Source organism: Apis cerana, unplaced genomic scaffold (assembly GCF_029169275.1).
Source record: "Apis cerana isolate GH-2021 unplaced genomic scaffold, AcerK_1.0 Chr0_AcerK, whole genome shotgun sequence".
Taxonomy (NCBI): Eukaryota; Metazoa; Arthropoda; class Insecta; order Hymenoptera; family Apidae; genus Apis; species Apis cerana.
In genome coordinates, this window is record NW_026893558.1 from 1,012,316 (window position 1) to 1,156,494 (window position 144,179).

Sequence of the window (144,179 nt, forward strand, 5' to 3'; positions counted from 1 at the left end):
AAATTATAAATATATAAACAAATTTAATGCATAATTTTAAAAGATTGCTACGAATAATGCGAAATAACACGTAACCTTAACGATTATAAAATGAAAGTTATGAAAGTTGAAAATTTGACAGTAAAAAGAAATAAAAAAAGAAAATCAATGGTATGAAATAATAATATTTTAATAAATGCTTAATACATAAATATTAAATAAGTGCTTAGTGAAGTGTTTTAGTTTTCTTTAGTTTTCTTTATTTATTTAATTCGAAAGTGTGGAAATGTAAATAATTCAACTATTTTTCTGGAAATTTTTATCAATTCTGGAATATTTTTACCAATTTGTATTATAAAATTAACAATTGTTTATATAGTAGAATTTTAGAACATACGTAAATATAAATCTCACATATAGTTTCTCTTTGTTATTTTGAAGATTATACTTTTAAAATTATACGATATAATTAGAATACGAAGAATTATAATAATGCAGAAATATTTAAATTCATAATAATTTTGGTGTTTAAATATATTGATAAACATTCGTAATAATAATAATAATAATAATCCATTTTAAATATATCTTGTTCTAAAATAAGATTTAATTGTCTATATTAATGTTATTTAACTATATTACGTGGAAATCGACAATGTGGAATTTATAATGGTCTAATCTCGTGATTTGTCTTGTAAAAACAAATTCTATGACGCAGTGTTTAAAGAATCATGTGGATAAAGAAAATTCATCAATTCCGAAGCACACGTAACCTTATTACGGGCACGATTGCCTTAATTTTTTTCTGTAGAAGATAAAATCGAGATAAAGGTCGAAAGATCCGTGGATTTGTTCAATTGTCATTAATAAATGCAAAAATTTGTAATGTAATGTCATCTCGTGTTTCATTAGAATCCATTGCATGCATTGAATCCATAGAATCCATAGAATGCATTGTATTTTCTTGTAAAAGTGGTGAAGAAAGTTTTGACTCTAGTGTTCTTAAATGTCGTGTAAGTTTTCATAAAATCATAAAATTAAAAATTAACCTCTATATATATTATTGGAATAAGTCAAATGTTAACATCTGACTTTTATGTAATAAATATATAAATATTTTTTGTTTCTTTTTATAAGGAAAAATTCATCCAATATGCCTGTCTGACACTGCACACTGTCAGAATACACAGGCAGCCTTAAAATGTTATGCAGAAGCATGACTTTACAGCTATTCTATTCTATCATTTTTAAATGTAAGTAATGAAACGGAACAAGAAATTTGATTGGATTAGATATAGGAATACTTTTGGTCCTTCGGTAAAACATATATCTGAAAATATAATGGCAATAAAATACTAAGCTTGGATTAAATGTCCATCAGGTTAAAATATTCATTTTTCTTTTTTCATTAGAAAATTAAAACAAACAGAATCAAACATTGTTATTTTTGTTATTCTTCTATGATTATAATCTTTATAATTTAATATTTAATTACAAACATATTAATTATTTCCAATAGATATTCTGTGAATTTATATTTATGTACATTTTTATGCTTTTATGTTTCATTTGTGCATTTTCCAAATAAGATACAAGAAAAGAATTTAGTTGTGAATATTAATTTAGATGAAAATGATTTAAGTATATCAAAAGAACATTAATATCAATGTATCATGTAACAAGATGAACGAGATAAAATAGTAAGTATTGGTAAGAAGATTGATATGAAATATATGATAAAAAAAATGCTTTCCAATAAAGACTCTCCAATATTTTTAATTAATTTTATAGTTATTATTGAATTAGTTAAATTAATTATTTGACTTTATCAATGAACTTTATCAATTTGATTATCAGCAAATTTAATTTCAGGACATTTAATTTTAACATTATTAGGTATTTTTATTAGAAATTTTATTGCAATAATTCCAATTAATTTATTAATTCAAAATACATTATTAACTTTAGAAATTTTTATATCAATTATTCAATGATATGTATTTTCAATTTTCTTAATTTTATATTTTTCAGAATCAAATGAATTTTAATTAATAAATAATGAAGAAAAACTTTTCATTTAATGTAATCATAAATTGCCCATGACCAATTATTTTATCTTTTAGATTATTTGAATTAACAAGAACAATTTTTTTACTTATAATTTTAAATATAATTAATACCACTTTAATTATAATATTTTGATTTTGTGATATTATTCGAGATAGAATATTTTATTATAAAGGATTACATACATTTTTTATTATTAATTTTTAAAAATTTAGAATAATTTTACTTATTTTAGAATTAATATATTTTTTTTTTTTTTTTTTTTTTTTTGACTTTTTTTCATACATCAATCTTCCCAAATATGAAATTGGAATTGATATATTATGACCACCAAAAATATTAAATTTTTAATTCAATAGAAATTCCATTATTAAATTCATTTACTTTAATTTCTCCAGGTAAGATTTACAGTAACATTAAGTCATTATTATTTAATTATTAATAAATTAAAATATAGAAAATTTTATTTAACACAAACAATTTTATTAGGGATTTATTTTACTATTTTATAAACAATTGAATATTTAAATTCTTTTTTTTTTTTTTTTTTGCTTTAATGATAAAATTTATGATTCTATTTCTTTTTTTTATTCAATTTTTTTTATAGCTATTAGATTTCATGGTTTACATGTACTAATTGGATCATTTTTCTTTAGTATCTCCATATCGACTGTTAAAAATTCATTTTTGAAATAAACATAATATAAATTTTGAATTAGCCATTTGATATTGACATTTTATTGATGTAATTTGATTATTTTTATTTATTTATATTTTGTTTATTTATTGATTTAAATTTAAAATTAAATTTCAATTATTTATATATATACATTATTAATATATATTAATATACATTAATATATATATATATATATATTGTATAAATAAATACGTTTAATTTTCAATTAAGAAAATTAATTAAATTTAATATAATTATATATATATATATCTTTTTGTTTTTATTAATCACTTTAATTTCATTAATCCTTTTAATAAATTTATTTCAATAAAAAAAAGATTTTGAAAAAGATCTCCTTTTGAATGTGGATTTAGCCCTATTACAAAATCTAATTTATCCTTTTCACTTCCTTTTTTTTTTTTAATAACAATAATATTCTTAATTTTTGATGTTGAAATTATTTTATTTTTACCTGTTATTTATTATTTAAAATCTTATAGAACATTAATTTCATATTTTTTAATTTTATTAATTTTATCATTTGAGGGAATAAACAATTATTTAAATTGAATATTTTAATTAGATTATAATAATTACAATAACTAAAATAATATAAGGATTTAATTAATTGAATCAATCTTTAAGTCGAAATTAAATGTAAATTATTACTTCTTATATATTGTTATAATAAATAAATTTTAATAAATTTTAAATTAATTAAAGCTAATTATTTAGCAATTTATTGTTAATAAATTATTTAGATATTATATTATTCTAACTAAATTATATATTATTATCTATTTAAAAATTTAAAAATTTTCATTAATATTTTCATTAATATTACACTCTATATATAAGCTATTTAAATAAATAATTTAATTAATTAATTAATAAAATTAATTATGTTAATTAAAAAATAAATTACATAAATTATACTAGTTAAAAATACATTAATTTTAATATAATATTAGTAATTTTAAAACTATGTAAATTTAATGTTAAAAATAAAAATTTACTTGATAATATTTTAATAATTGATTTTTCAATGAATACTTTATAATTAAATATTGATAAAATTAATTTTTTTTATAAATTCTTTTATAAATTATATTTATAAATATAAATAATATTTGCAATAAACCAATTATTACTTAATAAAACAAATTTATAAAAATTATGTCCTATAGTTATTCTTATAATTATTATTTTAAATATTATTAATTCATAAATTCATAATAAATTAATCTTAAAATTATTATTATTATAGAAATTTCCATAATTTCATCTTCTTTTTTAAATACAACATTAATTATTAAATATTTATTTGTTATTACTAAAATTATTCAAAAGAACACGAAACAGTTAAAATTGTTCCAATAATTAAATTTACTGTTGAAAAATAATATATTTTTCTAGAGAAAAACATTCAATAATTAAATCTTTAGAATAATAACCAACTAAAAATATAATCTTAAAATTGAACAAATAATAATTATCCTTTTAATGGATAAGCATAATATATTTGAAGCATAATATAATTGAATATCTTGATTTCAATTTATAAAATGTATATATCTTCCAACACATTAATAAATAAATATTAATGACTTAAATTTTGCATGAATAAATAAATAAAATAAATAAAAATACTAATTCAGTAAATCCTAGATAATATTCTTATTATAAAACCTAATTGTCTTAATGTTGAATAAGCAACAATTTTTTTTTAAATCTAATTCAAAATTTTCAAATAATATGTAATATTTTCAAATAATGAAATTCAGCAAATAATATTGTTAATTTTGAAATTAATAAAATAATATTTTTATATTTACGCTCTAATAAATCTACATAACGAATTGATAAATAAATTCCAGCTGTTATCAATATTGAAGAATGAATTAAAAATGAAACAGATGTTGGATCTTTCATTGCCATTGATAATCAAATTGAAAAAGGAATTTGAGCTTTTTTAGTGAAAGCTATTAACAATAAAAGAATCATTATAAATTTATTTATTTTATAAAGAGATAAATTTCATCTTCCGTAATAAATTATTAAATATATAATTAATAATTAATAATAATCCAATATCACGTTTTAAAATAAACTATATGTAATAGTTAAAGTTACCTGAAGTAAATGATTTTATTTTTATGTGATAAATTACTAAAAAATAAAAAATTAATTCTAACTTATCTCAACCTAAAATAATTGATAATATATTTGGTCTTGAAATTAATATATATATAGAAATTAAAAATAAAATTATTAAATATAAAAACCGATTTATTTTTAATTCTCTTAAATTTATATATCTAATTCAATAAATAATAATTATAGAAAAATCCTTACTAAAAGAATGAGTATTAATGATTTATAATCAATTATTATTAAAAAATTAAATTTTATAGAATTAAATGTATAAATATTTTATTTAAAATAACAATTTTATTTAAATATAAAAATCTTAAAAATAATATAATAAATAATCTAAATTTAAATAACAAAATTCCAATTAATTATATTTTTATAATAATTTAAAATAAATTTATATTTATATCATTTCACAAATCAATATTTTTATTAAACTACTTAAATAAATATTAAATAAAATATAATTTTAAAAACAATAAATTTAATGGAATTCAATTATTAAAATAATGTATTATTAAAATAAAATATTCAACCAATAAATAAAATTATTAATTTTAAATCTTATATAAGTCTTTCATGATTAGTTAATATAAATAAATAAATCTAAATAAACGATATATTTTTAAAATAATAATTATAAATTTTAATCATGATATTAAACCATAAGTATTAATATAATTTCACTTACCAAATTTAATAAAACAGGTGATCCTATATTATATAGATTATATAGATAAATATAGATGAACATATTACAAATCAAAATAAAAATATTGTAGATATAAAGTTAATTATATCTTTATTAACAAATATTAAACGTCTAGTAAATATAATTATAAATTATATTTACAAAAAAAAAATAATCCTGAAAATTTAAGACCACGAGAAATTATTATTAAATAACCACCATTTATTCTTATTTTAAAAAAAGTTAATATTCTTATAATTATTAATCCTATATATACAATTGATGAAATTGCAATAATAGATTTTATATCATACTGAGATAAACATATTAATCTTAAAATTAAAATTCCAAATGAATTAATTACAATTAAAATTTTTTGTATAAAAATAAATTGATTCTTAAAAATTTTTATTGATTCATAATAACCATCATGCTTCAACATGAGTCTTTAATAATCAACCATGAAGTAAATAAATTGGAATTTTAACTAAAAATGATATTAATAAATACATAAATAATATTTAAATTTAAATTTAATTTTTCAATTAATATTAAATTTAATCTACAATTAATTTAATCTACAATTCAATAAATATAATAAATAATATATAATATAATTAATGAAAAAATTATTGTATAAAATATTAATTAAATTTGATAATTAAGGATTTTCACATCTTCATTTGGGAATTAAATAAAAAATCAATAAAATAAATCTAATTCATAAAATAAATAAAATACCAATAAGTTTATTGATATAAAAGCTAATAATAATGAAATTATTAATAATAAATTTATAAACAAACAATTTATTCTATTATTATTTAATTATAAAAAAATTAATCAAAAACTCATAAAGTTAATATTATTAAAAAGTAAGAAATATTATTGAAACTAAAATTACAAAAAATAAAAATTCATTCAATTCAATTAAAATTAAGTAAATTTATTAATAATATTATAATTAAATTTAAATTATTTTTTTAATAAATAATATAAATAAATATACAAATATTAATAAAATTATAATAATTCCAAGTTAATAAATTAAATCTAATATTCTTAATTTTCGATGACATAATTCATAATTTATTTTTGCTAATAATGATATACCCAAAACTAATTCACAAACAGAAAATATTAAAAAAATTAAAAATAATCATGTATTAATTTCATTATCAATAAAACATAAAATAAAACTATAATAACCAAAAATTCTGTAAAAATTAAAAATCTTAGAAAATTTAGATTATAGTATAATGTAAATATAAAAATAATAAAATTATTAAAAATATTAATTTAATAAATTTTAATTATTATTTAGCTAAATAATTTAATTTAAAATATTAATTTTATAAATTAGAAATATATAAAATAATATTTTAGCTAAATTTATTTAAAATTTCAAAAAATTTAAATTATTAAAAATCGATAATTACCAAAAATTACCATTTTTAATTAAACTATTTTTTGAGGAATAAATATTTATTATATATATATGTAATTAAAATTATAATTTATAAAAAAAGTATTATAACAACAATTTTAATTTTATCTAAAATTTTATCATCAACTATAATTTTAACAATCTCGATAAATATATTATATTTATAATAATCCATCAATTTTATTAATTTATTTAATTGTATATTCAATTTATATTTCTATTATATTATTTTTAACTTGGCTAATAAGTTCATTATTAATTATAATAACATTAATTGTTTTTTTAAGAGGAATATTAGTAATATTTTCATATTTTATTTCTTTAATAAATGAACTTTTAAAATTTAAAATTAAATTAATTTTACAAATTTTATTTTTAATAATATTATCGTTTAAATTATATAAAAAAAGTAATAATAAATAATGAAATATATTTTAATCTAATTAAAAATATTGATTTAACTTATTTATATACAGAAATAAATATTACATTATTTATTATTATAATTTTTATATTAATTTTCGCCTTATTATTAATAACAAAAATTACATATATTGGAAAAAACTCTTCGAAAGAAAAATAATTCAATATTTAAATTAAATCCAAAATAAAAATTTTTTTAAATTTATTTAATTCTAATAAATTTTTAAAAATAATTATATCAACAATCTATTTACCAACACTAATAAATATTAATTATATATGTAATTTTGAATCAATTTTAGAAATTTTTTTAATAATTAAAATTATTTCTAGATTTATATTATCAATATATTATTGTCTTAATACTGATATTGCATTTTGATCAATTACAAATATTATAAAAAATATAAATTCAGGTTAATTATTTTGATTATTTCATATAAATAGTTCTTCATTTTATTCTATAGTTATATTTTTATTTTTTTATTTTATAGTTTTATTTTATAGTTATATACATTCATATTAATCATAATATAATTTATTATTCATATAAATTACCTAAAATATGAGGAATTGAAATTTTAATTCTTTTAATATCAATAGCATTTATTGGTTATGTTTTACTTTGTGGACAAATATCATATTGAGGAACTACTATTTATTACAAATTACTAGTTATTACAAGTTTACTTATCTAGCAATTCCATATATTAGCGATAAATTATTATGAATTTGAGGTGGATTTTCAATTATTAATACCACTTTAAATCGATTTTTTCATTTTATTTTATTTATTTTATTATATTTTACATTTTGTTTTACCATTAGTAATTTTATTTATATTTATTTTATATTTATTTGCACTTCATTTAACTGATTCATCAAATCCATTAGATTTAAATTACAACAATTATAAAATTTCATTTCATCCATATTTTTCAATTAAAGATCTATTAAGATTCTATATTATTTTATTTATCTTTATATTTATTAATCTTTAATTTTCATACCATTTAGGAGATAATTTTAAAATTGCAAATCCAATAAATATTCCAACACATATTAAACCTGAATAATACTTTTTATTTGCACATTCAATTTTACATGCAATTCCTAATAAACTTGATAGAGTAATTGGATTAGTAATATCAATTTAAATTTTATATATCACTATTTTATATAATAACAATTTAATAAATAATAAATTAAATCTATTTAATAAAATTTATTATTAAATATTTATTAATAATTTTATTTTTCATGATTAAATAAACAATTAATTGAATATCCTTTTACAAATATTAATATATTATTTACTATCACATACTTTTTATATTTTTTTATATCATTTTATTTAAGAAAATTATGAGAAAATTTAATTTGAAAATCTTCAAATAAAATTATCTAAATTTAATTAATTTATAAAAATAAGTTAATGAACTTGAATAAGTATATATTTTGAAAATATAATATAGAAATAAAATTTTCTATTAACTTTTAATACTTATTTTATTTTCTAAAATTATATATTTATATTTATTATTGAATAATTTCTTTTATATAATATAAATATAATAAATAAATTATTACTAATATTAATATATCAGTCCAACACATATATATTAACTTATCATAACGAATTCGACGAACTTATATAATTAAACAAATATGAAATAAATAAATAATAATAAATTTAGTAAAATTCCACGAATTCAAATAATTAAACAAATATGAAATAAATAAATAATAACAAATTTAATTGATCAATAATTGAATCCATAAAATGTTAATCTTAAAATTACTCTTATAATATAAAAATATAATATAAAATATAATATTTATATATTCAGATAAAAAAAATTAATAAAAATATTCTTCTATGATATTCAATATTAAAACTAGAAACTAATTCAGACTCACTTTTAATCAAATCAAAAGATTTAATTCAATTAATATTCTAGTAAATATTATTAAATGTAATGGATATAATAAAATTGCAAATTTAATTTTATTTTGATAATTAATAAATTCACTAAAAGAAAATCGTTCAATTAATATTATTAATCTAAAAACTAATCTAAAAAAATAAATTAATTTCAAAAGAAATTATTGTTGAAACTAAACGTATTAAATCTAAAATTAACACAATTACAATTTGAAATTTATCCAACAAATAATACTGGATATACATTTAATCCTAAAATTAATAATATAAATGAAATACTAAATTCCATTATATAAATAATATTAACTCAAGAATATAAAACTCATATAACTAATGATAAAAAAAAATATTATTATTGGCCTATAAATATATAAATTAGAATAATTAAAAAAAATCATTCTTTTGATAGAAATTTTAATGCAATCTCTAAAAGGCTGAAATAAACCAAATAAAAACTTTATTAGGTCCTTTTAGATCTTGAATATATTCTAAAATTTTTCGTTCTAACAGAGTTAAAAATGTTACACTAATTAAAATATTATTATAACTATTAAAATTAATAAATTAATTAAAATTCAAAATTCAAATTATTATTTATTAATTTAAATAAATTAATATAATTAAATTTTAAATTTAATGCACTTTATATGCTAAAATAATAAATTTATTAATTATTTATTTATAAATAATTTACAAATTAAAGTTCTTTTGTACAATTAATTTATTTTTTATTGTAGATAGAATATATAGAGGGATAGAATATAATATAGATAGAAATCAATTTGATTTATATCGATTTGAACTCAAATCATGTAAAGTTTTAAAAATCGAACAGACTTAAAAACTTAAATTCTTACGTTTAATTTTTATCTTAATTCAAAATCATCTTTATCAATATGATCTATCAAAAGATATTACGTTGATATACCTAAAGTAATTTATTTTTTTAATTATAAAATATAAATCAAAGATATTTTTTAATCAAATTTAATTTTTAAATAATGTTTATTAAATTTATCAATCCTCCCAATCAAATTATTATTAATTATTTATTTAAAAATAATTTAAATAAATAACTAAATTAAATAAAATTCTATAGGATTTTATCATCCTATAATTAAATTTTGAAATTTTTACTAAAAATTTAAATTCATTTTATAATTTAGAGACAGTTATTATTTCATTAATTCGTTCATTCGTTCTTCATTAATTCTTCAATTAAAAGACAATTTATTATGCTATCTTTGTATATACCAGTCAATATACTGCAGCTATTTAAATTTTACTTCATGAAACAGATCGACCTAAAATTAAATTCATCAGGACATGTTTTTTTTTGATAAACAGGTGAATAATATATTTACCGAATTCCTTTAAATTGTATAATTTAAATAATTTCAATTTAAAATTTACTTCTATTATTAATCATTATTTCTATATTTTTATAATTTTAATATATATTTTCATATAATAAATAAAATTTTTAACTTAAATCTTTATTAAAACAAATTAAATTATTAAATTTTTTAAATTAAAAAAAAATATATTATTTCCATAATATTAAAATTAAATAAATTAAATTTTTATTTAAAATTTATGGTTTATCTTATAAATATTTAATAAAAAATTAATAAAATAAATTAATATTTAATTTTAAAATTAAAACTTTTATATCTAAATTAAATTTATTTCTAAAAAACTAGATATTAATAAGTTTGAATGACATTTAATTTCTAAATTTATATTTATAATTTTAATATTACAAAAAAAATTTTATAAATTTTAGCTCTCTTATTTTCGAAATATTTCAAATTCTTAAATAAATTTTAATCAATTCTGATACTCAAAGTACAAAATAAAATTTTATTCTTTATATTTAATATTTTCTTAATATTTAATAATTTTCATTTACATTATTTAATTATAAAAATAAAAATGAATTCAAAATAATTAATTTAATTTTAATTTAATTTTTTTTAACTTTAATTTTTAAACTTTTAAAAATTATAATTTTAAACTTCAAAAGAAAATTTAATAAATTAATTTATAAAATTTAAAAATTTTTTTAATTTTTTCAATGCAAAAGAAATATTTTTTTTAAACTAAAATTTTAAATCTAAAAACACTTTCTAGTATTTTTACTACGTTACGATTTATTTTTACTTTAATGAAATAAACAGGCGATTTGTACACTTTTTAAAATTATCTTTAATTAAAGTAATTACTTTAATTTACTTTTAAATCCTCTTTTATATTTATATCTATATTAATATTAATATTTTATATTTATATTAAAATGAATAATCCAAAAATTAAATTTATTGAAACTCATTTATTATCTTGAATATACTACATTTTGATTTGAATTGTTATTATCTTAAAATATTTCTAACTCAAATTTATTCAAATTAATTAAAACAACAATATATAAATTTAATATTTAATAAATATTAGTTTCAAGTATTTCTTATTGTGGATTATCGAATTAATAAACACGTATTTCTAATCTAGATATAAAAGCCGTCATATTATTTAATTTTAATGATTCATAATGATAATATATGATAATAATTTAACATATAATAACACGATAACATTTAATTATATAATATTTAATTTATCTTTCTATAATAGAGTATCTAGTTTTTTATTTAACTTTAAAATTTTAATTAATCTTAATTATAATTTAAATTTTTACATATAAATTTTACTAGAATAAATTAAATTATAAATCAAGTTTAACCGCTATTTAGCTATTGCTGGCACTAATATTTATCTTTATTAAAATTAATTTCCGAATTGAACTTTCATTTATTATTTCAGAATTATCTATTAATATTAATTTATACTTTTAATAATAATTTAAATTTTATAATTTATTAATATAATTAATAAATTTAAGAATTATAATATTTATTTTTATATTTATTATAATATATATTCGTATAAATTCTTAATTCTCTTTTTTTTTATATATGTGTATGTGTGTGTGTTAATAAATATATTTATTTAAATATAATTATATAATCTTATATATATATTTTATTTATATTAATATTTCATTATACTTGAAACATTGCAATATTATACTTGCAATATTTCAAAACGAAATTATTGTTGATTTCGATAACACAAATTCAAATCAATGTGTGTAAAGTGAATGAAAACTTCTGCGATTAACTGTACATATAAAGTTCTTATTAACAAATTCATAATGAAAAAATAAACAGATTTTACAATGTGGATTATATTTACATTAAAAGAAGTACTTCGTTTGGATATATTAACTAAATTAATTTCAAAAAAATTAAAGATTGATCTTATTATAGTTTTATGTGTTTATATATATATATATATATATATATATAGATGTGTATGTATGTATATATGAAAGAATACAATATTAATGTGTGCATATATTGTATCCTTTTAGAAAAATGAAAATTAAAGAGTGATAAAGATTTTTTAACAATATAAATAGTTCATGAAAAACTGATCTGATAATATTAGTGTTATTTTTTCGATAAATAAATTCGATGATGATACCATATATTTGTTAATTAATTTTTTAGAACTAAATATATATCAAAATTATGATAATTAAAATAATTAAAATAATATTGTGAACAGATGTGATACATTATTAATTTATAACAATGTGATTCATATATTGTAAATGTATATATATATACATATATATAATACTTATATAATAGAATTTTAGAAGATACGTAAATATAAATCTCACATATAATTTCTCTCTATATTAATTTTCATAGTTTCGTTATTTTGAAGATTATACTTTTTAAAATTATACGATATAATTAGAAGAATTATAATAATGCAGAAATATTTAAATTCATAATAATTTTGATGTTTAAATATATTGATAAACATTCGTAATAATAATAATATAATTTTTTAAATATATTTTGTTCCATAGCAAGATTTAATTGTGTATATTAGTAATTAAGAATAATATTATTTAACTATATTACGTGGAAATCGAAAGTGTGTAAATGTTCGACAATGTGGAATTTATAATCTCGGGATTTGTGTCACAAAAACAAATACAGTGAAGTATTTAAAGAATCTGGTGAAAAAAAAAATTCATTAACCGAAGTACATGTAAACTTATTACGGATACAACTGCTCAATTCTTTCCTGTAGAAGATAAAGTCGAGATAAAGGTCCAAGATAATATCGCATGGATTTGTTGCATTGTTAATAAATGCAACAATTTGCCAGCAACACTATTATTTCATAATTGGTACTTATTTATTTTTCTTCAATATACTTACTTCAAATGTTTTGTAAACAGATATTATGCAATTATTATAATTAAATATATTCATTTGGCTCATACTAAAGATTTTTATTTATTTGTTTCACCACTCAACAAAGGAAGTAATTGTAAAAAAAATATATTCAACTTTTTAATTTGAAATATAGAATTTTATAAATTTCATATAGTCAGATTGAATATCATTCAATGATTTATTTGTGGATTTGAATAAAATGATATAAAAGATTTATTTATTAATTTAATTTTTTTTTAATTTGTCTATTAAAGAAAAAAATGTATTATATAATAAAATTTCTTATAATTTTTTCGCAATAAATTGATAAATAATAAATTTTTTATAATAGCTTACAAAAATTATATATAAATAATGTATAAAAAATACAAGATTATTATTTCATTGATACATTGCAATATTATAATGTAGCACACTAGAATGTTTTACTGTCATTTTGTTCTACCTGAAATAGTTATAACTCAGTCATTATGATAAATATAGTCATTATGGAACATATAAGAATTTTTTCATTATTTTGATATTTGGAATTTATCGTCCAAGAATATTTTTTATAAACATTGTATATATGTATATGTATATATTTAAATTTTCTTCATTTAACTCAGATATTTTGTACACTATAATAATTATATATTAAAATAAATTATTTTTTCTATTTTGATCTTATTTAGATTGTTCGTTTTATATTTTGATTTTATTCAATTTTTTTTTCATTTTTATAAAATATTGAAGAAAATGCTATAAATAAGTATATACATATACAAAAGAAATTGGTAAGAATTAATATTTCTGAAAAAAATTGCATAAAAGAAATTAAATAAAATTTTTTTGATCTTTTTACACATTTACATTTAATATTCTATTTTTTAATAAAAACAAATATAAATTTTTTAAATTTAACCAAAAAATGTGTTTAAGAAAGATTTTCTCATAAATAGTGTAAAATGTCTCAAGCGTTTTCACTTATAAGAAGATCCATAAATTTGTGGAAAGCATGAAAAACAAAATAGTTTATTTTCTAAAAATTTCATAATAAAACATGTTTATTCGAATGTTTATACTAGCACATTGTATGAGCCACTATTTGAAATATATTTGATATTAAATCCAATGCTCATTTAGTTTCGAATATAAAATTTTAAAGCAAGATTTTTATTTTCTATATTTTCTACTCTCAATACTTATATTATTTTCATTTATATTAACAGAAACATACAATATAACAAATATAATTAGGATTTGTTGAAGTTAATTCAACAATATTTCATTAATAATTTTTCTTCTTCAATTTGTAGATGTTATAAAATTTGAATAAAAATCTGTTATTTTCATATTTAATTATATTAGCTGTTTGTTCTTATTAATTTATTTTCATTAATAATTTTCGATATAGCATTTTTAATATATGATTAAGTGAATTTATTCGACAACTTTTAAATTTCTATTTAAACAACATTTATTAAAATATACAAATTTCTATCATAATTCCTTTATATAAGAATATTTATTATAGATTATGTAAAATTAAATTATTTTAGAAAGGTTTAATATATATATCAAATTTTTCTTGACTGTATATCTCTTACCTCTCTAAATATAGAACTTTAAAACAATAGTTATAACAATATTTAATTTTATTGAAACTAATAAACTGATAAAGTTGGCATATAATATTGTATTTTCATATAAAATTAATAATATTTCATAAAAATCACTATATACGTTACTATTTTATGTAAAAAAAAATGAGAAACAAAAATATCAAGGGACGAGAAACAAAAGAGACTATTTTTTAACATGTCCTTCATTATTGAAAATATATCTTTGTAATTTTCTTTTCACTTTTTTTAACATTTTAAATATTATTTCTTCATATGTATTAATTATTCTTTAATTTTTCTAATCTCATTGTATTTCTAAAGTATTTATATTGAAAGCTATTTATATAGCATGTAATCTTATCTTAAAAAAATTGTATGATCAAAAATCTGGAGAAATCACTGGCCATACTAGATTATTTTCAATTCAACAGAATTTATAACTAAAATATAAATATAAATATAGTAAAATATAAATATAACATACATATAAATTTTGAAATTTAATAAATTTAAAAATAACACACAAAAAAAATATGAGTAACATTTTGAACATGTAACATGTTTCAATATAATAAATCAATATCAAGATATATAATAAAAAATATAAAATTTCATTTAAAAATTTAAAAATTTAAAAAAAATGTGAAAAAAAATTTCCGTTTTATAGAATAATTCAAAGTTATTATAATTAATACTTAACTTAATACCATTACAATATATTCCTATTAATATCATACAACTTATATTTGAAATTTTTATTATTTCTGATACTTTTTTATAGAAATATAATATATTTTATTATTTTTTATAGAAATATAATATAACATAAATTAAATATACTTTTCATAAATATTTATAATTTTTTATAAAGTTTTTTTCATATCTTTCATGCATTGTTTTCTATAGTGTAATAAATCTATTGTGTAAATAATGTTTTTTGTCAAATATATTAATGGAGAATATAATAATTAGGAATATAATAAGCGTAAATATATATAAATATAGTGCTGATATACAATATAATAACAATAATATAATAATAATATATAATACAATCGTTAAGTAGAAATGCATTTAAATGTTTCTGATGTATCTATGTGTATCTAAATATTTTTCAGTTTTACAATTTATTGATTACAATATTCATTTATTTAAAATATTACGTAATTTAAATCTTCAATTATATTATTAAATAATATTTTCAATTATAAATTTATATAATACTTTTGAATATTTATTTTGAATATTTCGTTTATTATTTGCTTTATCAATACGTTACGAAATAATATAAATCGATAATCTGGATTTATATCTGTTCGTATATCTTTTCACTTGATTTTTAATCCTTAATTCATTTCTGAAAAAACTCGGGATTTTCATGTTTTGTGTAATTTTGAATTATTTCTTAAATACATGTATTTAATATTTTAATCTTATTCGAATGTTTAAAGATAATACATGATTTTTATTTACTGAAGAATATGTCATATAAAATAATATAAAAATAATATATAAAAAATGTTCATTTGCAATTTGAATTTATCATAAAAATTTGAATTTATCGAAAAATGTATGAGATAATGTGATTTACGAAGTAAGTTACGATTATATTATAAGAAAAATTTCAGGTGTAACAATTTTTATTATAACTTCTTCTTTATTCATTCTAATTTATTATTAGTTATATAACAGATTATAAATATTAATAAATTAAATGAGTATAACATTCATTAATTTAAAAATTTAATCTTTATTTCATAATACTATATAATCTTTATTTTTTAATATTATAATAATTTATTATTAGACTATATTATTTTTAGATTATATTAAAATTAATTAAATTCAATACTTAATACGATAGTTTCGGATCTATACTTTAAACAATTAATATATAATTTATTTAAGAATCATAGTTTTACAATTATTCATATATTTTATAGTGCGTTATTGCATTTTTGATGAGATCTTATAAATAAAAAATTACGTCTAATTCTTTTTTGTCATTAAATTAAATACATATAATATAATCTGGCATTTTCATCATAACATTCATTCAAATTAAATTTTGAATCTTTTTATCGTTAAGGACGAAAACCAAGATTAATTATGAAGCAGTCAATATAGTTTGAATTTCGTTTTCAATAGCTTCAGTATTTTTAATAGTTTAATAATTTACGAACGAATACAATTCCTTCATATTTTCCAAACTCTTAATAACACTCGAAACTAAGATATAACAATTGCTAGTTCACAAGTCACACTTGCATGCCAAATATTTTGCAATAAAAGCAGTCGCAAGAATTCTGATACTTATGCGTTATAATGAAACCTCGCAAGTGTCCATTTTTGGAAACCGATACTGTCATTAGTTTTAATTTGCATTTTTGCCGAAGATATCTATTGGAGGAAGAATCAAAACTTCTGACAGTTTTCCAAAATCTTAAAATAAATTTCAGATGAGATTGTTAGGTAGAACTGAAATAAAACTCAGATTGAAATTAAAATTGAGATAGAGTTTAGATCAGATCGCAGTTAAATGTTACAAAAATCGCATTTAATCAAAAATCAATCAGAAAATATTAGAATGTGAGAAATCATAGAATTTATTCAGTTACTAACCGCAAAATAGAATAAATTTTAAGATCATATATAAATATATAATCTTATATAAATTTTATATAAGATTTAAATAAATTTTATAACAATAAATGATTAAAAAATATTCTCAATATTATAAAAATTTAAAATATCATCGATCTTCTTGATACGTAAATTCGTTAAGACCGCTCTATCGCATCGCATCGCATGTATAGAAGATCGCTGCCACTATTACGAAGTTCGGCGAAAACGTACGTTTTCTACCGGTTGCATCAAATCTGATTTTTCGAGTAAAATATCGACGAATAATCCAGCTATTTTTTAACTTTTATTATTAATTATATAAATTATTGATCAATATTAAATTCATAATAATTTATTACGATAGAAAATTGACATATTTTTATTATTTTTATTGTTTTATCGTATCTTTAACATTTCTTAAGATAGTAAACGTAATAATCGATATATTTTTATAAAATAAAACTAAATTTACTAATTAATTTCTATGATATTAGTTTTCGATTTATTCAACTATAATTGTATTAAGATATTTTAAATATCATTTTACGTGGAAAACAATTATAGATTATTCATATGCAATAGATTGTTTTATAACTGTTATATAAATTAAAATTATATTAAAAAATAAATATTATATTAAAATAAATTAATATTATATTAAATAAATTATATTAAAATAAAGAATAAAAATAAAAATATTGATTGAAATCTTAACTGTAGAACTAATATGTGCAATACGAATAATACCAATAACCTCAAACGATAAAACTATCGATCGAAGGAAAAACATAAAAAAAATCGAAATATTAATTAATTTTGTTGTTACAATATTTAATAGGTTCTACTAATAAATTCCACGATAATGTAAGAATAAATAGAATGAAGTATTTACCGCGTAATTGAGACATCATTTGCACCGGTAATATATTTTGTCAAGATGATTTTCTAAAAAAGAATCATATCATGCGCTATAGGCTTCATTACTTAGGACTTTCTGATTGGCTGAAACGATGCAAATTTAATTTTCTTAACTGCGCGAAACTTGAAACATTATATAAGTTAATATTAATTTTAGTTTTCTGTACATTTAAATCCTATGAATGTCCGTTAATGGAAAAATATAATACGAATTAAAAATAAAAATTAACTACCAATAAAAATTAATCAAATTAGACAGAATTAAAAAGCAATGAAATAATAATATTTAAGAAACTAAATAAATATGTAAAAAGTGTAATATAAAAAGAAAAGAAATACAAAAGCTCATTAAATTAGGAAAAACTAGAACTTAGAAAATTTAAAGCATAGTAGCTTAGCTTCATTCATAGTTCTTATCTTTTCCAAGGAACAAAAAAATTAATGAATGAATGAAATGAAAATTATCGAATCTCTTTTTAATAAAATATTTTTCACATATTCTTTTTAAGAGAATTCTGAAAAGAAAAATTTTGGAAAATGATGCCAATTATCAGATCTCATCACGAGAAGGTGACTACGCGCTACTATCGAGACTCATCTATAGCTAAAAAATTAAGAAAATAAATTAACAAACTAAGAACATATAAATGAAGTACGAAACATTAAAATTAACGCTTAATATAGATGAATTAGAAAAATATGAAATATAAATAATTGATTATTGAGATAAATTATAATTAATGTTAAATAAATTATGAAAAACAAAAAAGAAATAGAAATTAAATAAATAAAATGAAATAATTATTTAAATTAGTGTATAATTGTTTTTACAATGATCTTTTACAATAATTAATCGTTCGCAATTAATCCCATGTTATCCAAATCCAACAATGAAACTTAAGTCTAGTTTAATTCATATTTTAATATTATTTAATACATATCTTGATATATAGTTGATATATATACTTGATATACACTTATAGTAAATTTTAAATCTATAACGCATAACAAAAATATTTTCGTTTAATTTAAAGCGAGGAAATAATAATAATAATTAATTTATATGAAGAATTGCAATGTTTAGTAAAAAAGAGCTCAACACATGATCAATAAAAATGAAGAAGAAATTAAAAAATCCAACTTTCTATGAATCATTGCCATTCTCATATCACGAATTATATCGTTGGACTTATAAGAATTAGTAGACAAATAATTATTACCAGTCGTGATTAATCGAGAGTTACGACAACAGCTTAATAGAAGAACTATTTATTCCAACGACACAGGAAAAAGTACAGAATTGTAGATTCTAGTCCACTAGAGCCGGATTATAAAGATAAGTTCGACCTTAAGCAAGACCTTTGATTGAGTATTCGAAAATACTAATCACGGATCTAAACACGGACTCTTGACTGCCCACCAGAAATAGAGCATCCATCCAACGATTGTTGTCATCGTTGCGTGACAACATATGATTGACAGTGAATTAAGAAAAGCTAGAAAAAACTTAGTAATCATTATAAGAATAATTATAGAAATAAATACAAGAAAAAATAAGAAATAAACGTTTCGAATAAGAATGAACGGAAATGGAAATTAGAGATGAAAGTGGAAAACGAAAACTATAATAAAACTCTAGATACTCGAGATCTATTTTAAAGTAAAAAAAATGTGATTTTTATTTTACGTTAAGTAATAAAGTTAAATAAGTTAAATAATATATTTTTGTTCGCATTAATCTATATATTTATCTTATAGTTTAATTTATTTTTTATTTGAATTATTATAACATGAAATGATTATTTAAATTAAAAGTAACACAATTATTTTTATAATAGCTATTATTATTTTTTTTATAATGTAACAATTATTATTATAATGATCCTTACAAAAATCTTTTATATTTATCGTTTGAAATTTAAATGTAGTTTAATCCAGATCTCAAAAATTTTACGAATCTTAAATCTACGATTCAAATATTCGCGTTAAAATTCGCATTACACTAACATTTTATTTCGCACGAAAGAAGTTAAATAAAATTAAAATTATACTTAAATATTAAGGAATAATATGAGGAGAGAAAGAATAAAAAATTCGAATAATCTCCATCACTATTACATCGACTTATTTAACTCATCAAACAGATGATATTCTCATTGACAAGAAAAGGATTATGATATGGTCTTATGCACGAATACACAATGTCGACAATTATAGGAAGGAGTTAGAAGTTGTTCCAGGGTCATCGAAGCCAGATTATTAAGATCTCATCCTAACGACACGCAGAAAGGAACTGGAAATCATCTTAGAACCACCGAGATCGATTTACAAAAGACCGCATTCGATGTAAAAGTTCATAATAATTTTATTAAACTATAATATTAAATTTATATAATTATTTTTATAAAATTGTAATTTATATAATATAATTATATAATTTTATAAAAATCTGTGGCAATTCATATTTATGATAGATTTGTTTATCAGAATTTTAATATGCACTTCTAGAAATAATTGATACATTTAAAACAAAAATCTTAGAATGGACCAGAAACTTAATATGCTTCACTAATACGTATTATTATTATTAATGAAATATTTGGTTTACGTGTATTTGAATCTAAAGGACAATTACGATATGACTGATGTATAATATACTATAGCATATGTATCATTTTATATGCTACATATATGAATGAAATAATAAACATAAGTTATAAAAATTGATTTAAATCAAGAGATTAGTTATAAACTGACAATTAATATTAATATTAATATTATAGGCAATAAAAACTCATAATTTTTATAATTCTTGGAATGCTGAATATAGAAATAAGTATTTCAAAAATAACAATAATATATAACAATATATATAAATAATTAAATAAACTAAACTAAAAAGCTTGTTTAATTGGTATATATAGTAATGTTCGTTTTAACATTCCGTTTTTATCAATTTTAATGTTCATTGTTATTTCCGTTAATTCTAGAAATAAAATTTCAGGGGAAATGCATATACTTATTTCCAAGTAAGTATATCGAAAGTATTGAACTAAATTTAATTCTTTAATTGATTCTTTATTTCATTCGTATACATTTCCTCTTTTCGATTATATGTTAAAATTATATTTGTCAGATATTCGATTTGAACTTCAAATGTTAAAGTTAGTACTATTTTAATTAATCGTATATAAAACATATTAATACAATATAGATTAATTTTATTGATATAATACATAATATTATGAACAAGAAATTTTTAAAATATATTATATTTGATAATTAGTATTTACCATTATTAAAATATAATATTATCGAATATGCTATACTATAAAAATAAATAAATAAAATTATAAATAACGTGCCGTCTTTTGTTAATATAAAATACTTTTACTATTATATTACTATTTTTAATAGTATATAAAATACTTATATTACTATTTTTTTTATACTGAAATTAAAAGAATACTTATAAATATTATAAATTTTTATCAAAAGCTATGATATTTAAATTATTATAATTTAAAAAAAATTGTATTACAATTTTTTATCTTAGTTCATTTTAAATATTTTTATTTTCTCATTATTAGATTTAATCCAATGATTTATTTTAAATCATTAAAAAGATCTTTTTTTTCCTTTGAAAAATTTACAAAATTTTTCCGGCATTTTATTATTAAAGAAAATCTGTTTTTATAACTGTAAAAATTAATATACTATTTTCTGATAAAATCTTTATTTTATCTAACTTAAAAAATTAAAGAAAAATTAAAGAAAATCTGTTTTTTATAACTGTAAAAAATTAATATACTATTTTCTGATAAAATCTTTATTTTATCTAACTTAAAAAAAGTTTTCTTATCGATTTTGTTGATTTTTGGATATTTCGAAATCATTTAAAAGTCAACATTTTAAATAACTTTTTTTTTCTCTGTCATTTAGTCTTATTTTTCGAAATATTTCCAAAACAAAAATTATTATTATTATGCATAAAATTTTTTTATATATTATTTTTTATACATTAACATTCACGTTACTTGTACAGTATACGGCCCATATTTATCTTCTTGTTAATATGAATATATATAGCAATATGGATTAACAAGATATAATAATGACTAAAAATTTACTTTCTGATTTATAATAGGCTTTAAATATCTTAAATCCAAAAATTATAAAATATAAAACAATCCTTAGATGTTCGAAATTACAATGATCAAATTACAATAATATCTTAATTTTCAAAAGCAAAAGATCACTAAAAATATTAAAAATCAATTTTATTATTCTTTCCTCACTTTTACGATATGTTATAAAAATCAATATTGTAAGCAAATCTTTACTATGCATATAACTGCTGCTTAGTCATAATTTTTTAATCTTATTCTCTTCTTTTCATATTACCTCTAAAACAAATAAAACAATTGATACATACACGAAAATATTAGAAATTTTTTTTTTAAATTTTGACAATTTAAATTAGTAATAAATAAAGCAAGTGAAATAAAACCAATTTTCTCTGCCATAATGCAACTTACTCCGTTTCATTTCATTTAATGTAACTAAATTGCTTAAACTAAATTGCTTAAACTAAAAATTGTACATGACTTATTAAAGAATAAGATTCAATCAATTTTTCAATATCAATTTCCATGTTTGTTTTGATCTTTCAGAATCGAAAAGTGACATACAAATACATTAACATCTAATATTATATATTTTTTGATTTTCTAAACTTTTCTTAAATTTTTATATTTCTTTATCCTTTTCTCTTTTTTTCATTGTAGCGTTCAAGGAAAATTATTACAAAATGTGAACAAATATACAATATTTTAAAATCATTCATAATTGAAAATTACAAAAATTTCTTCCAAATAATACAAATATTAATTATATCTAACACATTAATGATAAATATGATTTTACTAAATTTGTTTTATTATTTCCAAAGAAGAAAGAGAAAAATTGATTTAAGTATTCTCATATATATATATATATATATATATATATATATATATATATATATATATATAATAAAAGCAACTATATATTTTTACTTTCATAATATTTATAAGGTAAATTATATATAAGAGAAAAGTGCTAATAAAAATAATTGAATAAAAAATATATATTTCTGAATTTAAGATTATGTTTTTTTTTTCAAATGTATGTAACGATATGTTTTAAATTTCTCATAACTTATGGTAATGTAATTATTAATTGTCATATTATATATCTGATAAATTTAAGAAATATTTATTTTTCATGAACAACTTCAGTATTAGTATTTTATATGAATACAAGTTTATTTGTATTTTTTCCCCAAAAATTGTATATTCTTATATACAGAATATATAAAAAGTACGTGTAATGAACGTGATGATTATAATCTGACTTTTTATATCTTTGGATCAATAAGAATTTGATAAATAAAAATGCGTGCGAAAATAATTTTGATAGTCATTTTCACGTACTGTTTATAAATCTTTACGAAAGATATAAAATAATGCTATAATGTATTTTATATTTATTATTTACATATTCCATAATGTACTATAAGTAATTATGAAATTATTTATATTATTACAATTTTTATAAAAATGAAAGAAAACTTATTTATATGTTTCGATACAAAAAAAATGGGGAAAAGAAATATGGAAAAAAATTTTTTTTTAAATGAAAAAGAAATATTCTTTGTTGTATTTTAGATTGTGATAAAATCAATATGTAATTTTAATCTTTACATTTAATATTCATTAAATTTTTTATTTTATTTTTCATAATTTATGATCAAATAATCACAAATATTAATAATTAAATTATTTAAATTTTTCTATCATCTCCATTCAATATCATATATAAATACATATATAACATAAAATTTTAATACAAATATTTTTTTTTTGATGAATATTTTTATTATTGAATAAAATATTCTTCGAATTAATGAAAATAACACTGGTTTTGTATAATTTATAGACTATATTATACAATAGCAATAATTATATAAAAAAATTTTTGCATGATAAAAGAGATAAAACATCTACCAAGATCGTAACTATAGTAAAATTTTACTGTATTATCTTTTATCATGTTGCTAATGTAAAGAATCGAAAAAAAAAAGTAATCTAACCGAAAATGGATCAATATGTATCAATAATTGAATTCAAATTATTTAATTATAGATATTTCTATTCTTCAATATAAATTCAATATATAAAAATAAAATTATATTTAATAATAAATATTAAATATAAAAATACTAAACCTAAAAATATTAAAATTATATTTTTAAGTTATATTTTCATATACACTAAAATATAATTTAAAAAAAATTTCGTTTTTAAATTTACATGAAAAAAAATTTGTTCCTTCGTTTTATTTCCTAATTTTCTTTTGTATCCTATTCTAGAAATAAGTAAGAATTTTTGTTTCATTCTTGAAAATTATAAAAATATGAATTAATTTAAATTAGTTATATTTTTTTATAATACTAATCATTTTTAAGATTATGATTCAATTATTATTATTTTTAAAAATTATATTATTTGAATTTTTTTAAAGTATTTTACAGGACAAATTGTATAAGATGAACAAGGTTATAAAAGAAATATATGAACTATGAAATACGACAAATATTGATATAAGATATGAGATACAATTACATATTGCACAATTACATTGCATAAATTTATATAATTATTATTACAATATTTTGTTTAACATTTCCTTCAAGTTACAAAATGAGATCATAATAATGTATGGAATTTTATAATATTATTGAATTGAGAAACTTCAGAGTGGATCTAGATATTTTTAATTTCTTCAAAATAATTGTAACATGCATATCAAACTAATCAAACTAATTTATTTTCTTATTGAAATTGATATTACCGATATCAATTTTTATCAATGTTTATTAAATATATTTATCATATATATTATTGATTTTATATTTATTATATATTTTAATGATTTTAATTCATATATTCGTATATTTTATAATTTTTTAATATAAAGCTAATATTCTTTCATATTATACAAATTAATAGCAAAGATATTGGGTGAGATTTAATTAATCAGAATTTTTAAGAATCTATATCATGTTTCAAGACAAAATCAAATATTTTCAAAGATTTATTAAATTTATTAGACTTGAAATAGCACAAAATCAATTTGTTTTTTAAATTCGTAATATATTAAGCGATATCATAGTTCTTTTCATAAATTTTTTTCTTTTCATGTGATAATTCAAGATCAAAATTTATTGATTAGTTTTCTATAAATTCTCTTCTGAACAGTTTTCTACAATAATTCCATAGAATTTCTATTTAAACATCCAATAGCGTCAACGAGCAATATAACATGCGATATAAAAATATTGAAATAATTAAAATATTGTTTTTACCTATTATTTTTAAAAATAAAATTTTGTATTTTATTTACAAAAAAATGAAATTTTAATCTTTTTCAGTTAAGGATGAACTTATTATAAAAGAAATTGCCATTTTATGTAAAAAGTGTCATGATAAAATAAAAATTTAAACTAAAAATTTTTTTAGTATGAGATACAATGCCTTTTTTTGTGAAGAAATGTTATAAAAAATATTATAAAATAAATAAAAAGATTAGACGTATGAATGATAAGCAAATATCATATTTATGTATTATATATTATGTATCATATTTATATTATTATCGTGATGATTTGATGTATGTAGGAATACATAAAAGATAATTGAAAATTATATCTAGAATTGTCTAACAAGTATAATTTTTTTTCTCTTTTTTTTGCGTATTTTAAGTATCTGATTATTTCCTTTCTCTTATTGATGACGATTATATTGATAAATATGATAATATAACGAAAATAAAATAATATTAATATTATTTTATATTTATATTAATATTAATATTATATTATTTTCTATTAACTTATTTTTTTTTATCTATTAAAGATATGTTTATTTTGAGATTTTAAAACTTTCGCTTGAACTTAATCAAGCATATACTTATCAAATTCTATTTGAGTTAATAATAAAATTTTCATTATTATTGTAATAAATTTTATAATAAATATATATTCTCAGAAGGGTTATCAGATAAATAAAATATAAAATTTTTAATATGGATTTACTTATATTCTACAAAAGTTATTTATATAAATAATCAATGTATTAAATTCTATCGCGAGGTAAGATTATATTTTTGTACATTATAACGAAGAATTATATAATAGAATTAATATATATATAATATGTAAGAATTAATATTCAGATGGTAAAATTTTATAGATAGATGTAACAGCATATTTGTTTCAAAAACTAGATATTTATTATTTAGATAACTTCATTAAAGAGAAAGTAAGATCAAGATTAATATAATAAATTGAATTAAAATTTACCTTGATTTATTTTTGCCAAAGATTATATCTATATATGTAGTCTTTTTTTATTGATTTTCATGATTTTAAGACATTTTTAAGAAATCATCATTTTAAATATTTTTTTCATATATAGTCACTTTTAATCCATAATGATAAATTTATAATAATAAAATTTTGAATTATTTTGATAAAAATATTATATATTGTGTTATTGAATTATACTTATACAGGATATGAAAAATTATTTGTCATTAACTTTGATTATAAATATTGATTTTGAAAGAAGATTTTACATATCTTTGAATCGGTAAAAATCTGTTTAAAAAGTGATTGTAAAATCGATTTTACAATTGTGTCGTAAAATTCATCATGAAAAATAACAGTCTCAAGGAAATCATGAGTTTCAAATGTATGTTTCAATTGTATGTTCTCTTACAAAAAAATATTTATTTAAATTTATTTTATTTACAGAATATACATTTTTTATAAAATAACTTTTTTTACGAAATGAAATTGTAAAGATTATAGAATTTAATATAGATTATGAATATATGTAATAAAATATTTCTGTCACTATTTCAATTGTTTATATAAACGCAAATGTATATATAAATGTATCATTATTCTTAGTATTTGTTCATAGAGATTTTATTTCGTGAATTCTTTGGATGCAAAAATAAATAAAAACAATTTTTTAAAAATTGAAATTGCAATAAATAATGTTACAAATATAAATATTAACTTATAATGATATTACGATATCATTCAACTCCTCTAATTTCCCTCTCCCAAGTTTAGTTGTGATGATATAACTTAATCATTATATATATATATATATATATATATATATATCGAATTGAAATTTTAAAGTGAATGGAATAAAAGACAGGATTCGAAATATTATATTTTAGTTGTGATATATATATTAGTACAGTGTATTATCTAAGAAATTAACGAATAATTATTAAAATTATATATTTATTTTTATTTTATTTTTATTAAAAATATCATTTTATATTTATTAAAAATGTTTTATATTTATTAAAAAATATAATCTTACATTTTATATTTATATATTTGTTAACATAGTCATAATGTTTATTGCAATATATTTATCAATTTATATATTTGATGATACGATAATATTGTAGATTATATGTTTATAAGAGAAATAGATAGCAATCATATATTTATGCATATATTGTAATATTATTTTAATTATAGACGGATGATCAAAATTCAATTTAGTAATAGTAACAATTTTTTGTAAATACAACAATTTGTTATACTTTACAACAATTTACAACAATTTAGACCATAATAAACATAATATTCTTCGAGATATATTTCAATAAAACTATCATAAATATTCATTGTTCCAATATTATATTAATAACAAAGAAAATATACAGTAACACTAAAATATATTTGCTAATTTTTTTTATATCTTATGAACCTATAAATGAATGAAATGAATATATTAAGCACTTAATAGTAGTTTTTCTAGTTTTTTATATTTACAGTACATATATAATATTGTACATTACAATAAATAAATATATCTGATAAATATTTATTTATTTTATATCATATATTAATTGTTTACTTATTTTCCTATTTGAAATTTATTTTTTATTATTTATAAAAAAGTTCTTCAACTCGGAAATTCAAAAAGCTATGAAACTGTAAAGATATGTAATATTTATGTAAGTATGTATTATGCAATTTTTATTTTGCTGTCCAAAATCATTTAAAGATGATTAATCAATCTTTATTAAATTCGACTTTATGTTATAACTATTTCTTATAAATTATAAAAATAGAAAAATTATTCAAACATATATTTCATTTTAAAAGAATTATTGTAAATCTAGCAAACATTTATTAATTATTTATGTATTTAAAATAGCTATAAATAAAAAATTAATAATTTTTTTAAATTTGTTTTTAACTAAAATTTTAATCAAATAACTATGCCATGATATAAAAAAACAAAATAAATATTGTTCGTTTTTAATAATAAATAAACTTTTTTATGATGCTGATTTCTGTTGAATTTTTAAAAATAGAGAAATTTATATTATACATTTTTATCTTTTATTAAATATTGGATTGATATATTAGATGAGAATAGAGAGAGAGAGGAAAAGAAATTTATACATATATATTTTATAAGATCTTTTTATTTTTAATATATTAGTTATTAAAAATAACTTTGTTTTTCTTTATGTATTATATATAATCATAATCAAAAAGATAAAAATGTTATATAATAACAGTATCTGTATCCGCTACTTTATATAATTACTATATTTCCAATAATATTAACTTTTTGCAAATTTCTTTCTTCTCTCTGTTCTATAAGAACATTAAAAATAACGTTCAATTTTTTATATACGTACATTCTTTCTACTATACTTATACTTACTATATACTATACTTACTATATACTACTATACTATATTTTATAATATATAATATATAATATATATAATATATAATATATATAATATATAATATATAAGAAACTGAAACTTAATTAAATTTTATAGATTACTTAATTCATAAGCTTGAAAAATGAAAAATAGATGAATCGCTATATTTTTGTATGTAAGTGCGTATATACATCTAAATCGATTTTTATTAGAAACAAGAGAATAACAAAAATGACTATTGCATTTATTCTTTCCGATAACACCGAATAACATCGTTGTTTATACAGTTTTTATTTTTGCAATTTAAACGATTCATATCAAGATATGATTATTTAAAATATATTATATATATGGTATCTTGCAATATATCATTTTCAATGAAATTTTAAACAAAATCACAATCAAATTTTTCTCGTAAAAGTATAATAATTTTTATAGCTTATCGAATAATAATAATTCATTCGAAATTTAATTTTAATTCCTATATTTAAAATCTTTTAAAGAAATTCAATGAATGATATTCCGTCGATATTATAAAAAATATATTATAAAAAAAATGAATTTTCGAATATTCAATTGTATCATTCTGGAATAGAAAATGCAGATTATTATTTCTTTCATAAAAATCATATCATATCATATCATGAAAATAATGTAGACTTACCTCTATCTTATATCTAAAATTTTTTATTAATGAAATAAAATTAAACTAATATATTTATAATTGTTTCATTATATTTCATTTTTCACTCTTCAATTAATTCACTGATACATTTAATGATCTATGAAACTGATTTAAGTACAATTGATTTTTATTATATAAATCAAGCAAATTTGTATTAAAGCAAAATTTTAGAAAGTAATTAAAGGAAGCAAATAATTGTATTGTAAAAAAATACATTCAATTTTTTTAATTTGAAATATATAATAGAATTATATGAATTGTTCCCATAAATTTCAAATAGATAGATTGAGTATTATGTATGGATTTAAATAAAATAGTACATAATTTATAAATTTAAATAACGTACAATGTTGTACTGAATATTATACAATTTGCGATAAATTATTTGCATTAAATTTTTCTTATATAAATTATATAAATAAATAATAAATAAAAAAAATAATAAATTATCTATCATACATTATATATATTATATTACTAAAATTTTATTAAAAATAATCTAAAAAAATAATATAAGATTATTATTTCGTTAATATAAAAGCGATATTGTGATACGATAAATATAGGTCACCAACTTAAGCGCTTTTAATTCTATTATCATATCATTCAATCTAACCCAAAATTAATTACTTAAACTATTATAGAACATATGTATAAAATTTATTTTGTTATTTTGATATGTAGAATCGTCTAAAGATGTTTCATATTTTTATAAACGTTCTATATATATATAGAATGTCTATATATATGTATATATAGACAGAATATATATAATATGTAGAATATATATAATATGTAGAAAATCTATATATATGTATATATAGATTTCCCTTCATTTTTCACCACTATTCTCTACTAATAATCTATTGTTCATATTCAAATATTATTGAAAATATCAGATTTTACACTTTACATATTTCCGTACTGTAATAATATAATAATAATTATTATATAATAATATTTATTATTTATTAATTATTAATATAATAATTATTTCAAGCAAATTCTTTTTTCTAATTTAATTTTTTATTTATTTTTCTTTTTCTTATCTTTTTAATTTTATTTAAACATTTTTCTTTTTTAAAATGTTAAAACATATTATGAAATGTGAATATATGAATATGATATATGAATATTTTTTAAACTTTTCTTTCTTATGTACTATATAAAATATTTTATACTTATATAAAACATTGAATCCCCATTTATAATTTGTTACTATAAAAACGTTTACAGAATAAAAATTAATAACAACAATAATTTCAGGTATAACAATTTTTACTACAACTTTTTCTTCATCGCTTAAAATTTACTGCTGATAGTTATATTCTTAACAATAGATTATCAATAATGGTGAATCAAGTGTCATGTTAATAATTTCATTATTTAAAAATTTAAAAATTTTTCTTTCAGTTTTTTAGTATTATAATCTCTTACTTGATTGTATTAATACAAATAAGTTCGTCGCCAAGTTTAATGAAACTTTTAAGCAAAAGCCTGTAAGATTACTTTTATGATTTATTATTGCTAAAATCATAATTTACTTATTGTATTTCATAACACATCAATTGTAATTTATAAATAACAAAGTATATATAATAAAGAAATTGTTGGAAAAAAAATTTAATATTAATTCTTATCTATTTATATAATATTTTAAGTTTAAAATTATTATTTCAATATTTAATATAAATATACTTTTTTTCATTTTATTAGATTTACTATCTTTATCTTTCTATCTATTTCGATATAATAATTTTTCTTTAGCACTTATAAATTCGAAACAATAATAATTTTGAGATCGATAATTCTTCTTATTTAATAAAATGTTTACAATTGAGAAAAATAAATAGAAATAAAATAGAAGAAAAATAGTAACAAGATATAAAAAACATTTTATTTTTGTTGCAATTCTAAAAATTTGAAAAGGAAAGAATTCAAAATATCGTAAATAAAGTTCACGTTCAATTACGAAAAATATTTGACATGCGATTATAAATTTTTTAAATTTGGAAATTTTGGAAGATTTTGGAGTTTAGAAATAATTTTTTGATGTTGTAATTGAGACTTGTATTAAATGTATATACAATCTTTATTTTTTACATCTTATGTCCTAACTTAACCTTATTTATTGTGATTCTCAATCATCATACAAAATAATAGCTACCAATATTTAAAAGTGATCGCAATCATTTAATGGAAACATTAAGTTGTTAGTCGCGAAAATCTATGTATTTTTATATAACGAAAAATTGTATTCGAAATTGAAAAACGGATTAAATTTTTGATGCGAGAAATAAATCTGACTATTTTTCCTTGCTGTTATTAAGATTAAAATTATTATATAACTTACTTATTTTATTACGATAGTTTACAATTTACAATTAATTTATAAAACAATATTATACTATATTTATTTTAAATTTGAAAGATCTTTGAAAGAATTAGAAGCTCATTCTATGGATCTTTTAAAAGAAATACAAAAATAAAATAAAGAATTTTTAAATGATGAAAATTAAAATTAAAAGTTATAATGATAACGATTTTGGTATGTACATCTGGTAATTTAATTATAATCTTCTTGACTTAAACCTCAAGTTCTATTTTTTTCGGACTTTTTTTAGGAAGTAAGATATTTTTTTAAAATTGACAATTGACAATTATGAATAATTTTTTAAGTATGAAGATTATAAAATATATATTAAAAATAGCGAAAAATATATAAAAGAAATATAAAATATAATAATGATGTGTTTAATGTTAAAAATTTGTTTGATACATGTGTGTACATTCGCTATGAAAAATTTATTGACACATAAATATTATCTATTTCTAACTATTTTCTCTTAAAAGCAAAAGATATATTTTTTTCATTTTTTATGATGATTTATTATTATTTTTTAATATAGTTCTTATACTTGAAGTCTATTTTTAATTTTTAATTAATTAATATTTTTAAAATTAAAACTTATATTAATAAAAAATTATTATTATTTTCATATTGGAAGTGAGTCGAAATATTTTCAATTATATTATACTTTATTACTTATGTTTAAAGATCAATTTTTAAAATAATTTTTTTATTTTGCAATATTCTTTATATTGTTTTATATTTAAGTTGTTGTACATATATATATCTTTTTTAAAAAGCGACATTCTTCAATTCTTGAATATAAAATATTTATAGAAATAAAATTATGCGAATATTTTAACTTGAAAGAAGACATTTAGATATATTATATAGTATATATATATATATGTGTATATATATATGTATATATATATATATATATACATATTTATATGTGTATATATATATATATATATATATGTATATATATATAATATATAATTATAAATGTTTGCAACATTTATTAATCGCGAAATTTATAAACAATTTATTCGGAGAAATTTTTCACATAAAAACTCTTTTTGTTCTTATCGCACGCGGGTTATTATTAAACCTAAGCCAAGAACGATGTTATTTGAGAACACTGTCTTTGTGAATTTCATCGACATTTGTAATTATATATTTCTGACGTATGTTAAATCAATTGAACCGATCCTAATGGTGATATATTCCAGATACGATTAACTCAACGGCAATTAATATTATTCTAGTTCGAGAAAATCTATAAAAAAAATTAATAACTGATTATCAATATCTTGATATCTTCTTATACTAATCACCAAATTCGAGGAATTTTTCTCTAACTTGGAATTCTGGCGAATCAGACACTAATCACGATATTATTATCGTACCTCATTGGAAAACTGAGATTGAACTAGATTGAAGGAATTTTCTGAGGGTATGAACTTCATTTGTAAAGAAAGTTTTATTGTGATCAAATCGTACATTGACAGACAGTTAGGTAGTTTGTGAATACATCATGTTCTCATTGTCGAACACGCACATTTATGTTGCTGCAACATTCTGAAAGACTGTCCTCTAATAGACAGACTTTTAACAGACCTGCTCTCGCGCTCTGCACGAACAATTACTTATAGAATCCATTCAATTTTAAGAACGTATATCATTTATTACGAATTTTTTGAAGGATATCATTTATTATACAAATATCCAACTATTATCTTATATCCATTAAAATCATTACAACTACATTACATATTATTTAATATACTAAAAAAATATATATGTATAAAATATAATATATATATATATATATATATATATATATATATATAAAATATATATATATATATAATAAATATATAAAAATTAAATATTATTATATCATTAAATATTATTGTGAGCGCGAATGTAATTAGATAATTATAAAATTTATAAAAATATTATATATAATTATATATAAAAAATATAACAATATAATTATAAAGAAACATTATTTTGTTGTATTTATTATATGAAAATTAAATAAAAATTGTAAATTACATAATAAATATGATTTTTTTCAATCGTTAAATCTTATATAATATAATTAAATATAATAATTATTAACATTTATTATGACAAAGAATAAAAATAAATATATTATTGGAAAATGCTTTGTCAATCTCTGCATAAACTAATCTACTATCTGATGATTAATATTTTTGAAAGATATAGAAAATTATTTATAATAATTATTTAAAAGATAAGAGATTTACAGAAAAAACTTTTAAAATCATATTATATTTTTTCTAAAATAAAAAAAAATTTCAATCTTCTTTTTAATATAAAAGTTCAATTATCATTGATAAATTATATTATCAAAATATATAATATAATTTAATATTAATTGTTTATCAATGACTTGTCAATTCGAAATTTATCTATTTTTTTACAGAATAATGATTTTATATATTTATATGAAATTTATATTATAGAGAAATTTTTAAAAATAAATTTTCAGAGAAAAGTAATACTAATTCAGCCTGCATAATATATTAATTTTATTTTCTTTCATTTAGATAAAATGTAACGAAATATTAAAAAATAACAAATTGTTATATTTTAAGAAATCAAATTAAATGTATAATTTGAAATTGATAAAATAAATTAATAGAAAATATATTAAAAAATTTCACGAAATTATAAACAATTGCAGAAATTTATACTAAATGTGTGCTGTATATGTATATGCAATCCTGGATCATTCAAGTTTTTGTTTCTTATATGATTTATCTTCTAATCTCTAATTAGATATTAATAAATATTATTATTTAATTACTAAATCTATTTAATTCTCATTTTTATTTTAATAGTGAAATATTACATTTTAAGGTTGTTAACATTCTTTCAGCGATGAATATATAATCTCATTTACACAAAGTGAAATTATATAGCTTTATTTGTGAAAATCTTCTATCTTCGATTGAAGATAGAAATGAAATCCAAATAAATAATAAAAAAAATGATATAAAGGAAGGATAAGAAAAATATATATACGAAATACATTCATTAACTTCCAGATAATTGAAATTTAAATGAAAGAAAAAATTGAATAATATGCTCTATCATTATCACATTGAGCTTGAGATAATATAATTTTACCATGTTATGAATTTTTTTCTAAATAATTTATATTAACTTTTGCTATTTTTTTGTTGATTGGTTTTTTAATTCATCTTTTGTTTTTATTAATAATTAAGATTAAATTTTTTAATTGAATGTAAATGAATGTAAGGATTAGAAAAGAAATATATAATTTATAAACAATTGAACAACAAGTGTTTATAATTTATGCTTTATATATACTTATGATCTTATTTTGCTAGAATTTAAACATTTTTTCAATCTATAATCTTAATATATATTAGATTAAATTATTTTTGATATAAATATTTACTTATTATTGTTAAAACAGAACACATTAATTAATTATTTATAATATTTTTGTTTAAGAAACTGTTCAGGAAATTGAACAACTTCACACGTGATACTATTATCACTAGAATCACTTAACATATGTTTTATCCAATATACTCGTATCGTAATTATTCTAAAACCTATAATACACGATAAATATCAGTTTTATAATCTGAAGCTAATCTAAAGTTGATATAATTTACGTACTATGAATTATTTACGTTTATGAATTACGTACTATTTAATTATATTATACATTATCTTTCAACAATTATATTATATAAATTCATCAATGCCAAAATTAAATATTGGTCCCTATCACTGATACAACCATTACATTTCATTGTTGGTTACAAATATTTCAAATTGAATATTTTTTTTCTTCTTTAATTTTATTGTTTTTTCCATCTTTTGTGTATGATTATATAATTTTTCCTTTTTTTTTTGATTATTTAATCATAACAATCTAAGTATATTTTCTATATACATTATAACTCCATAACTTCTTCATTGAATAATTCTTCTGGTACCACTTATTGCGAGATTAACCGCAAAACAACTTACTCGCAACAGCTTACTCACAAAAATTCTTTATATGGAAAACGTTTTCTATTATTTTTGATTGCTGACTTCCATTCAGCCTAAACAAAGAATGGTGTTATTTAAAAAGATTGCCGTTTTAATCGACACTTATATATACATATATACACGTATATTTTTGACACACTTTAGCCTGATTGAAGCGGAGTTTGATTCCAAAGGTAATATATTCCAGACACGGCTGACTTAACAGCAACATCATTCTAATTTGAGGAATTTTCCTCTAACTTGGATGTATCGAGAATATGGCATTGACTGCGATATTATTGGTTATTATCGTGCCCTACCGGAAAACTGTGATCCTCCCAATTGAATTGAGAAAGAATTTTCTGAGAGCACTCACAAAGAGAACTCTCATTATGAACAGATCGTATTCTGATTATCGATACAAATAGACAGTTCTTTGTATTTACATATCGTGCTCTAACTGTCGAATACGATCACCGTTGCGACGTTACGAGAGATCCAGCCATGAATTTTTAGAACTTTCAGAAAAAAAAAAAGATCAGAAAAACAATCCACAATGAAGATATCTATATATATTGAAGTCTAAATTATTAAATTTCTTATAGAGATATTAAAAGAAATAATTAAAAAAAATTTTAATCTTAAACAAATAAAATAAAAGAAAGTCATATAAAAATTCCAATAAATAGCACTAAGATTTTTAGCAAATTAGTTTTAATTCTTAAAAAGAAAAATACAAATTTTCATAGTTATCAATTAAAAAGAATTAAAAAAGCATTAAATTGTATTAAGAGGAATATATTTTCAGACAAATATTAATGAAACAATTAAGAGATTCAAAGAAATTAATCATCATAAATACGGACAAATAATCAAATATAAAAAGAACAATCATTATATTTTTTTTTAATTGCTATTTTTCATTGATCTTAAAGAAAAGGTAAAATAATATGTCTAATAAAACCTTCAATAAAGAAATAACAATTATAAAATACAATAGTAAATAAATAAAAATTATTAAATATGATAGTAACTTTTCAAATTTTTAGAAACAAAAGAAATATCTCGATAAAGGTTATATCAAATATGTTCTTGACTTCACTGCCAGGTAAAATAAATAATGAAAAATAACTTTTTTTTTAAAAATGTCAGAATTATATAGGTTATAAAATTAATCTGTAAATATATAAAATAAATACAATGAGAAAACGAAAGCACTATTTCTCATATTAAAATACAAAAGAATTACATAAAAATGTCAATTCAAATCTTTTACTTTAATTTGAAACTCTAGACAACAACAATGTACCCAAACAAGATAACGTTATTATGCAATATAGCAACTCGAGCAAACAATTCGAATATGGATAACTCGAAAAAAAATATTTCCTTTAATAATTTATTAAAAATTATGAATTAATATCTAGGAAAAGGAAAATTTATTAATAATATTAATTAAAAATATAGAAGTGATATTTAGGATGACTATCAATCAATATTTATGTATGTGTTAATGTATGTAACATTATGCATATACATGACAATAGAAACTAATTTAAAAATTATAAATATTTAAAATATGCAAGTATCTATCATAAAAAATGCAAGATACTCATAAAAATTTCCAAACAGCGAAAATAAATTTTACAAATATAATTTAGCCATCAGACAAACGTTAAAAAATATTTTTGTTTTATCTGTAATATCTTATCTATAAAATCTATTTTGCAAACAATTAAGCTAAAAATTAAATTAAAAAGTAAATTGAAAAATATCTAGCAAATACAAAAACACAATTTAAGAAAGACAATTATTAATTGAATGCAAGTAACAAAGAAGTAAAGCAATTATTTAAAATTTATTATTATGAATATTATTGTAAATATCATATTTCTATTCTCAATCTTTTATTCTCAAATGAAATTATTATTTATTATTTTTTTTAATAAAAAAGGAAAACGAATAGGAGATTGAAAGAATCAAATATTTTTTTATTTGCCATAAAAAAAATACCTTTAAAAATCATTGTTTTTGAACATTTACAATATATATTTAAATCCAATATAATTAATACTATAGCTAATCCAGATTTATATTCTGTCCATACATGATGAAATTAAGATAATCTAAAACAAGCTATGAAAAATATAAAATTCATTACAGAAATGTGGAATAAAAAGTCTTTAACTCATGATAACATTCTGTTCGATTAAAAATTTAATGAATTGTTATAATTATGATATGATATGATAATTCAGAAATTCATATAATTTCTGCAATTTTTATGTAATATTTATTATTTCTGTAATTTTTATGTAATACTTACAATTTCTACAAGTTTTACACTATATATAAATACTTTATTTAAATATTGCAAAAATATAAAAATATTCAAAATTATTTTTAATTTTTCATATTGAAAGTAAGAAATAAATAAATCAAAATTAATGACATTAAAACAAAAATAAAATAAATTCAATGGCAATACTGCAAGAATTCAATTACGCCATAAATAATCGATAACTTCTAAAATACAAAAAAATTTCAAAATGCAATCGATGAAATAATAAATATCCCTAATAATAAATATCCCTAAATATCCCTAAATAAAGTATAATGAAAAATATTATTCAATCAAATCATACACAATAAGATTAGATTATATAAATTTTACACCAAGAAAAAAAAGTATCTACTATAAAATAATATAATAATACTATAATATAATATAACGATGTAACATGGAATAGTTATATAAAGTATTTAAAAATGAATATCTCCAAATTTAGATGTGAAATAAAAAAGAATAAAAGAGACGTGAATTAATCGCAAAATATAAAAAAAAAATATTACTAATTATTAATTAGTACTATACATGATCATAATTTTTCTTATGAAATAATATAAAATTCTTATATAAAATTTATAAAATTTCTAAAAATAATATAGAATATTCATAATTAATTACGCTTGAAAAATTAATCTGAAAGAAAATTAGAAGTAAACATTTTTTAAAAAAAAAATTATACTCTTCGTATTAATTTGTATCTTCGTCGATAAATAAATAAAATGACACGTGCAATATTCGATTGATCTTAAAGAAAAATTATGTTGAAAACATACGATTTCGAATAATACGACGATTATTTGTATCGCAATAATCATGAAATGCAAAGGAAACTATAAAAACAGGCCGATAGATAAACCTATTCATTTTAAAATTTGCAATACTATATAGCAAAAAAAACATAAAATAAAAGAAATTGATAATTTATAAAAAAAATAAGAATTTTTTAAAATTAATTAAATATAATTTTTTTATTAATAAGTATATTTGTTTATAAGTATATCATGTAATTATTTACATGAACAAAATTAAGAAGAATATGAAAAGTAAATATTAATATGAATTCTCATGTAAAAAAATAATTTTTTTTATATATAACGAAGTAACAGAGAAATATTATTTTTGTAAAAGAAGTTCTCTCACTGAGTCCTAAATTGTTTACATTGATTCATTCTTTTTTGTTTATTAATGTTATTTACTATGTTATTTTATAAAGATATTTGAGACATTTATAAAAATCAACTAATATAATCAATAAAAAAGTTTCGTAAATTATTTTATTATTATTCTTTTATTATATTACATTATATTATATTAATATTTAAATAAATTTATATACTATATAATTATTTTTATGAAATTATAGTTTAAATAGTATAATTATAAAAATTATATAATTTTATAGTAATTTCTGAAAATTATTATTTTATAAATTTGTTTATTAAAATTTTAATATATGCTTTTGGACATAATTGTGGCGTTTAAAACAAAAATGTTAGCATGAATACCAGAAACCCAATATGCTCCCGTAATATATATCATTACCATTAATGAGATATTTACTCTATATATGAATCAAAAAAACAATTACGATATGGCTGGAGTATAATATGTTATGATATAGTTAGCACATTATTTCATAAATTATATAATTATTATTTTAAATATTATAATTATATGATTCTGCAAAACGTGGGATCTTTACCTGGGATCCTCAGAATGTTGTTTAGAATATTCGATATGTTGAAATAGTTGGACGAACTTGTACACAAGTGTCCTGCAAAATTCCTTGATATTAGCACAAGAAAAATAAGATATCGCTATCTTTTGTGAAATCAAGATCACCGAAAAAATTACGATCACTTTTAAATAATGCACAAAATAGATTTTTAGATGGAGAAAACGTGAAACTAAAGTGAAAAGAAAAAGAGTCCCTTTTTGTATTAATGGTATATCTTACAAAATTTTTTTTATTACGAAAATAATACTTGTTTATTCTAAACTGGAATACTTTATTATAACATTAATATAACATTATATTGCAATATAAACGTATTAAAAAATTTATTGGCTATTGTACTATTGCAGATCTCTTTAGAATCATTTCTTAGTGTCGGTTCTTAACACTTTTATTCCGCCAAACTAAACATTTAAAAAAAATTATATTTAAAAAAATTTAATTACAAAAATCTTATTAACATTTCTGCATTTTAAATTAGAACATTCCACAATCACGATTATATATATTCCACAAATTTGGTAAAAAATTTTTAAGCCATTGAAAATTATATACACAATATTCCTAGAATTATCCTTTAGTGCTCTCTAAAATTCTTCGCATAGAAATAACTTAATTAATCCTTTTTCTCTCTCTCTTTCGCAACCAATAAGAACTGATCGATCCTCCACATCTCGTTTAGAATACGTATCCAAGATAGAAAGGTGTAGTCATCTACGTATTCGATACAGCCTCGAAAGCCATCCTCGTCTACGGCATGACTTCCGGTCAGTGTGTCGTTCTATTTCAAATCGTCTGCGTGAATTACATCAAGAGAAACGTCCTTTATCTTCTCGGACATTCAGATGGCAATACTTGTAATTTTCACTTATTTAAGCAGCAGCTTAAGATTATACGTTCTCGATAAGAACCTTAAAATGAATTCACAAGTAAGAAGATTCATGATTTCGACATGAAACCGAAGAAAATGGTTATCTTGGCCATAGACAACGGAAGTATCCTCTTCTTCCAATATGAGGATAGGGAGGATATTTATACAGGATATAATAGGATATAATAGGATATAATATTTAGATGGAATGCGATCAATCCTTTCGATTCAAGGTGTTTCAAGCAGATGTTCATAAGCTCGGAATAGAAAATCATCACTTACGTTGCCGATTAGGTGCGAGGGAAAGCACAAAAATCGAATTTCCCGGATTATACACGAAGGGTACAGTCGAATACGCTGCCACTCAAATTTTGAACATTGTATATGTGATGTTAGGAATATAGTGTTTTGGAATTGAATAAATTAATTAACGTGAAATAGTTTTTTTTTCTCAAAACTAAAACTCTCGAAAGTTAACATAATTTAACAATAAATATTGTTGAAAAATTGAATATTTTAAATATTTAGAATACACGTTAATTTTATCGATAATTATTCTTATAGTAAAGTATTTCTATCTTTATAATTTTAATTGCAAAAGTATAAAATATAAACGGCTACTTTTACATTACTGCTCTAAGTTATTTGTATTAATAAAGGGTGTCCCAAAATTCATTCAAGGTTTGAATTTTGCGCTATTTGTGCGATAGTGTTGCCAACGAAAGAAATAATATTATAATAAATATTGAATAATTCGAATAATTATTGAACAATTTACCTTCATATAAATTCGCATTCACAATTACTGTCTGATGCGAATTTTGAACTGGAAGCATCGAACCATTTTATATTCATCGAAAATGAGGCTGATCAAACAATAGTAGTTAATGGTGCTCGTTATCGCAACATAACAATCCAGTTTTTCAGCTTAAAATGCAAGATATGGAAATGAACGATATGGTTTCAATAAGACGATACAGCCCGAAAAACAATTACTACATGAGTTATTTCCTGGTCATAATTTCCCGTTTTTAATCAGAATTGGCCAGCCAAATCGTGCGATTTAACTTTTTTCTTGGGATTTTTGAAGTTTAAAGTTTATATTATGGTCGACAAGCCCACCTACTCCTTGAAGGAGAAAATTGAACGCTGTACCAATGAAATTCAGCCACATTTATACAAAACAATCATGGAAAATTTCAATAAAAGCGTGTGTATGTGCCAGCAAAATGTGCGTGAAGACCGTTTATCCGATATGCTATTCCATACATAATCCTATACTGTATATTTCATGGATCAATAAAAATTTACAATTTTTAATTACAAACCTCTTTTCTCAAAATTACTTCTTGCATGAATTTTGGGACGTCCTTTATAATCAAATAAGTTACAATTATAGTACTAAAAATTAAAAGATGAATTAAATTTTTAAATGAATAGTTTTATATTTGTTTGAGATAGCATTGATAATCTATTAAAAATATAATCACCAACATTAAATTTTAAAAAAGAAGTTATAATGAAAATGAATGAATTTGATATTATTATTATGTTTTTATGATAAGTTATATTCAAATTATAGTAAATCGAATAAATGGAGATTATTTGTATTCGATATAGTTTTTGGAATGAAAAAAGTTTGAAAAAATTCATATATCATATATTTAGAAGAGACTGAAAATTGACATATAGGCAGATTTGAAACATTTTTATATTTCCCACGTTAAAAATAAAAAGAAGCGTAGATTATATCATATCACTTTATATCTTATTATATATTTGTGTAGATTATATTAAGTTATGATTACTTTAAATAATTTTATTATCTAAAACTATCTTATTTTATCAAAGAAATTATTTTTAGTGCTGAAAAATATAAATATTTATTTTATTTATATAAGATTTTTATCATTATATAACGATATATATAATGATTTTTATAAAATATTATTAATTTTATACGAAAATACAATATTATATGCCAACTTTTGTTAGTTTCAGTAAAATTAAATATTGTTATAATTACTATTTTAAAATTCTATATTTAGAGAGATATGAGGCATATAGTCAAGGAAAATTTGGTACATATATTATACCTTTCTAAAATAATTTAATTTTGCATAATCTATTCAATAAATATTCTTATATAAAGGAATAATGATTTATATATTTTAATAAATGTCGTTTGAATTGAAATTTAAAAATTGTCGAATAAATTCACTTAATCATATATTAAAAATGCTATATTGAAAGTTATTAATGAAAATAAATTAATAAGAACAAAAAGCTTAAATATATAAAATTAATAGAATAACATTATCTGGATATATAATTAAATATAAAAATAATAGTTTCTTATTCAAATTTCATAAGATCTACGAACTGAAGAAGAAAAATTATTAACGAAATATTTATTAATTTCGATAAATCATAATTATGATATTTGTCATATTGTACGTTTCTGTTAAGATAAATGAAAATAATATAAGTATTGAGAGTATATATAGAAAATAAAAATCTTGCTTTAAAATTTTATATTCGAAACCAAAAGCATTGGATTTAATATCAAATATATTTCAAATAGTGGCTCATATAATGTGCTAGTATAAGCATTCGAACAAACATGTTTTATTATGAAATTTTTAGAAAATAAACTATTTTGTTTTTCATGCTTCTCACAAATTTATCGATCTTCTGATAAGTGAAAACGCTTGAGACATTTTACACTGTTTATGAAAAATCTTTTTAAACACATTTTTGGTTAAATTTAAAAAATTTATATTTGTTTTTATTAAAAAATAGAATATTAAATGTAAATGTGTAAAAAGATCAAAAAAATTTTATTTAATTTCATTTATGCAATTTTTTTCAGAAATATTAATTCTTACCAATTTCTTTTGTATATGTATATACTTATTTATAGCATTTTCTTCAATATTTTATAAAAATGAAAAAAATTGAATAAAATCAAAATATAAAACGAACAATCTAAATAAGATCAAAATAGAAAAAATAATTTATTTTAATATATAATTATTATAGTGTACAAAATATCTGAGTTAAATGAAAAAAATCTAAATATATACATATACATATATACAATGTTTATAAAAAATATTCTTGGACGATAAATTCTAAATATCAAAATAATGGAAAAATTCTTATATGTTCCATAATGACTATATATTTACCATAATGATTGACCATTATAACCATTTCAGATAGAATGAAATGACAGTAAAGCTTTTTAGTGTGATACATTTACATTATAATATTGCAATGTATCAATGAAATAATAATCTTGTATTTTTCATACATTATTTATATAAAATTTTTGTGAACTCTATTATAAAATATCTGTTACTTAACAATTTATTGCGAAAAAATTATAGCAAACTTTATTATGTAATACGTTTTCTTCAATAGGCAAATTAAAAAAAAATTAATAGATAAATCTTTTATATCATTTTATTCAAATCCACAAATAAATCGTTGAATGACATTTAATCTGACTATATGAAATTTACAAAATCCTATATTTCAAATTAAAAAGTTGAATATATTTTTTTTACAATTATTTACTTGTTGGGTAGTGAAACCAATAAATAAAAATGTTTAGTATGAGCTAAATGAATATATTTAATTATAATAATTGCATAATATCTATCTACAAAACATTTCAAATAAATGTATTGAAAGAAAAAGGTATCAATTATGAAATTGTAATATTGCTGGCAATATTCAATAATAAAATCACAAATAAAATTTCAGTGAACTTTAAATTCTATAACAGTATATAATTATTTATTTAACTTATTTCTTCTTAATATTTTTACGAAAATGAAACAAATATTGAAAAATTGTTGGTATATATTTTATAATGTGATACAAAAAAAAAACAAGAAACAAAAATTTCTTTTTAAATAAAGATTGAGGAGTATTTTCTTAAATTTTGTACTTTTTGGACTGTGATTAATGTAATTTTAATATTCTTACATTTAGTATTTAATATATAATTATTTTCTTTTATTTTTGATTGTTTGTTATTAAGAAATCACAAATATTCGTAATTAGTTATTAAACTGATAATTACTAATACTAATAATTAAATTATTTTTATTATTTAATTCAAGAGAATTTTATGTATTTTTTTAAATTTTACAATATGATTTCTAACTTTTTCTGATTATAAATTTTTTTATAAGAAAAAAGATGAAATTTTCAATGTCATCAATAAGGATTTAATGTTTGTAATGACAATGAATTCACTCCAAATTTTTTAATCATTTAAATCATTTTTTTTTGAGAATGTATATTAATAATGATATCTCCTCAAAAAAGTAGTTTTCTCATTTTCTATCAGTATTATAAATAATATCAAATATTTTTATTACGTTATAGTTATCTTTATTTTGTCAATTTTATAAACAATATCAAATATATTATTGATTTAATTTGAAATGTGACTTTTGAGTGAATGCAGAGTCTGACAAATTAAATATCAGAAATTATTACAACATGACTTTTTATTTTCTTCTAAATCAATAATTATTATAATTGTTATGTTCATTTGATTAAATTTTTTCTTATCATTAACATAAAATATTGATACTACATAAATATCTAATGCTTCATTTTTCGATACAATTTTTAATAAATTTCAATTTTGCTATGTTATGATATTTAAATTTTTTAAAATAATAAGTTTTCTATTTTTTCATAGAATAATCATTATTTTTCATAGAAATGATTTGATTACAGTGATTCATATTAAATCATTTCATTTACAACTATTTGTTATCATTTATGACCTTAATAAAAAATAAAAGGATTCTTATTTAGCAAAATATATTTCTATATGTGCACTATCCTTAATATAAAATTATTTAAAGAGTTTGTAATTGATTTTTGAGATAAAAATATAATCTTATATTATAAATTTTTTATATTAAATTATATTTTTATTTCAATATTGCATCAATAATCTAATATTCTGATAAAAAATTTTATAATTAGGAAAAATTAAAAATTCATAACGTTAAAAAATTATAGAATCTATTTAAACAGAAATGATAAATGAAACTTTGTCAGTAATGCTTTAATCTCACTTCAATTACATCCAAATAACGATTTTTGGAAATAATGTTTAATTGGAGCAAATTCGATGTTACAGATAATCACTTAGATTATAATATTCTTGTGATATTTTTGAGATTATGTAATATAACTATATTGTATTTTTTGATGACTTCATTTTTCTTCGTGAACTCATATAAATCATATTTTACTGTCACTAAATAAATGCATTGTTTTGCATTTTATTTTGCGAATTGTGTTTTGTTTTTCGAATGACTATGAATGAATTGAATTTGAAGTGTGAATTTGACGCTAATTTTAAATTTATCCAAAAAGAAAAGTTTTGATACATTTAAGATCTTTTGTCCATTTATTCTATCATTATTCATCTCTTTATGTGTTATATTGAAAAGACAAGAAGATTTAATATGTGTAAATGATAATTCTATTTTTTCGAATTTTTTTCTTTTTTGATAATGAATATTTTAATAGATAACAATCTGATACATTATCAATAAAATATTTTGGCAAGTTCAAGATTTATGGCACAGTGTAGAAACTATATCATTTAATTAAAATTATCCAAAATTCTGATGAATACAAATGAATGAATATTTCACAAAAATAACGATTGTTAACGTGTTAATAATAAACATGGTCTGACGACACTCGTAATATATAGTTTTCAATATTTAAACTTGCTCAAAACTAGACTGATAATAAATGAGTTTTCTGATATTGCCGAGAAATATTTATGAAAGTTAAGAAAGTTCTGAAATGTTAATTAAATATGATTAATAAAAATTATTAAAAATATGAAAAGTATGAAAAGATATATGTATATATTTCTATATTGCGAATGTAGAAATATCGTCCAAATAACGATACTTGAAATTATTTTATAAGTTCGGACTTGTTGAAAAAAACTGAATATATATTATAATGTAATATAATATTATAAATATATATAATAATATAAATATATAATACATATAGTAATATTGTAATATATATACAAAGTAAATGTATCTCTCGATTTACTATTATAAAAAATATGTATACAATGACAAGTAAATTATTAATATTTTTTTTAATTTTTACATTGATACATATATATATATATATTAATAAAATTTTAAATGAATTTTTTTATTTTTTAGATTCTCATCGAATTAATGAAAATCAACGATGGTTTGTGTCGCCGATGATTTGTAATCGCCGTTCTATAATGACAATAATTACAAAAAAAAATAGGATAGAAAAATTTCTGAAATAAGACCATAACTGTAATAAAATTTTATCATATTGTCGTAATACAGAACTTATTAATGGATTAAAATCAATAAATAAATATATATATATATATAATAAGAAATATAAAAAAATATATATAAGGATATTAAAATCACACATCGAATTTATGTTTTTCTACATATAAAATACTAAAATTCTTCTGAAAGAATTTTTTTTTCAACAAAATTTACAAGAAAAAACTTTTGTTCTTTCATTTCTTTTTCTTATTTTTTTTTTTTTGCATATTATATTATGGAAATAGAATTTTTTAAAATCTTTTTATTCATATGAATTAGTTTATATTTACTCATAACAATGTATTTATTTTAAAACCATATTATTTTTTTAATCTTTGTAATCATTGAAAAATTTTTGAATAAGACAAATTGAATAAGATAAAAAAAATTATTAAAAGAAATACATCAATTATCAAGTACAGACGAAATTAATATATAACATAAAATGCAAACTTATAATTATAATGAATTCTTATAATAAAGACTATTTTTTTCAACATATTCTTCAAATTACAAGGTATTTGATACATAGCAATATATAGAATTCTGTAATTTTGTAAAATAATACTATTTAATATAGAGAAGAAATATAGATCGTTTCATATAGTGGATAGCTATAGATATTATTAATATAATATAATCTAAAAGTAAATTTTGAAATAATTGCAAACAATTTCGTGAAAAAGTACAACATTTTAATCAAAACGAACAAGAAATACGATTATATTCGAGAAATATTTTTATGAATAATATAATACAATAAATATAAAAAATTGTAAATGTTAATGCATCAAATTTATATTGGTATTATTTTAAGTATATGCGTATATAAAAGATATCGCAAAATTCATGCAAGAAGTAATTTTGATTGAAAATATAGATTTACAATTAAAAATTGTAAATTTTTCATGTATTTTTCATTTATTGATTCATAAAGTGTACAGTATGGGATTATGTACGGAATAGCATATCGCATAAATGATCTCCACGCTTTTGCTGGCACATATCCACTCTTCTGGTGAAATTTTCCATGATCGTTTTGTATAATGTCTGAATTTCATTGATACAGCATTCAATTTTCTCCTTCAAGATGTGGGTGATCGTGGGGTTGTCGATATAAATTTTAGACTTCAAAAATCCTAAGAAAAAGTTCAATCGTTAAGTCGCACGATCTGGATGGCTAATTTTGATTACCAAAACGGGAAATTACGATCAGAAAATGATTTTTACAGTAATTGAATTGTTTTTGGGACTGCTTGTTGAAACCATATGTCATCCATATCCATATCTTGCAATTTATATCAGATACAAAAAAACTGGATTATCATGTCGCGATAACGAGCACCATTAACTGTTATTGCCTAATCAGCCGCATTTTCGAAGAAGAATGGTTCGATGATGTCTCTAGCCCAAAATCCGCATCAAATAATGACAAGTTTTGAATGCATTTGTTTCTTAATAATTACTGATGGATTTTTCGAACTCCAAATACGACAATTCTCTCATCATCAATCAAAAATGATTTTGTTCGAACTATAGCTATCAAACCTTTATTATTTTTAAAATTTTTAAAATAATTTATAATTGCTCAACAATGAAAACGCGTTATTTTTTCGGATAATGTTTCATTTTTAATAATCCTAAACTATCAGCTGTCTCGCTGTCTTTTTCTTTTTCTGTCTTTTTGACAATACTTAACCGCACAAATGGCATAAAATTCAAATCTTGCGTGAATTTTGAAACACCCTTTATTAAAATATGATGAGCGTTATTATTGTATGTTTGTATAAGCACAGAGTATAATATAGTACATGATATTTTTTCTCCAAATTTATTTAAGAAATATGTATTTCGTATTCATTTATAATAAATTAGAAACATCGTCAAACTTGTTAGAAGCGTCAAAGAAAACGTCAAATAAATAAAAAATTATAAGATATTTTATATAGGCTCTTTTACATTCTACAAAAATTATTTTTATAAATAACTACTATATTAACTTCTATCGTGAAATAAAATTATTATATTTTTTATATTATATACAAAATATATAGATTATATATATATTTATATATATATATGTAATATTAAGATTTTATAATTAGAAATAATTATTATATTTGCTTCGAGAATTAGATATTTGCTACTTAAATAATTCCATTAGAAACGAGACAAGATGTATATTAATATATCAATTATGTTAAAGTTTATTTTGATTTACTTTTATGAAAGATTATTTTTATATATTTTTTATATATTATTGAATTCTGCATATAAAGAAAAATTATGAAAAATTATTTGTCATTTTAATTGTTGATTTGACATTTGATCATTGGTCTTGCGATATAATATTGCATTTTCAGTGGAACAATCATTAAAAATAATTATCAAAATTGAATTGGAGCATAATTTTCAAAATCAAAATATTTTTTTATTCTATTATATAATATGCATTACCAAAAGATTAAAAAAAAATTGGGTCATAAACGTACTGTTTTTTAATTTTATGTTTATTTAAATTCATTTTATTTATAGAATATCTCTTTTTTTATAAATTGCTCATTTACAAAATAATTTTTTTATATTATATTTTATATTATATTATACATTTTTTTATATAAATATTATTTTTAATATATTTTTTTTTAAACTATTTAATGATTTTTAGAATTTTCAAATCTATTTCTTAATATTATTTATAATTAAATATTCTATTGAAAAAAAATTTCTATGCTCATATTATAATACGTTATAATATATATATATATATATATATATATATATATATATATATATATATATATAATAAATATAATATATATATATATAATATTTATATAATATTATAATATAATATATATATATATATATATATATATATATATATATATATATATATATATATATATATATTATAATATAATATAATATTATAATACATTAAGAGATTACTACATGCAAGATTGCACAATTTTATTATATCTATGGTGACAAAATTTCTATATAATAAATTTTATGACAAAAATTAGAATATGTTCATGGATTTTCATCACAGATTTTAATCAAACAATAACATATAAATTTTTTTAAAATGTGAACACAATCAACATAAAATGGCGATATTTTTTTTTTAATGCGAAGCAAACTTGATATAAATAATTTGGTTATTAAAGATTGCATTGAACTGGTATTAAAAATCTTGTATATAACATGTTTCTTTTATTACGATATATATAATGAACTCAGGAAGTTCTCTTTTATCAATAGAACTAGATGCAGATTTTAAAATTAGAATTAAGAAAATTCATTTATTTTGTAAATACATATTTAATAAAAAAATCATCTTTTAAATTTGTAACATACAAAGAAATATATTCTATAAATATGTGTCTCACAATAAAAACATTCTATAAACAAGAGTATTATTAAAATATAAGTATTCTCTTTTTTTTAAAAAAACGACACATTTATAACTGATGATTCATTTTAGATTATTGTTTTTTGTAACAAAGAAAAACAAAAAATTGATATTAAAAATTACATATAAAATCAACTTTGTAATTATTTTTTTTTAAGGGATCTCTACCGATCCGAAGAAATCATCTATAATCATCTATAATGTATGCGATTATAATATTTTTTTTTTCATAGTTTAATAAATTATAAATAAAATGTTGAATTTCTCAATTTTTGAACATAGTTAAATATGTATCTTGATATTTTGATAGTTTATTTTAATTTAATTTATTCAACTCAAATTCAATAAAAAATCTAACAATTAAAATAATGTAATGAAATAAAAATTTTTGTTTTATAGTCTTATGAATTAATTTTAATTAAGTTAAATTAAAATTTGATTGCTTATACTGTAATAATTATTCATCTAATTATTTATTCAATTGTATTTACAAATTAAATTTATTAATTACTTTATTAATTTATTAATTATATTTAAAAATATGAACTTTACAATTTATATGTAATATAATATGTTTTATATTGTAGAAGAATATGCAACATAAGAAAAGATATTATTATATTCATATAAATGGGCAAAATTCAATTATACAATATCAAAATCTTTTGCGAATAATTTAAAAAATAAAACTTATCCAATTACATTAAAAAAAAGGTTATTTAAAATAATTGTAGAAAAGGTATCTTCTCTTTAATTTCGATATTCTTATATATAGAGAACAAAATTTGGGAAAATAATTTTTGGTACAGTAATATAATAATACAAAGATTCTCATATCTATACTTTCTATTATCCGAATATCTTAATATACGGACGTTCCATTATCCGTATGTTTTCCGTACAACGTTTGGTAGCAATGTTTAAATATAATATACTTAATTATACTTAAATTATAAACACAATAACACAATTATAAACATAATAACAAATATAAATATAATAAATATAATAAATATAATAAATATAATAAATATAATAAATACTTTCGTGTATTCAACCGATCAAATGTAATCATATCAATTCTGAAGCAGAGAACGACAACATATCACAACAGCAAGTAATCGAAAACGTAGTTTTCACTATTCAACAAAAGAAATACAAAATAGTTAAAAATCTTGAAAGTGGTAAAAGTGCAACAAATTAGCAAGAATATATGATGTTGGGAAATCTGGAATCACAGATATTAAAAAACAGAAAGGCAATATTGAAAATTATATACAGAATATAGATTCGATGGTTTGAGGCGCAACAGAAATGTAATTCCTTACGCAGCTGCTTGTAAAACATTTATGTGACTTGCCTGCTAAAAAGATATAGGATTCTTAGATGTTGAAAGAAACTATTAATTTTTTTCATTTCTATTTGAATAAATAATGTTTAATGCAAAAGAAAGTAATTGTTTTATTATACGAAATTTCCACTATCCGGTCTCTTTGCGATTACAGGAGTCTATTGTATACCGATATATATAATTATTTTCTGCATATATAGTTGGTATTCATTTTACAATAATTACAAAAAATGATTGCTATTATATAGAAACCTGTTTATTTTATATATATATATATAAAATATGTATTAAAATATTAACATTTCTCTTGTTTACATAATGGATCAATTAATATCATTTTCAATATGTACTAATAGAAACTAGATATTTTATAAATCCTTCGAAATTGTAATGAACAATGTAATAATATTAGTGAAATAAATAAATTAATATTATTATTGGAAATTCAGTTATTATAATTTTGAACTTTTATACATTATTTTTGTATTTTATATATTTAAAAATTTCGCAAATAAAATGCACAAATGTGATATTAGTTTTATTAACATATATTTAGTTAATATATATATATATATATATATATATATATATATATATATATATATATATATATGTACTTTAAATACCGATAATTGCAAAGTAGACGGACAGTAAATAAGCGATTATACATTAATATTATCACAAACGCACACACGGTCGTAAATAAATAGTCAAAATTCAATAATAATAATAATTTTATGTAAATATCTGGAAAAATGAATTTAAAATAATTATGATCACAATCATTATAATCATTAAAATTGAGACATAAACTTTCGATCAAACTATCACACATATTGTGCTATTATAATAATCAATTTCAAAAAAATGTAACACTAAAATATATTTGTTAGTAATATTCATCTATAAATTTATAATAAATGACGACATAAACATATCGAGGATATAATAATTTCCTTTCTAATTCTTATATTTAATTGCATAATATTTTATAAATATTTATTTGTTAATATATTCCAATTTGAAATTTGATTATTATTACTCAGTTAATACAAAATTTATAAAATTTTTTTCTTTTTTTTTGCAATGGAAAATTAATATTTTTCCATATCATTTCTATTAATAAATGCGTCATTTTTACAAGAACGTTATTAAGCATGCTACTATTTTTTCATATTTCATTTTATAATATTCATTATATTCTAAAGTTATTATTGTCATTTTATATCTAATTATATTTCTATCCATATCATATTTTAATTTGAATGAAATATCCAAATAGTTTAGCTTTCGAAAGCTAATACTCTGTTATTTTCCACATAATTATTAGTAAGGAAAAGCATATTTTCATTTAATGCTTTATTAACCTTTAATAATATTACATTCATTGATCTAGATTCGGTTACATTTTTGATACTTATCTATTGAATTTTAAAGATGTACGCTTTTGTTTATGTTCGCATCCGCAATAATAATATTGTAATGGTTTTAGTGGATGTAAACTAATAGTTGAAAATGCCTTTCGACAGATTTGCAACAAATATATATTTCTTAAAAATGAATGGACTGTATAAGTAGTTCTTGCGTCAATTAGAAAATTGGGTTTTTCATAAAATCGTAGCAAATAATTATATTCCAGGATCAGAGCACAGTGAAATGTTAGAATGAAACTAATGTAACTGTATCTGGCAGTCGGACTATGATGTGTTCACAATGAAATCTTCTTAACGAAACGTGCGTGCCTTCAGAAAAATCCTTTTTTAATTTAATTGAGTCAAAATTTTTCGGTAGAATACACCAATAACTAATAATATCGCTGCCGATTCGCAATTAATATCCATCAAATTCAAAGAAATTCCTCGCTTGCGCGGTGATCTGTATAAAAAGATTTTATGATAAACAGATCGGCGCATCTCTCTTATTAGATTCGCGGAACTAGAGCAATATTATTTGTTTTGTCTTTGAATCAGCCGTATTTGAAATATGCCATCGTTAGGATCGGTTCAGCTAGTCTGAGATATGTCAGAAATATACAATTATAAGTATTGACTAAATTCTCAAAGACAATCTTCTCACATCACATCGTTCTTGTTTAAACTCAACAGAGACTCGTGCGCGGTAAAAACAAAAAGAATTTTTATATGAAAAATTTTTCCGAATGTAATGTTTATAAATCTCGTGAATAAGACTCGCAAACAGTTTATATTTAGATAATTTCAGAATATTTTCATTTTCTTTATTCTATGCATTCTATTCAGTTATTTTATCACATGTTTTATCATTTCTAATTCTATATCTTTTTATTTTCATAATCATATTTTTTTTCGAAATTCTTTTAATTTGCATTTTTATATTATTGAAAAAAATAATACTCGATTCATTTTTATTTGTCTTTAAATCTATTAAGCGATTTTGAATCTCTCATTATATCCCAGTGTAATTTCTTAATTTTGTTATCTAATTTTCGTTTACGTTCTTTTAAAATTTGTAAATATGTTTTATGCATAATTTAAATATATTTAAATGCATATAATTAAAATATGATTTTATCAAATATCAAATACATAAATATTCACGATATCTTATGATGTAATAAATAAATTGTTTTATAGAAAAATTGCCGTTATTATTGTTTCACCTCAATATTTTTGTCATTTTCAATAAATTTACATCTTATTGTTTCAATTTGTATCTATTTTTTTCTTTTTTTTTTTTGCTGTTCCATTCTTTTACAGTGAGTTTCACTTTTATTTCTTAATTCTTTAAATAATTTATCGATTCATCATTAATATATTTCTTTTCTTTATCTATAGCTAATCAAATGGCTTTTAATTAAATTAATTAAACTTTTTTTTAAACGCCATATATATTTTTTAACGTTTTTACATACTTTCGATTATATGCTAATAATTGAATTTCAATACATCCATTAAAATCATTAATGGATATGTATTTTTTTTATTGCTTGAATTTATTTGTATCACATTATAATACATCAAAGTGCATTATATCGAGTAAAGTTCTTAAATTTATTTGATATTTTTATTCTTTTTTTGAATATCATAGTTTTCAATTTCTGTTTAACATTAATCTTTTTTAATTATTCTGCGCATAATAATCCGAATTCTTTTTTTCTAATTTTCTGTACTACTAGGAATGTATGCAATTATTTTTGATTGTGCATTTAATATGTTAACGTTTTGTTCATTCATATATTTATAAATTATAAATTATTTGATCTAATTTATATAAATAGTTATTGCAATTATTTCACTATTTTTTATTATTGCATTTATTATCACTAAACTTTATTTCAAAATGATCATCAATCATTTTTTTAACTGATAGTTAATTTTCGTATAATATTATACATATGTTATATATTTTACTGTAATAATGTAATAATAATTCTTCCTACATTGAATTTATTTAAATATTTAATACTACTTATATCTTCTAATGTGTGATCGTTTTAATACTTGTTGCACTATTTATAGAAAATAAAAAATTTTTTATTTTATTTGTCACGTGATTTATTCTTTTTGAATCATATTATTCATTTGACGATTATATACGAATTTGCATTAAAAAAAAATTCATTGTTATTATCTTTTTCTTTATTTATTTATCTTTTCTTTCTTTTGTTTTCAGATTTTATATTTTCTCTTTTACAAAAATAATTTTAGCTCGAATGAATTTTCTTTTCTTGGATTAGAACTAATTTGTAATTTCTATACTATATAAAAATATGGTAACTTGTTTCAGATAATTCAATTGATGATATTCGTTCTTTATTTTTTCTTTATTTTTTCTTTAATTTAGCATTGAAAAAAAATTTTAATTTTTGTTCGAGTTTGTTTTTAAAAATATTTATTAAATAATTATAAGATTCCGATAAATTATACAGCATTATCATGAAAAAATATATCATTGATAACTTCTTCAATTACTTCTAACTGATTATATAAGTCGATTATATTTTTTTATATTTCCGAGAGTTTTAGATTTTGAATATTTTTAAAGAAAATAACGAATCTTACTTTGATAGATTCTTAATGTAATTTTACAGTGCAATCTAAACCTCTTTTTCTTTATTGGCTATGAAAATATACACAATATCTTTCATCAAGAAACTGTGGTTTTAATTGTTATTTTTGATTAGGATTCATTCATTTTAATATCTCTAATCGATTTTGATTAATAAAATCCTATACTTTTTTTTATTTAATAACAATTCTATTTTATAATCTATGATTCGTAATGATTGGTTATTTCCATTTTCTTTAAAGTTTATAATTTTTTATATACTTCTTGAATTGTATACTATATAATAATATTATAATATACAAGAAATTGAATTTTAATTAAACATTTTACCGAGTTCTATGGTAATCTCTTGAAAATTAAAGTTTTTTTTAGATTCTCTTTTAATATCTTTATTTTTGTTTTTATGCGTACATGTGTAGATCGACGAATGGTATTTACGAAAGCAAATAGAATAACAAAGATAGTTCTTTCACATTAATTTTTTTTTCATAATATCGGATGATATTGTCAATACATTTAATTCTTACTTTTAAATACATTAAAATGTGACCAATTAATATAAATAAATATTTGATATTTAAAAAAATTTTTAAATTATTATATTATAATCTATCTTGTAATTTTCCTATCATTTTTGATGATGAAATTTCATATATAGAAATAAACAATGCTCTTTGTGCGCAATTTTAGTATAAATAAATAGCAATATAATAATAATACAATAGTCAATAATAATATTTTGAGAATATACTATGAATATTAATAACAATAACAAAAATATTAATTATTATATCTTTATAAAATTTGATTTGCTCATTTTTCTTTTTAGAAAATAAACACTATTCTATTTGTTCTTGATTTCATTTTCAACAATCAACATGTTCTTCAAATTGCAAGGTATGCTTGATGATTTTACAGCAATATATAAAATTTTGTAATTTTGTAATATTATTTAATAAAGGTACCTCAAATAATAACACTCAATATTTTTAATATTTTCTATTATCTATGACTATAAAGAATTATATGTAATATTATATATATTAAGCAAATTGCATATAAAATTAAGTAAATTATAAATATAATAGGAATATTATTAATATACTCATATTAATTTTTATCAACGATTATTATTAAATGTTCTATTAATTTAAATAACAATTCAACATATTTTAAGATATAAACATTATTTATAAACTTATAAACATCATTTGACAAATTTTCATTTATATTATATTGGCATAAAATTGACAAAAGATGAAATTAATATTTTTAGATATTTTTAAGAATCACAAAATAATTTTAAAAAACATAAAATTAAATATCTTTTAAAATTAATAAATTTAATAAATCAATTAGATGTAACATAAAATTTTAGTATTCCCGAATTTAAATTCTTTGATCCTTTGAATCGTGATTATATTTAACGATATCGGTTCTTTATCGATCAATGATTGATATAGAAACAGAATTTACTTAATTTTTATATAAATACTTTAATATAATCTTCTATTCGATTAATAATCTTAATAAGTAATCTTAATCTTAATACAATAAACTATTGCCATTTTTGCATCAATATTTAAAAAAAACATTTAATATTTTAATACGAAAAAGTGAAATTTTAATATCTGTTTCAATTGATGATGAATTTTTTATAAAAAAATTGCTACAAAAAAATATTTTGAAAAAAAATTATAAAATCTTTTTAATGGAAATGAATATTATAAAACACGATGTATTCTTTATGTAAAATATTTTCGAAAAATTTAGTATAATATAATACATATAAAAATGAACAATTGAATGTACAAATATTGATATTTATATTATATTACATTATTCTGATATTTTTAAGTTATATTCGAATACGCAAAATTATGTATACGTTATATATACGTTAAAAATTATGTTTAGGATTACCTATTTTTTCATTGTATGTATCATTTTCTGATTGTATAAAGATTTACACAATCTTTACACAATCAAATAAATTAGAAAGTTTTTTTATATATTTATTTTCTGAAAGAAAAGTTTCATTATAGAAAGAAAATTTATAGATTTCTTTTTTTGTGTCATTCAAATATTTAAAATTTTTCTCCTATTATTATCTATAAGTTATTGATAAAAATAATATTGATGTTATTTTATTTTTTTTTTTATCTATTAAAGACACATTCATTGTGAGATCCTTTCACATGAACTTAATCAAGCATATACTTATCAAATTCTATTAATTCCATTAATTCCACTCAATAGTGGAATTTTTATTAGTACTTTATAATTTATATTTTTATTTAAAATCATTCAACATATCAGAACCATTATCAAATAAGAAATTATAGAATGTTTAATATGGACTTTTCTCAATTTAACAAAAATTATTTTTAAATAAATAATCATTGTACTAATTTGTATCGTGAGGTAAAACTATACTTATTTACATATATAAAGGAAAATTAATATAAAAATATGTATATAATACTAGAATTTTATAGGTACAAATAACAGCACATTTACTTCGACAATTGGAAATTTGTTATTTAAATTAATATTAATTCTATTAGAGATGAGATAAGATCCATTTATAAATATTAAACTTGAATTTAGTATGATTTACTTCTGCCAAAGTAATTTTATATTCCTCTCTTTTTATTAATTTTCATAATTTTGATATATATAAAAATAACCATTTTGAGTGTTTTCTTCACACATAATGAGTGAATAGCTTTAATTTTTTAATCATTTATCAAATACTTTTGATATTATATTATTGAGTTCTATTTATATTAGTTTATGTTAATAAATTATTTGTCGTTGACTTTACATTGGTTTATGCAGATGATTTATAAAATTAATTATAAGATCTATTTTCTGATATAATATAATCTAAAAACTATTTAGAAAATAGTTTCTTACGGGCAAAAGTTTCTTACATCAATAGCAACATTGAAGAAAATTTTATATCTTAAAAAAAAATATCAATTTGTAAATTAACATTCATTAAAAAAAGTCATTTCGTAGTATTCTAAAAAGGAATTATTTTGTAAATAAGTATTCTATTTAAAAAAAAGATGATATTCTCTATATAAATACTTTAAATAAAATGAATCAGAGAAAAATATATTTATAACCTATGGTTTCTTTGAAATTTTTCTTTTTTGTAATGAATACTATATGAGATAAAAAAAAATTTGAAAATCATAAATCAATTCTGCAATTATTTCTTTAATCTTTTATCGATTTAGAACCATCTGAAGATAAGAAATTATTTTTCAAAGCTGTGACAAATAATTTTTAAACATTATTTGCATGATGCAGTTATGATAATTTATAATTGCACTAATAAATGTATAATAATAATAATAATAAATAATAATATATACAACATATATATGATAAATATATATGTTTATAAAAATATAAGACATTTTGAAGATTGGATATAAAAATGAAGATAATTCATATATATCTAAGATTTAATTTAGTTGTAAGCATTTTAAGTTTACATTATATAAAATAAAATAGTTGAAGAACGAAAACTTTCAATTAGATGCAGTAGTAATGTCTTTCATATATATATGGCAATATCACTTACATAGAACTTCTTAACAAAAAGTAAATATATATAATATAAATAACTCTTTTAAATGTATATAGAAATGAATATTTCTAAGTTTTAGTAAAATGTAATATACAATGATCATAATATACAATGATCATAAATATTATTATGAAATATATTTATCATTAAAAAAAATTTTATAATTTTTAATTATGCAATTTTACATAATTTGTTATTTAACTTATTTAAGATTTATTTCCAAAAAATATTCAGAATTCAGTACGATGATTATATAACTTCGTTTACTGAGTAAACAAAAATGTGATACGTTACTATTGCGCATCTTTTATTTTATCAGTATTCTATCTAACACAAAATTAAAATTAAGATTTCTAAAACCTTATGAAACATTTATAATTCATTAATTAAATTATTCTGGATCACCAATTTCGCCGTAACAGCGATTTTTCTGTCGAGAAGTTATAGTTTTTCATTTTTTCAATTCAACATTTTTCATCCAAATTGAATTTTCATGGAAAAATTTAATCATTATCAATGCGAATTTGTTGTGTTGGATTAACTAACGTCTCTCTGATCATTTTCTATCGCCAATTCGCCGTAACAGCGATTTTCTTATCGAAAAGTTTTAATCAAAATCAATTTTTCATGTCAGAATTTGACATAATTTGCTAAATTTTTTGTTGGATGTCTTTGTTTTCGAATCCGAAATCGCTGTAACAACGGTTTTTGCGACGAAAAACTACAATTTTGATGAAAACCGAATTTTCGTGTCGGAATTTAACGTATCTATGAGAAATCGTTACTATCAACGAAATCAAAGCGGAATAAGCCAAGCCAACAGAAAAACACAGACGCCCACACCCACACACACACACACACACACACACACACGCGCGCGCGTATCTAAAAAAGAATATATACAAACCAAAACGCAATTTTATTGATTATTACACGTCAAGGTGTTTATAATGAAAGCGTATGAAGAAGAGGAAATTTTAAAATCTTTAGATTTGGGCACTATTCAACCGACTATAAAATATATATAAGAAGTAAATATAAGAGTAAATATATATGTAAGAAGTATATATAAGAATTTTCTTAGCTCATTCAAGCAGTAAATATTGCACATTACATTCAATTTTAGCTGATTACTTTTCTACAAGCGGTTTATACGCTACGGTCGAATAAAAAAGTAGAAATTTTAGAATATCTTGAATATTTGAAACAACATTGAAACGACTGTATCTCCGAAGATAATAGAGATACATATTGTTTCCTCCGCTCATTGCAAGCAGGAAACATTGCTCTTTATGTTCGATTGTAGCTGGTTACTGTACGACAAGTATTATATGCTATGATATATTTTTATGTTTTTTACGTTTCATTGCATTTCATGCATTTTCCAAATAAGATACAAAATTGTCAGAAGAATTTAGTTCCGAATATTAATTCAGATCAAAATGATTTAAGCGTATCAAAAGAACATTAACGTAACATGTAACAGGATGAACAAGATAAAATAATAAGCATTGGTAAGAAGATTAGATTTTAATTTCGTATTTTTTTAGATTTTAGATTTTTGTATTAAGATCTAGACTAAAATATTTAAAAATTTTATGATTGAGTAATGTTGAATGATGTGAAACTTAACTTTATTTTTTAATGTAAATGATATGGGTGATTTTTTAAAATGATCTATGTATGGTATAAGAATAAAAAATTGAAATTAATATAAAAATTTATATACTTTATTGTATATTTTATTTATTTTATATAATTTTTATATTAATATTAAATTATATTAATATTTATATAAAATTTTTTAATTTATTTTTCGGCATCTTTTTTAATTTAACATTTATCTTCTATTATGTACAAGAATTCTCTTTATTCTTTTTCCGTTATACTTTGTAATTTAGATATACTTTACATTAACTTCTGTTTCATAATATATTTTTTTCAAATTTTCAATTTTTACTTTAAATGTTTAATTTTACAAATGGATAATTTTTATAATAAATTAAATTAAATAATTTATTTTTATTATATTTTCAATTGACATATGTTTGTAAGATTATGATGTATTTATAATTAAATAATGAATATTTATAATATATATATTCGATTTTCGCGCGTAAAATTAAAATGAATAAAAATAAATTGAAGTAAACCACATCGCTTCAACTAATCAAAAAGGCCCAGTAACGAAACGAGTCAGTGCGAAATCATAGTGCGCATCATAATGCGCATGGCAGTAGTTCATAGTTGAAAATCGTGGTAACGGCTGGTCACGTTTTGTTCTGAAGTGCGAAATACTTAAAATTCTTACCGATAGGATATGATATTATAATTATTATTTATATTTAACAATAAGTTTTAATAAGTTTTGTATAATATGCATTTGTTTAATCATTATTATAGCAGAATTGAAGATTTTTGATGAAGATGACGAAGGATAAAGATCAATTATCATTTCATTGGAACTTCGAAGACAAGATGGCTTGAAAAATGTAAGTGAAGATGTAATCCATTTTTCACAAATATGATGAGATTTATTTTAAAGAAATATAATTATAAATTTCTTTTTATTGACATAAAATTGTTAGATTACAATCAATATAATATTTCACGTATCTTCGTATATATATATTTTACGTATATGTATATTTTGTGTATACATATATAAATTTTACGTATATATATATTTTATATATATATATATTTTACGTGTACATATATATTTTAAATATATATATATGTTTTCATGTATGTATTTTTTCCGATACTATTGCTATAATATTATTTATAATATTATTATATTAATTAATATAATATTATTTGTTTCTTTTGATTTTATGATCAGTTTCAAAACTGAAAACATTTTTTATAATTCAATCTTTCAGAAAATTGGTGGTTCGTTATTGTATTATATTCTGTATGTTCAATTTGTCGAATTGTTGTTGAGCATATTCTCTTTCTGTTTTGAAATTCGATACATCGAATTAGTTACGCTAAATTTCATTCTACTGTTGACATTCGTGACGATTAGAATTTCTTCAAGTGTGCTTTATCTATTTGGTAATATTTATTTAATATTTATTTTCTTTTACTTTTTATACTATTGTTTTATAAATACATGTTTATTCAATTATTTATGGAATATTATTGATAATTCTCTGATGAATTTATTTTTTTTTATTTGTTTATTTGATTAGTTTATTTGATCAGTATATTAATTTGTATTATGAATTTTTATGAAAATAGAACTAGATTATTTCAATACAATTAGCTTAATTTTTGCATACATATTATTCTTTCATTGCACATATATGTATATATCTATATATATATATATGTATATATGTATATATATATATGTATATATTTGTATATTTGTGTATATATTTATTTTAAAGATTCAATTTTTATGCATAATAATTGATTGTTGAGATTTTATTTTATTTTATTTTATTTTATTTTATTTTAGGTTGGAAAAATTTTCAATATGGATGTCATGATATATTTTACATAAAGAAAAAAAAAATATAAATAAATATTTAAAATATAAATAATATAAATAAATAAATATTTTTATTGTAAAAAATGGTAAGCACTTCTGCATTTTTTTTATTAAATTATTAATTATTAAGTTACATAATATATAGATATCATTTTTTATATAATTCATAATTTGATTACTTACATTATACTATTGTTTTATAAATACATGTTTATTCAATTATTTATGGAATATTATTGATAATTCTCTGATGAATTTATTTTTTTTTTATTTGTTTATTTGATTAGTTTATTTGATCAGTATATTAATTTGTATTATGAATTTTTATGAAAATAGAACTAGATTATTTCAATACAATTAGCTTAATTTTTGCATACATATTATTCTTTCATTGCACATATATGTATATATGTATATATGTGTATATATATATATATATTTGTATATATTTGTATATTTGTGTATATTTGTGTATATTTGTGTATATATTTATTTTAAAGATTCAATTTTTATGCATAATAATTGATTGTTGAGATTACTTTAGGTTGGAAAAAATTTTCAATATGGATGTCATGATATATTTTACATAAAGGAAAAAAATTTAAATAAATATTTAAAATATAAATAATATAAATAAATAAATATTTTTATTGTAAAAATGGTAAGCACTTCTGCATTTTTTTTATTAAATTATTAATTATTAAGTTACATAATATATAGATATCATTTTTTATATAATTCATAATTTGATTACTTACATTAATAATTGAAAATTTGAAGATAATAGGAAAGATTTTGAAATGATCTATAATTTGTTATTTTTCTTGTAAATTTTCTTGTAAACTTGTAAACATTTTCAAATATTTCTATAATATGACATAAATATTATATTATATGACATATTATATGGCAAATAAATAAAATATTATTACAGAATATAACATTATATTTTATACATACATATATTATATAGAATATAACATTTTATTATATTCGGTGTGTGAAAAATAGAATCAGTCTTTCTCTTAAGATAATACATAATTAGAATAAATAATTATTGATCATGCAAAGAAAATTTCAATAAAAAAAATCAATCTAAATTTCAATCTTTTGTATTCAATGTTTTTGAATAGAATTTCAATGTTTATTATTATTAGAATTATTAGAAAAATTCAATTCTTTATTTTCTTATTGAAGTTTAAGTTTCTTATTGAATATAATTTCATTTTTTATTATTCCAAAACTTCAATAAATACTATTTTTAAGAAAAAAATTATTTTACATTTTATAACAGCTTTCAAGAGACAGCTTCTCCTGCATTTTATTCTTAAAAGATGTTTGTATTCAATGAGCAATGTGGTCAGTAGAGTCAATGTTTGTCTCATAATAGTATTTTTTGTTTTTTAGTGCATAATAAGTTAGTTCTAAATAAATTTAATTATGATAATTATATGCAAAATTAGAGTCAATGCTTATTTATCAATTACTTAACATAAATGCACATGTTAATAGTTTCTTATTTTTATTTTTTTATTTTAAATATCTTTTTTTCTTTTTTCTTGATATAAGAGAAAATCAATGTTTTTTTCAAGAAATCATCTACTATGCAAGAAGCTAGTTATCTTTTTATCTATAAAAGTTTTCACTCTATTGTTATCCTATTGAAAAATACATTGTATATATTATAAAATTCCAACTTTTAAATATTTTCAAATTTAATTTTTTTTTATTTAAAGATTTTATTATTATTTTTATTATCACTTTATCTTATTATTAAGATAATAAGATAATTGTCATATTATTATCTTATTAAACTGCTGATATTTACATAAGTGCATATTTTTTATAAAAAATAGATAAACCATTTAGACAGAAATTTGTCATGATTAAATAATTCCAAAAATATTTTTTATGTTGCATATTTTGCATATTTTACATATTTTTGCATATTTTCTTTATATTGTACGTATTTATATATACATATTGTTTGTATATATTTATTTGTGTATATATGTTATTTCATTCGGTAAAATAAAATTTATTTTATTAATCTTACGACGAATTAATTTATTTAATTAATTTTCTTCCAAAGATAAATAAAAGAAAGTTTACACATCGATGTTCTTATCGATTCAATTTTAGATGATATAAAAGGAAAAGAATGAGGAATAGAAAGAGGATGTTAGAGCACGGATGAGTCGAAGAAGAGTCTGACCACATATAGAAGAAAAGATATTGGCTATATGCGTGAATACAGTGTGTCTTGTTTGAGACAAGGCAAACAATCAACGATGACAAACAATCATAAAGGGAATAAGAATTCAATTTTCTTCAGACTTCAGCGTGAGTATCAGATATGCATTCACAATCACATTTGCATATATAATACAATATTTATATAATCTATTATAAAATATAACTTATGATCATTCTTTCTTAATTTAATTTAATTATGATTTTAATTTTTATATAGTTTTTATATTTACACGAAGTACATAATAGACGTGATATATGAAAATCCTTTTTCATATTTTAGAAATTCAAAACCTTAATTATTTTCGTATTTTTAGATTTTTTTTTTCTTTATTTTAGATTTTAATTTCGTATTTTTTAGATTTTAGATTTTTGTATTAAGATCTAGACTAAAATATTTAAAAATTTTATGATTGAGTAATGTTGAATGATGTGAAACTTAACTTTATTTTTTAATGTAAATGATATGGGTGATTTTTTTAAAATGATCTATGTATGGTATAAGAATAAAAAATTGAAATTAATATAAAAATTTATATACTTTATTGTATATTTTATTTATTTTATATAATTTTTATATTAATATTAAATTATATTAATATTTATATAAAATTTTTTAATTTATTTTTCGGCATCTTTTTTAATTTAACATTTATCTTCTATTATGTACAAGAATTCTCTTTATTCTTTTTCCGTTATACTTTGTAATTTAGATATACTTTACATTAACTTCTGTTTCATAATATATTTTTTTCAAATTTTCAATTTTTACTTTAAATGTTTAATTTTACAAATGGATAATTTTTATAATAAATTAAATTAAATAATTTATTTTTATTATATTTTCAATTGACATATGTTTGTAAGATTATGATGTATTTATAATTAAATAATGAATATTTATAATATATATATTCGATTTTCGCGCGTAAAATTAAAATGAATAAAAATAAATTGAAGTAAACCACATCGCTTCAACTAATCAAAAAGGCCCAGTAACGAAACGAGTCAGTGCGAAATCATAGTGCGCATCATAATGCGCATGGCAGTAGTTCATAGTTGAAAATCGTGGTGCCGGCTGGTCACGTTTTGTTCTGAAGTGCGAAATACTTAAAATTCTTACCGATAGGATATGATATTATAATTATTATTTATATTTAACAATAAGTTTTAATAAGTTTTGTATAATATGCATTTGTTTAATCATTATTATAGCAGAATTGAAGATTTTTGATGAAGATGACGAAGGATAAAGATCAATTATCATTTCATTGGAACTTCGAAGACAAGATGGCTTGAAAAATGTAAGTGAAGATGTAATCCATTTTTCACAAATATGATGAGATTTATTTTAAAGAAATATAATTATAAATTTCTTTTTATTGACATAAAATTGTTAGATTACAATCAATATAATATTTCACGTATCTTCGTATATATATATTTTACGTATATGTATATTTTGTGTATACATATATAATTTTACGTATATATATATTTTATATATATATATATTTTACGTGTACATATATATTTTAAATATATATATATGTTTTCATGTATGTATTTTTTCCGATACTATTGCTATAATATTATTTATAATATTATTATATTAATTAATATAATATTATTTGTTTCTTTTGATTTTATGATCAGTTTCAAAACTGAAAACATTTTTTATAATTCAATCTTTCAGAAAATTGGTGGTTCGTTATTGTATTATATTCTGTATGTTCAATTTGTCGAATTGTTGTTGAGCATATTCTCTTTCTGTTTTGAAATTCGATACATCGAATTAGTTACGCTAAATTTCATTCTACTGTTGACATTCGTGACGATTAGAATTTCTTCAAGTGTGCTTTATCTATTTGGTAATATTTATTTAATATTTATTTTCTTTTACTTTTTATACTATTGTTTTATAAATACATGTTTATTCAATTATTTATGGAATATTATTGATAATTCTCTGATGAATTTATTTTTTTTTATTTGTTTATTTGATTAGTTTATTTGATCAGTATATTAATTTGTATTATGAATTTTTATGAAAATAGAACTAGATTATTTCAATACAATTAGCTTAATTTTTGCATACATATTATTCTTTCATTGCACATATATGTATATATCTATATATATATGTATATATGTATATATATATATGTATATATTTGTATATTTGTGTATATATTTATTTTAAAGATTCAATTTTTATGCATAATAATTGATTGTTGAGATTTTATTTTATTTTATTTTATTTTATTTTATTTTAGGTTGGAAAAAATTTTCAATATGGATGTCATGATATATTTTACATAAAGAAAAAAAAAATATAAATAAATATTTAAAATATAAATAATATAAATAAATAAATATTTTTATTGTAAAAAATGGTAAGCACTTCTGCATTTTTTTTATTAAATTATTAATTATTAAGTTACATAATATATAGATATCATTTTTATATAATTCATAATTTGATTACTTACATTATACTATTGTTTTATAAATACATGTTTATTCAATTATTTATGGAATATTATTGATAATTCTCTGATGAATTTATTTTTTTTTTATTTGTTTATTTGATTAGTTTATTTGATCAGTATATTAATTTGTATTATGAATTTTTATGAAAATAGAACTAGATTATTTCAATACAATTAGCTTAATTTTTGCATACATATTATTCTTTCATTGCACATATATGTATATATGTATATATGTGTATATATATATATATATTTGTATATATTTGTATATTTGTGTATATTTGTGTATATTTGTGTATATATTTATTTTAAAGATTCAATTTTTATGCATAATAATTGATTGTTGAGATTACTTTAGGTTGGAAAAAATTTTCAATATGGATGTCATGATATATTTTACATAAAGGAAAAAAATTTAAATAAATATTTAAAATATAAATAATATAAATAAATAAATATTTTTATTGTAAAAATGGTAAGCACTTCTGCATTTTTTTTATTAAATTATTAATTATTAAGTTACATAATATATAGATATCATTTTTTATATAATTCATAATTTGATTACTTACATTAATAATTGAAAATTTGAAGATAATAGGAAAGATTTTGAAATGATCTATAATTTGTTATTTTTCTTGTAAATTTTCTTGTAAACTTGTAAACATTTTCAAATATTTCTATAATATGACATAAATATTATATTATATGACATATTATATGGCAAATAAATAAAATATTATTACAGAATATAACATTATATTTTATACATACATATATTATATAGAATATAACATTTTATTATATTCGGTGTGTGAAAAATAGAATCAGTCTTTCTCTTAAGATAATACATAATTAGAATAAATAATTATTGATCATGCAAAGAAAATTTCAATAAAAAAAATCAATCTAAATTTCAATCTTTTGTATTCAATGTTTTTGAATAGAATTTCAATGTTTATTATTATTAGAATTATTAGAAAAATTCAATTCTTTATTTTCTTATTGAAGTTTAAGTTTCTTATTGAATATAATTTCATTTTTTATTATTCCAAAACTTCAATAAATACTATTTTTAAGAAAAAAATTATTTTACATTTTATAACAGCTTTCAAGAGACAGCTTCTCCTGCATTTTATTCTTAAAAGATGTTTGTATTCAATGAGCAATGTGGTCAGTAGAGTCAATGTTTGTCTCATAATAGTATTTTTTGTTTTTTAGTGCATAATAAGTTAGTTCTAAATAAATTTAATTATGATAATTATATGCAAAATTAGAGTCAATGCTTATTTATCAATTACTTAACATAAATGCACATGTTAATAGTTTCTTATTTTTATTTTTTTATTTTAAATATCTTTTTTTTCTTTTTTCTTGATATAAGAGAAAATCAATGTTTTTTTCAAGAAATCATCTACTATGCAAGAAGCTAGTTATCTTTTTATCTATAAAAGTTTTCACTCTATTGTTATCCTATTGAAAAATACATTGTATATATTATAAAATTCCAACTTTTAAATATTTTCAAATTTAATTTTTTTTTATTTAAAGATTTTATTATTATTTTTATTATCACTTTATCTTATTATTAAGATAATAAGATAATTGTCATATTATTATCTTATTAAACTGCTGATATTTACATAAGTGCATATTTTTTATAAAAAATAGATAAACCATTTAGACAGAAATTTGTCATGATTAAATAATTCCAAAAATATTTTTTATGTTGCATATTTTGCATATTTTACATATTTTTGCATATTTTCTTTATATTGTACGTATTTATATATACATATTGTTTGTATATATTTATTTGTGTATATATGTTATTTCATTCGGTAAAATAAAATTTATTTTATTAATCTTACGACGAATTAATTTATTTAATTAATTTTCTTCCAAAGATAAATAAAAGAAAGTTTACACATCGATGTTCTTATCGATTCAATTTTAGATGATATAAAAGGAAAAGAATGAGGAATAGAAAGAGGATGTTAGAGCACGGATGAGTCGAAGAAGAGTCTGACCACATATAGAAGAAAAGATATTGGCTATATGCGTGAATACAGTGTGTCTTGTTTGAGACAAGGCAAACAATCAACGATGACAAACAATCATAAAGGGAATAAGAATTCAATTTTCTTCAGACTTCAGCGTGAGTATCAGATATGCATTCACAATCACATTTGCATATATAATACAATATTTATATAATCTATTATAAAATATAACTTATGATCATTCTTTCTTAATTTAATTTAATTATGATTTTAATTTTTATATAGTTTTTATATTTACACGAAGTACATAATAGACGTGATATATGAAAATCCTTTTTCATATTTTAGAAATTCAAAACCTTAATTATTTTCGTATTTTTAGATTTTTTTTTCTTTATTTTAGATTTTAATTTCGTATTTTTTAGATTTTAGATTTTTGTATTAAGATCTAGACTAAAATATTTAAAAATTTTATGATTGAGTAATGTTGAATGATGTGAAACTTAACTTTATTTTTTAATGTAAATGATATGGGTGATTTTTTTAAAATGATCTATGTATGGTATAAGAATAAAAATTGAAATTAATATAAAAATTTATATACTTTATTGTATATTTTATTTATTTTATATAATTTTTATATTAATATTAAATTATATTAATATTTATATAAAATTTTTTAATTTATTTTTCGGCATCTTTTTAATTTAACATTTATCTTCTATTATGTACAAGAATTCTCTTTATTCTTTTTCCGTTATACTTTGTAATTTAGATATACTTTACATTAACTTCTGTTTCATAATATATTTTTTTCAAATTTTCAATTTTTACTTTAAATGTTTAATTTTACAAATGGATAATTTTTATAATAAATTAAATTAAATAATTTATTTTTATTATATTTTCAATTGACATATGTTTGTAAGATTATGATGTATTTATAATTAAATAATGAATATTTATAATATATATATTCGATTTTCGCGCGTAAAATTAAAATGAATAAAAATAAATTGAAGTAAACCACATCGCTTCAACTAATCAAAAAGGCCCAGTAACGAAACGAGTCAGTGCGAAATCATAGTGCGCATCATAATGCGCATGGCAGTAGTTCATAGTTGAAAATCGTGGTGCCGGCTGGTCACGTTTTGTTCTGAAGTGCGAAATACTTAAAATTCTTACCGATAGGATATGATATTATAATTATTATTTATATTTAACAATAAGTTTTAATAAGTTTTGTATAATATGCATTTGTTTAATCATTATTATAGCAGAATTGAAGATTTTTGATGAAGATGACGAAGGATAAAGATCAATTATCATTTCATTGGAACTTCGAAGACAAGATGGCTTGAAAAATGTAAGTGAAGATGTAATCCATTTTTCACAAATATGATGAGATTTATTTTAAAGAAATATAATTATAAATTTCTTTTTATTGACATAAAATTGTTAGATTACAATCAATATAATATTTCACGTATCTTCGTATATATATATTTTACGTATATGTATATTTTGTGTATACATATATAAATTTTACGTATATATATATTTTATATATATATATATTTTACGTGTACATATATATTTTAAATATATATATATGTTTTCATGTATGTATTTTTTCCGATACTATTGCTATAATATTATTTATAATATTATTATATTAATTAATATAATATTATTTGTTTCTTTTGATTTTATGATCAGTTTCAAAACTGAAAACATTTTTTATAATTCAATCTTTCAGAAAATTGGTGGTTCGTTATTGTATTATATTCTGTATGTTCAATTTGTCGAATTGTTGTTGAGCATATTCTCTTTCTGTTTTGAAATTCGATACATCGAATTAGTTACGCTAAATTTCATTCTACTGTTGACATTCGTGACGATTAGAATTTCTTCAAGTGTGCTTTATCTATTTGGTAATATTTATTTAATATTTATTTTCTTTTACTTTTTATACTATTGTTTTATAAATACATGTTTATTCAATTATTTATGGAATATTATTGATAATTCTCTGATGAATTTATTTTTTTTTATTTGTTTATTTGATTAGTTTATTTGATCAGTATATTAATTTGTATTATGAATTTTTATGAAAATAGAACTAGATTATTTCAATACAATTAGCTTAATTTTTTGCATCCCTATTATTCTTTCATTGCACATATATGTATATATATATATATATATGTATATATGTATATATATATATGTATATATTTGTATATTTGTGTATATATTTATTTTAAAGATTCAATTTTTATGCATAATAATTGATTGTTGAGATTTTATTTTATTTTATTTTATTTTATTTTATTTTATTTTAGGTTGGAAAAAATTTTCAATATGGATGTCATGATATATTTTACATAAAGAAAAAAAAAATATAAATAAATATTTAAAATATAAATAATATAAATAAATAAATATTTTTATTGTAAAAAATGGTAAGCACTTCTGCATTTTTTTTATTAAATTATTAATTATTAAGTTACATAATATATAGATATCATTTTTTATATAATTCATAATTTGATTACTTACATTATACTATTGTTTTATAAATACATGTTTATTCAATTATTTATGGAATATTATTGATAATTCTCTAATGAATTTATCTTTTTTTTTATTTGTTTATTTGATTAGTTTATTTGATCAGTATATTAATTTGTATTATGAATTTTTATGAAAATAGAACTAGATTATTTCAATACAATTAGCTTAATTTTTTGCATACATATTATTCTTTCATTGCACATATATGTATATATGTATATATGTGTATATATATATATATATTTGTATATATTTGTATATTTGTGTATATTTGTGTATATTTGTGTATATATTTATTTTAAAGATTCAATTTTTATGCATAATAATTGATTGTTGAGATTACTTTAGGTTGGAAAAAATTTTCAATATGGATGTCATGATATATTTTACATAAAGGAAAAAAATTTAAATAAATATTTAAAATATAAATAATATAAATAAATAAATATTTTTATTGTAAAAAATGGTAAGCACTTCTGCATTTTTTTTATTAAATTATTAATTATTAAGTTACATAATATATAGATATCATTTTTTATATAATTCATAATTTGATTACTTACATTAATAATTGAAAATTTGAAGATAATAGGAAAGATTTTGAAATGATCTATAATTTGTTATTTTTCTTGTAAATTTTCTTGTAAACTTGTAAACATTTTCAAATATTTCTATAATATGACATAAATATTATATTATATGACATATTATATGGCAAATAAATAAAATATTATTACAGAATATAACATTATATTTTATACATACATATATTATATAGAATATAACATTTTATTATATTCGGTGTGTGAAAAATAGAATCAGTCTTTCTCTTAAGATAATACATAATTAGAATAAATAATTATTGATCATGCAAAGAAAATTTCAATAAAAAAAATCAATCTAAATTTCAATCTTTTGTATTCAATGTTTTTGAATAGAATTTCAATGTTTATTATTATTAGAATTATTAGAAAAATTCAATTCTTTATTTTCTTATTGAAGTTTAAGTTTCTTATTGAATATAATTTCATTTTTTATTATTCCAAAACTTCAATAAATACTATTTTTAAGAAAAAAATTATTTTACATTTTATAACAGCTTTCAAGAGACAGCTTCTCCTGCATTTTATTCTTAAAAGATGTTTGTATTCAATGAGCAATGTGGTCAGTAGAGTCAATGTTTGTCTCATAATAGTATTTTTTGTTTTTAGTGCATAATAAGTTAGTTCTAAATAAATTTAATTATGATAATTATATGCAAAATTAGAGTCAATGCTTATTTATCAATTACTTAACATAAATGCACATGTTAATAGTTTCTTATTTTTATTTTTTTATTTTAAATATCTTTTTTTTCTTTTTTCTTGATATAAGAGAAAATCAATGTTTTTTTCAAGAAATCATCTACTATGCAAGAAGCTAGTTATCTTTTTATCTATAAAAGTTTTCACTCTATTGTTATCCTATTGAAAAATACATTGTATATATTATAAAATTCCAACTTTTAAATATTTTCAAATTTAATTTTTTTTTATTTAAAGATTTTATTATTATTTTTATTATCACTTTATCTTATTATTAAGATAATAAGATAATTGTCATATTATTATCTTATTAAACTGCTGATATTTACATAAGTGCATATTTTTATAAAAAATAGATAAACCATTTAGACAGAAATTTGTCATGATTAAATAATTCCAAAAATATTTTTTATGTTGCATATTTTGCATATTTTACATATTTTTGCATATTTTCTTTATATTGTACGTATTTATATATACATATTTTTTGTATATATTTATTTGTGTATATATGTTATTTCATTCGGTAAAATAAAATTTATTTTATTAATCTTACGACGAATTAATTTATTTAATTAATTTTCTTCCAAAGATAAATAAAAGAAAGTTTACACATCGATGTTCTTATCGATTCAATTTTAGATGATATAAAAGGAAAAGAATGAGGAATAGAAAGAGGATGTTAGAGCACGGATGAGTCGAAGAAGAGTCTGACCACATATAGAAGAAAAGATATTGGCTATATGCGTGAATACAGTGTGTCTTGTTTGAGACAAGGCAAACAATCAACGATGACAAACAATCATAAAGGGAATAAGAATTCAATTTTCTTCAGACTTCAGCGTGAGTATCAGATATGCATTCACAATCACATTTGCATATATAATACAATATTTATATAATCTATTATAAAATATAACTTATGATCATTCTTTCTTAATTTAATTTAATTATGATTTTAATTTTTATATAGTTTTTATATTTACACGAAGTACATAATAGACGTGATATATGAAAATCCTTTTTCATATTTTAGAAATTCAAAACCTTAATTATTTTCGTATTTTTAGATTTTTTTTTTCTTTATTTTAGATTTTAATTTCGTATTTTTTTAGATTTTAGATTTTTGTATTAAGATCTAGACTAAAATATTTAAAAATTTTATGATTGAGTAATGTTGAATGATGTGAAACTTAACTTTATTTTTTAATGTAAATGATATGGGTGATTTTTTTAAAATGATCTATGTATGGTATAAGAATAAAAAATTGAAATTAATATAAAAATTTATATACTTTATTGTATATTTTATTTATTTTATATAATTTTTATATTAATATTAAATTATATTAATATTTATATAAAATTTTTTAATTTATTTTTCGGCATCTTTTCTAATTTAACATTTATCTTCTATTATGTACAAGAATTCTCTTTATTCTTTTTCCGTTATACTTTGTAATTTAGATATACTTTACATTAACTTCTGTTTCATAATATATTTTTTTCAAATTTTCAATTTTTACTTTAAATGTTTAATTTTACAAATGGATAATTTTTATAATAAATTAAATTAAATAATTTATTTTTATTATATTTTCAATTGACATATGTTTGTAAGATTATGATGTATTTATAATTAAATAATGAATATTTATAATATATATATTCGATTTTCGCGCGTAAAATTAAAATGAATAAAAATAAATTGAAGTAAACCACATCGCTTCAACTAATCAAAAAGGCCCAGTAACGAAACGAGTCAGTGCGCATCATAGTGCGCATCATAATGCGCATGGCAGTAGTTCATAGTTGAAAATCGTGGTGCCGGCTGGTCACGTTTTGTTCTGAAGTGCGAAATACTTAAAATTCTTACCGATAGGATATGATATTATAATTATTATTTATATTTAACAATAAGTTTTAATAAGTTTTGTATAATATGCATTTGTTTAATCATTATTATAGCAGAATTGAAGATTTTTGATGAAGATGACGAAGGATAAAGATCAATTATCATTTCATTGGAACTTCGAAGACAAGATGGCTTGAAAAATGTAAGTGAAGATGTAATCCATTTTTCACAAATATGATGAGATTTATTTTAAAGAAATATAATTATAAATTTCTTTTTATTGACATAAAATTGTTAGATTACAATCAATATAATATTTCACGTATCTTCGTATATATATATTTTACGTATATGTATATTTTGTGTATACATATATAAATTTTACGTATATATATATTTTATATATATATATATTTTACGTGTACATATATATTTTAAATATATATATATGTTTTCATGTATGTATTTTTCCGATACTATTGCTATAATATTATTTATAATATTATTATATTAATTAATATAATATTATTTGTTTCTTTTGATTTTATGATCAGTTTCAAAACTGAAAACATTTTTATAATTCAATCTTTCAGAAAATTGGTGGTTCGTTATTGTATTATATTCTGTATGTTCAATTTGTCGAATTGTTGTTGAGCATATTCTCTTTCTGTTTTGAAATTCGATACATCGAATTAGTTACGCTAAATTTCATTCTACTGTTGACATTCGTGACGATTAGAATTTCTTCAAGTGTGCTTTATCTATTTGGTAATATTTATTTAATATTTATTTTCTTTTACTTTTTATACTATTGTTTTATAAATACATGTTTATTCAATTATTTATGGAATATTATTGATAATTCTCTGATGAATTTATTTTTTTTTATTTGTTTATTTGATTAGTTTATTTGATCAGTATATTAATTTGTATTATGAATTTTTATGAAAATAGAACTAGATTATTTCAATACAATTAGCTTAATTTTTTGCATACATATTATTCTTTCATTGCACATATATGTATATATCTATATCTATATATATATATATGTATATATATATATGTATATATTTGTATATTTGTGTATATATTTATTTTAAAGATTCAATTTTTATGCATAATAATTGATTGTTGAGATTTTATTTTATTTTATTTTATTTTATTTTATTTTAGGTTGGAAAAAATTTTCAATATGGATGTCATGATATATTTTACATAAAGGAAAAAAATATAAATAAATATTTAAAATATAAATAATATAAATAAATAAATATTTTTATTGTAAAAATGGTAAGCACTTCTGCATTTTTTTATTAAATTATTAATTATTAAGTTACATAATATATAGATATCATTTTTATATAATTCATAATTTGATTACTTACATTATACTATTGTTTTATAAATACATGTTTATTCAATTATTTATGGAATATTATTGATAATTCTCTAATGAATTTATCTTTTTTTTTATTTGTTTATTTGATTAGTTTATTTGATCAGTATATTAATTTGTATTATGAATTTTTATGAAAATAGAACTAGATTATTTCAATACAATTAGCTTAATTTTTGCATACATATTATTCTTTCATTGCACATATATGTATATATGTATATATGTGTATATATATATATATATTTGTATATATTTGTATATTTGTGTATATTTGTGTATATTTGTGTATATATTTATTTTAAAGATTCAATTTTTATGCATAATAATTGATTGTTGAGATTACTTTAGGTTGGAAAAAATTTTCAATATGGATGTCATGATATATTTTACATAAAGGAAAAAAATTTAAATAAATATTTAAAATATAAATAATATAAATAAATAAATATTTTTATTGTAAAAAATGGTAAGCACTTCTGCATTTTTTTTATTAAATTATTAATTATTAAGTTACATAATATATAGATATCATTTTTATATAATTCATAATTTGATTACTTACATTAATAATTGAAAATTTGAAGATAATAGGAAAGATTTTGAAATGATCTATAATTTGTTATTTTTCTTGTAAATTTTCTTGTAAACTTGTAAACATTTTCAAATATTTCTATAATATGACATAAATATTATATTATATGACATATTATATGGCAAATAAATAAAATATTATTACAGAATATAACATTATATTTTATACATACATATATTATATAGAATATAACATTTTATTATATTCGGTGTGTGAAAAATAGAATCAGTCTTTCTCTTAAGATAATACATAATTAGAATAAATAATTATTGATCATGCAAAGAAAATTTCAATAAAAAAAATCAATCTAAATTTCAATCTTTTGTATTCAATGTTTTTGAATAGAATTTCAATGTTTATTATTATTAGAATTATTAGAAAAATTCAATTCTTTATTTTCTTATTGAAGTTTAAGTTTCTTATTGAATATAATTTCATTTTTATTATTCCAAAACTTCAATAAATACTATTTTTAAGAAAAAAATTATTTTACATTTTATAACAGCTTTCAAGAGACAGCTTCTCCTGCATTTTATTCTTAAAAGATGTTTGTATTCAATGAGCAATGTGGTCAGTAGAGTCAATGTTTGTCTCATAATAGTATTTTTGTTTTTAGTGCATAATAAGTTAGTTCTAAATAAATTTAATTATGATAATTATATGCAAAATTAGAGTCAATGCTTATTTATCAATTACTTAACATAAATGCACATGTTAATAGTTTCTTATTTTTATTTTTTTATTTTAAATATCTTTTTTTCTTTTTCTTGATATAAGAGAAAATCAATGTTTTTTCAAGAAATCATCTACTATGCAAGAAGCTAGTTATCTTTTTATCTATAAAAGTTTTCACTCTATTGTTATCCTATTGAAAAATACATTGTATATATTATAAAATTCCAACTTTTAAATATTTTCAAATTTAATTTTTTTTTATTTAAAGATTTTATTATTATTTTTATTATCACTTTATCTTATTATTAAGATAATAAGATAATTGTCATATTATTATCTTATTAAACTGCTGATATTTACATAAGTGCATATTTTTATAAAAATAGATAAACCATTTAGACAGAAATTTGTCATGATTAAATAATTCCAAAAATATTTTTTATGTTGCATATTTTGCATATTTTACATATTTTTGCATATTTTCTTTATATTGTACGTATTTATATATACATATTTTTGTATATATTTATTTGTGTATATATGTTATTTCATTCGGTAAAATAAAATTTATTTTATTAATCTTACGACGAATTAATTTATTTAATTAATTTTCTTCCAAAGATAAATAAAAGAAAGTTTACACATCGATGTTCTTATCGATTCAATTTTAGATGATATAAAAGGAAAAGAATGAGGAATAGAAAGAGGATGTTAGAGCACGGATGAGTCGAAGAAGAGTCTGACCACATATAGAAGAAAAGATATTGGCTATATGCGTGAATACAGTGTGTCTTGTTTGAGACAAGGCAAACAATCAACGATGACAAACAATCATAAAGGGAATAAGAATTCAATTTTCTTCAGACTTCAGCGTGAGTATCAGATATGCATTCACAATCACATTTGCATATATAATACAATATTTATATAATCTATTATAAAATATAACTTATGATCATTCTTTCTTAATTTAATTTAATTATGATTTTAATTTTTATATAGTTTTTATATTTACACGAAGTACATAATAGACGTGATATATGAAAATCCTTTTTCATATTTTAGAAATTCAAAACCTTAATTATTTTCGTATTTTTAGATTTTTTTTTCTTTATTTTAGATTTTAATTTCGTATTTTTTAGATTTTAGATTTTTGTATTAAGATCTAGACTAAAATATTTAAAAATTTTATGATTGAGTAATGTTGAATGATGTGAAACTTAACTTTATTTTTAATGTAAATGATATGGGTGATTTTTTAAAATGATCTATGTATGGTATAAGAATAAAAATTGAAATTAATATAAAAATTTATATACTTTATTGTATATTTTATTTATTTTATATAATTTTTATATTAATATTAAATTATATTAATATTTATATAAAATTTTTAATTTATTTTTCGGCATCTTTTTTAATTTAACATTTATCTTCTATTATGTACAAGAATTCTCTTTATTCTTTTTCCGTTATACTTTGTAATTTAGATATACTTTACATTAACTTCTGTTTCATAATATATTTTTTCAAATTTTCAATTTTTACTTTAAATGTTTAATTTTACAAATGGATAATTTTTATAATAAATTAAATTAAATAATTTATTTTTATTATATTTTCAATTGACATATGTTTGTAAGATTATGATGTATTTATAATTAAATAATGAATATTTATAATATATATATTCGATTTTCGCGCGTAAAATTAAAATGAATAAAAATAAATTGAAGTAAACCACATCGCTTCAACTAATCAAAAAGGCCCAGTAACGAAACGAGTCAGTGCGCATCATAGTGCGCATCATAATGCGCATGGCAGTAGTTCATAGTTGAAAATCGTGGTGCCGGCTGGTCACGTTTTGTTCTGAAGTGCGAAATACTTAAAATTCTTACCGATAGGATATGATATTATAATTATTATTTATATTTAACAATAAGTTTTAATAAGTTTTGTATAATATGCATTTGTTTAATCATTATTATAGCAGAATTGAAGATTTTTGATGAAGATGACGAAGGATAAAGATCAATTATCATTTCATTGGAACTTCGAAGACAAGATGGCTTGAAAAATGTAAGTGAAGATGTAATCCATTTTTCACAAATATGATGAGATTTATTTTAAAGAAATATAATTATAAATTTCTTTTTATTGACATAAAATTGTTAGATTACAATCAATATAATATTTCACGTATCTTCGTATATATATATTTTACGTATATGTATATTTTGTGTATACATATATAAATTTTACGTATATATATATTTTATATATATATATATTTTACGTGTACATATATATTTTAAATATATATATATGTTTTCATGTATGTATTTTTTCCGATACTATTGCTATAATATTATTTATAATATTATTATATTAATTAATATAATATTATTTGTTTCTTTTGATTTTATGATCAGTTTCAAAACTGAAAACATTTTTATAATTCAATCTTTCAGAAAATTGGTGGTTCGTTATTGTATTATATTCTGTATGTTCAATTTGTCGAATTGTTGTTGAGCATATTCTCTTTCTGTTTTGAAATTCGATACATCGAATTAGTTACGCTAAATTTCATTCTACTGTTGACATTCGTGACGATTAGAATTTCTTCAAGTGTGCTTTATCTATTTGGTAATATTTATTTAATATTTATTTTCTTTTACTTTTTATACTATTGTTTTATAAATACATGTTTATTCAATTATTTATGGAATATTATTGATAATTCTCTGATGAATTTATTTTTTTTTTATTTGTTTATTTGATTAGTTTATTTGATCAGTATATTAATTTGTATTATGAATTTTTATGAAAATAGAACTAGATTATTTCAATACAATTAGCTTAATTTTTGCATACATATTATTCTTTCATTGCACATATATGTATATATCTATATATATATATATATATATATGTATATGTATATATATTTGTATATTTGTGTATATATTTATTTTAAAGATTCAATTTTTATGCATAATAATTGATTGTTGAGATTTTATTTTATTTTATTTTATTTTATTTTATTTTATTTTATTTTAGGTTGGAAAAAATTTTCAATATGGATGTCATGATATATTTTACATAAAGAAAAAAAAAATATAAATAAATATTTAAAATATAAATAATATAAATAAATAAATATTTTTATTGTAAAAAATGGTAAGCACTTCTGCATTTTTTTTATTAAATTATTAATTATTAAGTTACATAATATATAGATATCATTTTTTATATAATTCATAATTTGATTACTTACATTATACTATTGTTTTATAAATACATGTTTATTCAATTATTTATGGAATATTATTGATAATTCTCTAATGAATTTATCTTTTTTTTTATTTGTTTATTTGATTAGTTTATTTGATCAGTATATTAATTTGTATTATGAATTTTTATGAAAATAGAACTAGATTATTTCAATACAATTAGCTTAATTTTTTGCATACATATTATTCTTTCATTGCACATATATGTATATATGTATATATGTGTATATATATATATATATTTGTATATATTTGTATATTTGTGTATATTTGTGTATATTTGTGTATATATTTATTTTAAAGATTCAATTTTTATGCATAATAATTGATTGTTGAGATTACTTTAGGTTGGAAAAAATTTTCAATATGGATGTCATGATATATTTTACATAAAGGAAAAAAATTTAAATAAATATTTAAAATATAAATAATATAAATAAATAAATATTTTTATTGTAAAAAATGGTAAGCACTTCTGCATTTTTTTTATTAAATTATTAATTATTAAGTTACATAATATATAGATATCATTTTTTATATAATTCATAATTTGATTACTTACATTAATAATTGAAAATTTGAAGATAATAGGAAAGATTTTGAAATGATCTATAATTTGTTATTTTTCTTGTAAATTTTCTTGTAAACTTGTAAACATTTTCAAATATTTCTATAATATGACATAAATATTATATTATATGACATATTATATGGCAAATAAATAAAATATTATTACAGAATATAACATTATATTTTATACATACATATATTATATAGAATATAACATTTTATTATATTCGGTGTGTGAAAAATAGAATCAGTCTTTCTCTTAAGATAATACATAATTAGAATAAATAATTATTGATCATGCAAAGAAAATTTCAATAAAAAAAATCAATCTAAATTTCAATCTTTTGTATTCAATGTTTTTGAATAGAATTTCAATGTTTATTATTATTAGAATTATTAGAAAAATTCAATTCTTTATTTTCTTATTGAAGTTTAAGTTTCTTATTGAATATAATTTCATTTTTATTATTCCAAAACTTCAATAAATACTATTTTTAAGAAAAAAATTATTTTACATTTTATAACAGCTTTCAAGAGACAGCTTCTCCTGCATTTTATTCTTAAAAGATGTTTGTATTCAATGAGCAATGTGGTCAGTAGAGTCAATGTTTGTCTCATAATAGTATTTTTTGTTTTTAGTGCATAATAAGTTAGTTCTAAATAAATTTAATTATGATAATTATATGCAAAATTAGAGTCAATGCTTATTTATCAATTACTTAACATAAATGCACATGTTAATAGTTTCTTATTTTTATTTTTTTATTTTAAATATCTTTTTTTCTTTTTCTTGATATAAGAGAAAATCAATGTTTTTTCAAGAAATCATCTACTATGCAAGAAGCTAGTTATCTTTTTATCTATAAAAGTTTTCACTCTATTGTTATCCTATTGAAAAATACATTGTATATATTATAAAATTCCAACTTTTAAATATTTTCAAATTTAATTTTTTTATTTAAAGATTTTATTATTATTTTTATTATCACTTTATCTTATTATTAAGATAATAAGATAATTGTCATATTATTATCTTATTAAACTGCTGATATTTACATAAGTGCATATTTTTATAAAAATAGATAAACCATTTAGACAGAAATTTGTCATGATTAAATAATTCAAAAAATATTTTTATGTTGCATATTTTGCATATTTTACATATTTTTGCATATTTTCTTTATATTGTACGTATTTATATATACATATTTTTGTATATATTTATTTGTGTATATATGTTATTTCATTCGGTAAAATAAAATTTATTTTATTAATCTTACGACGAATTAATTTATTTAATTAATTTTCTTCCAAAGATAAATAAAAGAAAGTTTACACATCGATGTTCTTATCGATTCAATTTTAGATGATATAAAAGGAAAAGAATGAGGAATAGAAAGAGGATGTTAGAGCACGGATGAGTCGAAGAAGAGTCTGACCACATATAGAAGAAAAGATATTGGCTATATGCGTGAATACAGTGTGTCTTGTTTGAGACAAGGCAAACAATCAACGATGACAAACAATCATAAAGGGAATAAGAATTCAATTTTCTTCAGACTTCAGCGTGAGTATCAGATATGCATTCACAATCACATTTGCATATATAATACAATATTTATATAATCTATTATAAAATATAACTTATGATCATTCTTTCTTAATTTAATTTAATTATGATTTTAATTTTTATATAGTTTTTATATTTACACGAAGTACATAATAGACGTGATATATGAAAATCCTTTTTCATATTTTAGAAATTCAAAACCTTAATTATTTTCGTATTTTTAGATTTTTTTTTCTTTATTTTAGATTTTAATTTCGTATTTTTTTAGATTTTAGATTTTTGTATTAAGATCTAGACTAAAATATTTAAAAATTTTATGATTGAGTAATGTTGAATGATGTGAAACTTAACTTTATTTTTTAATGTAAATGATATGGGTGATTTTTTTAAAATGATCTATGTATGGTATAAGAATAAAAATTGAAATTAATATAAAAATTTATATACTTTATTGTATATTTTATTTATTTTATATAATTTTTATATTAATATTAAATTATATTAATATTTATATAAAATTTTTTAATTTATTTTTCGGCATCTTTTTAATTTAACATTTATCTTCTATTATGTACAAGAATTCTCTTTATTCTTTTTCCGTTATACTTTGTAATTTAGATATACTTTACATTAACTTCTGTTTCATAATATATTTTTTCAAATTTTCAATTTTTACTTTAAATGTTTAATTTTACAAATGGATAATTTTTATAATAAATTAAATTAAATAATTTATTTTTATTATATTTTCAATTGACATATGTTTGTAAGATTATGATGTATTTATAATTAAATAATGAATATTTATAATATATATATTCGATTTTCGCGCGTAAAATTAAAATGAATAAAAATAAATTGAAGTAAACCACATCGCTTCAACTAATCAAAAAGGCCCAGTAACGAAACGAGTCAGTGCGCATCATAGTGCGCATCATAATGCGCATGGCAGTAGTTCATAGTTGAAAATCGTGGTGCCGGCTGGTCACGTTTTGTTCTGAAGTGCGAAATACTTAAAATTCTTACCGATAGGATATGATATTATAATTATTATTTATATTTAACAATAAGTTTTAATAAGTTTTGTATAATATGCATTTGTTTAATCATTATTATAGCAGAATTGAAGATTTTTGATGAAGATGACGAAGGATAAAGATCAATTATCATTTCATTGGAACTTCGAAGACAAGATGGCTTGAAAAATGTAAGTGAAGATGTAATCCATTTTTCACAAATATGATGAGATTTATTTTAAAGAAATATAATTATAAATTTCTTTTTATTGACATAAAATTGTTAGATTACAATCAATATAATATTTCACGTATCTTCGTATATATATATTTTACGTATATGTATATTTTGTGTATACATATATAAATTTTACGTATATATATATTTTATATATATATATATTTTACGTGTACATATATATTTTAAATATATATATATGTTTTCATGTATGTATTTTTCCGATACTATTGCTATAATATTATTTATAATATTATTATATTAATTAATATAATATTATTTGTTTCTTTTGATTTTATGATCAGTTTCAAAACTGAAAACATTTTTTATAATTCAATCTTTCAGAAAATTGGTGGTTCGTTATTGTATTATATTCTGTATGTTCAATTTGTCGAATTGTTGTTGAGCATATTCTCTTTCTGTTTTGAAATTCGATACATCGAATTAGTTACGCTAAATTTCATTCTACTGTTGACATTCGTGACGATTAGAATTTCTTCAAGTGTGCTTTATCTATTTGGTAATATTTATTTAATATTTATTTTCTTTTACTTTTTATACTATTGTTTTATAAATACATGTTTATTCAATTATTTATGGAATATTATTGATAATTCTCTGATGAATTTATTTTTTTTTTATTTGTTTATTTGATTAGTTTATTTGATCAGTATATTAATTTGTATTATGAATTTTTATGAAAATAGAACTAGATTATTTCAATACAATTAGCTTAATTTTTGCATACATATTATTCTTTCATTGCACATATATATATATATCTATATGTATATATGTATATATATATATGTATATATTTGTATATTTGTGTATATATTTATTTTAAAGATTCAATTTTTATGCATAATAATTGATTGTTGAGATTTTATTTTATTTTATTTTATTTTATTTTATTTTATTTTAGGTTGGAAAAATTTTCAATATGGATGTCATGATATATTTTACATAAAGAAAAAAAAAATATAAATAAATATTTAAAATATAAATAATATAAATAAATAAATATTTTTATTGTAAAAAATGGTAAGCACTTCTGCATTTTTTTATTAAATTATTAATTATTAAGTTACATAATATATAGATATCATTTTTTATATAATTCATAATTTGATTACTTACATTATACTATTGTTTTATAAATACATGTTTATTCAATTATTTATGGAATATTATTGATAATTCTCTAATGAATTTATTTTTTTTTATTTGTTTATTTGATTAGTTTATTTGATCAGTATATTAATTTGTATTATGAATTTTTATGAAAATAGAACTAGATTATTTCAATACAATTAGCTTAATTTTTTGCATACATATTATTCTTTCATTGCACATATATGTATATATGTATATATGTGTATATATATATATATATTTGTATATATTTGTATATTTGTGTATATTTGTGTATATTTGTGTATATATTTATTTTAAAGATTCAATTTTTATGCATAATAATTGATTGTTGAGATTACTTTAGGTTGGAAAAAATTTTCAATATGGATGTCATGATATATTTTACATAAAGGAAAAAAATTTAAATAAATATTTAAAATATAAATAATATAAATAAATAAATATTTTTATTGTAAAAAATGGTAAGCACTTCTGCATTTTTTTTATTAAATTATTAATTATTAAGTTACATAATATATAGATATCATTTTTATATAATTCATAATTTGATTACTTACATTAATAATTGAAAATTTGAAGATAATAGGAAAGATTTTGAAATGATCTATAATTTGTTATTTTTCTTGTAAATTTTCTTGTAAACTTGTAAACATTTTCAAATATTTCTATAATATGACATAAATATTATATTATATGACATATTATATGGCAAATAAATAAAATATTATTACAGAATATAACATTATATTTTATACATACATATATTATATAGAATATAACATTTTATTATATTCGGTGTGTGAAAAATAGAATCAGTCTTTCTCTTAAGATAATACATAATTAGAATAAATAATTATTGATCATGCAAAGAAAATTTCAATAAAAAAAATCAATCTAAATTTCAATCTTTTGTATTCAATGTTTTTGAATAGAATTTCAATGTTTATTATTATTAGAATTATTAGAAAAATTCAATTCTTTATTTTCTTATTGAAGTTTAAGTTTCTTATTGAATATAATTTCATTGTTATTATTCCAAAACTTCAATAAATACTATTTTTAAGAAAAAAATTATTTTACATTTTATAACAGCTTTCAAGAGACAGCTTCTCCTGCATTTTATTCTTAAAAGATGTTTGTATTCAATGAGCAATGTGGTCAGTAGAGTCAATGTTTGTCTCATAATAGTATTTTTGTTTTTAGTGCATAATAAGTTAGTTCTAAATAAATTTAATTATGATAATTATATGCAAAATTAGAGTCAATGCTTATTTATCAATTACTTAACATAAATGCACATGTTAATAGTTTCTTATTTTTATTTTTTTATTTTAAATATCTTTTTTTCTTTTTTCTTGATATAAGAGAAAATCAATGTTTTTTTCAAGAAATCATCTACTATGCAAGAAGCTAGTTATCTTTTTATCTATAAAAGTTTTCACTCTATTGTTATCCTATTGAAAAATACATTGTATATATTATAAAATTCCAACTTTTAAATATTTTCAAATTTAATTTTTTTATTTAAAGATTTTATTATTATTTTTATTATCACTTTATCTTATTATTAAGATAATAAGATAATTGTCATATTATTATCTTATTAAACTGCTGATATTTACATAAGTGCATATTTTTTATAAAAAATAGATAAACCATTTAGACAGAAATTTGTCATGATTAAATAATTCCAAAAATATTTTTTATGTTGCATATTTTGCATATTTTACATATTTTTGCATATTTTCTTTATATTGTACGTATTTATATATACATATTTTTTGTATATATTTATTTGTGTATATATGTTATTTCATTCGGTAAAATAAAATTTATTTTATTAATCTTACGACGAATTAATTTATTTAATTAATTTTCTTCCAAAGATAAATAAAAGAAAGTTTACACATCGATGTTCTTATCGATTCAATTTTAGATGATATAAAAGGAAAAGAATGAGGAATAGAAAGAGGATGTTAGAGCACGGATGAGTCGAAGAAGAGTCTGACCACATATAGAAGAAAAGATATTGGCTATATGCGTGAATACAGTGTGTCTTGTTTGAGACAAGGCAAACAATCAACGATGACAAACAATCATAAAGGGAATAAGAATTCAATTTTCTTCAGACTTCAGCGTGAGTATCAGATATGCATTCACAATCACATTTGCATATATAATACAATATTTATATAATCTATTATAAAATATAACTTATGATCATTCTTTCTTAATTTAATTTAATTATGATTTTAATTTTTATATAGTTTTTATATTTACACGAAGTACATAATAGACGTGATATATGAAAATCCTTTTTCATATTTTAGAAATTCAAAACCTTAATTATTTTCGTATTTTTAGATTTTTTTTTCTTTATTTTAGATTTTAATTTCGTATTTTTGAGATTTTAGATTTTTGTATTAAGATCTAGACTAAAATATTTAAAAATTTTATGATTGAGTAATGTTGAATGATGTGAAACTTAACTTTATTTTTTAATGTAAATGATATGGGTGATTTTTTTAAAATGATCTATGTATGGTATAAGAATAAAAATTGAAATTAATATAAAAATTTATATACTTTATTGTATATTTTATTTATTTTATATAATTTTTATATTAATATTAAATTATATTAATATTTATATAAAATTTTTTAATTTATTTTTCGGCATCTTTTTAATTTAACATTTATCTTCTATTATGTACAAGAATTCTCTTTATTCTTTTTCCGTTATACTTTGTAATTTAGATATACTTTACATTAACTTCTGTTTCATAATATATTTTTTCAAATTTTCAATTTTTACTTTAAATGTTTAATTTTACAAATGGATAATTTTTATAATAAATTAAATTAAATAATTTATTTTTATTATATTTTCAATTGACATATGTTTGTAAGATTATGATGTATTTATAATTAAATAATGAATATTTATAATATATATATTCGATTTTCGCGCGTAAAATTAAAATGAATAAAAATAAATTGAAGTAAACCACATCGCTTCAACTAATCAAAAAGGCCCAGTAACGAAACGAGTCAGTGCGCATCATAGTGCGCATCATAATGCGCATGGCAGTAGTTCATAGTTGAAAATCGTGGTGCCGGCTGGTCACGTTTTGTTCTGAAGTGCGAAATACTTAAAATTCTTACCGATAGGATATGATATTATAATTATTATTTATATTTAACAATAAGTTTTAATAAGTTTTGTATAATATGCATTTGTTTAATCATTATTATAGCAGAATTGAAGATTTTTGATGAAGATGACGAAGGATAAAGATCAATTATCATTTCATTGGAACTTCGAAGACAAGATGGCTTGAAAAATGTAAGTGAAGATGTAATCCATTTTTCACAAATATGATGAGATTTATTTTAAAGAAATATAATTATAAATTTCTTTTTATTGACATAAAATTGTTAGATTACAATCAATATAATATTTCACGTATCTTCGTATATATATATTTTACGTATATGTATATTTTGTGTATACATATATAAATTTTACGTATATATATATTTTATATATATATATATTTTACGTGTACATATATATTTTAAATATATATATATGTTTTCATGTATGTATTTTTCCGATACTATTGCTATAATATTATTTATAATATTATTATATTAATTAATATAATATTATTTGTTTCTTTTGATTTTATGATCAGTTTCAAAACTGAAAACATTTTTATAATTCAATCTTTCAGAAAATTGGTGGTTCGTTATTGTATTATATTCTGTATGTTCAATTTGTCGAATTGTTGTTGAGCATATTCTCTTTCTGTTTTGAAATTCGATACATCGAATTAGTTACGCTAAATTTCATTCTACTGTTGACATTCGTGACGATTAGAATTTCTTCAAGTGTGCTTTATCTATTTGGTAATATTTATTTAATATTTATTTTCTTTTACTTTTTATACTATTGTTTTATAAATACATGTTTATTCAATTATTTATGGAATATTATTGATAATTCTCTGATGAATTTATTTTTTTTTTATTTGTTTATTTGATTAGTTTATTTGATCAGTATATTAATTTGTATTATGAATTTTTATGAAAATAGAACTAGATTATTTCAATACAATTAGCTTAATTTTTTGCATACATATTATTCTTTCATTGCACATATATGTATATATCTATATATATATATATATATATATATATATATATATATGTATATATTTGTATATTTGTGTATATATTTATTTTAAAGATTCAATTTTTATGCATAATAATTGATTGTTGAGATTTTATTTTATTTTATTTTATTTTATTTTATTTTATTTTATTTTAGGTTGGAAAAAATTTTCAATATGGATGTCATGATATATTTTACATAAAGAAAAAAAAAATATAAATAAATATTTAAAATATAAATAATATAAATAAATAAATATTTTTATTGTAAAAAATGGTAAGCACTTCTGCATTTTTTTTATTAAATTATTAATTATTAAGTTACATAATATATAGATATCATTTTTTATATAATTCATAATTTGATTACTTACATTATACTATTGTTTTATAAATACATGTTTATTCAATTATTTATGGAATATTATTGATAATTCTCTAATGAATTTATCTTTTTTTTTATTTGTTTATTTGATTAGTTTATTTGATCAGTATATTAATTTGTATTATGAATTTTTATGAAAATAGAACTAGATTATTTCAATACAATTAGCTTAATTTTTTGCATACATATTATTCTTTCATTGCACATATATGTATATATGTATATATGTGTATATATATATATATATTTGTATATATTTGTATATTTGTGTATATTTGTGTATATTTGTGTATATATTTATTTTAAAGATTCAATTTTTATGCATAATAATTGATTGTTGAGATTACTTTAGGTTGGAAAAAATTTTCAATATGGATGTCATGATATATTTTACATAAAGGAAAAAAATTTAAATAAATATTTAAAATATAAATAATATAAATAAATAAATATTTTTATTGTAAAAAATGGTAAGCACTTCTGCATTTTTTTTATTAAATTATTAATTATTAAGTTACATAATATATAGATATCATTTTTTATATAATTCATAATTTGATTACTTACATTAATAATTGAAAATTTGAAGATAATAGGAAAGATTTTGAAATGATCTATAATTTGTTATTTTTCTTGTAAATTTTCTTGTAAACTTGTAAACATTTTCAAATATTTCTATAATATGACATAAATATTATATTATATGACATATTATATGGCAAATAAATAAAATATTATTACAGAATATAACATTATATTTTATACATACATATATTATATAGAATATAACATTTTATTATATTCGGTGTGTGAAAAATAGAATCAGTCTTTCTCTTAAGATAATACATAATTAGAATAAATAATTATTGATCATGCAAAGAAAATTTCAATAAAAAAAATCAATCTAAATTTCAATCTTTTGTATTCAATGTTTTTGAATAGAATTTCAATGTTTATTATTATTAGAATTATTAGAAAAATTCAATTCTTTATTTTCTTATTGAAGTTTAAGTTTCTTATTGAATATAATTTCATTTTTATTATTCCAAAACTTCAATAAATACTATTTTTAAGAAAAAAATTATTTTACATTTTATAACAGCTTTCAAGAGACAGCTTCTCCTGCATTTTATTCTTAAAAGATGTTTGTATTCAATGAGCAATGTGGTCAGTAGAGTCAATGTTTGTCTCATAATAGTATTTTTGTTTTTAGTGCATAATAAGTTAGTTCTAAATAAATTTAATTATGATAATTATATGCAAAATTAGAGTCAATGCTTATTTATCAATTACTTAACATAAATGCACATGTTAATAGTTTCTTATTTTTATTTTTTTATTTTAAATATCTTTTTTTCTTTTTCTTGATATAAGAGAAAATCAATGTTTTTTTCAAGAAATCATCTACTATGCAAGAAGCTAGTTATCTTTTTATCTATAAAAGTTTTCACTCTATTGTTATCCTATTGAAAAATACATTGTATATATTATAAAATTCCAACTTTTAAATATTTTCAAATTTAATTTCTTTTTATTTAAAGATTTTATTATTATTTTTATTATCACTTTATCTTATTATTAAGATAATAAGATAATTGTCATATTATTATCTTATTAAACTGCTGATATTTACATAAGTGCATACTTTTTATAAAAAATAGATAAACCATTTAGACAGAAATTTGTGAAATGATTAAATAATTCCAAAAATATTTTTTATGTTGCATATTTTGCATATTTTACATATTTTTGCATATTTTCTTTATATTGTACGTATTTATATATACATATTTCTTGTATATATTTATTTGTGTATATATGTTAGTTCATTCAATAAAATAAAATTTATTTTATTAATCTTACGACAATTAATTTATTTAATTAATTTTCTTCCAAAGATAAATTAAGAAAGTTTACACATCGATGTTCTTATCGATTCAATTTTAGATGATATAAAAGGAAAAGAATGAGGAATAGAAAGAGGATGTTAGAGCACGGATGAGTCGAAGAAGAGTCTGACCACATATAGAAGAAAAGATATTGGCTATATGCGTGAATACAGTGTGTCTTGTTTGAGACAAGGCAAACAATCAACGATGACAAACAATCATAAAGGGAATAAGAATTCAATTTTCTTCAGACTTCAGCGTGAGTATCAGATATGCATTCACAATCACATTTGCATATATAATACAATATTTATATAATCTATTATAAAATATAACTTATGATCATTCTTTCTTAATTTAATTTAATTATGATTTTAATTTTTATATAGTTTTTATATTTACACGAAGTACATAATAGACGTGATATATGAAAATCCTTTTTCATATTTTAGAAATTCAAAACCTTAATTATTTTCGTATTTTTAGATTTTTTTTTTCTTTATTTTAGATTTTAATTTCGTATTTTTTTAGATTTTAGATTTTTGTATTAAGATCTAGACTAAAATATTTAAAAATTTTATGATTGAGTAATGTTGAATGATGTGAAACTTAACTTTATTTTCTAATGTAAATGATATGGGTGATTTTTTAAAATGATCTATGTATGGTATAAGAATAAAAAATTGAAATTAATATAAAAATTTATATACTTTATTGTATATTTTATTTATTTTATATAATTTTTATATTAATATTAAATTATATTAATATTTATATAAAATTTTTTAATTTATTTTTCGGCATCTTTTAATTTAACATTTATCTTCTATTATGTACAAGAATTCTCTTTATTCTTTTCCGTTATACTTTGTAATTTAGATATACTTTACATTAACTTCTGTTTCATAATATATTTTTTCAAATTTTCAATTTTTACTTTAAATGTTTAATTTTACAAATGGATAATTTTTATAATAAATTAAATTAAATAATTTATTTTTATTATATTTTCAATTGACATATGTTTGTAAGATTATGATGTATTTATAATTAAATAATGAATATTTATAATATATATATTCGATTTTCGCGCGTAAAATTAAAATGAATAAAAATAAATTGAAGTAAACCACATCGCTTCAACTAATCAAAAAGGCCCAGTAACGAAACGAGTCAGTGCGCATCATAGTGCGCATCATAATGCGCATGGCAGTAGTTCATAGTTGAAAATCGTGGTGCCGGCTGGTCACGTTTTGTTCTGAAGTGCGAAATACTTAAAATTCTTACCGATAGGATATGATATTATAATTATTATTTATATTTAACAATAAGTTTTAATAAGTTTTGTATAATATGCATTTGTTTAATCATTATTATAGCAGAATTGAAGATTTTTGATGAAGATGACGAAGGATAAAGATCAATTATCATTTCATTGGAACTTCGAAGACAAGATGGCTTGAAAAATGTAAGTGAAGATGTAATCCATTTTTCACAAATATGATGAGATTTATTTTAAAGAAATATAATTATAAATTTCTTTTTATTGACATAAAATTGTTAGATTACAATCAATATAATATTTCACGTATCTTCGTATATATATATTTTACGTATATGTATATTTTGTGTATACATATATAAATTTTACGTATATATATATTTTATATATATATATATTTTACGTGTACATATATATTTTAAATATATATATATGTTTTCATGTATGTATTTTTCCGATACTATTGCTATAATATTATTTATAATATTATTATATTAATTAATATAATATTATTTGTTTCTTTTGATTTTATGATCAGTTTCAAAACTGAAAACATTTTTATAATTCAATCTTTCAGAAAATTGGTGGTTCGTTATTGTATTATATTCTGTATGTTCAATTTGTCGAATTGTTGTTGAGCATATTCTCTTTCTGTTTTGAAATTCGATACATCGAATTAGTTACGCTAAATTTCATTCTACTGTTGACATTCGTGACGATTAGAATTTCTTCAAGTGTGCTTTATCTATTTGGTAATATTTATTTAATATTTATTTTCTTTTACTTTTTATACTATTGTTTTATAAATACATGTTTATTCAATTATTTATGGAATATTATTGATAATTCTCTGATGAATTTATTTTTTTTTATTTGTTTATTTGATTAGTTTATTTGATCAGTATATTAATTTGTATTATGAATTTTTATGAAAATAGAACTAGATTATTTCAATACAATTAGCTTAATTTTTGCATACATATTATTCTTTCATTGCACATATATGTATATATCTATATCTATATATATATGTATATATGTATATATATATATGTATATATTTGTATATTTGTGTATATATTTATTTTAAAGATTCAATTTTTATGCATAATAATTGATTGTTGAGATTTTATTTTATTTTATTTATATTTTATTTTATTTTATTTTATTTTAGGTTGGAAAAAATTTTCAATATGGATGTCATGATATATTTTACATAAAGAAAAAAAAAATATAAATAAATATTTAAAATATAAATAATATAAATAAATAAATATTTTATTGTAAAAATGGTAAGCACTTCTGCATTTTTTTTATTAAATTATTAATTATTAAGTTACATAATATATAGATATCATTTTTATATAATTCATAATTTGATTACTTACATTATACTATTGTTTTATAAATACATGTTTATTCAATTATTTATGGAATATTATTGATAATTCTCTAATGAATTTATCTTTTTTTTTATTTGTTTATTTGATTAGTTTATTTGATCAGTATATTAATTTGTATTATGAATTTTTATGAAAATAGAACTAGATTATTTCAATACAATTAGCTTAATTTTTTGCATACATATTATTCTTTCATTGCACATATATGTATATATGTATATATGTGTATATATATATATATATTTGTATATATTTGTATATTTGTGTATATTTGTGTATATTTGTGTATATATTTATTTTAAAGATTCAATTTTTATGCATAATAATTGATTGTTGAGATTACTTTAGGTTGGAAAAAATTTTCAATATGGATGTCATGATATATTTTACATAAAGGAAAAAAATTTAAATAAATATTTAAAATATAAATAATATAAATAAATAAATATTTTTATTGTAAAAAATGGTAAGCACTTCTGCATTTTTTTTATTAAATTATTAATTATTAAGTTACATAATATATAGATATCATTTTTATATAATTCATAATTTGATTACTTACATTAATAATTGAAAATTTGAAGATAATAGGAAAGATTTTGAAATGATCTATAATTTGTTATTTTTCTTGTAAATTTTCTTGTAAACTTGTAAACATTTTCAAATATTTCTATAATATGACATAAATATTATATTATATGACATATTATATGGCAAATAAATAAAATATTATTACAGAATATAACATTATATTTTATACATACATATATTATATAGAATATAACATTTTATTATATTCGGTGTGTGAAAAATAGAATCAGTCTTTCTCTTAAGATAATACATAATTAGAATAAATAATTATTGATCATGCAAAGAAAATTTCAATAAAAAAAATCAATCTAAATTTCAATCTTTTGTATTCAATGTTTTTGAATAGAATTTCAATGTTTATTATTATTAGAATTATTAGAAAAATTCAATTCTTTATTTTCTTATTGAAGTTTAAGTTTCTTATTGAATATAATTTCATTTTTATTATTCCAAAACTTCAATAAATACTATTTTTAAGAAAAAAATTATTTTACATTTTATAACAGCTTTCAAGAGACAGCTTCTCCTGCATTTTATTCTTAAAAGATGTTTGTATTCAATGAGCAATGTGGTCAGTAGAGTCAATGTTTGTCTCATAATAGTAGTTTTGGGTTTTTAGTGCATAATAAGTTAGTTCTAAATAAATTTAATTATGATAATTATATGCAAAATTAGAGTCAATGCTTATTTATCAATTACTTAACATAAATGCACATGTTAATAGTTTCTTATTTTTATTTTTTTATTTTAAATATCTTTTTTTCTTTTTTCTTGATATAAGAGAAAATCAATGTTTTTTTCAAGAAATCATCTACTATGCAAGAAGCTAGTTATCTTTTTATCTATAAAAGTTTTCACTCTATTGTTATCCTATTGAAAAATACATTGTATATATTATAAAATTCCAACTTTTAAATATTTTCAAATTTAATTTTTTTATTTAAAGATTTTATTATTATTTTTATTATCACTTTATCTTATTATTAAGATAATAAGATAATTGTCATATTATTATCTTATTAAACTGCTGATATTTACATAAGTGCATATTTTTATAAAAATAGATAAACCATTTAGACAGAAATTTGTCATGATTAAATAATTCCAAAAATATTTTTATGTTGCATATTTTGCATATTTTACATATTTTTGCATATTTTCTTTATATTGTACGTATTTATATATACATATTTTTGTATATATTTATTTGTGTATATATGTTATTTCATTCGGTAAAATAAAATTTATTTTATTAATCTTACGACGAATTAATTTATTTAATTAATTTTCTTCCAAAGATAAATAAAGAAAGTTTACACATCGATGTTCTTATCGATTCAATTTTAGATGATATAAAAGGAAAAGAATGAGGAATAGAAAGAGGATGTTAGAGCACGGATGAGTCGAAGAAGAGTCTGACCACATATAGAAGAAAGATATTGGCTATATGCGTGAATACAGTGTGTCTTGTTTGAGACAAGGCAAACAATCAACGATGACAAACAATCATAAAGGGAATAAGAATTCAATTTTCTTCAGACTTCAGCGTGAGTATCAGATATGCATTCACAATCACATTTGCATATATAATACAATATTTATATAATCTATTATAAAATATAACTTATGATCATTCTTTCTTAATTTAATTTAATTATGATTTTAATTTTTATATAGTTTTTATATTTACACGAAGTACATAATAGACGTGATATATGAAAATCCTTTTTCATATTTTAGAAATTCAAAACCTTAATTATTTTCGTATTTTTAGATTTTTTTTTTCTTTATTTTAGATTTTAATTTCGTATTTTTTAGATTTTAGATTTTTGTATTAAGATCTAGACTAAAATATTTAAAAATTTTATGATTGAGTAATGTTGAATGATGTGAAACTTAACTTTATTTTTAATGTAAATGATATGGGTGATTTTTTAAAATGATCTATGTATGGTATAAGAATAAAAAATTGAAATTAATATAAAAATTTATATACTTTATTGTATATTTTATTTATTTTATATAATTTTTATATTAATATTAAATTATATTAATATTTATATAAAATTTTTAATTTATTTTTCGGCATCTTTTTAATTTAACATTTATCTTCTATTATGTACAAGAATTCTCTTTATTCTTTTTCCGTTATACTTTGTAATTTAGATATACTTTACATTAACTTCTGTTTCATAATATATTTTTTCAAATTTTCAATTTTTACTTTAAATGTTTAATTTTACAAATGGATAATTTTTATAATAAATTAAATTAAATAATTTATTTTTATTATATTTTCAATTGACATATGTTTGTAAGATTATGATGTATTTATAATTAAATAATGAATATTTATAATATATATATTCGATTTTCGCGCGTAAAATTAAAATGAATAAAAATAAATTGAAGTAAACCACATCGCTTCAACTAATCAAAAAGGCCCAGTAACGAAACGAGTCAGTGCGCATCATAGTGCGCATCATAATGCGCATGGCAGTAGTTCATAGTTGAAAATCGTGGTGCCGGCTGGTCACGTTTTGTTCTGAAGTGCGAAATACTTAAAATTCTTACCGATAGGATATGATATTATAATTATTATTTATATTTAACAATAAGTTTTAATAAGTTTTGTATAATATGCATTTGTTTAATCATTATTATAGCAGAATTGAAGATTTTTGATGAAGATGACGAAGGATAAAGATCAATTATCATTTCATTGGAACTTCGAAGACAAGATGGCTTGAAAAATGTAAGTGAAGATGTAATCCATTTTTCACAAATATGATGAGATTTATTTTAAAGAAATATAATTATAAATTTCTTTTTATTGACATAAAATTGTTAGATTACAATCAATATAATATTTCACGTATCTTCGTATATATATATTTTACGTATATGTATATTTTGTGTATACATATATAAATTTTACGTATATATATATTTTATATATATATATATTTTACGTGTACATATATATTTTAAATATATATATATGTTTTCATGTATGTATTTTTCCGATACTATTGCTATAATATTATTTATAATATTATTATATTAATTAATATAATATTATTTGTTTCTTTTGATTTTATGATCAGTTTCAAAACTGAAAACATTTTTATAATTCAATCTTTCAGAAAATTGGTGGTTCGTTATTGTATTATATTCTGTATGTTCAATTTGTCGAATTGTTGTTGAGCATATTCTCTTTCTGTTTTGAAATTCGATACATCGAATTAGTTACGCTAAATTTCATTCTACTGTTGACATTCGTGACGATTAGAATTTCTTCAAGTGTGCTTTATCTATTTGGTAATATTTATTTAATATTTATTTTCTTTTACTTTTTATACTATTGTTTTATAAATACATGTTTATTCAATTATTTATGGAATATTATTGATAATTCTCTGATGAATTTATTTTTTTTTATTTGTTTATTTGATTAGTTTATTTGATCAGTATATTAATTTGTATTATGAATTTTTATGAAAATAGAACTAGATTATTTCAATACAATTAGCTTAATTTTTGCATACATATTATTCTTTCATTGCACATATATGTATATATGTATATATATATATATATATGTATATATGTATATATATATATGTATATATTTGTATATTTGTGTATATATTTATTTTAAAGATTCAATTTTTATGCATAATAATTGATTGTTGAGATTTTATTTTATTTTATTTTATTTTATTTTATTTTATTTTATTTTAGGTTGGAAAAAATTTTCAATATGGATGTCATGATATATTTTACATAAAGAAAAAAAAAATATAAATAAATATTTAAAATATAAATAATATAAATAAATAAATATTTTTATTGTAAAAATGGTAAGCACTTCTGCATTTTTTTTATTAAATTATTAATTATTAAGTTACATAATATATAGATATCATTTTTATATAATTCATAATTTGATTACTTACATTATACTATTGTTTTATAAATACATGTTTATTCAATTATTTATGGAATATTATTGATAATTCTCTAATGAATTTATTTTTTTTTTATTTGTTTATTTGATTAGTTTATTTGATCAGTATATTAATTTGTATTATGAATTTTTATGAAAATAGAACTAGATTATTTCAATACAATTAGCTTAATTTTTTGCATACATATTATTCTTTCATTGCACATATATGTATATATGTATATATGTGTATATATATATATATATTTGTATATATTTGTATATTTGTGTATATTTGTGTATATTTGTGTATATATTTATTTTAAAGATTCAATTTTTATGCATAATAATTGATTGTTGAGATTACTTTAGGTTGGAAAAAATTTTCAATATGGATGTCATGATATATTTTACATAAAGGAAAAAAATTTAAATAAATATTTAAAATATAAATAATATAAATAAATAAATATTTTTATTGTAAAAAATGGTAAGCACTTCTGCATTTTTTTTATTAAATTATTAATTATTAAGTTACATAATATATAGATATCATTTTTATATAATTCATAATTTGATTACTTACATTAATAATTGAAAATTTGAAGATAATAGGAAAGATTTTGAAATGATCTATAATTTGTTATTTTTCTTGTAAATTTTCTTGTAAACTTGTAAACATTTTCAAATATTTCTATAATATGACATAAATATTATATTATATGACATATTATATGGCAAATAAATAAAATATTATTACAGAATATAACATTATATTTTATACATACATATATTATATAGAATATAACATTTTATTATATTCGGTGTGTGAAAAATAGAATCAGTCTTTCTCTTAAGATAATACATAATTAGAATAAATAATTATTGATCATGCAAAGAAAATTTCAATAAAAAAAATCAATCTAAATTTCAATCTTTTGTATTCAATGTTTTTGAATAGAATTTCAATGTTTATTATTATTAGAATTATTAGAAAAATTCAATTCTTTATTTTCTTATTGAAGTTTAAGTTTCTTATTGAATATAATTTCATTTTTATTATTCCAAAACTTCAATAAATACTATTTTTAAGAAAAAAATTATTTTACATTTTATAACAGCTTTCAAGAGACAGCTTCTCCTGCATTTTATTCTTAAAAGATGTTTGTATTCAATGAGCAATGTGGTCAGTAGAGTCAATGTTTGTCTCATAATAGTATTTTTGTTTTTAGTGCATAATAAGTTAGTTCTAAATAAATTTAATTATGATAATTATATGCAAAATTAGAGTCAATGCTTATTTATCAATTACTTAACATAAATGCACATGTTAATAGTTTCTTATTTTTATTTTTTTATTTTAAATATCTTTTTTTCTTTTTCTTGATATAAGAGAAAATCAATGTTTTTTCAAGAAATCATCTACTATGCAAGAAGCTAGTTATCTTTTTATCTATAAAAGTTTTCACTCTATTGTTATCCTATTGAAAAATACATTGTATATATTATAAAATTCCAACTTTTAAATATTTTCAAATTTAATTTTTTTATTTAAAGATTTTATTATTATTTTTATTATCACTTTATCTTATTATTAAGATAATAAGATAATTGTCATATTATTATCTTATTAAACTGCTGATATTTACATAAGTGCATATTTTTTATAAAAAATAGATAAACCATTTAGACAGAAATTTGTCATGATTAAATAATTCCAAAAATATTTTTATGTTGCATATTTTGCATATTTTACATATTTTTGCATATTTTCTTTATATTGTACGTATTTATATATACATATTTTTGTATATATTTATTTGTGTATATATGTTATTTCATTCGGTAAAATAAAATTTATTTTATTAATCTTACGACAATTAATTTATTTAATTAATTTTCTTCCAAAGATAAATAAAAGAAAGTTTACACATCGATGTTCTTATCGATTCAATTTTAGATGATATAAAAGGAAAAGAATGAGGAATAGAAAGAGGATGTTAGAGCACGGATGAGTCGAAGAAGAGTCTGACCACATATAGAAGAAAAGATATTGGCTATATGCGTGAATACAGTGTGTCTTGTTTGAGACAAGGCAAACAATCAACGATGACAAACAATCATAAAGGGAATAAGAATTCAATTTTCTTCAGACTTCAGCGTGAGTATCAGATATGCATTCACAATCACATTTGCATATATAATACAATATTTATATAATCTATTATAAAATATAACTTATGATCATTCTTTCTTAATTTAATTTAATTATGATTTTAATTTTTATATAGTTTTTATATTTACACGAAGTACATAATAGACGTGATATATGAAAATCCTTTTTCATATTTTAGAAATTCAAAACCTTAATTATTTTCGTATTTTTAGATTTTTTTTTCTTTATTTTAGATTTTAATTTCGTATTTTTTAGATTTTAGATTTTTGTATTAAGATCTAGACTAAAATATTTAAAAATTTTATGATTGAGTAATGTTGAATGATGTGAAACTTAACTTTATTTTTAATGTAAATGATATGGGTGATTTTTTAAAATGATCTATGTATGGTATAAGAATAAAAAATTGAAATTAATATAAAAATTTATATACTTTATTGTATATTTTATTTATTTTATATAATTTTTATATTAATATTAAATTATATTAATATTTATATAAAATTTTTAATTTATTTTTCGGCATCTTTTTAATTTAACATTTATCTTCTATTATGTACAAGAATTCTCTTTATTCTTTTTCCGTTATACTTTGTAATTTAGATATACTTTACATTAACTTCTGTTTCATAATATATTTTTTCAAATTTTCAATTTTTACTTTAAATGTTTAATTTTACAAATGGATAATTTTTATAATAAATTAAATTAAATAATTTATTTTTATTATATTTTCAATTGACATATGTTTGTAAGATTATGATGTATTTATAATTAAATAATGAATATTTATAATATATATATTCGATTTTCGCGCGTAAAATTAAAATGAATAAAAATAAATTGAAGTAAACCACATCGCTTCAACTAATCAAAAAGGCCCAGTAACGAAACGAGTCAGTGCGCATCATAGTGCGCATCATAATGCGCATGGCAGTAGTTCATAGTTGAAAATCGTGGTGCCGGCTGGTCACGTTTTGTTCTGAAGTGCGAAATACTTAAAATTCTTACCGATAGGATATGATATTATAATTATTATTTATATTTAACAATAAGTTTTAATAAGTTTTGTATAATATGCATTTGTTTAATCATTATTATAGCAGAATTGAAGATTTTTGATGAAGATGACGAAGGATAAAGATCAATTATCATTTCATTGGAACTTCGAAGACAAGATGGCTTGAAAAATGTAAGTGAAGATGTAATCCATTTTTCACAAATATGATGAGATTTATTTTAAAGAAATATAATTATAAATTTCTTTTTATTGACATAAAATTGTTAGATTACAATCAATATAATATTTCACGTATCTTCGTATATATATATTTTACGTATATGTATATTTTGTGTATACATATATAAATTTTACGTATATATATATTTTATATATATATATATTTTACGTGTACATATATATTTTAAATATATATATATGTTTTCATGTATGTATTTTTTCCGATACTATTGCTATAATATTATTTATAATATTATTATATTAATTAATATAATATTATTTGTTTCTTTTGATTTTATGATCAGTTTCAAAACTGAAAACATTTTTTATAATTCAATCTTTCAGAAAATTGGTGGTTCGTTATTGTATTATATTCTGTATGTTCAATTTGTCGAATTGTTGTTGAGCATATTCTCTTTCTGTTTTGAAATTCGATACATCGAATTAGTTACGCTAAATTTCATTCTACTGTTGACATTCGTGACGATTAGAATTTCTTCAAGTGTGCTTTATCTATTTGGTAATATTTATTTAATATTTATTTTCTTTTACTTTTTATACTATTGTTTTATAAATACATGTTTATTCAATTATTTATGGAATATTATTGATAATTCTCTGATGAATTTATTTTTTTTTATTTGTTTATTTGATTAGTTTATTTGATCAGTATATTAATTTGTATTATGAATTTTTATGAAAATAGAACTAGATTATTTCAATACAATTAGCTTAATTTTTGCATACATATTATTCTTTCATTGCACATATATGTATATATCTATATCTATATATATGTATATATGTATATATATATATGTATATATTTGTATATTTGTGTATATATTTATTTTAAAGATTCAATTTTTATGCATAATAATTGATTGTTGAGATTTTATTTTATTTTATTTTATTTTATTTTATTTTATTTTATTTTAGGTTGGAAAAATTTTCAATATGGATGTCATGATATATTTTACATAAAGAAAAAAAAAATATAAATAAATATTTAAAATATAAATAATATAAATAAATAAATATTTTTATTGTAAAAAATGGTAAGCACTTCTGCATTTTTTTTATTAAATTATTAATTATTAAGTTACATAATATATAGATATCATTTTTTATATAATTCATAATTTGATTACTTACATTATACTATTGTTTTATAAATACATGTTTATTCAATTATTTATGGAATATTATTGATAATTCTCTAATGAATTTATTTTTTTTTTATTTGTTTATTTGATTAGTTTATTTGATCAGTATATTAATTTGTATTATGAATTTTTATGAAAATAGAACTAGATTATTTCAATACAATTAGCTTAATTTTTGCATACATATTATTCTTTCATTGCACATATATGTATATATGTATATATGTGTATATATATATATATATTTGTATATATTTGTATATTTGTGTATATTTGTGTATATTTGTGTATATATTTATTTTAAAGATTCAATTTTTATGCATAATAATTGATTGTTGAGATTACTTTAGGTTGGAAAAATTTTCAATATGGATGTCATGATATATTTTACATAAAGGAAAAAAATTTAAATAAATATTTAAAATATAAATAATATAAATAAATAAATATTTTTATTGTAAAAAATGGTAAGCACTTCTGCATTTTTTTTATTAAATTATTAATTATTAAGTTACATAATATATAGATATCATTTTTTATATAATTCATAATTTGATTACTTACATTAATAATTGAAAATTTGAAGATAATAGGAAAGATTTTGAAATGATCTATAATTTGTTATTTTTCTTGTAAATTTTCTTGTAAACTTGTAAACATTTTCAAATATTTCTATAATATGACATAAATATTATATTATATGACATATTATATGGCAAATAAATAAAATATTATTACAGAATATAACATTATATTTTATACATACATATATTATATAGAATATAACATTTTATTATATTCGGTGTGTGAAAAATAGAATCAGTCTTTCTCTTAAGATAATACATAATTAGAATAAATAATTATTGATCATGCAAAGAAAATTTCAATAAAAAAAATCAATCTAAATTTCAATCTTTTGTATTCAATGTTTTTGAATAGAATTTCAATGTTTATTATTATTAGAATTATTAGAAAAATTCAATTCTTTATTTTCTTATTGAAGTTTAAGTTTCTTATTGAATATAATTTCATTTTTTATTATTCCAAAACTTCAATAAATACTATTTTTAAGAAAAAAATTATTTTACATTTTATAACAGCTTTCAAGAGACAGCTTCTCCTGCATTTTATTCTTAAAAGATGTTTGTATTCAATGAGCAATGTGGTCAGTAGAGTCAATGTTTGTCTCATAATAGTATTTTTGTTTTTTAGTGCATAATAAGTTAGTTCTAAATAAATTTAATTATGATAATTATATGCAAAATTAGAGTCAATGCTTATTTATCAATTACTTAACATAAATGCACATGTTAATAGTTTCTTATTTTTATTTTTTTATTTTAAATATCTTTTTTTCTTTTTTCTTGATATAAGAGAAAATCAATGTTTTTTTCAAGAAATCATCTACTATGCAAGAAGCTAGTTATCTTTTTATCTATAAAAGTTTTCACTCTATTGTTATCCTATTGAAAAATACATTGTATATATTATAAAATTCCAACTTTTAAATATTTTCAAATTTAATTTTTTTTTATTTAAAGATTTTATTATTATTTTTATTATCACTTTATCTTATTATTAAGATAATAAGATAATTGTCATATTATTATCTTATTAAACTGCTGATATTTACATAAGTGCATATTTTTATAAAAAATAGATAAACCATTTAGACAGAAATTTGTCATGATTAAATAATTCCAAAAATATTTTTTATGTTGCATATTTTGCATATTTTACATATTTTTGCATATTTTCTTTATATTGTACGTATTTATATATACATATTTTTTGTATATATTTATTTGTGTATATATGTTATTTCATTCGGTAAAATAAAATTTATTTTATTAATCTTACGACGAATTAATTTATTTAATTAATTTTCTTCCAAAGATAAATAAAAGAAAGTTTACACATCGATGTTCTTATCGATTCAATTTTAGATGATATAAAAGGAAAAGAATGAGGAATAGAAAGAGGATGTTAGAGCACGGATGAGTCGAAGAAGAGTCTGACCACATATAGAAGAAAAGATATTGGCTATATGCGTGAATACAGTGTGTCTTGTTTGAGACAAGGCAAACAATCAACGATGACAAACAATCATAAAGGGAATAAGAATTCAATTTTCTTCAGACTTCAGCGTGAGTATCAGATATGCATTCACAATCACATTTGCATATATAATACAATATTTATATAATCTATTATAAAATATAACTTATGATCATTCTTTCTTAATTTAATTTAATTATGATTTTAATTTTTATATAGTTTTTATATTTACACGAAGTACATAATAGACGTGATATATGAAAATCCTTTTTCATATTTTAGAAATTCAAAACCTTAATTATTTTCGTATTTTTAGATTTTTTTTTTCTTTATTTTAGATTTTAATTTCGTATTTTTTTAGATTTTAGATTTTTGTATTAAGATCTAGACTAAAATATTTAAAAATTTTATGATTGAGTAATGTTGAATGATGTGAAACTTAACTTTATTTTTTAATGTAAATGATATGGGTGATTTTTTTAAAATGATCTATGTATGGTATAAGAATAAAAAATTGAAATTAATATAAAAATTTATATACTTTATTGTATATTTTATTTATTTTATATAATTTTTATATTAATATTAAATTATATTAATATTTATATAAAATTTTTTAATTTATTTTTCGGCATCTTTTTTAATTTAACATTTATCTTCTATTATGTACAAGAATTCTCTTTATTCTTTTCCGTTATACTTTGTAATTTAGATATACTTTACATTAACTTCTGTTTCATAATATATTTTTTTCAAATTTTCAATTTTTACTTTAAATGTTTAATTTTACAAATGGATAATTTTTATAATAAATTAAATTAAATAATTTATTTTTATTATATTTTCAATTGACATATGTTTGTAAGATTATGATGTATTTATAATTAAATAATGAATATTTATAATATATATATTCGATTTTCGCGCGTAAAATTAAAATGAATAAAAATAAATTGAAGTAAACCACATCGCTTCAACTAATCAAAAAGGCCCAGTAACGAAACGAGTCAGTGCGCATCATAGTGCGCATCATAATGCGCATGGCAGTAGTTCATAGTTGAAAATCGTGGTGCCGGCTGGTCACGTTTTGTTCTGAAGTGCGAAATACTTAAAATTCTTACCGATAGGATATGATATTATAATTATTATTTATATTTAACAATAAGTTTTAATAAGTTTTGTATAATATGCATTTGTTTAATCATTATTATAGCAGAATTGAAGATTTTTGATGAAGATGACGAAGGATAAAGATCAATTATCATTTCATTGGAACTTCGAAGACAAGATGGCTTGAAAATGTAAGTGAAGATGTAATCCATTTTTCACAAATATGATGAGATTTATTTTAAAGAAATATAATTATAAATTTCTTTTTATTGACATAAAATTGTTAGATTACAATCAATATAATATTTCACGTATCTTCGTATATATATATTTTACGTATATGTATATTTTGTGTATACATATAAATTTTACGTATATATATATTTTATATATATATATATTTTACGTGTACATATATATTTTAAATATATATATATGTTTTCATGTATGTATTTTTTCCGATACTATTGCTATAATATTATTTATAATATTATTATATTAATTAATATAATATTATTTGTTTCTTTTGATTTTATGATCAGTTTCAAAACTGAAAACATTTTTTATAATTCAATCTTTCAGAAAATTGGTGGTTCGTTATTGTATTATATTCTGTATGTTCAATTTGTCGAATTGTTGTTGAGCATATTCTCTTTCTGTTTTGAAATTCGATACATCGAATTAGTTACGCTAAATTTCATTCTACTGTTGACATTCGTGACGATTAGAATTTCTTCAAGTGTGCTTTATCTATTTGGTAATATTTATTTAATATTTATTTTCTTTTACTTTTTATACTATTGTTTTATAAATACATGTTTATTCAATTATTTATGGAATATTATTGATAATTCTCTGATGAATTTATTTTTTTTTATTTGTTTATTTGATTAGTTTATTTGATCAGTATATTAATTTGTATTATGAATTTTTATGAAAATAGAACTAGATTATTTCAATACAATTAGCTTAATTTTTGCATACATATTATTCTTTCATTGCACATATATGTATATATCTATATCTATATATATATGTATATATGTATATATATATATGTATATATTTGTATATTTGTGTATATATTTATTTTAAAGATTCAATTTTTATGCATAATAATTGATTGTTGAGATTTTATTTTATTTTATTTTATTTTATTTTATTTTATTTTATTTTAGGTTGGAAAAATTTTCAATATGGATGTCATGATATATTTTACATAAAGAAAAAAAAAATATAAATAAATATTTAAAATATAAATAATATAAATAAATAAATATTTTTATTGTAAAAAATGGTAAGCACTTCTGCATTTTTTTTATTAAATTATTAATTATTAAGTTACATAATATATAGATATCATTTTTTATATAATTCATAATTTGATTACTTACATTATACTATTGTTTTATAAATACATGTTTATTCAATTATTTATGGAATATTATTGATAATTCTCTGATGAATTTATTTTTTTTTTATTTGTTTATTTGATTAGTTTATTTGATCAGTATATTAATTTGTATTATGAATTTTTATGAAAATAGAACTAGATTATTTCAATACAATTAGCTTAATTTTTTGCATACATATTATTCTTTCATTGCACATATATGTATATATGTATATATGTGTATATATATATATATATTTGTATATATTTGTATATTTGTGTATATTTGTGTATATTTGTGTATATATTTATTTTAAAGATTCAATTTTTATGCATAATAATTGATTGTTGAGATTACTTTAGGTTGGAAAAATTTTCAATATGGATGTCATGATATATTTTACATAAAGGAAAAAAATTTAAATAAATATTTAAAATATAAATAATATAAATAAATAAATATTTTTATTGTAAAAATGGTAAGCACTTCTGCATTTTTTTTATTAAATTATTAATTATTAAGTTACATAATATATAGATATCATTTTTTATATAATTCATAATTTGATTACTTACATTAATAATTGAAAATTTGAAGATAATAGGAAAGATTTTGAAATGATCTATAATTTGTTATTTTTCTTGTAAATTTTCTTGTAAACTTGTAAACATTTTCAAATATTTCTATAATATGACATAAATATTATATTATATGACATATTATATGGCAAATAAATAAAATATTATTACAGAATATAACATTATATTTTATACATACATATATTATATAGAATATAACATTTTATTATATTCGGTGTGTGAAAAATAGAATCAGTCTTTCTCTTAAGATAATACATAATTAGAATAAATAATTATTGATCATGCAAAGAAAATTTCAATAAAAAAAATCAATCTAAATTTCAATCTTTTGTATTCAATGTTTTTGAATAGAATTTCAATGTTTATTATTATTAGAATTATTAGAAAAATTCAATTCTTTATTTTCTTATTGAAGTTTAAGTTTCTTATTGAATATAATTTCATTTTTTATTATTCCAAAACTTCAATAAATACTATTTTTAAGAAAAAAATTATTTTACATTTTATAACAGCTTTCAAGAGACAGCTTCTCCTGCATTTTATTCTTAAAAGATGTTTGTATTCAATGAGCAATGTGGTCAGTAGAGTCAATGTTTGTCTCATAATAGTATTTTTTGTTTTTTAGTGCATAATAAGTTAGTTCTAAATAAATTTAATTATGATAATTATATGCAAAATTAGAGTCAATGCTTATTTATCAATTACTTAACATAAATGCACATGTTAATAGTTTCTTATTTTTATTTTTTTATTTTAAATATCTTTTTTTCTTTTTTCTTGATATAAGAGAAAATCAATGTTTTTTTCAAGAAATCATCTACTATGCAAGAAGCTAGTTATCTTTTTATCTATAAAAGTTTTCACTCTATTGTTATCCTATTGAAAAATACATTGTATATATTATAAAATTCCAACTTTTAAATATTTTCAAATTTAATTTTTTTTTATTTAAAGATTTTATTATTATTTTTATTATCACTTTATCTTATTATTAAGATAATAAGATAATTGTCATATTATTATCTTATTAAACTGCTGATATTTACATAAGTGCATATTTAATATAAAAAATAGATAAACCATTTAGACAGAAATTTGTCATGATTAAATAATTCCAAAAATATTTTTTATGTTGCATATTTTGCATATTTTACATATTTTTGCATATTTTCTTTATATTGTACGTATTTATATATACATATTGTTTGTATATATTTATTTGTGTATATATGTTATTTCATTCGGTAAAATAAAATTTATTTTATTAATCTTACGACGAATTAATTTATTTAATTAATTTTCTTCCAAAGATAAATAAAAGAAAGTTTACACATCGATGTTCTTATCGATTCAATTTTAGATGATATAAAAGGAAAAGAATGAGGAATAGAAAGAGGATGTTAGAGCACGGATGAGTCGAAGAAGAGTCTGACCACATATAGAAGAAAAGATATTGGCTATATGCGTGAATACAGTGTGTCTTGTTTGAGACAAGGCAAACAATCAACGATGACAAACAATCATAAAGGGAATAAGAATTCAATTTTCTTCAGACTTCAGCGTGAGTATCAGATATGCATTCACAATCACATTTGCATATATAATACAATATTTATATAATCTATTATAAAATATAACTTATGATCATTCTTTCTTAATTTAATTTAATTATGATTTTAATTTTTATATAGTTTTTATATTTACACGAAGTACATAATAGACGTGATATATGAAAATCCTTTTTCATATTTTAGAAATTCAAAACCTTAATTATTTTCGTATTTTTAGATTTTTTTTTCTTTATTTTAGATTTTAATTTCGTATTTTTTAGATTTTAGATTTTTGTATTAAGATCTAGACTAAAATATTTAAAAATTTTATGATTGAGTAATGTTGAATGATGTGAAACTTAACTTTATTTTTTAATGTAAATGATATGGGTGATTTTTTTAAAATGATCTATGTATGGTATAAGAATAAAAAATTGAAATTAATATAAAAATTTATATACTTTATTGTATATTTTATTTATTTTATATAATTTTTATATTAATATTAAATTATATTAATATTTATATAAAATTTTTTAATTTATTTTTCGGCATCTTTTTTAATTTAACATTTATCTTCTATTATGTACAAGAATTCTCTTTATTCTTTTTCCGTTATACTTTGTAATTTAGATATACTTTACATTAACTTCTGTTTCATAATATATTTTTTTCAAATTTTCAATTTTTACTTTAAATGTTTAATTTTACAAATGGATAATTTTTATAATAAATTAAATTAAATAATTTATTTTTATTATATTTTCAATTGACATATGTTTGTAAGATTATGATGTATTTATAATTAAATAATGAATATTTATAATATATATATTCGATTTTCGCGCGTAAAATTAAAATGAATAAAAATAAATTGAAGTAAACCACATCGCTTCAACTAATCAAAAAGGCCCAGTAACGAAACGAGTCAGTGCGCATCATAGTGCGCATCATAATGCGCATGGCAGTAGTTCATAGTTGAAAATCGTGGTGCCGGCTGGTCACGTTTTGTTCTGAAGTGCGAAATACTTAAAATTCTTACCGATAGGATATGATATTATAATTATTATTTATATTTAACAATAAGTTTTAATAAGTTTTGTATAATATGCATTTGTTTAATCATTATTATAGCAGAATTGAAGATTTTTGATGAAGATGACGAAGGATAAAGATCAATTATCATTTCATTGGAACTTCGAAGACAAGATGGCTTGAAAAATGTAAGTGAAGATGTAATCCATTTTTCACAAATATGATGAGATTTATTTTAAAGAAATATAATTATAAATTTCTTTTTATTGACATAAAATTGTTAGATTACAATCAATATAATATTTCACGTATCTTCGTATATATATATTTTACGTATATGTATATTTTGTGTATACATATATAATTTTCGTATATATATATTTTATATATATATATATTTTACGTGTACATATATATTTTAAATATATATATATGTTTTCATGTATGTATTTTTTCCGATACTATTGCTATAATATTATTTATAATATTATTATATTAATTAATATAATATTATTTGTTTCTTTTGATTTTATGATCAGTTTCAAAACTGAAAACATTTTTTATAATTCAATCTTTCAGAAAATTGGTGGTTCGTTATTGTATTATATTCTGTATGTTCAATTTGTCGAATTGTTGTTGAGCATATTCTCTTTCTGTTTTGAAATTCGATACATCGAATTAGTTACGCTAAATTTCATTCTACTGTTGACATTCGTGACGATTAGAATTTCTTCAAGTGTGCTTTATCTATTTGGTAATATTTATTTAATATTTATTTTCTTTTACTTTTTATACTATTGTTTTATAAATACATGTTTATTCAATTATTTATGGAATATTATTGATAATTCTCTGATGAATTTATTTTTTTATTTGTTTATTTGATTAGTTTATTTGATCAGTATATTAATTTGTATTATGAATTTTTATGAAAATAGAACTAGATTATTTCAATACAATTAGCTTAATTTTTTGCATACATATTATTCTTTCATTGCACATATATGTATATATGTATATATGTGTATATATATATATATATTTGTATATATTTGTATATTTGTGTATATTTGTGTATATTTGTGTATATATTTATTTTAAAGATTCAATTTTTATGCATAATAATTGATTGTTGAGATTTTATTTTATTTTATTTTATTTTATTTTACTTTAGGTTGGAAAAAATTTTCAATATGGATGTCATGATATATTTTACATAAAGGAAAAAAATTTAAATAAATATTTAAAATATAAATAATATAAATAAATAAATATTTTTATTGTAAAAATGGTAAGCACTTCTGCATTTTTTTTATTAAATTATTAATTATTAAGTTACATAATATATAGATATCATTTTTATATAATTCATAATTTGATTACTTACATTAATAATTGAAAATTTGAAGATAATAGGAAAGATTTTGAAATGATCTATAATTTGTTATTTTTCTTGTAAATTTTCTTGTAAACTTGTAAACATTTTCAAATATTTCTATAATATGACATAAATATTATATTATATGACATATTATATGGCAAATAAATAAAATATTATTACAGAATATAACATTATATTTTATACATACATATATTATATAGAATATAACATTTTATTATATTCGGTGTGTGAAAAATAGAATCAGTCTTTCTCTTAAGATAATAGATAATTAGAATAAATAATTATTGATCATGCAAAGAAAATTTCAATAAAAAAAATCAATCTAAATTTCAATCTTTTGTATTCAATGTTTTTGAATAGAATTTCAATGTTTATTATTATTAGAATTATTAGAAAAATTCAATTCTTTATTTTCTTATTGAAGTTTAAGTTTCTTATTGAATATAATTTCATTTTTTATTATTCCAAAACTTCAATAAATACTATTTTTAAGAAAAAAATTATTTTACATTTTATAACAGCTTTCAAGAGACAGCTTCTCCTGCATTTTATTCTTAAAAGATGTTTGTATTCAATGAGCAATGTGGTCAGTAGAGTCAAGAGTTTGTCTCATAATAGTATTTTTTGTTTTTTAGTGCATAATAAGTTAGTTCTAAATAAATTTAATTATGATAATTATATGCAAAATTAGAGTCAATGCTTATTTATCAATTACTTAACATAAATGCACATGTTAATAGTTTCTTATTTTTATTTTTTATTTTAAATATCTTTTTTTTCTTTTTTCTTGATATAAGAGAAAATCAATGTTTTTTTCAAGAAATCATCTACTATGCAAGAAGCTAGTTATCTTTTTATCTATAAAAGTTTTCACTCTATTGTTATCCTATTGAAAAATACATTGTATATATTATAAAATTCCAACTTTTAAATATTTTCAAATTTAATTTTTTTTTATTTAAAGATTTTATTATTATTTTTATTATCACTTTATCTTATTATTAAGATAATAAGATAATTGTCATATTATTATCTTATTAAACTGCTGATATTTACATAAGTGCATATTTTTTATAAAAAATAGATAAACCATTTAGACAGAAATTTGTCATGATTAAATAATTCCAAAAATATTTTTTATGTTGCATATTTTGCATATTTTACATATTTTTGCATATTTTCTTTATATTGTACGTATTTATATATACATATTTTTTGTATATATTTATTTGTGTATATATGTTATTTCATTCGGTAAAATAAAATTTATTTTATTAATCTTACGACGAATTAATTTATTTAATTAATTTTCTTCCAAAGATAAATAAAAGAAAGTTTACACATCGATGTTCTTATCGATTCAATTTTAGATGATATAAAAGGAAAAGAATGAGGAATAGAAAGAGGATGTTAGAGCACGGATGAGTCGAAGAAGAGTCTGACCACATATAGAAGAAAAGATATTGGCTATATGCGTGAATACAGTGTGTCTTGTTTGAGACAAGGCAAACAATCAACGATGACAAACAATCATAAAGGGAATAAGAATTCAATTTTCTTCAGACTTCAGCGTGAGTATCAGATATGCATTCACAATCACATTTGCATATATAATACAATATTTATATAATCTATTATAAAATATAACTTATGATCATTCTTTCTTAATTTAATTTAATTATGATTTTAATTTTTATATAGTTTTTATATTTACACGAAGTACATAATAGACGTGATATATGAAAATCCTTTTTCATATTTTAGAAATTCAAAACCTTAATTATTTTCGTATTTTTAGATTTTTTTTTCTTTATTTTAGATTTTAATTTCGTATTTTTTAGATTTTAGATTTTTGTATTAAGATCTAGACTAAAATATTTAAAAATTTTATGATTGAGTAATGTTGAATGATGTGAAACTTAACTTTATTTTTAATGTAAATGATATGGGTGATTTTTTTAAAATGATCTATGTATGGTATAAGAATAAAAATTGAAATTAATATAAAAATTTATATACTTTATTGTATATTTTATTTATTTTATATAATTTTTATATTAATATTAAATTATATTAATATTTATATAAAATTTTTTAATTTATTTTTCGGCATCTTTTTTAATTTAACATTTATCTTCTATTATGTACAAGAATTCTCTTTATTCTTTTTCCGTTATACTTTGTAATTTAGATATACTTTACATTAACTTCTGTTTCATAATATATTTTTTCAAATTTTCAATTTTTACTTTAAATGTTTAATTTTACAAATGGATAATTTTTATAATAAATTAAATTAAATAATTTATTTTTATTATATTTTCAATTGACATATGTTTGTAAGATTATGATGTATTTATAATTAAATAATGAATATTTATAATATATATATTCGATTTTCGCGCGTAAAATTAAAATGAATAAAAATAAATTGAAGTAAACCACATCGCTTCAACTAATCAAAAAGGCCCAGTAACGAAACGAGTCAGTGCGCATCATAGTGCGCATCATAATGCGCATGGCAGTAGTTCATAGTTGAAAATCGTGGTGCCGGCTGGTCACGTTTTGTTCTGAAGTGCGAAATACTTAAAATTCTTACCGATAGGATATGATATTATAATTATTATTTATATTTAACAATAAGTTTTAATAAGTTTTGTATAATATGCATTTGTTTAATCATTATTATAGCAGAATTGAAGATTTTTGATGAAGATGACGAAGGATAAAGATCAATTATCATTTCATTGGAACTTCGAAGACAAGATGGCTTGAAAAATGTAAGTGAAGATGTAATCCATTTTTCACAAATATGATGAGATTTATTTTAAAGAAATATAATTATAAATTTCTTTTTATTGACATAAAATTGTTAGATTACAATCAATATAATATTTCACGTATCTTCGTATATATATATTTTACGTATATGTATATTTTGTGTATACATATATAAATTTTACGTATATATATATTTTATATATATATATATTTTACGTGTACATATATATTTTAAATATATATATATGTTTTCATGTATGTATTTTTTCCGATACTATTGCTATAATATTATTTATAATATTATTATATTAATTAATATAATATTATTTGTTTCTTTTGATTTTATGATCAGTTTCAAAACTGAAAACATTTTTATAATTCAATCTTTCAGAAAATTGGTGGTTCGTTATTGTATTATATTCTGTATGTTCAATTTGTCGAATTGTTGTTGAGCATATTCTCTTTCTGTTTTGAAATTCGATACATCGAATTAGTTACGCTAAATTTCATTCTACTGTTGACATTCGTGACGATTAGAATTTCTTCAAGTGTGCTTTATCTATTTGGTAATATTTATTTAATATTTATTTTCTTTTACTTTTTATACTATTGTTTTATAAATACATGTTTATTCAATTATTTATGGAATATTATTGATAATTCTCTGATGAATTTATTTTTTTATTTGTTTATTTGATTAGTTTATTTGATCAGTATATTAATTTGTATTATGAATTTTTATGAAAATAGAACTAGATTATTTCAATACAATTAGCTTAATTTTTGCATACATATTATTCTTTCATTGCACATATATGTATATATCTATATATATATATATATATATATATATGTATATATATATATGTATATATTTGTATATTTGTGTATATATTTATTTTAAAGATTCAATTTTTATGCATAATAATTGATTGTTGAGATTTTATTTTATTTTATTTTATTTTATTTTATTTTAGGTTGGAAAAAATTTTCAATATGGATGTCATGATATATTTTACATAAAGAAAAAAAAAATATAAATAAATATTTAAAATATAAATAATATAAATAAATAAATATTTTTATTGTAGAAAATGGTAAGCACTTCTGCATTTTTTTTATTAAATTATTAATTATTAAGTTACATAATATATAGATATCATTTTTTATATAATTCATAATTTGATTACTTACATTATACTATTGTTTTATAAATACATGTTTATTCAATTATTTATGGAATATTATTGATAATTCTCTAATGAATTTATCTTTTTTTATTTGTTTATTTGATTAGTTTATTTGATCAGTATATTAATTTGTATTATGAATTTTTATGAAAATAGAACTAGATTATTTCAATACAATTAGCTTAATTTTTTGCATACATATTATTCTTTCATTGCACATATATGTATATATGTATATATGTGTATATATATATATATATTTGTATATATTTGTATATTTGTGTATATTTGTGTATATTTGTGTATATATTTATTTTAAAGATTCAATTTTTATGCATAATAATTGATTGTTGAGATTACTTTAGGTTGGAAAAATTTTCAATATGGATGTCATGATATATTTTACATAAAGGAAAAAAATTTAAATAAATATTTAAAATATAAATAATATAAATAAATAAATATTTTTATTGTAAAAAATGGTAAGCACTTCTGCATTTTTTAATTAAATTATTAATTGTTAAGTTACATAATATATAGATATCATTTTTATATAATTCATAATTTGATTACTTACATTAATAATTGAAAATTTGAAGATAATAGGAAAGATTTTGAAATGATCTATAATTTGTTATTTTTCTTGTAAATTTTCTTGTAAACTTGTAAACATTTTCAAATATTTCTATAATATGACATAAATATTATATTATATGACATATTATATGGCAAATAAATAAAATATTATTACAGAATATAACATTATATTTTATACATACATATATTATATAGAATATAACATTTTATTATATTCGGTGTGTGAAAAATAGAATCAGTCTTTCTCTTAAGATAATACATAATTAGAATAAATAATTATTGATCATGCAAAGAAAATTTCAATAAAAAAAATCAATCTAAATTTCAATCTTTTGTATTCAATGTTTTTGAATAGAATTTCAATGTTTATTATTATTAGAATTATTAGAAAAATTCAATTCTTTATTTTCTTATTGAAGTTTAAGTTTCTTATTGAATATAATTTCATTTTTATTATTCCAAAACTTCAATAAATACTATTTTTAAGAAAAAAATTATTTTACATTTTATAACAGCTTTCAAGAGACAGCTTCTCCTGCATTTTATTCTTAAAAGATGTTTGTATTCAATGAGCAATGTGGTCAGTAGAGTCAATGTTTGTCTCATAATAGTATTTTTTGTTTTTAGTGCATAATAAGTTAGTTCTAAATAAATTTAATTATGATAATTATATGCAAAATTAGAGTCAATGCTTATTTATCAATTACTTAACATAAATGCACATGTTAATAGTTTCTTATTTTTATTTTTTATTTTAAATATCTTTTTTTCTTTTTTCTTGATATAAGAGAAAATCAATGTTTTTTTCAAGAAATCATCTACTATGCAAGAAGCTAGTTATCTTTTTATCTATAAAAGTTTTCACTCTATTGTTATCCTATTGAAAAATACATTGTATATATTATAAAATTCCAACTTTTAAATATTTTCAAATTTAATTTTTTTATTTAAAGATTTTATTATTATTTTTATTATCACTTTATCTTATTATTAAGATAATAAGATAATTGTCATATTATTATCTTATTAAACTGCTGATATTTACATAAGTGCATATTTTTTATAAAAAATAGATAAACCATTTAGACAGAAATTTGTCATGATTAAATAATTCCAAAAATATTTTTATGTTGCATATTTTGCATATTTTACATATTTTTGCATATTTTCTTTATATTGTACGTATTTATATATACATATTTTTGTATATATTTATTTGTGTATATATGTTATTTCATTCGGTAAAATAAAATTTATTTTATTAATCTTACGACGAATTAATTTATTTAATTAATTTTCTTCCAAAGATAAATAAAAGAAAGTTTACACATCGATGTTCTTATCGATTCAATTTTAGATGATATAAAAGGAAAAGAATGAGGAATAGAAAGAGGATGTTAGAGCACGGATGAGTCGAAGAAGAGTCTGACCACATATAGAAGAAAAGATATTGGCTATATGCGTGAATACAGTGTGTCTTGTTTGAGACAAGGCAAACAATCAACGATGACAAACAATCATAAAGGGAATAAGAATTCAATTTTCTTCAGACTTCAGCGTGAGTATCAGATATGCATTCACAATCACATTTGCATATATAATACAATATTTATATAATCTATTATAAAATATAACTTATGATCATTCTTTCTTAATTTAATTTAATTATGATTTTAATTTTTATATAGTTTTTATATTTACACGAAGTACATAATAGACGTGATATATGAAAATCCTTTTTCATATTTTAGAAATTCAAAACCTTAATTATTTTCGTATTTTTAGATTTTTTTTTCTTTTTTTTGGTTTTAAATTTCGTATTTTTTAGATTTTAGATTTTTGTATTAAGATCTAGACTAAAATATTTAAAAATTTTATGATTGAGTAATGTTGAATGATGTGAAACTTAACTTTATTTTTTAATGTAAATGATATGGGTGATTTTTTTAAAATGATCTATGTATGGTATAAGAATAAAAATTGAAATTAATATAAAAATTTATATACTTTATTGTATATTTTATTTATTTTATATAATTTTTATATTAATATTAAATTATATTAATATTTATATAAAATTTTTAATTTATTTTTCGGCATCTTTTTTAATTTAACATTTATCTTCTATTATGTACAAGAATTCTCTTTATTCTTTTTCCGTTATACTTTGTAATTTAGATATACTTTACATTAACTTCTGTTTCATAATATATTTTTTCAAATTTTCAATTTTTACTTTAAATGTTTAATTTTACAAATGGATAATTTTTATAATAAATTAAATTAAATAATTTATTTTTATTATATTTTCAATTGACATATGTTTGTAAGATTATGATGTATTTATAATTAAATAATGAATATTTATAATATATATATTCGATTTTCGCGCGTAAAATTAAAATGAATAAAAATAAATTGAAGTAAACCACATCGCTTCAACTAATCAAAAAGGCCCAGTAACGAAACGAGTCAGTGCGCATCATAGTGCGCATCATAATGCGCATGGCAGTAGTTCATAGTTGAAAATCGTGGTGCCGGCTGGTCACGTTTTGTTCTGAAGTGCGAAATACTTAAAATTCTTACCGATAGGATATGATATTATAATTATTATTTATATTTAACAATAAGTTTTAATAAGTTTTGTATAATATGCATTTGTTTAATCATTATTATAGCAGAATTGAAGATTTTTGATGAAGATGACGAAGGATAAAGATCAATTATCATTTCATTGGAACTTCGAAGACAAGATGGCTTGAAAAATGTAAGTGAAGATGTAATCCATTTTTCACAAATATGATGAGATTTATTTTAAAGAAATATAATTATAAATTTCTTTTTATTGACATAAAATTGTTAGATTACAATCAATATAATATTTCACGTATCTTCGTATATATATATTTTACGTATATGTATATTTTGTGTATACATATATAATTTTACGTATATATATATTTTATATATATATATATTTTACGTGTACATATATATTTTAAATATATATATATGTTTTCATGTATGTATTTTTCCGATACTATTGCTATAATATTATTTATAATATTATTATATTAATTAATATAATATTATTTGTTTCTTTTGATTTTATGATCAGTTTCAAAACTGAAAACATTTTTTATAATTCAATCTTTCAGAAAATTGGTGGTTCGTTATTGTATTATATTCTGTATGTTCAATTTGTCGAATTGTTGTTGAGCATATTCTCTTTCTGTTTTGAAATTCGATACATCGAATTAGTTACGCTAAATTTCATTCTACTGTTGACATTCGTGACGATTAGAATTTCTTCAAGTGTGCTTTATCTATTTGGTAATATTTATTTAATATTTATTTTCTTTTACTTTTTATACTATTGTTTTATAAATACATGTTTATTCAATTATTTATGGAATATTATTGATAATTCTCTGATGAATTTATTTTTTTATTTGTTTATTTGATTAGTTTATTTGATCAGTATATTAATTTGTATTATGAATTTTTATGAAAATAGAACTAGATTATTTCAATACAATTAGCTTAATTTTTGCATACATATTATTCTTTCATTGCACATATATGTATATATGTATATATGTGTATATATATATATATTTGTATATATTTGTATATTTGTGTATATTTGTGTATATTTGTGTATATATTTATTTTAAAGATTCAATTTTTATGCATAATAATTGATTGTTGAGATTTTATTTTATTTTATTTTATTTTATTTTACTTTAGGTTGGAAAAAATTTTCAATATGGATGTCATGATATATTTTACATAAAGGAAAAAAATATAAATAAATATTTAAAATATAAATAATATAAATAAATAAATATTTTTATTGTAAAAAATGGTAAGCACTTCTGCATTTTTTTTATTAAATTATTAATTATTAAGTTACATAATATATAGATATCATTTTTTATATAATTCATAATTTGATTACTTACATTAATAATTGAAAATTTGAAGATAATAGGAAAGATTTTGAAATGATCTATAATTTGTTATTTTTCTTGTAAATTTTCTTGTAAACTTGTAAACATTTTCAAATATTTCTATAATATGACATAAATATTATATTATATGACATATTATATGGCAAATAAATAAAATATTATTACAGAATATAACATTATATTTTATACATACATATATTATATAGAATATAACATTTTATTATATTCGGTGTGTGAAAAATAGAATCAGTCTTTCTCTTAAGATAATAGATAATTAGAATAAATAATTATTGATCATGCAAAGAAAATTTCAATAAAAAAAATCAATCTAAATTTCAATCTTTTGTATTCAATGTTTTTGAATAGAATTTCAATGTTTATTATTATTAGAATTATTAGAATCTTATAAATTCAATTCTTTATTTTCTTATTGAAGTTTAAGTTTCTTATTGAATATAATTTCATTTTTTATTATTCCAAAACTTCAATAAATACTATTTTTAAGAAAAATTATTTTACATTTTATAACAGCTTTCAAGAGACAGCTTCTCCTGCATTTTATTCTTAAAAGATGTTTGTATTCAATGAGCAATGTGGTCAGTAGAGTCAATGTTTGTCTCATAATAGTATTTTTTGTTTTTTAGTGCATAATAAGTTAGTTCTAAATAAATTTAATTATGATATGCAAAATTAGAGTCAATGCTTATTTATCAATTACTTAACATAAATGCACATGTTAATAGTTTCTTATTTTTATTTTTTTATTTTAAATATCTTTTTTTTCTTTTTTCTTGATATAAGAGAAAATCAATGTTTTTTTCAAGAAATCATCTACTATGCAAGAAGCTAGTTATCTTTTTATCTATAAAAGTTTTCACTCTATTGTTATCCTATTGAAAAATACATTATATATATTATAAAATTCCAACTTTTAAATATTTTCAAATTTAATTTTTTTTTATTTAAAGATTTTATTATTATTTTTATTATCACTTTATCTTATTATTAAGATAATAAGATAATTGTCATATTATTATCTTATTAAACTGCTGATATTTATATAAGTGCATATTTTTTATAAAAAATAGATAAACCATTTAGACAGAAATTTGTCATGATTAAATAATTCCAAAATATTTTTATGTTGCATATTTTGCATATTTTACATATTTTTGCATATTTTCTTTATATTGTACGTATTTATATATACATATTTTTTGTATATATTTATTTGTGTATATATGTTATTTCATTCGGTAAAATAAAATTTATTTTATTAATCTTACGACGAATTAATTTATTTAATTAATTTTCTTCCAAAGATAAATAAAAGAAAGTTTACACATCGATGTTCTTATCGATTCAATTTTAGATGATATAAAAGGAAAAGAATGAGGAATAGAAAGAGGATGTTAGAGCACGGATGAGTCGAAGAAGAGTCTGACCACATATAGAAGAAAAGATATTGGCTATATGCGTGAATACAGTGTGTCTTGTTTGAGACAAGGCAAACAATCAACGATGACAAACAATCATAAAGGGAATAAGAATTCAATTTTCTTCAGACTTCAGCGTGAGTATCAGATATGCATTCACAATCACATTTGCATATATAATACAATATTTATATAATCTATTATAAAATATAACTTATGATCATTCTTTCTTAATTTAATTTAATTATGATTTTAATTTTTATATAGTTTTTATATTTACACGAAGTACATAATAGACGTGATATATGAAAATCCTTTTTCATATTTTAGAAATTCAAAACCTTAATTATTTTCGTATTTTTAGATTTTTTTTTCTTTATTTTAGATTTTAATTTCGTATTTTTTTAGATTTTAGATTTTTGTATTAAGATCTAGACTAAAATATTTAAAAATTTTATGATTGAGTAATGTTGAATGATGTGAAACTTAACTTTATTTTTTAATGTAAATGATATGGGTGATTTTTTTAAAATGATCTATGTATGGTATAAGAATAAAAATTGAAATTAATATAAAAATTTATATACTTTATTGTATATTTTATTTATTTTATATAATTTTTATATTAATATTAAATTATATTAATATTTATATAAAATTTTTTAATTTATTTTTCGGCATCTTTCTAATTTAACATTTATCTTCTATTATGTACAAGAATTCTCTTTATTCTTTTTCTGTTATACTTTGTAATTTAGATATACTTTACATTAACTTCTGTTTCATAATATATTTTTTTCAAATTTTCAATTTTTACTTTAAATGTTTAATTTTACAAATGGATAATTTTTATAATAAATTAAATTAAATAATTTATTTTTATTATATTTTCAATTGACATATGTTTGTAAGATTATGATGTATTTATAATTAAATAATGAATATTTATAATTCGATATATATATTCGATTTTCGCGCGTAAAATTAAAATGAATAAAAATAAATTGAAGTAAACCACATCGCTTCAACTAATCAAAAAGGCCCAGTAACGAAACGAGTCAGTGAGCATAGTGCGCATCATAATGCGCATGGCAGTAGTTCATAGTTGAAAATCGTGGTGCCGGCTGGTCACGTTTTGTTCTGAAGTGCGAAATACTTAAAATTCTTACCGATAGGATATGATATTATAATTATTATTTATATTTAACAATAAGTTTTAATAAGTTTTGTATAATATGCATTTGTTTAATCATTATTATAGCAGAATTGAAGATTTTTGATGAAGATGACGAAGGATAAAGATCAATTATCATTTCATTGGAACTTCGAAGACAAGATGGCTTGAAAATGTAAGTGAAGATGTAATCCATTTTTCACAAATATGATGAGATTTATTTTAAAGAAATATAATTATAAATTTCTTTTATTGACATAAAATTGTTAGATTACAATCAATATAATATTTCACGTATCTTCGTATATATATATTTTACGTATATGTATATTTTGTGTATACATATATATATATTTTACGTATATATATATTTTATATATATATATATTTTACGTGTACATATATATTTTAAATATATATATATGTTTTCATGTATGTATTTTTTCCGATACTATTGCTATAATATTATTTATAATATTATTATATTAATTAATATAATATTATTTGTTTCTTTTGATTTTATGATCAGTTTCAAAACTGAAAACATTTTTTATAATTCAATCTTTCAGAAAATTGGTGGTTCGTTATTGTATTATATTCTGTATGTTCAATTTGTCGAATTGTTGTTGAGCATATTCTCTTTCTGTTTTGAAATTCGATACATCGAATTAGTTACGCTAAATTTCATTCTACTGTTGACATTCGTGACGATTAGAATTTCTTCAAGTGTGCTTTATCTATTTGGTAATATTTATTTAATATTTATTTTCTTTTACTTTTTATACTATTGTTTTATAAATACATGTTTATTCAATTATTTATGGAATATTATTGATAATTCTCTGATGAATTTATTTTTTTTTATTTGTTTATTTGATTAGTTTATTTGATCAGTATATTAATTTGTATTATGAATTTTTATGAAAATAGAACTAGATTATTTCAATACAATTAGCTTAATTTTTGCATACATATTATTCTTTCATTGCACATATATATATATATATATATATATATATATATATATATATGTATATATATATATGTATATATTTGTATATTTGTGTATATATTTATTTTAAAGATTCAATTTTTATGCATAATAATTGATTGTTGAGATTTTATTTTATTTTATTTTATTTTATTTTATTTTATTTTAGGTTGGAAAAAATTTTCAATATGGATGTCATGATTTGTAACTTATTTGATTATAAAGGACGTCCCAAAATTCATGCAAGTAATTTTGAGAAGAGAGATTTTGTAATTAAAAATTGTAAATTTTATTGATCCATGGAAATATACAGTATAGGATTATGTATGGAATAGCATATCCAATTAAACGGTCTTCGCATTTTTGCTGGCACATACACACGCTTTTGTTGGGGGTATATATTGATTGTTTTTGTATAAATGTGGCTGAATTTCATTGAGTACATTGGTTCAATTTTTCTCCTTCAAGGAGTAGAGTGGAGGCTTGTCAGCCATAATGTAAATTTTAAACTTTAAAAGTCCCAGAAGAAAGTTAAATCCCGCACGATTTGGCTGACCAATTCTGATTAAAAACGAAATTATGACCAGGAAATAACTCATGCAGTAATTGTTTTTCGGGCTGCTATGGCATCTCGTCTTATTGGGAGTATATCGTCCATTTCTGCATATCTTGCATTTTAAGCTGAAAAACTGGATTTATCATGTTGCGATAACGAGCACCATTAGCTACTATTGTTTGATCAGCCTCATTTTCGATGAAATATAAAATGGTTCGATGCTTCCAGTTCAAAATTCGCATCAAACAGTAATTGTGAATGCGAATTTATATGAAGGTAAATTGTTCAATAATTATTCGAATTATTCAATATTTATTATAATATTATTTCTTTCGTTGGCAACACTATCGCACAAATAGCGCAAAATTCAAACCTTGAATGAATTTTGGAACACCCTTTATTAATACAAATAAGTTCATCGTTAAATATAATGAAACCTTTAGAAAGCTTTGAAGATTAATGACTTACTACTGCTAAAATCATGGTTTAACTATTATCTACTTCATAATACATCGCTGTTACATTTACAAATAAAAAAATAATAAAGAAATTGGAAAAAAATATCGATTTGATATTCGCTCTTATACATTTATTGTATGATTCTCTCAAAAAATATACAAAAAATATACAAAAGATGACATCAAAATAAACATTAAAATCAAATTAAACATAAATATACAAATATTTATTAAGTCTTATTTATTATATAAATTTGCTTTAGATTTTTTTATTTGTCTTTGTATTTATTTTATATTGTTTTCGCTTTTTCATCCAACGAAAATTTAAATTGCTTTTAATTATTTAATAAATAAATCTCAATATATTCTATATAATATATTTTTGTATATTAATTTTGAAACTGTTTTAAATGGATATATTATTGTATACGGTATATTATAAACGATGATATATCAAATTTATCTTAAATTCATAACTGCAAATTGTGAAATAAAAAAGAAGATCACATTTTACGGATCATTTAACACAAAGAATTACAACAGCCTATGTCTTATAATTCAAACATATGCGCAGATCATTATGCGCAGATATATATATATAATTATAAATATATTTGCAAATCATACAAAACATATGAAAAATGACATCATAAACGCAATAAATACTTTATAAAACTACACAATTTACATTATAAAATTTACATTATTTACAAAAATATATATAACTATACAACAGATTTGGTTAACTGACGGCTTGCAAACTATGATTCATTTTATTAATTTAGAAGACTTTTTCTTTGTTTAGAAGAATTAGAAGAATAGATCATTTTATATTTCTAAAATAAGTCAAGACGAATTTTTCTGTATTTCACGATTTCTACTATAATATAGTTCGCATTAAGTATAAATTATTGTGCTCCATTTAATTCTAATATCCATTTTATTCATAATCTAAAATATACATATGTAATTAATATTTTCGTGTTTTTCAATATATTAAGTCATATATTAAAACATTTACATTAATATATTGAAACATATATGTTGAAATACATGTATACTTATAACATATAATGTATAACATTTTAATATATTTATTTTTTAATTAAATATACTGTGATACACGTAAAATCGCCGATCAATAGAGATTATAAATTTAATCAATTACATACGATTCGACTAAATATATAATAAATATGCATTGTATTAAAATATTTATGTTCTACATTATTACATTATACATAAATATTTTTCGAATATATAATATGTCGGATATATTTTAGATATATAAATACGATTTTTTTTGTTAATATCAGAAATTCAATAAAATGTTTGAGACAAAATTATGATATCGATGGACATATATCGTGATTGAGTATAAGTATAGGGTCCACTAGTTCATTTAAAATTACTGAAAAGATATTCACGATCGTGACGACAATTTCGATCTCATTAATACCATGATCTATATCTCATATATTAGGGTAATCATTAATTTATTTTTATTTTTAAAAATCTAAATTTATTATTTTATATTATTTTATCAATCTTAATATAATAATGTTACATTAGAGAATTTTTATAACTATGCAGACAATAATTCAATTTCGTTTGATTGACAAGGATAAAATTATCTCGTACATATCAGATGAAAGCATAAAAAGAACAATTCTTCGGTAGCTATTATTTTACGATCATGCTCAACTTTTGATATGTTACAATATTTATTTTCAATTCCAATATTTACTAATAATGTTAAAAATTAAAACCAATAAACTAATGATACCTCGCTGTTATTATATTCTTAGTATTTACTCTAAAATATAATATATCTTAAGAAATGATGTCTAATTCTGCAAAATTGAAATTTAAAATCGAATTTCAATCATATTATTATACCAAACATAACAAATGACGATAAACAATGCTATAAATAAAATCTATAAAAAAAATATCTATAAATCATATCAAAGTTCATTCTACCACAATTTTTCTCATTACTTAAAAAGATAATGTTTAATTCCATAAGGTTTAAACAGGAAATGTTAAAAGAAAAATGAATAATAAATATTAAAATCATACTATAAACTGTATGAACACACTAGTAATTAATGTAATAAACATACTTCCAAGATGCATTACATCAATATTACATCATGAAACAGTAAACAAAACAGGATAATCATAATTTCAATCATATCAAACGCAAATAATACACAATTACTCTATTCTTGATAATTGAATTTGTTTCTGAACTGTATCATCAATACTTTTCATCACATTATTACTATGGATTTAAAGGACACTTAGATCAGTTGTTAAATTAGTTTCTCGTGGATTGAAACAGAAAATGAAACACAAATTTCATCAATATATTAAATAATGATAAATTGCCATAAACCAGCATTTGTAATCAATAACTTTCTGTAAGATACACCATTAATACAAAAAGGGACTTTTTTTCTTTTCACTCTAGTTTCACTTTCTCCATCTAAAAATCTATTTTGTGCATTATTTGAAAGTGATCACAATTTTTTTATTTTCGATGATCTTGATTTCACAAAAGATAGCGATATCTTATCTTTCTTGTGCTAATATCAAGAAATTTTGCAGAACACTTGTGTACAAGTTCATCCAACTATTTCAACATATCGAATATTCTAAACAACATTCTGAGGATCCAGATAAAGAATCATAAATTATAATATATAAAATAATGATTATATAATTTATGAAATAATGTGCCAACCATATCGTAATTGTTTTTTTGATTCAAATATACATAGAGCAAATATCTCATTAATGATAATGATATGTATTAGCGAAGCATATTAAGTTTTTGGTGTCCATGTTAAAATTTCTGTCTTAAACGCCACATTTGTGTTCAAAAGCATATATTAAAATTCTGATAAACATATTTATAAAATAATAATTCTCAGAAATTTCTAAAAAATTATATAATTTTTATAATTTCATAAAAATAATTATATAGTATATAAATTTATTTAAATATTAATATAATATAATGTAATATAATAAATGAAGAATAATAAAATAATTTACGAAACTTTTTTATTGATTATATTACTTGATTTTTATAAATGTCTCAAATATCTTTACAAAATAACATAGTGAATAACATTAATAAACAAAAATGAATGAATCAATGTAAACAATTTAGGACTCAGTGAGATGAACTTCTTTTACAAAAATAATATTTCTCTATTACTTCGTTATTTATTCATGTAAATAATTATATTTATTAATAAAAAATTATATTTAATTCATTTTAAAATTCGTATTTCTTTTATAAATTATCAATTTCTTTTATTTTATGTTTTTTTTGCTATATAGAATTGCAAATTTTAAAATGAATAGGTTTATCTATCGGCCTGTTTTTATAGTTTCCTTTGCATTTCATGATTATTGCGATACAAATAATCGTCGTATTATTCGAAATCGTATGTTTTCAACATAATTTTTCTTTAAGATCAATCGAATATCGCACGTATCATTTCATTTACTTATTGACGAAGATACAAATTAATACGAAGAGTATAATTTTTTTTTTAAAAAATGTTTACTTCTAATTTTCTTTCAGATTAATTTTTCAAGCGTAATTAATTATGAATATTCTATATTATTAGATTAATAAAAATCAATACGTAAAATATTTCCCAGGTAAAATCTCTCATCAAAATGTCATGCATTGTAATAAGATTTATGAATGTTTTTTTGTTTATGAAGAATCGTGTTTTCTGTATGTTTTGATATTTTAATATTATGATTATGATATTTATTTTGATTAATATTTAAATGATATTTTAGGCATAAATTATTTTTCATATTCGCTTCATTTTTAATTTCTTTTATTTTAAAGATTTTGGATACAGTCATTTTTCTTATACAATAAGAAACAGATTCTTTGAATTATCATAATGTTTTACTTTAATATTTTTATAGTATTACAGTTTTTAATTATGACTTTTAATAGCTTTATATTGATAAAAATTTTTGTTATTTTTATAGAAATTTTTTTCAAAGAAATTTTATATTATTTCATAAGAAAAATTATGATCATGTATAATACTAATTAATAATTAGTAATATTTTTTTTTATATTTGGCGACTAATTCACGTCTTTTTTATTCTTTTTTATTTCACATCTAAATTTGAAGATATTCATCTTTAAATACTTTATATAATTATTCTATGATGTTACATCGTTATATTATATTATGGTATTATTATATTATTTTGTAGTAGATACTTTTTTTTCTTGGTGTAAAATTTATATAATCTAATCTTATTGTGTATGATTTGATTAAATAATATTTTTCATTATACTTTATTTAGGGATATTTACTTATTTCATCGATTGCATTTTGAAATTTTTTTTTTGCATTTTAGAAGTTATCGATTATTTATAGCGTGATTGAATTCTTGCAGTATTGCCATTGAATTTATTTTATTTTTTGTTTTAATGTCATTAATTTTGATTTATTTATTTCTTAGTTTCAATATGAAAAATTAAAAATAATTAAAAATAATTTTGAATATTTTTATATTTTTGCAGTATTTAAATAAAGTATTTATATATAGTGTAAAACTTGTAGAAATTGTAAGTATTACATAAAAATTACAAAAATAATAAGTATTACATAAAAATTGCAGAAATTATATGAATTTATGAATTATCATATCATATCATAATTATAACAATTCATTAAATTTTTTAATCGAACAGAATGTTATCATGAGTTAAAGACATTTTATTCCACATTTCTGTAATGAATTTTTTACTTTTCATAGCTTGTTTTAGATTATCTTAATTTCATCATGTATGGATAGAATATAAATCTGGATTAGCTATAGTATTAATTATATTGGATTTAAATATATATTATAAATGTTCAAAAACAATGATTTTTAAAGGTATTTTTTTTATGGCAAATAAAAAAATATTTGATTCTTTTAATCTCCTATTCGTTTTCCTTTCCTATTAAAAAAAATAATAAATAATAATTTCGTTTGAGAATAAAAGATTGGGAATAGAAATATGATATTCACAATGATATTCATAATAATAAATTTTAAATAATTGCTTCACTTCTTTGTTACTTGCTTTCAATTAATAATTGTCTTTCTTAAATTGTGTTTTTGTATTTGCTAGATATTTTTCAATTTACTTTTTAATTTAATTTTTTACCTTAATTGTTTGCAAAATATATTTTATTGATAAGATATTACAGATAAAACAAAAATATTTTTTAGCTTTTGTCTGATGGCTAAATTATATTTGTAAAATTTATTTTCGCTGTTTGGGAATTTTTATGAGTATCTTACATTTTTTATGTAAATACTTTTTAAATTAATTTTTATTATCATGTATATGTTGCATAATGTTACATACATTAACACATACATACATTAATTGATAGTCATCCTAAATGTCACTTCTATATTTTTAACTAATATTATTAATAAATTTCCCCTTTCCTAGATATTAATTCATAATTTTTAATAAATTAATAAAGGAAATATTTTTTTTTCGAGTTATCCATATTCGAATTGTTTGCTCGAGTTGCTATATTGCATAATAACGTTATCTTGTTTGGGTACATTGTTGTTGTCTAGAGTTTCAAATTAAAGTGAAAGATTTGAATTGACATTTTTATGTAATTCTTTTGTATTTTAATATGAGAAATAGTGCTTTCGTTTTCTCATTGTATTTACTTTATATATTTACAGATTAATTTTATAACCTATATAATTCTGACATTTTTAAAAAAAAAGTTATTTTTCATTATTTATTTTACCTGGCAGTGAAGTCAAGAACATATTTGATACAAGCTTTATCGAGATATTTCTTCTGTTTCTAAAAATTTGAAAAGTTACTATCGTATTTAATAATTTTTATTTATTTACTATTGTATTTTATAATTGTTATTTCTTTATTGAAGATTTTATTAGACATATTATTTTACCTTTTCTTTAAGATCAATGAAAAATAGCAATTAAAAAAAAATATAATGATTGTTCTTTTTATATTTGATTATTTGTCCGTATTTATGATTAATTTCTTTGAATCTCTTAATTGTTTCATTAATATCTGTCTGAAAATATATTCCTCTTAATACAATTTAATTCTTTTTTAATTCTTTTTCAATTGATAACTATGAAAATTTGTATTTTTCTTTTTAAGAATTAAAACTAATTTGCTAAAAATCTTAGTGCTATTTATTGGAATTTTTATATGATTTTCTTTTATTTGTTGTAAGATTAAAATTTTTGTTAATTATTTCTTTTAATATTTCTATAAGAAATTTAATAACTTAGACTTCAATATATATAGATATTTTCATTGTGAATTGCTTTTCTGATCTTTTTTTCTTTCTTTCTGAAAGTTCTGAAAGTTCATGGCTGGATCTCTCATAACGTCGCAACGGTAATCGTATCCGCAATCAGAGCACGATATGTAAATACAAAGAACTGTCTATTTGTATCGATAATCAGAATACGATCTGTTCATAATGAGAGTTCTCTTTGTGAATGCTCTCAGAAAATTCTTTCTCAATTCAATTGGGAGGATCACAGTTTTCCGGTAGGGGACGATAATAACCAATAATATCGCAGTCAATGCCATATTCTCGACACATCCAAGTTAGAGGAAAATTCCTCAAATTAGAATGATGTTGCTGTTAAGTCAGCCGTGTCTGGAATATATTACCTTTGGAATCAGGCTCCGCTTCAATCAGGCTAAAGTGTGTCAAAAATATACGTGTATATATGTATATGTAAGTGTCGATTAAAACGGCAATCTTTTTAAATAACACCATTCTTTGTTTAGGCTGAATGGAAGTCAGCAATCAAAAATAATAGAAAACGTTTCCCATATAAAGAATTTTTCTGAATAAGCTGTTGCGAGTAAGTTGTTTTGCGGTTAATCTCGCAATAAGTGGTACCAGAAGAATTATTCAATGAAGAAGTTATGGAGTTATAATGCATATAGAAAATATACTTAGATTGTTATGATTAAATAATCAAAAAAAAAAGGAAAAATTATATAATCATTCACAAAAGATGGAAAAAACAATAAAATTAAAGAAGAAAAAAGACATTCAATTTGAAATATTTGTAACCAACAATGAAATGTAATGGTTGTATCAGTGATAGGAACCAATATTTAATTTTGGCATTGATGAATTTATATAATATAATTGTTGAAAGATAATGTATAATATAATTAAATAGTACGTAATTCATAAACGTAAATAATTCATAGTACGTAAATTATATCAACTTTAGATTAGCTTCAGATTATAAAACTGATATTTATCGTGTATTATAGATTTTAGAATAATTACGATACGAGTACATTGGATAAAACATATGTTAAGTGATTCTAGTGATAATAGTATCACGTATGAAGTTGTTCAATTTCCTGAACAGTTTCCTAAACAAAAATATTATAAATAATTAATTAATGTGTTCTGTTTTAACAATAATAAGTAATAATAATAAGTAATATTATAAATTTATTAATTTAATAATAATAAGTAAATATTTATATCAAAAATAATTTAATCTAATATATATTAAGATTATAGATTGAAAAAATGTTTAAATTCTAGCAAAATAAGATCATAAGTATATATAAAGCATAAATTATAAACACTTGTTGTTCAATTGTTTATAAATAATATATTTCTTTTTCTAATCCTTACATTCATTTACATTCAATTAAAAAATTTAATCTTAATTATTAATAAAAACAAAAGATGAATTAAAAAACCAATCAACAAAGAAAAGTTAATATATATTATTTAGAAAAAAAATTCATAACATGGTAAAATTATATTATCTCAAGCTCAATGTGATAATGATAGAGCATATTATTCAATTTTTTCTTTCATTTAAATTTCAATTATCTGGAAGTTAATGAATGTATTTCGTATATATATTTTTCTTATCCTTTCTTTATATCATTTTTTTTATTATTTATTTGGATTTCATTTCTATCTTCAATCGAAGATAGAAGATTTTCACAAATAAAGCTATATAATTTCACTTTGAGTAAATGAGATTATATATTCATCGCTGAAAGAATGTTAACAAGCTTAAAATGTAATATTTCACTATTAAAATAAAAATGAGAATTAAATAAATTTAGTAATTAAATAATAATATTTATTAATATCTAATTAGAGATTAGAAGATAAATCATATAAGAAATCATATAAGAAACAAAAACTTGAATGATCCAGGATTGCATATACATATACAGCACACATTTAGTATAAATTTCTGCAATTGTTTATAATTTCGTGAAATTTTTTTAATATATTTTCTATTAATTTATTTTACCAATTTCAAATTATACATTTAATTTGATTTCTTAAAATATAATATAACAATTAAAAAAATATAACAATTTATTAAATTAAATATTATTTTTAATATTTCGTTACATTTTATCTAAATGAAAGAAAATAAAATTAATATATTATGCAGGCTGAATTAGTATTACTTTTCTCTGAAAATTTATTTTTAAAAATTTCTCTATAATATAAATTTCATATAAATATATAAAATCATTATTCTGTAAAAAAATAGATAAATTTCGAATTGACATTGATAAACAATTAATATTAAATTATATTATATATATAATATAATTTATCAATGATAATTGAACTTTTATATTAAAAGAAGATTGAAATTTTTTTTTATTTTAGAAAAATATAATATGATTTTAAAAGTTTTTTCTGTAAATCTCTTATCTTTTAAATAATTAGTAATCTTCTATATCTTTCAAAAATATTAATCATCAGAGAGTAGATTAGTTTATGCAGGGATTGACAAAGCATTTTCCAATAATATATTTATTTTTATTCTTTGTCATAATAAATATTAATGATTATTATATTTAATTATATTATATAAGATTTAACGATTGAAAAAAATCATATTTATTATGTAATTTACAGTTTTTATTTAATTTTCATATAATAAATACAACAAAATAATGTTTTTTTATAATTATATTGTTATATTTTTATATATAATTATATATAATATTTTTATAAATTTTTATAATTATCTAATTACATTCGCGCTCGCAATAATATTTAATGATATAATAATATTTAATTTTTTATATTTTATTATATATATACTTATTTTATATATATATATTATATTTTATGTATATACATATTTTTTAGTATATTAAATAATATGTAATGTAGTTGTAATGATTTTAATGGATATAAGATAATAGTTGGATATTTGTATAATAAATAATACCCTTCGAAAAATTCGTAATAAATGATGTACGTTCTTAAAATTAAATGGATTCTATAAGTAATTGTTCGTGCAGAGCGCGAGAGCAGGTCTGTTAAAAGTCTGTCTATTAGAGGACAGTCTTTCAGAATGTTGCAGCAACATAAATGTGCGTGTTCGACAATGAGAACATGATGTATTCACAAACTACCTAACTGTCTGTCAATGTACGATTTGATCACAATAAAACTTTCTTTACAAATGAAGTTCATACCCTCAGAAAATTCCTTCAATCTAGTTCAATCTCAGTTTTCCAATGAGGTACGATAATAATATCGTGATTAGTGTCTGATTCGCCAGAATTCCAAGTTAGAGAAAAATTCCTCGAATTTGGTTGGTGATCAATATAGGAAGATATCAAGATATTGATAATCAATAATTAATTTTTTTTATAGATTTTCTCGAACTAGAATAATATTAATTGCCGTTAAGTTAACCGTATCTGGAATATATCACCATTAGGATCGATTCAATTGATTTAACATACGTCAGAAATATATAATTATAAATGTCGATTAAATTCACAAAGACAGTTTGTTCTCAAATAACATCGTCCTTGAATTAGGCTTAATAATGACCCGCGTGCGATAAGAACAAAAAGAGTTTTTATGTGAAAAATTTCTCCGAATAAATTGTTTATAAATTACGCGATTAATAAATGTTGCAAACATTTATAATTATATATTATATATATATATATATTGTATAATGTATCTAAATGTCTTCTTTCAAGTTAAAATATTCGCATAATTTTATTTCTATAAATATTTTATATTCAAGAATTGAAGAATGTCGCTTTTTAAAAAGATATATATATGTAGAACAACTTATATATAAAACAATATAAAGAATATTGCAAAATAAAAAAATTATTTTAATAATTGATCTTTAAACATAAGTAATAAAGTATAATATAATTGAAAATATTTCGACTCACTTCCAATACGAAAATAATAATAATTTTTTATTAATATAAGTTTTAATTTTAAAAATATTAATTAATTAAAAATTAAAAATAGACTTCAAGTATAAGAACTATATTAAAAAATAATAAATCATCATAAAAATGAAAAAAATATATCTTTTGCTTTTAACAAAAAATAGTTAGAAATAGATAATATTTATGTGTCAATAAATTTTTCATAGCGAATGTACACACATGTATCAAACAAATTTTTAACATTAAACACATCATTATTATATTTTATATTTCTTTTATATATTTTTCGCTACTTTTAATATATATTTTATAATCTTCATACTTAAAAAATTATTCATAATTGTATTTTTAAAAAAAAATATCTTACTTCCTAAAAAAAGTCCGAAGAAAAATAGAACTTGAGGTTTAAGTCAAGAAGATTATAATTAAATTACCAGATGTGCATACCAAAATCGTTATCATTATAACTTCGGTGATTTTAATTTTCATCATTTAAAAATTCTTTATTTTATTTTTGTATTTTTTTTAAAAGATCCATAGAATGAGCTTCTAATTCTTTCAAAGATCTTTCAAATTTAAAATAAATATAGTATAATATTGTTTTATAAATTAATTGTAAATTGTAAACTATCGTAATAAAATAAGTAAGTCATATAATAATTTTAATCTTAATAACAGCAAGGAAAAATAGTCAGATTTATTTCTCGCATCAAAAATTTTATCCGTTCTTTTTCAATTTCAAATACAATTTTTCGTTATATAAAAATACATAGATTTTCGCGACTAACAACCTAATGTTTCCATTAAATGATTGCGATCACTTTTAAATATTGGTTGCTATTATTTTGTATGATGATTGAGAATCACAATAAATAAGGTTAAGTTAGGACATAAAATGTAAAAAATAAAAATTGTATATACATTTAATACAAGTCTCAATTACAACATCAAAAAATTATTTCTAAACTCCAAAATCTTCCAAAATTTCCAAATTTAAAAAATTTATAATCGCATGTCAAATATTTTTTCGTAATTGAACGTGAACTTTATTTACGATATTTTGAATTCTTTCCTTTTCAAATTTTTAGAATTGCAACAAAAATAAAATGTTTTTTATATCTTGCTACTATTTTTTCTTCTATTTTATTTCTGATTTTTCTCAATTGTAAACATTTTATTAAATAAGAAGAATCATCGATCTCAAAATTATTATTGTTTCGAATTTACTAAAGTACTAAAGAAAAATTATTATATCGAAATAGATAGAAAGATAAAGATAGTAAATCTAATAAAATGAAAAAAAGTATACTTATATTAAATATTGAAATAATAATTTTAAACTTAAAATATTATATAAATAGATAAGAATTAATATTAAATTTTTTTTCCAACAATTTCTTTATTGGAATTATTATTTCTTTATTATATGTACTTTGTTATTTATAAATTACAATTGATGTGTTATGAAATACAATAAGTAAATTATGATTTTAGCAATAATAAATCATAAAAGTAATCTTACAGGCTTTTGCTTAAAGGTTTCATTAAACTTGGCGACGAACTTATTTGTATTAATACAATCAAGTAAGAGATTATAGTACTAAAAACTGAAAGAAAAATTTTTAAATTTTTAAATAATGAAATTATTAACATGACACTTGATTCACCATTATTGATAATCTATTGTTAAGAATATAACTATCAGCAGTAAATTTTAAGGGATGAAGAAAAAGTTGTAGTAAAAATTGTTATACCTGAAATTATTGTTGTTATTAATTTTTATTCTGTAAACGTTTTTATAGTAACAAATTATAAATGGGGATTCAATGTTTTATATAAATATAAAATATTTTATATAGTACATAAGAAAGAAAAAGTTTAAAAACTATTCATATATCATATTCATATATTCACATTTCATAATATGTTTTAAAAAAGAAAAATGTTTAAATAAAATTAAAAAGATAAAAAAAAGAAAAATAAATAAAAATTAAATTAGAAAAAGAATTTGCTTGAAATAATTATTATTATATTAATAATTAATAAATAATAAATATTATTATATAATAATTATTATTATATTATTACAGTACGGAAATATGTAAAGTGTAAAATCTGATATTTTCAATAATATTTGAATATGAATAATAGATTATTAGTAGAGAATAGTGGTGAAAAATGAAGGGAAATCTATATATACATATATATATATATATAGAATGTTTATAAAAATATGAAACATCTTTAGACGATTCTACATATCAAAATAACAAAATAAATTTTATACATATGTTCTATAATAGTTTAAGTAATTAATTTTGCGTTAGATTGAATGAAATGATAATAGAATTAAAAGCGCTTAAGTTGGTGACCTATATTTATCGTATCACAATATCGCTTTTATATTAACGAAATAATAATCTTATATTATTTTTTTAGATTATTTTTTTAATAAAATTTTAGTAATATAATATATATAATGTATGATAGATAATTTATTATTTTTTTTTATTTATTATTTATTTATATAATTTATATAAGAAATATTTAATGCAAATAATTTATCGCAAATTGTATAATATTCAGTACAACATTGTACGTTATTTAAATTTATAAATTATGTACTATTTTATTTAAATCCATACATAATACTCAATCTATCTATTTGAAATTTATGGGAACAATTCATATAATTCTATTATATATTTCAAATTAAAAAAATTGAATATATTTTTTTACAATTATTTCCTTCCTTTAATTACTTTCTAAAATTTTGCTCTAATACAAATTTTCTTGATTTATATAATAAAAAATCAATTGTACTTAAATCAGTTTCACAGATCATTAAATGTATCAGTGAATTAATTGAAGAGTAAAAAATAAAATATAATGAAACAATTATAAATATATTAGTTTAATTTTATTTCATTAATAAAAAATTTTAGATATAAGATAGAGGTAAGTCTACAATATTTTCATGATATGATATGATATGATTTTTATGAAAGAAATAATAATCTGCATTTTTCTATTCCAGAATGATACAATTGAATATTCGAAAATTCATTTTTTTTATAATATATTTTTATAATATCGACAGAATATCATTCATTGAATTTCTTTAAAAGATTTTAAATATAGGAATTAAAATTAAATTTCGAATGAATTATTATTATTCGATAAGCTATAAAAAATTTTTAAGTTATAAATTATAAAAATATAAAATAGTCTTTAAGAGAAATATTTTTGAATTAAGCAAATCAAAATTCTTTTATAAAAATAGATTTTGTTATTGTATTACTATATTTTTAGACTATTATTATACTTTTACGAGAAAAAATTTGATTGTGATTTTTTAAAATTTCATTGAAAATGATATATTGCAAGATACTATATATATAATATATTTTAAATATATAATCATATCTTGATATGAATCGTTTAAATTGCAAAAATAAAACACTGTATAAACAACGATGTTATTCGGTGTTATCGGAAAGAATAAATGCAATAGTCATTTTTGTTATTCTGTTGTTTTTAATAAAAATCGATTTAGACGTATATACGCACTTACATACAAAAATATAGCGATTCATTTATTTTTCATTTTTCAAGCTTATGAATTAAGTAATCTATAAAATTTAATTAAGTTTCAGTTTCTTATATATTATAAAAATATAGTTCAGAAAGAATGTACGTATATAAAAAATTGAACGTTATTTTCTAATGTTCTTATAGAACAAAGAGAAGAAAGAAATTTGCAAAAGTTAATATTATTGAAAATATAATAACTATATAAAGTAGCGGATACAGATAGTGTTATTGTATAACATTTTTATCTTTTTAATTATGATTATATATAATACATAAAGAAAAACAAAGTTATTTTTAATAACTAATATATTAAAAATAAAAAGATCTTATAAAATATATATGTATAAATTTCTTTTTTCTCTCTCTTTCTATTCTCATCTAATATATCAATCCAATATTTAATAAAAGATAAAAATGTATAATATAAATTTCTCTATTTTTAAAAATTCAACAGAAATCAGCATCATAAAAAGTTTAATTTATTATTAAAAACGAACAATATTTATTTTGTTTTTTTATATCATGGCATAGTTATTTGATTAAAATTTTAATTAAAAACAAATTTAAAAAATTATTAATTTTTTATTTATAACTATTTTAAATACATAAATAATTAATAAATGTTTTGCTAGACAATAATTCTTTTAAAATGAAATATTTGTTTGAATAATTTTTTCTATTTTTTATAATTTATAAGAAATAGTTATAACATAAAGTCGAATTTAATAAAGATTTATTAATCATCTTTAAATGATTTTGGACAGCAAAATAAAAATTGCATAATACATACTTACATAAATATTACATATCTTTACAGTTTCATAGCTTTTTGAATTTCCGAGTTGAAGAACTTTTTATAAATAATAAAAATAAATTTCAAATAGGAAAATAAGTAAACAATTAATATATGATATAAAATAAATAAATATTTACCAGATATATTTATTTATTGTAATGTACAATATTATATATGTACTGTAAATATAAAAAACTAGAAAAACTATTATTAAGTGCTTAATATATTCATTTCATTCATTTATAGGTTTATAAGATATAAAAAAAATTAGCAAATATATTTTAGTGTTACTGTATATTTTCTTTGTTATTAATATAATATTGAAACAATGAATATTTATGATAGTTTTATTGAAATATATCTCGAAGAATATTATGTTTATTATGGTCTAAATTGTTGTTAATTGTTGTAAAGTATAACAAATTGTTGTATTTACAAAAATTGTTACTATTACTAAGTTGAATTTTGATCATCCGTCTATAATTAAAATAATATTACAATATATGCATATATATGCATAAATATATAATTGCTATCTATTTCTCTTATAAACATATAATCTACAATATTATCGTATCATCAAATATATAAATTGATAAATATATTGCAATAAACATTATGACTATATTAACAAATATATAAATATAAAATGTAAGATTATATTCTTTAATAAATATAAAACATTTTTAATAAATATAAAATAATATTTTTAATAAAAATAAAATAAAAATAAATATATAATTTTAATAATTATTCGTTAATTTCTTAGATAATACACTGTACTAATATATATATCACAACTAAAATATAATATTTCGAATTCTGTCTTTTATTCCATTCACTTTAAAATTTCAATTCGATATACATATATATATAATGATTAAGTTATATCATCACAACTAAACTTGGGAGAGGGAAATTAGAGGAGTTGAATGATATCGTAATATCATTATAAGTTAATATCTATATTTGTAACATTATTTATTGCAATTTCAATTTTTAAAAAATTGTTTTTATTTATTTTTGCATCCGAAGAATTCACGAAATAAAATCTCTATGAACAAATACTAAGAATAATGATACATTTATTTATACATTTGCGTTTATATAAACAATTGAAATAGTGACAGAAATATTTTATTACATATATTCATAATCTATATTAAATTCTATAATCTTTACAATTTCATTTCGTAAAAAAAGTTATTTTATAAAAAATGTATATTCTGTAAATAAAATAAATTTAAATAAATATTTTTTTATAAAAGAACAATACATTTGAAACTCATGATTTCTTTGAGACTGTTATTTTTCATGATGAATTTTACGACACAATTGTAAAATCGATTTTACAATCACTTTTTAAACAGATTTTTACCGATTCAAAGGTAAATATCTTCAAATCTTCTTTCAAAATCAATATTTATAATCAAAGTTAATGACAAATAATTTTTCATATCCTGTATAAGTATAATTCAATAACACAATATATAATATTTTTATCAAAATAATTCAAAATTTTATTATTATAAATTTATTATTATGGATTAAAACTGACTACATATGAAAAAAATATTTAAAATGATGATTTTTTAAATATGTTTTAAAATCATGAAAATCAAAAAGAGACTACATATATAGATATAATCTTTGGCAAAAATAAATCAAGGTAAATTTTAATTCAATTTATTATATTATATTAATGTGGATCTTACTTTCTCTCTAATAAAGTTATCTAAGTAGTAAATACCTAGTTTTTGAAACAAATATGCTGTTACATCTATCTATAAAATTTTAGCATCTGAATATTAATTCTTACATATTATATATATATTAATTCTATTATATAATTCTTCATTATAATGTACAAAAATATAATCTTACCTCGCGATAGAATTTAATACATTGATTATTTATATAAAT